The 141,999-nt window shown below is 43.2% G+C and overlaps 8 protein-coding genes across 17 annotated transcripts in view; 4 read left to right on the top strand and 4 right to left on the bottom strand.

Moving 5' to 3' along the window:
- Positions 1–22,409, bottom strand: part of ppargc1a (peroxisome proliferator-activated receptor gamma, coactivator 1 alpha) — a 171,980-nt gene extending 149,571 nt beyond the window's left edge. For all 3 annotated transcript variants that reach the window (XM_086059061.1, XM_086059066.1, XM_086059062.1), the window contains exon 1: positions 22,172–22,409. In XM_086059061.1, coding sequence (XP_085915187.1) covers positions 22,172–22,240 — 69 coding nt within the window. In that variant the 5' untranslated portion in view covers positions 22,241–22,409. The remainder of the gene's footprint in view (positions 1–22,171) is intronic.
- A 2,762-nt stretch (positions 22,410–25,171) lies between these two features.
- dhx15 (DEAH (Asp-Glu-Ala-His) box helicase 15) lies at positions 25,172–40,365 on the bottom strand. The gene is made up of 14 exons (XM_086059948.1): positions 40,236–40,365; positions 39,148–39,421; positions 38,750–38,943; positions 38,436–38,595; positions 37,197–37,415; positions 33,890–34,057; positions 31,193–31,279; positions 30,933–31,082; positions 30,755–30,863; positions 27,717–27,908; positions 27,272–27,394; positions 27,030–27,208; positions 26,684–26,853; positions 25,172–25,789 (listed from the first exon to the last, which is right to left on the bottom strand). Exons 1-14 carry the CDS (start codon positions 40,244–40,246, stop codon positions 25,681–25,683), a joined length of 2,145 nt encoding a protein of 714 aa, XP_085916074.1. The 5' UTR covers positions 40,247–40,365; the 3' UTR covers positions 25,172–25,680.
- A 3,639-nt stretch (positions 40,366–44,004) lies between these two features.
- On the bottom strand, positions 44,005–51,669 carry LOC147159699 (coiled-coil domain-containing protein 149-like). 4 transcript variants are annotated; one of them, XM_086059350.1, is made up of 13 exons: positions 51,526–51,669; positions 50,833–50,994; positions 50,706–50,744; positions 50,211–50,318; positions 50,011–50,127; positions 49,755–49,927; positions 49,620–49,692; positions 49,471–49,555; positions 48,391–48,535; positions 48,152–48,228; positions 48,010–48,042; positions 45,852–45,941; positions 44,005–45,202 (listed from the first exon to the last, which is right to left on the bottom strand). In XM_086059350.1, exons 1-13 carry the CDS (start codon positions 51,571–51,573, stop codon positions 44,889–44,891), a joined length of 1,464 nt encoding a protein of 487 aa, XP_085915476.1. In that variant the 5' UTR covers positions 51,574–51,669; the 3' UTR covers positions 44,005–44,888. The 4 variants fall into 4 exon arrangements, with proteins under 4 accessions (XP_085915476.1, XP_085915477.1, XP_085915479.1 ...); XM_086059351.1 differs by having other exon boundaries at positions 51,535–51,650; XM_086059353.1 differs by having other exon boundaries at positions 51,443–51,582.
- A 449-nt stretch (positions 51,670–52,118) lies between these two features.
- Positions 52,119–67,694, top strand: adgra3 (adhesion G protein-coupled receptor A3). The gene is made up of 19 exons (XM_086060038.1): positions 52,119–52,889; positions 54,366–54,437; positions 56,215–56,286; positions 58,545–58,616; positions 58,697–58,768; positions 58,852–59,012; positions 59,448–59,661; positions 59,743–59,907; positions 60,151–60,352; positions 60,433–60,582; positions 61,193–61,351; positions 61,586–61,753; positions 61,942–62,152; positions 63,328–63,536; positions 63,775–63,899; positions 63,967–64,090; positions 64,162–64,307; positions 64,374–64,469; positions 64,539–67,694. Exons 1-19 carry the CDS (start codon positions 52,681–52,683, stop codon positions 65,839–65,841), a joined length of 3,930 nt encoding a protein of 1,309 aa, XP_085916164.1. The 5' UTR covers positions 52,119–52,680; the 3' UTR covers positions 65,842–67,694.
- Positions 67,695–68,704: 1,010 nt separating this feature from the next.
- On the top strand, positions 68,705–113,789 carry kcnip4a (potassium voltage-gated channel interacting protein 4a). 4 transcript variants are annotated; one of them, XM_086058136.1, is made up of 7 exons: positions 68,705–68,863; positions 107,761–107,885; positions 110,081–110,150; positions 110,245–110,423; positions 110,501–110,605; positions 112,832–112,894; positions 112,986–113,789. In XM_086058136.1, the coding sequence occupies exons 1-7, from the start codon at positions 68,800–68,802 to the stop codon at positions 113,031–113,033; spliced, it is 654 nt and encodes a 217-aa protein (XP_085914262.1). In that variant the 5' UTR covers positions 68,705–68,799; the 3' UTR covers positions 113,034–113,789. The 4 variants fall into 4 exon arrangements, with proteins under 4 accessions (XP_085914262.1, XP_085914260.1, XP_085914261.1 ...); XM_086058134.1 differs by lacking the exon at positions 68,705–68,863 and adding an exon at positions 71,111–71,373; XM_086058135.1 differs by lacking the exon at positions 68,705–68,863 and adding an exon at positions 80,800–81,109.
- A 208-nt stretch (positions 113,790–113,997) lies between these two features.
- On the bottom strand, positions 113,998–125,973 carry sec24d (SEC24 homolog D, COPII coat complex component). The gene is made up of 22 exons (XM_086058132.1): positions 125,884–125,973; positions 124,218–124,408; positions 123,998–124,100; positions 123,776–123,897; positions 123,480–123,710; positions 123,183–123,298; positions 122,994–123,105; positions 122,788–122,915; positions 121,745–121,883; positions 121,554–121,669; positions 121,336–121,460; positions 119,684–119,875; positions 119,498–119,591; positions 119,148–119,435; positions 118,989–119,085; positions 117,642–117,787; positions 117,427–117,565; positions 117,235–117,353; positions 116,166–116,345; positions 115,903–116,094; positions 114,691–114,780; positions 113,998–114,614 (listed from the first exon to the last, which is right to left on the bottom strand). The coding sequence occupies exons 2-22, from the start codon at positions 124,366–124,368 to the stop codon at positions 114,474–114,476; spliced, it is 3,021 nt and encodes a 1,006-aa protein (XP_085914258.1). The 5' UTR covers positions 124,369–124,408; positions 125,884–125,973; the 3' UTR covers positions 113,998–114,473.
- synpo2a (synaptopodin 2a) lies at positions 116,319–134,544 on the top strand. Of its 2 annotated transcripts, XM_086058130.1 has the most exons (10): positions 116,319–116,622; positions 119,053–119,288; positions 119,367–119,598; positions 119,690–119,887; positions 121,411–121,899; positions 123,984–125,863; positions 126,915–127,056; positions 128,786–128,937; positions 129,319–129,809; positions 130,639–134,544. In XM_086058130.1, the coding sequence occupies exons 7-10, from the start codon at positions 126,949–126,951 to the stop codon at positions 133,980–133,982; spliced, it is 4,095 nt and encodes a 1,364-aa protein (XP_085914256.1). In that variant the 5' UTR covers positions 116,319–116,622; positions 119,053–119,288; positions 119,367–119,598; positions 119,690–119,887; positions 121,411–121,899; positions 123,984–125,863; positions 126,915–126,948; the 3' UTR covers positions 133,983–134,544. The 2 variants fall into 2 exon arrangements, with proteins under 2 accessions (XP_085914256.1, XP_085914257.1); XM_086058131.1 differs by lacking the exons at positions 116,319–116,622; positions 119,053–119,288; positions 119,367–119,598; ... (1 more) ...; positions 121,411–121,899; positions 123,984–125,863 and having other exon boundaries at positions 126,851–127,056.
- Positions 134,545–136,624: 2,080 nt separating this feature from the next.
- myoz2a (myozenin 2a) lies at positions 136,625–140,865 on the top strand. The gene is made up of 6 exons (XM_086058133.1): positions 136,625–136,765; positions 137,050–137,139; positions 137,551–137,717; positions 138,614–138,746; positions 140,068–140,251; positions 140,313–140,865. The coding sequence occupies exons 2-6, from the start codon at positions 137,058–137,060 to the stop codon at positions 140,521–140,523; spliced, it is 777 nt and encodes a 258-aa protein (XP_085914259.1). The 5' UTR covers positions 136,625–136,765; positions 137,050–137,057; the 3' UTR covers positions 140,524–140,865.
- The last annotated feature ends 1,134 nt before the right edge of the window (positions 140,866–141,999 follow it).

The following is a 141,999-nucleotide window of genomic DNA, read 5'->3' as shown; positions in this document are numbered from 1 at the left end:
AAGCCCAGCACAATACATCAACGGCTGTCCACGCCGCCGCTCTGTAATAACTCGCTCATCTCTGGAGACGGATATCTTCTGAATTCATGAGATAACATCTTTTTATTCTCTAATCAATTGAGCTATTGAGGGAAAAAATGCCAGCATGGAATAAAGACACAAAAGCAAAACTGCATTAGTATCACTACTGAAAAGTAGAAAAGGAAATGCCATCATGACTGCCAGTGCACAAGGCAGTGCAAAAGACCTCTTTGATGATAAACCTCCCCAAAACTCACTCAGAAAGTTATTTTTTTTTAAATTAGCCTGACCCCATTTTCACTAATCAACACAAACTTGGCTGGACATGTGATAACAGGATGCACAAAAATTTCTCTGAATTGGAACATTTTGACAGAACTCCTAATAAGTAATTTATCCAAACGAGTCGCAATTGAAAGCAATTATAATATACTGATGGGTATTGCCACGTTTTTTTTTTTTTTCAAAAGTTTGAACGATCAGAGAATTCACCATGAAAATGCTATTTGCAGCTTTAACACTAATTGTGTTCATTTTCATCACTTTTAATTATTTAAAAAATTAAAGCTTTAAAGCTGCATCTTACAGAATTACTTTCATTTAGCTTCACAGTTGGCTAGGCTTTATGTGCTTCTGAAAACTACCCTGAGAGCCACAGAATAAGGACGGAAAAGGGTGAAGTGGGGGGAGGGGGTTAAAGATGGATGTGATGAGGGAGCACATCAGTCCACAAGCACAATGGCTATAATTAATCATCAAGTGTGCTATTTCTTATCAGGAGATTATTTAGGAGAGAACCTGTAAAGGGGGGGGGGGGGGCTTAGGTATGTTGCACTGCAGACTTTAGCCGCAGCCCAGAGAGTGCTGCATTGGTTTTCTTCCAGAATGAAAGTGCCCAATTTTTGTCATTTTATCAACAAGCAATCAACACAAAAACGAACCATACCATACGCGTGTGACCAGTTTCCCAGCTAAAGTGGATATTCTGGCACACTTTTGAAATATAAATGCCAAAAAATAAAAATAAATAAACAGTACAATGCTGTTTGGGAGAAATGGGCCATGGACAAAAGTCCACAATATTTACTACAATGTCTTCAGAATACAAGTTCAGATGGTCTTGGGTCAAACCTTCTCTCAAGAAAGGTGGATTTTTCCTCAGTGGAAAAAAAAATCAATTCAAAGCATATCTACGAGGAGCAGAGGTGCTGATGATGAGTGCCTGTCACCTTTAGCTGACCTTAAGCAAGCCTTAATTTGTTTGCGTCTATCACAAGGAGGATTTGCAACAGGATGACATGCATCAAAACAGCTAAGAGGAAGTAATAATCACGGCAGTATAATCCTGTGGCCGATCCAGCGTAAGAATTTCTCTCAAAGTGAAGGTACAGTATAGGGTGAATCTAAGAAAGGCAGACTTCCTTTCATTTCCAATTGCTTAGCGTAAACAGTCATAACATAGGGAACCTCAGAAACTTAAGGCTAGATGGCACTTGACTTTTCCCATCAATATGGGATCAAGCATCCTAGCTTTGAATATTTGGAAGATGCCAAAATGTCAACGTATTTCAGTAAAAAGGCTATTAAAGTACATGAGAACTCTATGGTCTGCATACAGAAGAAATGGTACACAGGTGGCCTTTGTGACTCAACCCCGACAGATTGTCGTTGCGGGACAAAAAAAGGGAGGACATCCAGTACCCAAAGGAGGCCCCTCCCAGTTCTCCCAGAAATAGGAAAACTCAAATGATATAATAGCTTTGCAATAACAACAGGGTGCTGGCACTAGCATGGGGAGCCTTGTATGACCTGTTAAAACAAAAAGGAGCAGGACGCTTCCAGCATGATATGATATATATATATATATATATATATATATATATATATATATATATATATATATATATATATATATATATATATATATATATATATATATATATATATATATATATATATATCTATATCTATATCGAGAGAGAGAGAGAGAGAGAGAGAGAGAGAGAGAGAGAGAGAGAGAGAGAGAGAGAGAGAGAGAGAGAGAGAGAGAGATATGTGTATAAAATCAACCTTTACTAAGGTATTAAATATCACAACTTCAGAGGCAAGCAGACACTAAAGGCTTTCCTCCTTGACAGGCCTCTTTGTTCCTCATCACACTCCATAACCCAACTGACGGCCATTTGTCACTCATCTTCCCGGCACAAAGGCTGTCCTTGCCTCGCTGCCCCCTCAACTGACTTGCTCTAAATCTTTCAGCAACGACGGCACCGGCGTCAGGGTTTTCCTTCTACAGACAGATTTGGAATGAGCTAGATAACCCCTGGAGCCATTTCCGACCCAGCGGGTGCGCCTGCACAAACCTCCACCACCCTTTAGTGGTTTTGTGCAAATGGCAGCACATTAAAAAACATAAATAAATAGAGAGGGAAAAAAAACGCTGCGGCGCAGAGAATGGCGCTGTTTATCTGCTGTGGGATCTGCAGAAGAGCTGACCGACCTAAAGCAAGCAAGGCTCGTGGCAAAATGAGATTCCTAATCCCAAACAACATCCAAGCATATGAGCGTAAGAACACAAGAGCGGACTTCATTTACACAGGCCAGTGGCCACCATCGCAAACATAAGGAGACAGCCGGAACAAATGTCAGCCTTGTTTGGCTTCCTCACAATGCAGATTAATATGGGTAGGCCGAACATGAGCTACCTTTAAAGGAACAGATGTAACCTCAAATAATTATTGGTCATCGGTTGCTAAAATACTCCTAATAATTGAAAGATGGCGAACACCTGCCTCTCCAAAAGCCACAAGATTTTCTTTGGCCACGTCTATAACTAAACACTGTGTCTGAGAAAGCTGTAGAAAAGAGATCATCAGGTTGACTGATGTGTACGCTGGACTGACTTACAACCACTCCAGGGTGAATGGGCAATTCGGGGCAAAAACATACTTTTACTGTCCATCTGGTGCTTAAAGCAACCAATTTCCAAGTTACCATTCAGCTGACTCAACCTAAGTTGCCGGCTTTTTATTTACATGGCAGGACATCAGCTGGCACATTTTCTCCGCTACACGATCTTGGCAGCAGGGCAATCGCACGCTCACTGGAGCTGGCGTCGATCCTGCCCCCCACCACCTCAACTCCATCCCCACACATAAACCTATAGAAACAGCCAGCCATGACGCAAGGCCGCAAGGTATTTTGGGAAGTAGTGTGTGGGTTTCCAGAGTCACACTCAGGGGTAATTTTAGCCGCCTGATTCCACTGTATTCCAGCATTCCAGCAGAGAAGCTATTTATGGGTTTACGAGGCACAGCAGACAGAAATATTGCACGGTCGGTGGAAGCAGAAGCATGACATATTTGACACTGTAAGCGGTAGGTGTTAAAATACAGTATCATGAGTCAACCATGTTTTGGCTAATTTTGAGGGGGTCAGAAGATTCGAGGTTGGTGAAAACAAGCCACAGTAAAAACAGCTGTGCCATTTGAGGCGTTCACCAGGGATAAATGGGCTGTTTACCACTTATACTGCAGAAACCTGCAAACACAAAATTAATGTGGATTTATTCAAACGTGTTTGGCCTCAGGCTTTGTGGAGTTAAGGAAATGCAAGGATTGTAAGGACAAAAAGAGGCCTGTTTATAGGCACATACAAGACAGAAGTGTTGAAGGGTAAAGCATGACAGAACCCTGTAGTTTAATAGTCTGTTTAAAGAGGAATGTTTGGGCGGGAGGTAAAAACGGTTGGTTAACCGAGCTTTTTTGTGTTAAATATGAAAATGGCGCGTGTTTGCAAGATCCGGCACGCTGCAATTCGTTCCCCTAATCGTGCGGAAACTGTGACTACTTACAGAAGCAATGAGGGAGGTAATGAGAAAGTCATTTTTACTCATTCCAGCCAGCGCCGCTTCCTGTCTGTGGCCGTCGTCCGCATCATTACCGGCAGCATCTGCAACGCCAACAAGCAGGGGCGGGGTTGGAACCAAGACCACCATGCTCATACTGCCTCCTGTTGTCAGGATCCAAACTGGTCTTCAAACAAATGCTGCATTTGTGTTTGACAGCAGCAGCCGCTAGTCTGTTAGCAGAGCCATGCTAAACGGCATCCTTTAATCTGCTCCCATCATTCTCCTTGGAGGCAGAAGGGAATAGGGTGACATAGAAGAGAAAACAAACTTGATTTGTGTCCTTTAATCTGTCAATGCTATGACGTTCGCATCATCACATTTGAATGAAATCTTGGTTAATATTGACACAAAAACAGCTTCTGCTGACGTCGACCGCATCAGAACATGTCACGTCCCCCAACAAGCTTATCCCATCATCGCTTTGTTGTCAAATTTAAACAGGCGCCTCCTTGTGTTCGCAGAACGGCCATGTGGTGGAAGAATTGCAAGTCGTGGAGGCCACATGAAAATTTGACGCCTGCGCCCCGGGGCACATGAAAGAACAGGTGCCCGTGAAATTAAAGTCAGGGGAGGTTTGAAGGGGAAAAAATGCAGGGAGGCCACGATGCTGCAGACAGCAGATTACCTCTATAAGGCACCGGGGCCACGGAGGAGCTGGTGAAGCACCCAAAGGGAATACGCACCACAAAATTGGCAATGACATCTGGACATTTTGTTCTGGACTGCTGGGTGATCCCAAGGCTTTGAGATATTTGTTTTTTCTATTCAAAGATGCAATTCGTTGCCATTACTGTGCCCCTGTGCTTATTATAGATTCCATTAAGATGGCAGTTAAATTGGACGTCACGCCATAACGCCCTCTTCCCCATCCCCATCAGAGAAGGAGTATGCTGTTTGTTTTAAGATGCCGGTATGCTGAGTCACATAAGTGTTAATTCTATAAAGTCTTCCAGGAGATAACAGATAAATTAAAATGTCAAAGCCACCAAGAGGCGGCTGTTCTGTCCCAGAGAAATACAAACAACAGAAATCCAAGATAAATCTGTCTTATTGAAAAGGTTCGCTGCTTAGTTTGGGGAATGACTGTGATAACAAGGCAAAGGGGACTGATTTAACACAGGCTGGTCTTGAGTTTGAGATGTTTCGGGAGACAGTCTGACAAAGCTAGTCCAGCTCACGGTACCACGGCAATTTGACAACCAAGTTCTGGTTCTTCATTGTTATTCTTTATTTGCTCTCCCTCTGGCATGATGATTTGAATCAGGTATGTCGGAGAGGGAACCATCTAAAAGAGTGGTTCTCAAACACAGTCCTTGAGTACCCCTATCCGGCCTGTTTTTCATGCCTCCTTCAACTAACAAAGCTGAGGATCGTCATCAGGCTTCACGCAGAGCTTGCTGATTGGCTGATTGTTTGAAACACCTGTGTTGGCTGTTGGAGACATGGAAAACAGGCTGGATAGGGGTACTTGAGGACCGGGGTTGAGAACCACTGATCTAGAACATGCAACAGAACTGTGGCCCTTCGAGTACCAAAGTCCAGATGCCTTGTTACCAATGAAGTTTTGACTACAGCCATGCTGGTTTTGGCAGACAAGCATTGTCCCAGGCTATTGTTGACCCAGTTTAACATATTATGTTTGTCACTTAAGGTCAAGGCTGTAAAAATGCACCCAATTGTGATAGTTATTGGAGTCCAAGGTATGTTACCAAACTGTATCTTTATTTTTATAGCCTTTGTCCTTCATTGTTCCCCTGCTGGTCAAGACATTATTAGCGTAATGCCAGAGGTGGAAAATTCAGGTCCACAAAGTAAAAACGTTGCCACAGTTTGGCTTTAGCCACGAGTGCTTCTACTCAACTTGAAGGTTAACGAGCTCCCCGGGAGCTGGTTGATAGAAGCACCTGTGGCTTAAGCCAAACTGTGGCAGGGTTTTTACTCTCTGGACCTGGATTTGCCACTTCTGTCTGATGCAAATCTCATCTTCAAACATCCAACCTAGAGTCTCGCCTAAGGGTCTGGGATGTTGAGTTAATTCTTTCCCACAATGCCAAACTAGAACTCCAAGCGAACTTAGCCAAGCATTCCATCCTACAGCAAATCCGATCTTCCCATGACAGTAATTTTTCTTTGCATGACTAAAGAAAGAGCCCATTGTAAATGAAAGATGAGGGCGATTGCGTTACATTACTGTGAGGTTCCTCTCTCGGCTTTGGCTGATTTGTGAGCGTGTTCCGCAATGTTTCTGGCGCACGCCTTTCATAATGGATGCACTGGGCCTTGAATTGTTGTGCGGTAGAAGCAGTTCAATTAATAGAGCGGTGCTATAAAATAACGATTGGAGTGACAAATGGGGGAATGAATAAGCATTTGTTGGAGGGAGGGAAATTTATGCTGGCAAATTGTGCGCTTTTAGGGACGCCAAATGGTGTCACACGTGCGGTCTTCTAGCTCACACATCATCAACTGACACATTTGAATATTTACAGCTACATTTCGGCTAGGGCGGATTATCTCTGATCGTTACAGGCCATAGCCCTACCGTGTAGTCGGGTAGGAGAAGCAGGGCCAACTCCAACATGCACAAATGAGAGGGAAGGCCTCGAGGTGCCGGATGCTGTGTGGAGGGATAGAGAACGCCCTCTCACCGTCAATATGCATCTTCAGAAGACACCGACACAAGCTGCGGGGATAAATATGCATGAAGGATGAAGAGGATGGTGAGCAAGAGTAAGAGCTGCTGGTTTTAGAGCCCACAGTGCTCACTGCATGCTGATTAAACACTCGAGTGCATGATGACTAAGTCAGGGAGTTTTTAATTTACACTTAGCCACATCCAGCAGGTCCCAGAGTCTTAGCTGAGGCTTCAGTTTTTAACTTCAATGCAGGTGAGAGTAAGACACACCGTTTGAAGCCTTTGAGTCGACTGTCCCCGAGAAAGTTGGAACCTGGGAATTTCCACAAACAAATACATATATAAAGTCAAGCAGAACCCCAGAGTTCAAACTGCCAAAGACTTGCAAGACAATGAGCTGTGTCCAGAGTGCAGTTCACTCCAGTTTCAATTATAAGCCACAAAATGAATTAAGAGGTTTAAAGACATTGCAGTTCCAGTGGCGGTATTAACCCAGTGCTTCTCATTAGCCACCCCTGGCTGATAAAGAGAGGGAGGGAGGGAAGCAGCGGTGCACAGACTCCTCTCCCCCTCCGACAACGGGTGACAGAGGAGATGACACCGCCTCATGAATAATAATGGCCACCAACACGTCCCGTGTGAGGAGTGACGGATTCCTGTGTCAACAGGGCCCGTGGCTAGGGAAAAGGGACTGTGACAAGTGACTGAGACATTCTGCAGGCTGGAAGAATGGGAAGGCGACAGAGGAAAGGGCGACAGGGGGTGGGGAGGGGAGGGGATGGGAGTGCTAGTGAGGGATCCAGCCCTGACATGAAGGCTGCATCATAAGATTGTTTGTCAGCGCTGCCGTCTTTGCCTCCTAGTGAGTGAATAAATAAACCTTGTTTGTAGGGAAAGAATGTGCGTTTGTTTTGTTGTTTTTAAAACAGTGGCAACTGGCCTCAACTATCAGACGAGAGACGAGCTGATGAGTAATGTCACCCGCAGCCCTTGTGGCTGGGGGCACTGGTACGTAGTACGGCCAAGAAAGTGTACAGTCGGAGGTTCACGATCACACAGAAACTTAATCTTTCTTTTTTGTCTTAAAAGTTTCCATATCTTCAGCTCAAGGGTAAGCAATATAAATGAAAATCGTTCCTCAATTATTATACATTTTCAAAAGAGAAAGAATGAGACAAAATTTGGTAAGGGAAAAGGCCACGTATTAGATAGTGTTTTACAACTGGGGAAGGAAAGAGGAGGTATGGAAAGGTAAGGGAATATTTAATTTTTTTAATGGAATGGAGTAGATGCCACGGACTTCAGACTTCCGGGTTTCACACAGCGTAGTTTACGCGTTCCAATACTTGCACCCCTACCCCTGCAACCCCCAACCGCGCGTCTCAACTCTCTGAAATGCTTCGGACAACTGATACAGACACACTACACACTCGCACCTGTCAACGGGAACGTGCAACCGAGGGGCACAAAGGTGGAAGTGCAAGAACTAGGACGCGGCCCACACGTCGCAAACCGGAAACTGAATCAAAGCTGATGTGTGAAAACCAGGAAGTCGGAAGTTTAGTTTAGTTCGTTTGTGACACGTTTTACTTAAAAGGGAAGTCAACTCCAAAATTTTCTTCACAATATATTGTATGTTTTCCCACAAGTTAAATATATTCTGATTAAAATTGTGGTTGTGGAGTACGAGTTAAGCAGCAAAATCCATCTGAGGAATGCTATCAATTGAAGATGACATCACAGTTGCCCAGGGCCCAGTTAAGGACCAATCACCGCTCAACTGTTTTCTGAAGCTGAGCCGTGATTGGTTGTTACCTGTTTGGGTTGACTCTTACCCTTTGATCATAGGGAGTGTGGAGGAAATTTGGAGGTTCCAAAGGTCTTCGGCCAAACCAACAATCAGGAGGGAACATTGCTGGAAATGTAAGATATTTTAAGACTCTGCTCTAAGTAACGCAAGGGCAGCATTTTCAAATGTATTCACTGTGTTTAGAAAATTGCCATTTTTTGGGTTACTAAAAAACACTGGTTCTGTGTGAAGAAACATAGATATGATATAAATCCTTTCCATGTGGGCAGGGTCTCACACAAATCGTCAAGCTGGTCATTGGCCTTCATGATATGTTGATCTAATACAAAAATGGGATAGTGAATGCAATCCCTTGTCACCTTGTCTTATTAAACAGAGTGGGGGATAGGGACTGAGCCCAAAGGTTTTGGCACCATTTTGTGGCATTTTAGTCTTCCATAAATAATTAGTTGCAGGTTGCAAATTATTGTTATTATTATATTATAATTATTATTATAGCCACATTATTGTCTCATGTTTTTTTTTTTTATGTTTTTCTATGAATTTTGGAAGCCAGGTGAGTTCACGACCTTAAAATAATATTTTAGAAAAAAACAACATGTGAACTGATCTCTCCCATCTGGCTATGCGACTGCCAAGGAGGTCTCAGCCAAAGAGAACGCTTTTGTACAAAGCAAGCGCTCGTGTTGCTAATATTGGATCTCCCTCCCTCAAGATTTGTCTTATCACACGCACAAAATGCGTAGCGAGGCTGACACGTCCCGTCGTCTTTTGTCAGGCGGTCCTCGCAATGTTTGGGGTCCCCCCCACATCCCCATCGAAGCTGGCGCTGATCAAACTGAAATGAACTCGATTTTTTTGCCGCCTGTGTGTTGTCACAAACCTTGCGATAGTCGCGAATTGTGCCAGCTGTCAAAGGTTTGTGTGACTATGACTGTTTTCCCACCTTTAATTAATGGTGAAACACACTGCTGTAGTGTGTTCCAGTAAAAAATTCACTTCAGAGCTGTAAACATTTAGAAATCTTTCCCCATAGAGCTCCATGTGTTTCTATTTCTTGTTGTTTCAGGCAGTAGAGAAAATGGCGACTGAAAGTTGGGCCGCTGCTAACGTTAACGTTTACCATGCGGCTGCGATTCAACCAACATTAATGCAACCTTTTGATGAGAGTCTTGACTGTTTGTCCACAAATTAAATGTGTTTTGTTAGCTTGGCCTCTTAATAAAGAAAAATAGCAGTCAGTGGTTGCCACGGTAACCATGGATCACCAGCCATAACAATTCACAAATGTGGTGAGAGTGTGTTTTGGTGGTGTGAAGAATGGAGGACAATGCCCGAACCATTGATAACAGTGTTCCATTAAATCCAATTTAATCAATCATTCCTGCGATCACTGTTCATCTTGTTGTTTGTCACCCCTGTTTTTTCATAGTGCGGATGCACTGACAGGCAGCAGTGGTATCATTTATTGTCTTGTTTACGGCAAACACGGGAGGTTAATGTTCTTTTTTGGCGGACGGCTTGTGCTTAAGGAATCAATTTGACTGGACAGCCTTACAAATTGCATAAAGAGACAAAGTTGTCCTTGGAGTGCGTCACGATTGATTGATGGCTGAACAGACTCGCGCCGTAAATCCTGCGAGGTGCCAAGGAGACAAATCAGTGCCACTATTTGCTTATACCGCTCTTATCTGCGCCGCTTGCACACTAAACGCCACGCCGGTCCAATCCATTCAAAACAAAAGCAAACCCTCTCGTACACAAATGTGATGATTGGACACTTTATATGTAAATTTGACGGGAGATTTGAATGGCAGTACTTTATAGAATTAAAAAGCTGTGTGGCGCTGTGGTAAACTTTTTTTCCCCTCTTCTCTTTACAGCTCTGCCTCCATTCTCCTTGTCAGGAGGCAGGGCGCTAGTGCTAAGAAAAGGCCAGTCTTCCCTGGGGGAGGCCACATCAGTGTTTGTTCCAGGAGAAGAAAAAGCACTTGCGGTGTATTTATAACAACAGTGGCCCCCGACAAAGCTTCACCATCATTATCACTAGAAGGGAAAGAACAAGACAACTCTGCGCATGTTTACATCCTCCATAAAGTCAAAGTCGAGTAAGGCAAACATTAGCCACATTGTATTCAGTATCTGTACTTATGTTAGTTAGCTGTACTAGAATATTCACAGTCGCAGTTTTTAATGGTCTCAAAATAGTCTACTCTCCACATTGTCTATTATGTTTTATGTTATTGTCTTCTCAATTAAACACATAACTGACATGAAGCTGATGTCATGTTTGACCAACTGTCAGTCCCATAGAGGGCCCTCTTACAGATCATCAACAAAATGTAAGGTACTGAAATTATTAAAAAAATATTACATACAATTTATAAGGACAATAAAAATATCAGGTAACAACCAATCATGGCTCAGCTTGCAAACATCACATGACCAAAGTCGGAAAACGTTTTGGCTTGACAGTAATGTGAAAAATCAACTTTTTGGAGGTTAACTCTTTGACCGCCATAAACGTTATAAAACGTTTAGCATAAACCTAGGGAAGGGCGCCGAGGACGTTAAAAGACGTCCCCTATGTTTTTTTTTTGTTTTTTTGGAAACGGGTGCAGGAAAGCCTTGGGCAGCTGTGCTGAAAGTATCAGGCAGATCTGGTTAGTAAAAGACTCGTTTTGGCCCCTAGAGGGCAGCGATGACTCTCTTTGCACAAGGTTGGATGGGCCGCCCACCGTGGGCGTCAGTAGAAGACGTGAGGCGGAGCTGGAGTGTTGAGGAGACAATGGCTGAATAAGCCACAATGGCTGACCAAGCAACCGGTTGCAAGCAGCTCACGCTTGAGCATTTTTTTCAAAGACGGAAAGCATCAATCAATACTAAAAAGCGCATTGATGTCGACGATGATGATGACTCCGAGTTTGACGCCAAAGTTGGAAGCCTTGACGCGACTGTTATGATCACGTAGTAAGCCTCACCGGCTAAGCGCGGCTAGCGCTGCTAAGGCCGGAAAACGCGCACAATAACCGACCGGGTACTTCTACACAATCAGACATTCGATCGGGCGATGGAGAGTTGGCATCGACCAATGCAGATTGATGATGATGATGATGATGATGATGACTCCAACCTTGACGCCAAAGTTGGAAGCCTTGACGCGACTGTTATGATCACGTAGTAAGCCTCACCGGCTAAGCGCGGCTAGCGCGGCTACCGCTGCTAAGGCCGGAAAACGCGCACAATAACCGACCGGACATTCGATCGGAGGAGCGGGTACAGTCTGATCACGGAGAAGACACTGTTTCTGGACTACGATGCCACCATGAATGGAGTGGATAAAATGGATCAGAACATCTCTTACAACCCGGTGTAGCAACTGAAGGACATGAGGAAGCCAGACGTAACATCACCGTAACGAAACCGTAGCATGATCCTGATATTAGACTTGATGGCAACACACACTGCAGTATATACTTGCTATTCCCCGGAAAAAACGGCCTGCAAGAAAGTGGAGCACGCGAAGAGGCAATCTGTTGTGCAAATGCTGTTGCGTCTCCTTGCACGCAGGAGAGTGTTACAAAAAGAAAAACTGTCGTTGAAACATCCACATATTTGTAAATAGCGCCACAGTTGCACACATTTGTAAATAGTTTGCCAAATTGTTGTCAAATTGTTACACTGTTGAATGTAAATAAACGTATTTTGCTATCAAAAAACATTTTTTCATTCTTGGTGGTAGTGTTTTATAGAAGTAAAGCACTATTTAGGTGTTTGTGGCATCATTCATGGACAAAAAGAAGTGTAAAATTCACTAGAATGCATGAAATAATATTGTTTCACTAAAAGCTTGATTTCTCCGTATTTTGGTCCAAAACAGGCGAAATTTGGTGAAACTAACCATTTTCTATTGTTGATTACTAAAGAACGGAATAAGGTAGAAACAAACTTTTTTTTTCTGATGAAAGATGAAAGTCCAATCTTTCATTTGGTAGTACGTGTAATGTGTTTCCATAGTCCAAACAGAACATTTTCTGTGGACCTTGAAAGATCAGTCAAAATGCTTAAATCGGCTGACACTGACTGCATCCCTTTTCTTTTTTTTTTTTTCTTTTTTTTTTTTGCATCATTTTTTTGACTGCATCCCTTTTCTGAAAACGTCTGGCAGTCAAAGAGTTAAAATCAGGCATGTGATTTGACCAAAGTGAAATTATCTGAAAATTTAGCCGGGGGTCTGAGGGCCGCGGGCACTCAGCTAGGTCCAGAGCTCATGGGTTTTCCGTGTTTTTGAGTACTTTCAATGCACTCAGATGACAAAGAAATAGACAAAACAACAGCATAAATTTTCAATGTATATTGAACTATCCCATATAAAATTGCAGTTTTAGTCAACTCAAAATCAGTCACATTCAAAAACATTGGACTGCCTTTGCTTTTAAAAACTATCACTGAGAACATCATCATATATATTTACCATGCAATAAATCATTTAATCAATCATTCTTAATTTAATACATAATGCATAACAAAAACATAAAATACCTCATGCAGCAAGCTCTGGTAAAAACACAATCATGCATTCGGATTGACTAAGATCATCTCTGTAAGTGCATACATCAAGATAGTCAACATATTGAAACCTGAAAAGTGCAAACATGCAGCATTCATTTGAGTTTGTGTCAATGATTAACCATGTTAAATATTTATGACCATTTTTATTACGTTATAATATTTTCGAAAATTTGATTTCGATTAATTTGAAACGTTTACCACCGACCTCAAAATTCACGACTCTGTCAGCAACTGGTACAGGTTGTTGGGGTGGATCACGTCTCTCTATTACCGCTTCCGATTGTGATGTCAATAAGGGATGGAGGCCGTAAAGTTTTGGAGTTTTCGTTTGGGCACCGAAACTTCCAGCCATGGAATAATTTGTTGTTCTTGACTGGAGTTCTTTCACGTGTTTTTTGCTCTTTGCGTGACTTTCAAGAGCTTTGAAACCTCTCCCGCCATAGTCAATGGTATCACGGCACAAAATGCAAAGCGCTTTCCCGGCACGATCGATCTTCCGAATAAAGTCACTGAACAAATTCGTCACAGTCTTCTTTCCAACATTTGTAGATATATCCTTCTCTAACCAGTCCCATCGAAACTTGTTTTTTACGATCTTGTCAATTTCCTTAACTCGCGGAGCATCTTTGCGTTCGATCACGGACATCTTTCTTTAAACACCCGGCAAAAACGTCTGAGAAATGAACAATGGCATACTCCAATGCCTTTATAACAAGCGCGTTTATTGGTCAACAAACAATGGCATACGCCTATGCCTTTATAACAAGCGCTCTTATTGGTCAACACGGAGACTTCCGCCAATCGCAAGATCGGTTTCATTTCAGTTGCGGAAACACTAAAACGGAATGCTGTAGAGAGACGAAATCGGATTTTTTTTTTGGGGGGGAGATAAAAAAAGCGGAATTCCGCGAATTAGCGGAAAAATCACATGCCTGTTAAAATGTAAATTTCTCACTGAAAACATCACAGAAATGGTGTTTTCTTCCATTCGCTTCTCTATGAGAAATTCTAGGTCATTCTGCACTCCAAGCACCAGCCCCTCCCAACCAGAGAAAACGAGCGGGTACTCACTATATGATGTCATCAGGTGCGGACCCACCCCTGCACCGCCAATGCAGACTAAACACGCTATATACAGGATAGTGATAAAAGTAGCCTTTATCAGTGAACATTCTGTCCAAATGTATTCAAAGCAAAACCTTCACATTTGCAATTACAATTGGCCGCCCTAAATTCCCAGAAAGGTTCCATGGCTGACACCAACTTAATCAATGGTGTATTGGTTAGCGCGCTTAGCCTGTAAGCAGAAGATCCCAGGTTCGTGTCCCACTTGGGGTTTTTGTTTTCTTTTCTTTCTTTCTCTCCTCCTCCACTGCGATTTCATGCGGCAAAGGAGCCGTTTCATTTCAAATGTTAAATGAAGAATTGAACATCCAATTTCCACATTTAAAGAAGACGCGGTTGTACTGCAAGGCCTGGGCGGTCTTGCGTGGCCACTCAGAACGCAGCGCTCCAGAGTTTTGTGAGCGGCGCGCTCAGCAGTCGGCAAGAGGGCAACCACACGGGGGGAGGCGGGGTTTTATTGAACTGGGCGTTTTAGTTCCGTGAGAAAAATAGCCAGCATAGTGCCTAATATTTCATTTAAAAAAAATACATCGCCATGGTGTCAAAGGTAAAACTTAATCATTATATGGCTTAAAATACCATGATACATGTCCTTTAATCTGACTAGAGTCAAGTCTGATGTTTTCACCGAGGCAAATGCTAAGCTAGCTGGCTTTCGCATCCAAATTTTGACAGCAAACAATGAGTTAGCGAGTGTGCCAAAAGAGGAAGCAAATGAAAGTCAGGCCGTCCTGGCTGACGATGCAACACCACCCGCCACTAACAAGGGAGCTCTCCCCCCCCCATAACAATTAAAGAGCGGGGAGAGGGAGGGCGCTTATTGATTTCCAATGACATTCTTTCAAGTGAGTCCTGGGGTAAGGTGACCATGTCTGCGCTCCACGTGATAAAAACCTCGCTAGTCATCAGGTAGGGAGGACGCCGTGACCCAGCTGACTCTGAGAAGGGGGAGGAAAGGACCTTATTGATTAGGATTGGCTCCCATCCAATGCCCATGCCAAAGCAACAGGTGGTCCGTTTTCCATTTTAGCCAATCAGAAGCATGAAGAAATTCCGATTTATTTATTTTTTTGCCCATGTGTCTGTTTTGTTTTTTTTCAATGAGAACAGTACAATTCCAATTTTTTTAAATGTGGATGTGTGTTTCCAACAAATCCTAACAAATGAGGGTGTTTCAGTTTCAGCTTTCACGATACAGAAATGCAATAGCCTCGGATGAAGAGCAAATGCCAAATTGCACGCATGTTAAGCAGCCCCTCGTCCATTTCAGGAAGGGAGGGGCTTTGTGCATCTTTTAATTATTCTCAGGCCAAGAGCGCAGGCCTTTGGCTTGTTTACCACAAACAGCTTATGATTGCTTTGTAATTATTTTGCACAAAATGTAGAATTTCCCAGCAAGCTCCAAGATGGCTTTCTGCTTGGTCCCTTTTCTCTCCTTTCAAAAGGCACTGCCCCATTTATCCCAGAGCCCTCATGTTTAGCTTCTATTTCAGGGAGGTGAACGTAACATGACTAGATGATGGGTTAATGAAGCTCGACCACAAATCGGCCATGTTGTGGCACGGCGATCATCAGTCGAGCTTTTGGGAGTGTAACCTTCACCCAAAGAGCACAACGTTCCCCCTCTGTGAGGCTTAATGAGACATTAGCCACACTAACAAATGGCGGACCAGGACGTGAAAGTGACTTTCCAGGTAAAGGCCCTTAGCCGCGCCGTAATCAGTCCCCGAGTGCAGCTAAAAGACAGAAAACGGCGCAGAGCCTCCGTCTCAGCAGCTTGCCGGCGGCTTTTATGGCGGGCCGCGCCGGGCCCATCCGCCGGCATGTTACATCTTAATATGCCTCAAATAGAACACATAATCTGCTTTTGTTGTCAGCTAGTGGGCCGTGATACACACAATGGAGCCCGTTTTAGCTGTTGCATGGAGTGCAGCGATACTGGCGCTACACCGCATGGGCGTCACGCTTTGAATTTACACGAGGAAAGCTGGAATAATTGGGTTTCAGGGCTCCCCCTGCAGCCATCGTGTAGAATTGACCAGTAAGCCATTATAGCAGTTAACAAAAAATGGCATCACCACTTGAAAGGTATTAAGGAGCTGCCAATGTGGAGTAAACATTATTGACTGGTAAATACGTTTCAAATGTACTTGTAGGCTAAATACTAAAAACTTAGCATAATGCCATATATGCATGCACAAGCAAAACGCCAAACGGAAATAATGCACTGCAGACATAATAAACCATACAAATTATGAATAAACAATGTTTGCATACTTAATTTATGAACAATTTGTTATAATCTTGGTCAAATGCTAAATAAATATTTTTGGGGGGGCATTAAGCGAAAACAAATGCTACGTTTTAGCATTTAGCTTACAAGTACATTTGAACGTATTTGCAAGCACGTACGAATGTATTTGCAAATACGTTCAAACATATTTGTCAGTCAATACAAGTCAGTCAGTGAGTCCTCCTGAGAAACAATTGAAGAGCAAAAAAGACATCCTGATGGTAGTGAATGAATAGAAAGGATGTGACAAATGAGTGAGTGAGTGAGTGAGTGAGTGAGTGAGTCAGTGAGTGAGTCAGTGAGTGAGTCAGTGACTTGAGTGAGTCAGTGACTTGAGTGAGTGAGTGTGATCTTCAGAAGCTCTTGCCGGACCTCCCAGCTCAATTAGCTCTAACTCTTTGCCATTGTTGTTTTGTTTGCTTTTTTGCTGAGAGCGAGAATCATCAACACCACACTGGTCGCACTGTTGGCGAGCCGGCGGATGAGTCAGTGCGCTCATCACATGCTGATTTGCACTTGACGTGGGTGGACCGTCTGTATGAGAGGAGCCCCGCGGCGCTCTTTGCGGCACCTGAACCAATTAAGCGGCCTAAACTTTCACTTCAGTCAGGAAAAAAACTTGACGAGTGAGGAACATTTCAAAATGAACCCCCTTTTTTCATGGTCACTTGTGGAAATGATCATGAAAGTTTGATTTGATGGTTTTAGTGTTGCTTGTGTGTCAAGGATCGCAGCTTCTAACTGGAATGCATTTGAGTGGCATCCATTTCCTGGAAGTCAACTCTTTGAAAGGAAATGGCTGACTTCCTGTACAATTCCTGGCACCGATCCTTGAGTGAAGCTTTTTCATACAACCAATTATGACACACAAGTCCACACAATTTCAGGTCAATCAGTTAAACTGATGCACTACACCGTGAGTTTTTAATTATCTTTTCATTATTCTGTCTTTCTTTGCTGATTGGCTGCGAGAAGTCAGATGGTGGAATTGAAATTCAAATTAAATTGAAACATGTGGTGTCCATTTTGCCCAATATGGTTCCTTGCGCATGAGCTTTATTTTACGCACCGTCTCCTCAGAGTTGAAAGAAAGACTTCTGAGCACTTTAACGGCCTTGATCCAGAATGGATGCACTTTTCAAATCTTCCAAATGCCAGTTTGGAGCATTTGGAAGATTTTCCCACACCCGTGGGAACTTCGAATGAAGCCACCTCAGCTTCAGTCATACATAGAGAGCATTTGAGCCCCAACTGTGGCTGTAGGTGGGCTGCTGGCAAAATGGAGAGCATAAATCATTGACACACACCCCCCTCCCTCTTCCTCCTCCTCCCCCTAGGACATGCTTTCAGGATGTCCTGAAGGAGGAAAAGGGGAATAGATGGGATGCGCACGTGTGTCTCAAAGGCAAATGCACTCAATGAAGGGGGTGTGGGGGGTTGGGAAGCAAAATAAAGTGAAATTGCTTCACCGGCAACAACTCAAGGCCAAAATGTATTTCATCAAGCAATAAGGATAAGATGACAGAAAAAAAAAATGCCGCATCACAACCACCCGCGAACCCGTCCTCTCTCTTGGTGACCTACAGATGCCAAACTAGTATTACTGTGTAGGGAAGACGAAGATTACTCTACTACTAATACTATGCTGCTTCCATTGCAAAATGTTGTCTTCTTAATTTTATCTAATATTTTTGCGAATAGTTTTTTTTTTTTTTGCCAATATTTTGTAAAACTTTCAAAGATGTTTTGTATAATTTTTGTGTTACTTTTTTTTCAAAATAATTTTGCATTATCTTCTACTGTTTTTTCAGCATATAAAAAAAAATCCATGGCAACAATCAGGGAAACTTTCAAATGTTTACCAGAGTCATGTGCGCTACTATTTTCTTTGGAACTTGGGTCTATCCAACACATTAGCAAGATTGGGCTATGAAAACAGAACTCAAAGGAACTACATCGTTACTGTGTGTTCACTACGAAGCAAACACAACACCGCTGATGGGGGCAAAATGAAGCAATGCAGGTCAGTAATAGGGATTTGTTTTGTTTTTTCCATTCTGGCAGGCGTCCATTTTGTGCAGCCAGCAGGCGTCAGATGGGTGGGGGTTCAGAAAAGCAATTAATCTGCTGCAGAGGTAATCAAAAGGAACACCTTGGCAGGGGGTGGGGTGTCGCAGGCTTGGGATGCGATAGTTTCCGTGCCGCCATCAAAAAAGGCCGCCGCTGATAACGCTTCATTGTGCCATTCAAAGTTTTGCCAGAGTACTTTTTACCTCCCGGTGAGAAGGCGAAGATGCTTCACGCCGCCGACGCCTTTCATCTCGAGATTCCGCCGGGGATCAACAGATTGTCGAGTGGCGAGGAAGAAGGTGCTTTTTTTCCCCTCCCCACGCATAATCACAGACAAACGTGAAGCGGATACAAGAAAGCCTCTGCATTATTTTCAGCGAACGGTGTAGCGCTTTGGCTTCAGCGACCTCTTGGGCCAATTGGGCCAACTCCAGCAGCGAATAGAAAACAAATGTAAACTGATTTGACTTCTTCTGATTTTAATAGGGTCACTCCATTGCAATCACAATCTCGTGGTGCCTTGAGATAAGAGTGACACAACTTTACAGACTTACTTACTTACTGACGGATAATAATACAAGACTCACAGGCATATATTGTTTAGCCTCTATGAAAAAAATTACTAACATCACAACAACTTATTGAATTGAAACTTATTCGTATCCGTTTGGGTTTGCACGACTGCATTATACTGCCTCCCAGTGGCCAACATGTGCACACCAGAAGGAGTAGCACATAAGTGTGATTGCAGCATTAAATCATGGTGCAGAAACAAACAGTTATTTCCATTCTATTTATATATTCTTACTCTTGTATTTTTACAAAAATAACACAAATATGTTTGTTTTCTTGGTGGGAGGCTTACCGGACGAATTGCACTTCCATTCATCTCAGTGGGGAAAACGGCTTTGAGTATTTCTCACTCAACAGATTAAACTCATATCTCAAAGCACCACTGTTGTTCTTACTGGTGGTCAATTCTTCAGCCATTATTGTTCCATCGTTTTGTTTTCAGCAAGTAACAGCGTTGACGTCAACGTGTTGCAGCCAGACGGCGAGCAGGTCAGCGGTGACTAAGTGTCGACACTTCCACAAAAGTCTCGATTAGGCAATTATCCATCCGTATCTCTGCAATATGTTGCTCATTAAAGCATGGCCTGGCGTTCACCGGGCGTACACTTGTTGATGAGCAAGGAAAAAAGTAAGAAGGGGAGAGAAAAAAAACATTCTCCTCTGGGACGAGCGTGGACTGAAGCCATGAAGCAAAGTTTGCCGATGGCCCAGTAGATAACGCGGCCTCCCGAATATCGTTCTTCTTATCAGTGCTGCCAGCCATCTTGAAGGCAGTCAACACTCTCACTCACACACACACACACACACACACACACACACACACACACACACACACACACACACACACACACACACACACACACACACACACACACACACACACACACACACACACACACACACACACACACACACACACACACACACACACACACACACACACACACACACACACACAAACGTAAATCAATGGCCGCTCCAACGCGGGCCGACCAAACTTAGTGTGTTGTTTCCAATACTTTCAGATGTCTATTTTTTTCCACTTTTTTTTTTATTATTAAGTAATATTCTCCATGTTATATTTGTGTTTTTTTCTCTAGTTTAGTATATTTTTCAAGGAATATTTCTAAATTTGTGCCTATTATTAGAAGTTTACACGTACGAATTTGTTTTCTTTTTCTGTGTGTATTTGATGTCCAACTTTGGTATCATTTGGAGGATTAATACTCGAGTATTGCAAGCTGGGTTTTTTTAACCTATGCCACTCCCATGAGTAAATATCTATTAACAATATAGAAAAAATAATAATACTGTTAACTGTGACCATTTTTCTGACCCCAATTGCAAATTTTCATGCAGTTTAATCTGTAGTGTAGCCCTATCTTGAGGGAATCTTATAGATACCGCAATATCTGACAGTTTGAGCGTAAATTGTTACATTGTACAACCTTTGAAAAAGTGTAGACTGAAACTTTCAGCACCGTGGACAGCAGCCCTCAAGAAAGATAGAGAGAGGCTGATACTAATTAGGCATCGTGCACTCCCACAATGCCCAGAAAGTGAAGGCATGGGCCCCAAAAACTGCTTACAGGCCCAGACACACGCACGCACACACACAGTCCACAGTCGTTCATGGTTGCGTGTGCGAGTGAATAATTCAGCGCCTTTTTCAACTGCGCTCAAGCATGAGTGGCTAATGTGGCCACAAGGACGGCCTCTGTCAACATTTGCCTTTACTTGCTTCCTATTTATTTATTTACCCACTCAGCTGGATTTGGGGATGGGGAGGGGTGGTGAGAGGCGGAGGTGGGTAAGGGTTAACAACATGGTTGGCCAGGAGGAGATGACCTGCTTTGACAAGAGGGCAACTAGAATAGAGTAACTTTATTGTCATTGTACATCATGTATAGTGTATAGAATGAAATTGCTACGTTTCGTAGGTAGTAAGACACAAATAATACAATAAAACTGGATAAAATAGAAGTCAGATGGCGAATTCTGGAAGGACAAGAACATCAACTATATTGTTTTTGTACTGTATATAGTACAAAAACAGTAATTGCACAAACAGGTAAAGTGGCTTTTTTAATAAAAAATAAATTAAAAAAATTAAACATTTACTGTTTGATTTGTTTGTATATATTGTGTCTTAAGTTAAATAGGATTCTAGAGACACAGTAAACATCATACTAGAAGTTTTTTGCAGACATCAGCAGCATTTTAATTTTAAAGTAAAAACAGAATGGGAGCAACAAGTAGTTCACAATAGTTAGACATTTCCACGCTTGCTTATGCTTGGTAAATAGTCACCACATTATAATTAATTTAAGACATCCACCAAGTGCCACTTTTATCCTTTTTCATGTTGTGATTTTAAAAGGGATACTTGACTCATTGAGCCATTTTCAGCAGTAAGAAGATAATATTTTGTCTATAATTCATTCATTCATAACTTCATTATTTTTTAGGAACAATTAATACCTTTAAAAAAAAAAACATTTTTACCACTTGCTGTCGACTGAAGATGACATCACAGATGCTCAGGAAACAGGTAACGACCAATTATGGTGAGCACGTGAGCCTTGATTGGTCATTACCTATTCCTCAATACACGCAGTCACCTTCAGTTAACAGCAAGTGTAAAAAAGTTATCTTCTTCCGGCTGAAAAGTATCCCTTAAAAAAATTTAAAAAAAAAAGAGTGGCAACTCCTGATTTGTTACACTAACAAAGAATGTTTACACGATATTAAATGTCAAATATTGAAACAGCATGAGTCATTTTAGAACTTGTCAATTGTAAGGGGGTTGAAAGTCAAACCTGGCAACCAACAAGTTGCACTTACATGCGCCAACCTAGCCAACGCTCACGTCGCTTGTCTCTTCTTTTGTGCAACTTAAAAATTGATTCCGATGGTCAAATACGTATAAAGGCTTTATGGTGCTTCTTTTTTTTTAAATAAAAGATTAGTTGTTGGAGAAAGTTGAATTGATTAGGGAAAGAGCAAACCTCGAGCTAATTAAGAAGACGATTAGCTCAGGTGTGCCAAACAATAAAACACAAGTGCTTAAACAACACATGAACTAGCTTTTAGAGCTTCAATCATCACCAAATGTATTCACGTGTCAGTCAGAAAAGGTGGAATCATGCCGGAGTGTCCTACCTGCTCGCAGCGGCTCTCCCACGTGAGGCTGACCAGCTCGTCGTCGCTCCAGCGTCCCGCGGCGTCCATTAGCCTACTAGCCAACCGCTTTAGGGTGCGCGATCCTCCAGCTCGGATTCCGGTCGGCACCGCTGCGACACGACGGATTCTTCCGGCCTGCTTGTCTCGCTTCCAACACAGGCGGCACCGTGAGGATGCAAGCCACGAGCTCCGCTTGCTTCCTCTGTCACATGGTGTGCCCCCCACACCACCACCACCACCTCACTTCCCACTTCCCACTTCCCAAATAAAATAAAATAAAATAAATAACTCAGGATGAATAAAACTGTTTCGAATGTGTGTATGTTTTTATTTATTTATCATAATTGGTTTTACATTTTGCTTAGCATGCTTTAACTGAAAATTATAAATGTAGAACTTAAAGTAATTAACTAAAACTTCTGCATAGTCATAAACATAGTCAACTGTGATATTACTAGATATTCTGTGATTAATTATTAATTTATGCTTCATTGGCCACATTTGCCTTAATTGTGTCTCGGGGTTACAGTGTCACCTGTTGTTCTGGTGTGCACTTTCATACGTAATTCATTTTCATAAAGCAGCTCTCACTTGACATACGAGTGCCCCAACTTGTGAGTTTTTCGAGTGACGAGCCACTTGATGTGACGAGCGAGATTCCAATCCACTCAAGTGAGGAGAAAATGAGCCGTTCACGTTCAGCTGTTTATTTAACGGGACAATCAAATACACAACTGCAAAATGAACACACTGCAGACGCTAACACTGAACACTCGGGAAACGGCTAGTGTGAGCTGGAGTCCTGCTGTAGCTCCTGATGTCATTCAGTTGGCCACGCCTCTTAAAGGAAAACTATACTTACGCTACACACCTAAGTTCGATTGAGAATAAGAGAATGTTAATATTAAATTTTCTGTTGAACGCATTACAGACAAGATAGCTAGTTTACTTACCTGTGTGTCTCACACACAGTGCTATAATCACCTGTTGCCTTTTGTGCTGGTATGTACCTACAGTGTACCCAGTCACCATTAATGATCAAAAACTAGAAATTTGAAATGAGAAGAATAAAAAAAATCGCCATTAATTTCATGCAATTATAAGCTTGCTTACTTAAAACATCCCTGCGATATAGCTTATACTGTTACGGTCCGCCATGATGGTCGTTTTGTGGCAGCAGGAAGCAAAGTAAGCATCACCTTATCCGCCATGGTGAAACGTTATCTTTCGTAGAGATTAATTTAAAGATAGCCGAGTAGTGTCATACGCTTTCGCAGCGCGCCGGGGGAGGGCCAAGGTGGCGAGCGTACGACACGGCTCAGCTCATTTGATACATGCATCTTGTGTTTCCTCTCTCCGAGCTGTCTCGTTTTCTGCCCGGCCACGCGTGAAAGCTTCTCACTGAATCAAATCAACAGCCGCAGACACATTGGTGACAATGCAGTTGCGTTGGCGTCAGTTGAGACTGTGATGCTCGTGTGATGAGGCAAACGGGGTGACAGTTCACGCCGGCCTGCACGGGAATAAATGAGGTCGAATCGACTGGGCCACGAGCCCGGTCGCCAATTCCTGCAGGCCGCCTCGTCGTCTATCATAACCCGGCCTCTGCGCCCACGTCGCTTGGCGGGGTGGAGTTGCGGCTGTCGTAGACGGTGTGATGGAATTGTTCCCTCGCACCCTCAAAGAGGGGCTATTACTTCAAATTAGCATACAAATTCAAACCGGGACAGATGGATTTGTCACATTCCCGTCGCCATCTTCCCCAAAAGATTGGCTGTGCTGTGAACGGCAAGATGGGAAATAAGACACCTGGCCCGGACTATGGTGCAGCAAAAAAAAAAAAAAGCCCAAGGAGGCAGAGGAGGAAAAGTGGGTGGGTGGATGGACTTCCCAGAACGCTGAGGTGTGCTGCAGTAAAAGTTTCCTGCCTGCAGTCATCAAATGATGATGAGGCGCCGGCCGGCCGGCCAGGACGGACTCCGGGGGTGGCGGCAGATTGGGGCAGCTCATTCACACTGTTTGGAAATAACGGCCGCCTGCTGTGGGGTTGGGAAATTTAGCTTGCGACACACACACAATAACAGACCAATCACAGGGGTTCCTCCCCAAAAATTGCTCATCTTGGTGGTTTGAGACAGACTGGGAGCCAACTTTTGTCCTGATCAATAAGTTGGCCTCATTTTGTTGACTATAGAGGTCTGCTAGTTTGGGGCTCGCCGACGCCCAACATGGCCTGTCATCGCAATGCAATGACATTTTAGAGCTGTGTTGTTGATGTAGACCAATACCAGTCCTCTTTTTGTTTGTTTAACCCGACGTCAAGGTGCATTTTGAAATTTTCACTGCAATTCATGCCACGCCACAAGATGGCGCAAATCAGCCGTTGCCTAGGGGTACATACAAAACGGATGCAGGATACATGAAGAGCCTTGATTGTTTGGTGGATGTCAACAGATAGGGACAAGTGTACCTAAAGAAGTGGCCGCTCAAGGAGTTTAAATCACGCATATCAATGCTTTCCATTACAGGGGGAGGAAATCACTTTTGCGTGCGTGTGTGTGTGTGACTCAGTTCAAAACACAAGTTGGCTCCGTAACGATTTTCATTTATAATTATAGCAGCCGGAATCAATGGGAAGTATCGAGCCTGAAAAAGTGTTCTTACCTCAGGATCAATTCCATATAATTTCCAGATCAGTGCCGACTAATGGCCTTTCTATTGGCTTCACTTGGGGAGGGACGACTCTCACCGTTTTTCCCTTTGTTGTTGGCAAACTGCCACCCTCTTTTTGGAACAATACAAAAAAGAACACGTGCTAATCTCCTCAAAGGAATTAGCATGTTAAAAGGCCTGCTAATATTCTTGCACAGTTAGCCACCCATTAACCGCGAACATTGAGTCAGACATTTTGACAGAGTACCATTATGACGAATTTTAAAAAATAGTAGGCGTAATTGTTCATCAAAAAACAGACAAACGTTTGATTTCAAAAAAGTGTATTTAAAATGTTTGTAAGCATTAACATAACATTGCACTTAAATATAGGAAAACATTTACTTAAATATGGATTTCATTAAAATGTTGCACATTCAAGTTAAATTGTACTTTAATTTACATTTTAAAAGTTTTTAAATTCTAAAAAAAAAAGCACACATGGAGCCTAAAAGTTAAATACAACTAAAATGTACTTGGAGAGATTTTGTCTTGTGCCACTCGATAGAGCCTATCTATATAAAGTAGTATAGCTCGTTAAAAGGAAAGGTGAAAAGGCCTGTTTGACCCAATTGCAAACACTTGGGGTTGTTTTATACCAGAATTCATGTTTATAATGTGTAAGAAGAGAAAAATGTGACTACAGCCCGGCTTTCAAAAAAGTCGAAAGGCGGATTCATGGCAGTCCCACCTGACAAGGTGAGAACTGATCTGGACAAAAGCCAATCTCAAAGATGGGTTCTCTTGACTTGCAACAAATAGGTCTGAAGTTGTTTTCACATTTGCTTGGATGAGAACTCGCCGTTGATGCGTTGCAACTGTCTCTTGGCTTCGCACTGCGGGAAGCTGCTCATCTCGTAGTAGCGCGGGGCGATTTCCAGCAGCCTTGAAAAGAACATCTGCATTAGTCCTCAAACTTCTTGATACAGGAGGAAGCTATTCGGTCATGGCCAGGTACCAGAAAAGAGTATTTGTTGAGTCAAACGTAACCCAATTATGGATCAAAAATGCACCATATGGGTCAATTTGACCCAACTTTCTAGGTTGTTTTACACAAAATTACCTTCTTTTTTCTTTTTTCTTTTCAACAACAAATCAGAAATTTCGGTCTTTTTAATGCTGGGTCAAATTGATCCAAGTAAAGGATCTGACTCAACTTTTTGGGTTGTTGTTGTTTTTTTGTTTTTTTTTGCAAAATTACCTAGAAAGTTGGGACAAATTAACCAAACTTTTTGGGTTGTTTTATACAAAATTACCTATTTTTTTCTCTCTCAAAATAACCCAGAAAATTGGGTCAAATTAACCAAAGTAGAGGATCTGATCCAACTTTCTGGGTTATTTTTGAAAAAACAAAAACAAAAAACAAAGGTAATTTTGTATAAAACAACCCAGAAAGTTGGGTCAGATCCTCTACTTTGGTTTAATTTTGGGTTATTTTGAAAAAAACAACAAGAAAGGTAATTTTGTATAAAACAACCCAGAAAGTTGGGTGAAATGAACCAAAGTAGAGGATCTGACCCAACTTTCTGGGTTGTTTTATTCAAAATTTTGGACCCAAGTCGATGATCTGTCCACTTTTCACCTATAATTGGGTTATTTTTGACCCAACTGACAACTGTTATTAGAGTATATATTTAACATACATAGTATATATTGTGATGAAATGACAATATATGCCACTGGCACAGGTAGATGAAAAAAGGCATATTATTTGGAATTAATAAATAATTGCACATTTCCTCAACAGTTGAGAATGACGTTCGAGTGGGCAAGACTCACCACTGCGGGTGGATGCGGGTGCACACGCGGATGTAGTTCTTGGCGGTGAGCACATACTCGCCATAGAGGAGCCACTCGGGCTTGCGGCCCAGCACGCTGGACGGGTGCAGCTGGACCACCTGCTTGTCCTTCACTGTCAAATAGTGGCCGCTGCGCTCCAGGTGAGCAACCTGCCCAAATTGAGACCAGAGACACGTGGAGAAAAGCATTAAGGGGGGTAGTTGGGTGGTCTCATGTGATAATGCTTCAATGTTGTTTGTTTGTTTCATCATTAAAAAATACCAAACAACAATAATCTGTGGATAAACCGCAATCAGAAAAATGTGATTATGCAATTAACAGCAACCTGCATAAAGAAACCAGTGAGCAGCATGCGGCGAACTTGGCTGTCATCCCCCTCGCAGCTCTGCAGGGGCAAGCCCGAGCGCTCCATGATCCGGCTCAGCTGCAGGCGCACGCTGTCCGCCGCCATCAGCGAGCGGTAGCTGACAAAGTTGTCGTGGCACCACTGCGACGACCGGTGGCCTGCGCGGGAAGGTGACGGGGTAAGAATCGAGACGAGGGGAAGCCACACAAACGCTTACTCACTTTGTTGGAAGTCAAGGTAGACGTTGAGAAGAGTCAGATGGTCTCCGTCCGGGTGGGCTAGGTGCATTTTGGCATCGTCGGCCGCCTTTTTGGCCTCAGGGGGTCGCATGAAGCACTGCGGGACTAAACAAGGTTGGTATGTGCCCACAGGGAGAGGTTAACCCAGGGGCGGGCAAAGCACGGCCCACACCAAACATTGACATTATCGAGAGTCCTGGAATATTTGTTGCATTCAGGTTTTTTAAATGCTAAAAATCGGTTCATCAAAAATTTGAATTGAATTGCAATGAATGACAAAATTTAAAAGGAAATGTCCAATCACATCCACATGTGTACCTTTCAGTGACTCATCCAGTCTCTCCATAACTCTGCTGCAGTCTGCTAGTACATTACAACAGCGACACAGAGAGACTGGAAGAGTCACAGAAAGTCAGAATGGACCTACCTGACAGCATGGCGGTGATGGAAAGCGCCTCGTCCGAGCAACCCAACTCGCAGCTGGTGACGACCATCTTGGCCAGCTGCGGATCCAGCGGGAAATCGGCCATAACGCCGCCCAGGCCCGTCAGGTTGCCGTCATCGTCCAGAGCCTCCAGGTGGTTGAGCAGCTCCAGGGCTCGCATCAGGGTCTCGGGGGCTGCCGGGGAGGGCCAAGACAAGTTTTGCATCATCGGACTTTGACGCTATCCTGTGATGACCAAGGCCGGGAATTATCAATGTGTTGTATGAAGGTTCCCTCTAGTGGTAGCATATGCTAAAGCACCCCTGCCTAAGTACAATTCTTCTTTAAATTGGGAAGTCACGCAAAAAAATTCTCTGCAATATGTTCTATGCAGCCCCACCAGTCTAAACACGGTATTCTGATTAATTGTGCTTGTGTAGTATGAATAAAGCAGCAAAATCCACCTGTTTTTATCTATCTAAGGGGGCGGCCATTTTGCCACTTGCTGAAAATGACATCACAGTTTTTCAGGGCTTAGGTAACAACCAATCATGGCTTACCTGTTTTCTGCATTTGGTCATGTGATGTTTGCAAGACGTGATATCATTTTCAGTCGACATGCAAGCGGTAAAATGGCCGCCTCCTGCATTGAGATGGATAAAAACAGGTGATTTTGCTGCTTCATAACCTTGCTCTGCAAGATGAATTCTCACGGTATTCGTGAGTTTACAAACTCCCGAGAATACATCTCGTACCGAGCCTGTTGATTTCCACCGGCCCAAACCACTGGTTGAAATTGAAGTGACTAATTTGGGGATTTCCCTTATTGCCCAAAATGGCTGCTTCAGATGAAAATAGCCTGCTCAATGCCGTATGTGTCATCCTGGTGTCTGTGACTAATCTAAAAATATTTTCTAAATTTTGACTTGAGTGAGTTTTTTTTATGAGCAGCATTAAAATACATTTACTATACTAAGATATACAACTTGCAAAAAACTATTTTAAATGGTGCGTTTTCAGGCAATCTGAAGTCCCCAAGAAGGTAATTTGCATCCTGAATTTAATCCAGATGCAATTATTGACTCCAATGCCCAGTCACACAAAAATTAATCTTCTCTCAGTTCCTTTCAGGAAAAGGCAAAAACGGGAGTAGAGTTCATTTAAATGGTTAAAAAAAAAAAATGTTGATCCGGGGTATCGAAAAGGCTTTTCCTGAATGTTGCACTCACCGCGCAGACATAGTAAGACACTGAAGTATATGAACGCATGAACACGCAGGGATGCACTATCCTCACTGAGGGCCAAAGCAACAATAAACCTGGTTGCGCCTCAAAGGAACTTCTTTTGGAAATGTCACGAGGCAAATGAAACCATCGGCCGATAAGTCATTGGCGTTTGGGGCTGATTAGCCAGACAGCACCAGCCAGCCAAGAAAAAAAACCACACACATACACACAGCGGCAGGAACAGGCAAACAAAACACGCTGTTAAGTCTTTATATCATAGCGCGCCGCCTCTGGAGACACATCCCTGGCTGGCCCATTTACTCGGAGGCGGGCGCATAAAAATCGATCGGAAGCGACGAGATATTATAAAGAGTCTGTCCAGGACTCAAAGCGTGCGGCAGCTTCCAGGAGCTTGTTAGGTTGCGGCGTCAATGCCACCGGTGCATCAAAGGAATAAAAAGTCATCCTTCCTCCCCACTTCAGCCGTTCCCGCTCGGCCAGCAGACGAGGCCGATCCGATATGTTGACGCTTCCATTTTGTGAGGAATGCGGGGGTGATGGTGGAGGTCAGTCACTGGAGGAATATAAAAGAGGAGGCAATAGCCGAGGCGATAGCGCCGCTATTGATGTAACCAATTTCGTTCGCAAAATGGCGCTTGCCACGCGGGACGGGGGGAGAGATGGGTTTAATCTCAGAGGTGAGATGAAAACTATATTATGGTGAGGAGGAAGGGGCGGGCGGTCTCCTCGGGAAGATGTAGTAACGCGCGCTCTCACGGGGAATCTGCTTGGCCTAATTCCAGCGTGATTCACAGCAACCGCTTCCAAGCAAAACTGCTCATCAAAACTGCAAGCGCTCCGAAAATCTCCAAATATGCAGCGTTTGATATCTGTCGGGATCATTTGATCTCGTCGTCTTTCGCCGGCTCCCGAGTGGCACGGCGGACCCCGATTTAATACCGCGCATCAAACGGCCGCGAGGTTTCAGAGCGCATTGTAACTGCGTTTGTATCGATTAAGACGACACTGATCCTAATCAAGACGGCAGAGTTGTCTGATATGAAATCAAATATGAGAGGACAAAGATCCCTCGCGAGATTGCGGTTTATCTTTCGTACCCACGCTATATTGCAGACCATTTTTAAATGGGTTTTTACCATAAGTATACATCCATCCGTTTTCTTAACCGCTTGTCCTCACAAAGGTCGCGGGGGGCGCTGGAGCCTATCCCAGCTGGCTTCGGGCAGTAGGCGGGATACACCCTGAACTGGTGCCAGCCAATCGCAGGGCACACAGAGACGAAGAAGAATTCACACGAACAAGAATTTGGAGTGCTCAATTAACCTGCCATGCATGTCTTTGGAATGTGGGAGGAAACCAGAGTACCCGGGAAAAAAAACACGCAAGCACGGGGAGAACATGCAAACTCCACCTAGGAAGACCGAAGCCCGGACTCAATCCCACGTCCTCTGCACTGGAAGGCGGACGTGCTAACCAGTCATCCGCCGTCCAGTCAAAATTTGGAGTTTCACGTTTTCAATTTGGCTGCAGTGAGATTCACTGGATCGAAAATCAAGGTTGAAAAGTTTGGGGTCTAAACATAAAATGTTGAATTTTCTCTTTTTGTATGTGATGCAGTTTATAATTCTTGTAACATCGATGCTAATTCTTTTAGACTTTCTATGACATTTCACAATCAGTGATGCTGGTGACACATTGCTAAGTAACAGTAATGTGTCACTCCAAAATGTGCATGTTTTCATGTAGCGAATAACTCGTAACTCATATTATATTTAGTTATATTTTCACACACACCTGGTGGATCCATGAAGTCAAAATGCACCAGGTCGTCAATTCCCAACTTCTTCAGCTGCAGCACCGTGGAGCCCAGATTGGACCTGAGGATCTCTGGATAGGCGTTGTCCTGTGCGAGTTGAAGACACAGTAAGCGAAGTCAGCTCGAGCTTTTTTTCTGGTATTTACCGCTTCCTACCTGCATCTCTGTCCTGTAGGTCTTTTCTGTGTAGAGGCGGAAGCACTTCCCGGGACGCGTGCGCCCAGCTCGGCCCGTCCTCTGCTGTGCTGAAGATTTGCTGATGGCCGACACCAGAAGGGATTCCACTCGGATGCGAGGGTTGTATACCTGTACAAGGAGGGAAATTGCCACTAATGCTACATGCACATACCGCCAATGTACTGGCTCTAGCTAAATAAACCATCTAAGAAATATGCTGCACAGCGAGCTCTGCCAACCTTTTGCTTAGCGAATCCAGGATCGATCACAAACACAACGCCGTCTATGGTGAGGGACGTCTCTGCGATGTTTGTTGACACAACAACCTGTGGGGAAAGGAGGACGTATAGTCAAATCTCTTTGAATTAATGTTGATACATCTTGACCAAAAGTTAAAATCTTCGATTTAGTCATCTATTTGGGTCCACTTGGAGTTTTTGAGTGGAGGCAATGGAAAGTAATATTTGCCAATAGAAGAGGAGAAAGAACCTCCAGAATCTGTTTTGATTACAATTATCCCCATAGCAAGGCTGCCTATGAGAATAGACAGTCAAATGAGTCATCGCGCCCGACGGGTCTCTGGCTGTCAGCATATACGCAAACAGCACATGACGCGAACGCAAAGCGCTCGCCGCTGGCGTGAGTTCTCCTTATATAACGGAGGCCCTTTTAGATTCATCGCAGCACTCGCGACTGTGACGGCTGACTAATGGCCCACTCCAACTGGCAACTGCCTCTCTAGTGTCATAACTTAATATGCGGGTGGGCGTCGGGGAAAAGAAAAAGAATGCTTCTTTCCGTGCGCGTCGGCAAGCCGTGTTCTACCAAGGTGAGGCAACCGTGAATCTTGTCATAAGTGGGGAAACCTTCGAGAATTATTCTGCTGTATACAGTATTTATGTACATACTCATCACGTTGCTCAGGGAAACTGTCTTGGCTTGTGGACCTGAATTATTTGAGTTGAGTTTTATGGCGAGTCATCAAACTTCACCGCCATGCTCCAGTTGAAAACAAAATGGTTCACAACTTTACATTATCCATCAGTCGAGTATACTAGACAGTATCAGAAATATCTCCCTGGTAGTTTTTGAAGGGTTAGGGTTAAGGGTTAATGTGGAAATGGCAAAAATTACCATAAAATGGGCACTTCAAACCTTGAGACTTTTTTGTGCATCTACTCGTAAACAAGTCTTCCAAATTTCAGGTTACTAAGTGAAACTGTCTTAGCTCAGTTTAGCTCAATTTAACTCATTCAAACCTAAAAACGTGTAAATATGTTTTTTGTTGTGTCCTTCACTCCCAAAAACATATTTTTACGTGTTTTATAAATTTTCACGCACGAGCATACAGAAGGCTTTGATGCAGCTTCTAACATGAAGTGGCTTAAAGCGTTGGTAGTTATTATAAAAAACGACCAGCAGGTGACTGCAGAGTATAAGAGATCAGCTGTGGCCATGTTGCAACAAGCTCTTTTTGCCAGTATTTTCACCAGGAATGTGAACAATGATGAAACTTAGCTATATTCTAATGCTGATTCCTGCAAAACGGAAACAGATACAAATATAATTTTTGTCCTGATTAAAGAAGAGATTCTATATATATATATATATATATATATATAGTTTATAGCAATAGAACGCAATATACTGTGGGCTTTGCAAAATCAGTCAAATTCAAGTAAAACAGCCGTGAGCAAAGGGGGTTGCTTCAGTAAAAAGGGCAGGGAGAGAATGAGTTAAGAGAGTTTTGAAGAATTAAACTATCTTGAGCCAAGGGGAAAAGATGGCTGAGCGCTTACCAGTGACGAATTAAAACGTGCCAATAGGCGAGGTTGTCTGTGAGTCAGAAGCAGCTGCCGCGCATGACACCCTCTCCCATTTCCCCATCATATAGTCGGCTTCATTGACTGCATTGATTGTGAAGGATTATCTCGGCCGGGGCCATTACGCCCGACGCCTGCTGGCTCCTTCCAGTCTGTTGGCGCACTGGATAATCCGGGCCTTGCTTCATCAGTAATATCATTAAAGCGTCGTTTCTGCGTGTTATTTCTGGGTTATTACCTGCAGAGGGAGCGAGTGCAGCGGCCAAAGCAGGCCATCGCTCACAGTTTAGCGCTCGGGACCCGAGCTTTGTTGACAAATAAAGCCGCGGGTTTGAGTGAAAGGAGCGTCAAATGATGCGTCCGCGTGTTTAAAAGCGTTGAGAGAGCGCGGAAGACATTTGACGGAACACTCCAGATAAACTCATTGTAGCACATTTGTCCAAGTGAGATTACAGTCTTGGAAAAAAAAAAAAAGGCAAGACAATCAGCGGCTCTCCCGGACAAATGGCGAATAAATGACGAGCGAGTGCTTTATGTTAATTGAGGGCTGCCTAATGCAGTCGTTAGCATGCGCAGCGGCGGGCGTGACAAGCCTTAATTCTTTTTCACGACTTCCTCTCGGGAAGGCTCCGATGACATCTCTGCATTTTTCACTCGACGTGAGGCCGCCCAGGAGGAGTACATGTTACCTCCTCCTTCCATTTGTGGCCAGGATTGCTGGCTCATGGAGTCGCTCCTGATTTTATTTCCCATTTCGTGTCAGTGACTTGTTGTGTTGCATTTCTATTGATTTCAAAAGATACAAAGATTTTTCATCTCAAGGCACCAGTGTACTGTATATGCAAACATAAAGCAGCAAAACAATTAACGGACTGAAAGGAGAGCCAGAGTGCACTTTCAGCCGTTTATTCAACTGAACAAACAGTGAAACACACAAATGCATAATGAAAACACACGCAAGGAGCGACATCACTCACTAGGCCACGCCCCTTAAAGGCGCACGTCCAATATGTTCACGAGCCTATATGTAAAAAGAGCTTGGTGTCTGATCTTTAACTGGGTTATTTGTAGTCGTTCTGCTAAATTTTGATATAGACATAGATTTCTGTTTACCTTCCTCCCGATGGCGCCATTGGGTTTATTAGCAGGAGCTGGCTCAAAGATCCTCTGTTGCTGCAATGGGGGTAGCGTGGAGTACAGGGGGATGATTTTCACGTCGCCGGCGTCGGGCCCCAGGTCGCTGACCTCCATCTTGATGCGCTTGCATGCTTCCTCGATTTCCTGTAAAAAACAACAACATGCCGAGCACCATTCAAACAAAGTAGCCTGGAAAAAGAAGCATCCTGCTACTACTAAGTTGGAGCTATCCCTCCATTTTGACTCCTCAGCGAGCTTCCCGCTGCTCGGTTGTCGAATGCAGCAATCAGAGAAAACGTGGCGTGCGAGGCCAGAGCCAGACACAAACACGCTTCACGATTCCACAGCGTAGCGCTGTAAATCGGAATATGCCTCACCGCCGGCAAATCAGTTGAGTCAGGCCTGAGCTTCAGGAGCCAGACTGAAGCGAGGCCTGAGTGGCGGCTGGAGTTAGAGAACATGACATCGCCAGCGCAACGCAACGCGTGCACTTGGAGTTGACAGGCTGGACACTTTTATTTATCACACTCACATCCACATAGAAACATCTCAAAACTGTACATATATTTAGTTCCTTTTCTTTTGTTCTTTTCTTTTTTTTAACTGTCAACATTCAGGACTGTGATTACAAGCTGGGGCTGTAGCACCACCTGTAGGCCAATAAGGGCATTGCATGACAGACAGACAGAGAGAGGGAGAGAGGGAGAGAGGGATGGATAGATAGATAGATAGATAGATAGATAGATAGATAGATAGATAGATAGATAGATAGATAGATAGATAGATAGATAGATAGATAGATAGATAGATAGATAGATAGATAGATAGATAGGATTTATGGTCACTTCAAGCGGTACACCTGCAAATCTATTGAGATCCAGCCATATTTGGCAGAATTCAAAGTGATGCTTTCAAAGCCAAAAATGTCTATTAGATTTTTTTTAGATTTGTTAGACGCGAACAAGCGAGCCCCCCGGTGGCCCCCATGTACATACATCACATGAAGTCAAAGCCCGGCGATGGCCGCGTGCCTCTTAATCAACGCGCTGACAAGTGGGGAAACGGCAAATCGGAATGGATCGGTCGAATTAGCCGGAGTATTAATAGCCAATCAAGCCTCGGGACGCGGCAGCTGCCATGGAGAGAAAAAAACAGCGCTCTTTGCCAAAGAGCTGGAAGCAAGCTGGGCTGGCATTCCCGGAGGAATACGACCCACGTGTTGGGTCGTGTCCACCAGCCAATTCCCCCACGCTTTCCTCCACGAGGCCACCCTCTCTGGATTTACCCCACTCAACACACTGCTGTGGTGTGTTTTGACGCCCGCAGCTGAGGGGGAGGCTTAAATATTAGGACTTATCTTTGCTAGACAGCTGGGGTGGGTTTGGTGTTGAGAGCAGGTGCTCTGTTCAGCTTTTCTCGCGCTCCAAACTCAAAATAAAAAATAAAAAATAAAAAATAAAATACGGACAGGGTTTGCCTCCCCATCATTAGTCCACTTCAAAGTTGCTGCCAGGCCGTAGAGGTGAAGAAGAAGAGCTGGAAGGAAGCTGCAACGGCACCCTTTGAACGTTACACTCCTATAACCCAATTAGGATGTGTGATAACATAAAGAAAAAAAATTGGAGAGCATGACCCACACACGGGGCCTCAATTTGGAATTCAAACATTTGTCTATACCAATTTTGATTTCGGATTTTTTTTTTTTCAAGATACGAGTTTCCATTTGACCATTTTTTTTGTCTTGAGATAGAAGCAAAATTTAAGATGCAAGTGTACCACCATCAATTCATATTGGCTTCCTTGCAGTGAAAGGAGGAAATGAGTTGGTGGCGCGAATGCAAAATTAAGCTAGTTTGCCATCTACCACTATCCCCCCCCCAGAATAAACCCTCTGTTTGTTTATTTCCTGCAATGGCAACAAGTTAAAAAAAAATGTCATTAAGATTTCTAAAGTGCTTGTTTATCGAGCTTCGACTTGCAATCTGGAGACGTTTGGTGAGTTTTTCTGTGCGTGCGTGCATGCGTGCGTGTGTGTATCCAGCTGCAACCAAATTCATCATTCCGAGAGTGAACCCTGCCCTCCATTACACGTGGGCAAGCGTGTGCAGGGGAAAGAAATGACTTAATATCAGGAGATTGTGCAGAGGAGAGCCCGACTCGTTGGTCACTCCTCTCCTCTTTACTTAGGTATGCTATTTGCATTAGTGTTCTTAAGAAACTGCCTCAAAAACGAACTTGCTGGACAAACAACTCAAATGGTGAGCCCGAAAATGGCGGTCAACCATACACCTACTCTGGACACCATTTAACTCTGAAAATATTAAAATGACATTTTGGGAGTTAAAATTAACTCCTACGAATTTAACTTTGCAATTTTTACTCTCCAATTTTTTGCTGTGTGGGTTGTTATGGAGTCGATGTCATATGTGCATGCACCAAGGATAGTAAACTATTTTGAGGTTACAGTTTGTGGCAGTGGCGTAGCAACATTCTCCAGGGGCCCCAAGCAAGAAGATTGGGGGGCCTGGCGGCCATTGGTAGTATACATAGTACGTCATTTAAAAATTGCACATCTTTAATTTCTTTAAACAATCACCATTAATTGTGCTTCATTCATGGGACTTGTTTTGTTTTAGTTTGTTTAACTTTAGCAAAAATTCTAAGTGAGCCCGAAAACAGGAAAATAAAATTACAAATTGCATGGTTGTTTAAAAAAAAAAAAAAAGCCTTATTATACATGGTCATCTTGTGATTAAAAAAAACAACCTTACTATACATGGTAAAAAAATATTTTTTTAAAAAGCCTTACTTACTATACATGATTTTTTTTAAACGCCTTACTATAAACATGGTCATTTTTATTATTATTTAAAAAAAAATTAAAAAAAATACATGGTGATTTTTTTTAAATAGAAAAAAGTTTTGTTTTGTTTTTTAATAAAAGCTTTACTACTATTAATGATCATTTCCAAAAAAAAAATCATAAAAGAATCAACCTTACTATTGTTTTTGTTTTTTTAAAGAAAAAAAAAAACACCTGACTCAGGGAATTTGAGTCGAACAGGATATGTGGTCACCGGTTTGTGTCAAATCCGTGTGCCCTCTGGGGGGCTCTGCTGGCTACGGGGCCCCAGGCAATTAACTGCCTTGTCTGATGCCATGCTGCGCCTCTGGTTTGTGGTATATTTACAGTTCAAACTATTAGCAATTATAACTACTCATCAGTTACTTATAATTTGTTTCTCAGTCTCTATTCCCTTGTGTTGGGTTACTGCAGTCGTACCTCTTGCCCAGTGAGGAACAGCAAAATATCCCCATGGTCCTCCTCGCACATGTGGATCTGGATGACGGTGCGGACGGCCGCCTCCAAGTAGTCACGCTCAGGTTCGGGCGTATAGAAGACCTCCACAGGGTGCGTGCGTCCGGGGATGGACAGCAGCGGGCAGTCGTCAAAGAACGCCTGGAATTTGCCGGCGTCGAGCGTGGCGCTCATGACGACAACCTGGAGCAAGAAAAGACATCCAGGGGGGGGGAGTCGTGAGAAAACAAGATGGCGATTATGGAGCGGGCACTCGAGCGGAGAATGAGTTCACATTTCGTGATGATGATGATGACCCAAGGCGGTAAAAAGCCACACAGGATGAATGAGGTTGTTTATTAGGCTTGTGGATGCCAACGCAAGATGTCGGCGACCTACACGGGACGCCCTAGTCCTCGATCGCCCATATTGGGTACGCGTCGTTCCCTCACGAGCCATCACATGGAGCGCATTAGGATTCTGATGGGAAGCGCTTCGCCCCCATTTTCAATCTCCGCTATTTTCCGAGGCTGGCGTCGCGGCATTTTCGCTTTACGCTCGGCGGGGCATCGTAATTGTTCTTAATCAAGGCAAATTAAACGTCCCGGATTCAGCAGCCGACGGGGATAGAGGAGATGGGGAGGGCGTACAGTTGGGAGGAGGATCGTTCGCAATAACCTCAGATTCCACAATGACAAACAACTAAGGCGTTATCCATCTGCTTTATGAGTGTTGCGGTTAACGGACGATTCAGGTTTAGGGCCTCTTCGTACGGAGCAACAAGGACATCTTTGTTGCATTTAAAGAACCAAATTCCAGACCAGTGTTTCTCCACCTTTAATGAGCAAGGCATATATGATGACTGCTGCAGGTGATCACACTACATTGCTTGGCCTATCTGTGCTGCAAGGAAATTTGATGCGCTCAGTAGTCGACTTGTGGCCGCTGTGATGGTACATTGTGTGATTTCTTTATTATTGTAATCCCTCCATATTATGAAAAAGAAAGTAGTCGGACGAATATGTGCAATATGAATTCACATGCATAACAGAACGTATGGTGTTCCACAGGGTTCAATTCTGGAGCCTCTGCTGTTTTGCTGTTCCATCTTAAGAAACCAGCTGGTTCTATATAGACAAATATGTACAACGAAAAGAAATAAAACTGCTCAGTGTGAAAAGGTGTGTATACATGTCAAGTACCAATCAGGGGAATCGCATTTACCTTGAGTTCCGCTCTTTGGCTGAGCACCCGCTTGAGTATGCCCATGAGGATGTCTGTGGCGAGGGTGCGTTCGTGAGCCTCATCCAGCACAATGACGGCATATTGCTCCAGCTGCGGGTCGCTCATGGCCTCGCGCAACAACATCCCGTCCGTCAAGTACCTGAGGAGATAAAATGTGATTTGAGGATGCTTTCATTCCTGTCAGGATCCTGTGAAGTTGGAATTGACATGAATATGTTCATAGCATCACTGCAATGACTTCTGAGTTAGGCCTTGGTGGAGGTTAAGCACCTCAGGGTGACATGTGTTCTTACTTGAGCACGGTCTTAGTAGAGCTGCAGTCCTCGAAGCGGATCGAGTAGCCTACTTCTTGGCCCAGCGTGACGTCCATCTCCTCAGCCACCCTCCGGGCAACACTCATGGCCGCCACCCGCCTGGGCTGGGTGCAAGCCACCGCTCGCTTGGCTCCCGCCATGGATTGAATCGTTTCCACACACCACTGGGGGATCTGACGGACAAATAAAGCGAAGGCGAAAAACAGAGCTTAGTCAGAATTAACTTCTTGAGATGTTGTCATTTCTGCTGAGTCATGTTGCTCAGTCATGTAAATTACATGTACACATATACTTTATACAAGTCCATGTTTCTGCATTTTAAACATTAATTATTTATAATTCCATGTGAGGGGGCAGAGAACTCTCCTTCCTTCTACCTGTGTGGTCTTTCCAGAGCCAGTCTCTCCTACAATGACAAAACACTGATGATTCCTCAAGAGGTGTGTGAAGTTCTTTCGGTAGTCCCACACAGGCAGCTGCTGACGCATCTTGAGAATCTGGTAATAGCGAGCCGTGTGGGGCAGCTCGGTGAATGGGTTGATGTGCTCCCGCACGGGGGTTTGCCTCAGGTTGGTCTCCATGTCTCCACGCTGGACACTGGAGCCAGCCCTTGACCTCTCATCAACACATCGGCTCTTCTCCCAGTCACGCCTGGAGGAGATAGACAGACATATGAAACAGCGAGCAAGGTTAGTGAATGCATGCACACTTAAGTGAGGAAATTGTATAAATAGAATTTCATTTGAAATAACGTGCTTTTAATCATTTACTGTGAAAATAATATTGTTTTGTGCAACAGAAAACAACAATAATGACATTCTGTGTGTGTGTGGGGGGGGGGGGGCTTACATTGATGCATAAACTTTGTAGGTTGTCTCTTTATTAAGTTTGGTCTATTTTTTTACATGAGTTTTTTGGGCAGTGCTGCCACATCCAATACGGCGCACACACTGGCGTATTACAACAACGATCCAATGCGCTCAATGCGGAATCTACGTATACCTCCATACAGCTAACTAGTATTCTATCATTATATCGGGTAAAAACGCTCCTGGCAATAAATATTAAGAAGTGTAAAGGTCTAACTTATAGAATTTTATAACAAGAAATAAAACCAGAACGAAATTGTTGTTTATTTTAAGCAGAACTTCCAGAGTGCGAGTCACGTGATGCCTGTCAGCCAATTGTATTAATGCTAAGCTTAAGCGTGACGGCAGCTGTCAAACTGCCACACTTCGATGTGTCTTTTAGTTTAATGAATCGTTTTTGGAAAAACGCAACATGGTGTTATAACATCCAATGATGTATCGAGCAATGATGACTCTGTGAAGAAAAAAAATACAGCCACATATCAGTAAAACCGATGGTCTGTACTGGAATATAGCATCACGGGCTGCCTTATGCTAAAATTAAAATAACGCTTTCTTAATCGAAAATGAAAAACAATCGCCGAGTGCGTCCTCACCTCATCATCATGTTTATCCTTTCACACCTTTCATGATGTCGATACTTCGCATGTTTGCAAGGATGCGGGTCGTTCAAGCTTGATGAGGATGACGAGAGAGATGCTGATGCACTCAGCGGCCGCCCCCTTCGGCTCCAAACGCTGCTGCATCTGCAGCACCGACAGGTTCATTAGATTCACTTGAGACAAATGACAACAACAACAAAAAACACTATAACTATTGCTTATCGGTTGAAAATCAATATATAGGATATTTCAAATAATCCATGCACAAAATACAGAAACGTACGAACAACAACAAGAGTTATTCAGGGGGGGAAAAAAACTTTTAGCTGTATTAAAATTTAATCTTATATTTAGATGACAGAACAATTAGTTTATTACTCAACATCTAACTTATCAAATTAATCAACAACTATTTTAGAAATTAATAACACACTTAGAGACCTTGTTTAACTTCAAATTGTCCAAATCTCAACAGTAAATATTGTCCGATTTCTGTAGCCTTCCTTGAGAAAAGACTCATTATTTTCGTGTTGAATCCAAATAAGACATTTGCAAACGTTTGCTTTTTCTTTGAAAAGTCAACATTTTTGTCAATTTTCTGGCAGATGTCATTGATGAAACTAATACGTGAATCATCATCATATTTGTAGTTTTGCAGTTTCTGCATTGCCAATTTGAAATGTTGTCCCATTTTTAAATAAAGGATGGAAACTAAAATGTTCAATTCATTGATTAATTAATATGATTTAACAGTATAAAGATCGTTGGTTGCAGCCCTCATTTAAAACAAATAAAGATTAAAAAACGAATTGCTTTTGATGACCAATTTATATATTACATGCAACAGAAACAAATGAAATAAATGTGTTATGATTTGGTTTATGTTGTCCTTGTAACTGTCAAAACAATTTGTTTACAGCCATATTTTAAGTAGTTATAATTATGCTCTGCAATTGTCTCTCAATATAATGTAACCCTGTTCCTAAAACCCTTTAACCATCTAGAGGAAGAGGGGAAAAAAGCGAGCAACGTGACTCAGCAAACATGACATCATCAAGCTATTGCTCAACCTAATCCTCATTAAATCACAATAAATCTATTTAAAGAAAAAATACCCCTCCCACTGTAGTATTTACACTGTACTTTTATACCATTACATCTATGCTACAGATATAGCAAGCTTTTGTCCACAAAAGATGAGTGACAAGCTCTGCTTGTTTCCCTCGCTGGCGCACTGCTGCCCTATTCTGGCAGGTAATAACAAGGCCCGTCAGCAGCAGAGCTGAAAGTTACACTTGTCAAGTCGTACGTCCCAAAAAGCTGCAGGCGTCCAGGCGTCTCCCGAGACACGAGAACACTCGGGTGAACGAGGGCCATCGCAAAGAAGAAAAAGAGTCAGCCGCTTTCGAGAGTCATTAACCCCGGTTTGGAAAGGTCGGCCTCCGAAAAGTCCATCTTCGCCTTTCAACCTTCGACGAGATGATGAGGATGATGGTCACACTTTATTGGAGCTCACGTGCATCATGGTGACCCTCCCAGGCGCATCATGGTGACCCTCCCAGGCTGCTCTCACTGCAGGTGCCATGAAATTGTGCGGAAAAGCGACAAACCTGCAAGGCTTGCAGTAGAAATAAAAAATATATTTTATTCTTGCGGAAGCATTATTTGTTGCATGCTGATTAACTCATTCACTGCCATTGACGGCTATAGATGTCAAAAATTCATTAGAACTATTTCTATTAATTAAAAAAAAATCTACTTTTGTTAAGTTTTTTTGTTGTCGAGTATGAAAACCTAGTAAAAAAAAATTACATTTAGAACAGATAAAAATTTATTAATTAATTATTAATCGTGAGTTAACTAGTGAAGTCATGCCATTAATTACGAAAAATTTTAATCGCCTGACGCCCCTAATTTTTAATAATCTTTTCTTCTTTTTTTTTTAAAGTAATTTTAATTATTGTATTTTTATTTTTTAATAATCTTTTCTTGTTTTAAGAAAATATTATTTAAAAAAAAATTGGGGCATAAGGCGATTATTTTTTTAAAATCATAATTAATCGCATGACTTCACTAGTTAACTGACAATTAATCACAAATTTTATATCTGTTCTAAGTGTACAATAAAAAAAATTCTAGGTTTTCATACTCTTGTTAACAAAAGTGGGGAAAAATGTTAAACTAATAGAAAAAGTTCAAAGGAATTTTTGACGTCTATAGCATCAATGGCAGTGAATGAGTTAAACCGGTTGGTTATTAAGTTAAAAACTATTTTTAAAATGAGAAGCCACACTTAGTGTTAATGGTAAAGAATATCAACATTTTCTTTACAATAATATGTTGTATGCAGCCCCACTATAATCTAAACACGATGCTCTGATTAATATTGCGTTTGTGGAATATGAATAAAGCAGCAAAATCCATCAGTTATCATCCATCTCAGGGGACGGCCATTTTGGCATTTGCTGCTGACATCAGTTTCTCAGGTCTCTAGTAACGACCAATCACGACATGACCAAACTCAGCAAACAGTTGAGCCGTGGTTGGTCGTCATGAGCAACTGTGATGTAATTTTCACTAGATGGCAAGTGCCAAAATGGCCGCCCTGTGAGATGGATTAAAACAGGTGAATTTTGCTGCTTTATTTATAATCCACAAATGCAATATTAATCAGAATGCTGTTAACTAGTGGAGCCACATACAACACATACAACTTTTGGGTTGACTTTAAAGCTGCTGAATGCAGAAAATTGAATTCTAAATCACTACTGCCACCTGTGGCTGAAAAATGACACTGCACCCCACCCCCCCTTCTTCACAAAAAAATTTGCACATGACATCAAGTCCGCAGACAGAGGGCAAGAAATTCAAACCCGAATCCAGTCCAGAGAGAGAGAGCGAGAGAGAGAGAGAGAGAGAGAGAGAGCGGGAGCGACAGAGACAGAGTGAGAGAGAGCGCGTGCACGCTTGCGCGAGTGGGACCGTTGCTACATGTCGGAGAGGTGGGAACGAACGAACTGACTAGTCGTGTCCTCCACACGCGGGCAGTTTGAAAAAGCTTCACGGACGGGAGGAGGAAAAGACGAGCGAAAGTTTGAGCTGAGAGTCCAGCGGCATGCTACGCGCTGTAGCTTCTTGCTAGCTAGTCCGCTAGCCTGCAACCATAATGTGAGTTACATCTTCCTCTCACCAATTCACTATTTAAACATCATACACAACATATACACGGCTAAACCTGTCTCTGGGATAAAAGTTCATTTTGCAGTTGATGACTATCTATATCTATCTATCTATCTATGAGTTGTGGTTGCTTTCAGTGACAGTTCGAAAACAGCATCAAATCAATCAATAGCCTACATGCTTTTTATTACACTAGGATTTTTGCTATTTGTAGGCTGCCCGGGTTCCTATCACCCGCAAATAGCAGGGGCACATTGTATAGAATATATATATATATATTATTATTTTTTTGTCTTCATGAGCATACTCAATATTGGATTAATCCAAAAGTAATCCAGTTACATTACTTTAATATTATGGTACTTGGATTACGTTACTAACTAAAAAAAAATTGCAGGTAACTTGTACTTGTAATGGATTTCATTTTAAAAGTAACCCTCATAAGCTTGAATATAAATGAATCAGCTACTGTCCAATCCAGGCCATCTTGCAAATGGGAGTTGGCCCAATGTTGATTGTAAAATGACTGCACCCTATATGTCTAAATAGGAACTTCAACAAATGATACCTTTTCGACAAATAGTTGCAGCACATTCTTACATATATTTTATTTCCATTTGATGCACACACATTTCCATGAAATTGACACTCGGAGCTCCGATGTTGTTGGAATTGATGTTGACGGAATGTATGTCACACAAGAGCTCCAAGATCTTCTTGGCAAAATGCTGTTTTCTCCCCCAACAACAACTTTGCAAATCTCCTCGCTGTCTCGAAGGCGTGCAAAGATTCCTGATGAGGAATCCAAAAGCAAGCTGCTATCGTCTTACAACTTCATTAGTTTGCACTCCATCTGCTTGAGAAAGTTGCACTCCTCCTCGCTCAGGGAGGAAAAGCGGCGTGCCAAATCAGCTGGCTGGCGCCGGGTTCACACCGCCGCCCGCCCGCCTGCCCGCCGCTCCAATTTATTTAGTGGCGTGGGGATTAAAAAGAGCAAGTTGCGCCGCGTAAGCGCTTCATGGTTTCTGGCGTTTTGCGTGGAGAGGCCAGCTGTCACCTGCGTATGGGGACTGGTGGGCGCGGGGGGGGGCTTGCAGGGTGTCGGCTCAGAGACGGAACAGGTGGGATTTATGTCTTTTCTTGGCGGGAGTCATTATTACAAGAAAAATTGAGGAGTAACAATGAATCGATTAATCGACAATAATTGATTATCAAAGGTCAATGTTGTTTACCTTCAAACGGACCAAATCCTCAGAATTTCAGCCTCTCAACCTCCAAAATTCTACAGTAGTCATAAAGAAAGCCGGCTGATGATTTTATTTGAAAATCACAATGATCAACAATTTTGCCGATTTTCTGTCGTACGTTATGGATTAAACCAGTAATTGTAAACTAACTTTTATGCACTGTTGAAATAATGTCTTGCAACGTCATCAATTAATCAAAAGGCGGGATCTTCATACACCTTCATGCCACGTGATGCCATATGTCTCGCCGCGCAGGTCGATGTCCGACGTCCTCCGGCGAGGCGTCCAGCGCCACCGCCGCCTCCTCGCCCTCCTCCACTGTCGCCACCACGTCTTCCCCTCGAGCCTCCCGTCCCGCCTCCTCCACAGGACTCCGTCCGACTTTTTCGGTCGGGGTCGCCGGGTCGCCTCCGATGCCGTCAATCCCGTTCGTCTGCGCCGCCGCAGGCTGTGGCACGCCATCTGTGCCAAGGTCGCCGGCAGCCGTGTGGCACTTCCACAATGAGTCATGGGAACTTGCGTCGTGAGAGATCACTGTGAGGGAGAAGACGCAAAATGCATTTTGGAGAAACAGTCATTTTCTAGCTATTATACAGTACATCATAATAGTAAGAAATTAATTGAGAGTAGCGCTAGCAGCGCCATCTGCTGGTTCTGACAGGCCACTAGCCCAACTTGCCCTTAATGCAAAGTGATGATAAACGCAGACGATGTTTTTCCCATTGTGACTGCAGCGCTTCCATAGCAACAGTCTAAATATAGCCGCAGCGAGTGACAAGGGGACGTTTGACAGCCACGGCTTAGTTCTGCCTCTTCGCCAAAATGTGGCCACACTTTGGGGGATTACTGACCCATATTTGTGGACACGCATGAAAAAAAAAAAAAGGTTAAAGACTCTCAAAGGCCCCGCAGACGTATGTAGGAGGAGAACAACATTACTTCAGTCCGGCATCCATATTTATGGCGCCCCTTACGCACACATTTCACACTCTGTCATCTTTCAAGAGAAGTTTGTGAATGTCAGCGGGTGAGAATTTGCCTCCCGTTTCCCAAATGCCACGGCATTTGGGCAACTCGCGCCAATGAGGAGACGAGGCGGCAGAGGCGACGGACACGCGGGCTAATGGCGCTCCTCGTGCCATCTCATCATTGGGGCGGCTTTACGCGCGATTACTCGCCTTACCTGCGGGCGGACGATGATGTCGTGACGCCGCCTGCGTTGGATGAAGCCCCGGCGGGAGGTTCTCGTTGGATGCCGCCTCGTTCTGCGTTCCTGCCAGAACAACAAGTTAAGCACTTTGAGCGCTAACCTACATTCAAAACACAAATTGGTGACATGAAATTGTTTTTATTTATTCCAAACAGTCGGCTGTCTTCGTTTTGTGGCGTTTGTTGTGACTGCTTGCTGTAATGAATCCGATTTCAAATTCATCCTTACAGGGCCAGCGAACTGGCCTTGCGTCCTCTGATTGGTCGGTCAGAGCAAAATACGCTCAGGCCAAATTCGAGTAGCAAAAAAAATATCTGCGGCAATCTGTATATATTAATTAGGGGTGTCAAAATTAATTTAAAGTTGCTTTAATGCTACGGATTTTTTTTAGCGCGCGATTAATGACCGCCTCTTACTTGGAAAGCCTGTCGTGGGAGGAATTCCAGTCACAACGTAGCAGACAAGTCCACGTCGAAATTTAATAATAATGCATATATTTGTGGAGACGGGGGTCAAGTTGCATTTTACAATATTAAAAATGTGCAGAATTTCACAAGTTACTTCATGTTAAAGATTAGATAGTAGGGGTGGGAATCTTTGAAAGTCTCACAAATCGATTCGGTTCCGATTTTTGGGTGTGCGATTTGATTCCGAATCGATTTGCGATTAGGAACGATTTTTGATTCAACATGATTTTTGCTTCAGTTTATAGATGTTCAAGGAATCTTCATGATCTACTCCAGTCTGACTCGCTAACCTTCTACTCTCTAATGTGGCTACAACTTAACAGCGTATCAGACCGCGTGGAACCACACTGCCCCTAAGTGGCCAAATCGGGTACAACATGAACAGCGCTCCCGATAAAGGCACACATAAACAAAGGGAAGACAGTATAAAGTAATTTGAATAAAATCGATTTTGGGACATTTAAAATCGATTCTGAATCGTACTAAATGATAAACGCGATTCTTATGAGAATCGATTTTTTGTCACACCCCTATTAGATAGCTATGAAAAGAAAAATGCACCAAGATGTCACCGTCTTACAAATACAATTATGCCATCTAGTGGCAGAAAAATGACCTCACACAAATCAATATCACATTAATTTTTTTACAGTACAGTACATATTTTTTATTTTAACTCAATTTTATGAATTATTACAAAATTACTGTATCAATGACTAAAAGATGCAGCCATATTTCTATTAGTTTAACTTTTTTTTTTCACTTTTATGATAACAAGATTATGAAAACTTATGTTTTTGTTCATTTTATTGTACATTCAGAACACATATAACATTTGTGATTGAGAGTTAACTATTGAAGTCATGTGATTTATTACGATTAAAATATTTTTTAATTGCCTGACACCGCTAATTAATACATTTAAAAATCAGCAATAAAGCTAAATTGGATCATTCCCTGCAGCAAATGTGATGATCTGGAGTGCAACACGCGCAAGGCGATATTTCCTCCTGTACAGGGGCTCACATTTGAAAAATCTTCTTTAAGATCAGTAAGCATTAGCGTCGCCGTCACGTCCATAAAAGTGTGGCTGCGCCCCGTCAAAAGTGGCCTCAACTTGGCCGTCATCCGTCTTCATTAGTGATGGCTGCACGCCTCTTGGCCTGACACCATATGCTACTTACGGCGTCACAAACACACACAAACGTGCCAAATGCGCTCATCAACCTTTTACGACGAACCATTCAAGTGTGAGGCCACGACACAAAACAACACCCCGAAATGGATGCGCGCAAATGCTTTTGTTTTGGGGTGATTGGGCGCCGAGGGGGATGTCAATCATGCGCTTTTCACTCCAAACAAATAGTTTGCCTGTTTCATTCCGACCTGTTTAATACACATCAAGCCCACACCTCGCCTACAAATCCCCTAATAACGCCACATTCCCCCTAAATGTGTTTGTAATGTGGGCAATCATTTTCCATAATGGACGCTTGTCAGTTTTATGGCAGAGAATGATAGTCTGGTGACAGGCCGGCAGCCCCCCCCCCCCCCCTCCCATCACCGCCACATATGCGGCACAACACCGCACCCTGGTGGGGAGAAAGTGAACTGCACTGTGGATGGCGGATGATGAATGGAGGTGACACGCAAGGAATACATACTCCCAATTCCCACGGATACGCGGTAGGTCAGGCCTGAGACGCAGCCGCCGCAAAGAGGAGACAGAGACACACCAAAAAAAAAGTGTAAGGGGGGGGGGGGGTGAGTGCGTTTGGTGATTTTTGGAGTCCAGAAAAGACGCACCTGGAAGACTCCAAAAGCCAACAACCTCCAATGTCTTCAACTTCCGTTCCAAGTCGGCAACTCTGTTCCCGAGGATCCTACAGGAGGCAATAGATTTCCGTCTAATGCACTTTTAGGTTCATATAAGCTTATTGTATAAACTATTTGAGGAAGAAAAATATCCTCTATTCTGTACATGGTCCGGGACAAAACAGCCAACTAAACTGAGCCAATCAGACCGCCGATAAATCACCGTTCACCTGTTGGTGTGCCGTTGGTGCTGGATGACGAGATTCTTCTCGTGGACGGTCTCCAGCAGGGCCGTGGCCAGGGACTTGAGCTCGCAAATGGACTGAGGCGTGGCCGGGAGGCTGCAGCCGCGCTCCTCCAGAAGCATCTCCTCCACTGCGGAGGGGGGCAAGGGATGTCAGTTTCATGTGATGTCACAATCTCTGTCAGCTAAGCGAGAGAGGAATGATTAGTTTAGTAGGCAGACAAAAGTGACCAAAAGTAGCAATAAATTAATACACGACTAGAAACAACAACAATGTAATTCTATTACACCCTGTCTGTGCAAAATAACATAATAAAGAGGCATAACACAGTCACAAGCGTTGCTTGCAACAGAAACAACTCCTACTGTCATAAAGTTAGCATCAGTTTGCTAGCAGTGCAGTGTTAGTGGTGTGAATAGGCTTCAAAATAAGAGCACAAACAGGAAGTAAGGTGTTACCTGCCTTAATCTTGGTATCTTAAAGTCGAAGACAAGTTAAAAATGTTTATAGTAATATGTTCTATGTGCCTGCACTCATCTAAACACAGTATTCTGATTAATATTGTGTTTGTGGAATATGGATTGAGCGGAAATATCCACCAGTTTTTAATTCATCTCAGGGGCGGCCATTTTGCCACTTGAGTAAAAAATGACATCACAGTTACTGAGGACTCAGGTAATGACCAATCACGGCTCAGATCGCAAACGTCGCATGACCAAACGCAGAAAACACATCAGCTGTGATTGCTTGCCAGCAGTTGTCAAAATGGTCGCCCCCATCAATTCATATTCCAATAATGCAGTATTAATCAGAATGCCGTTTCAGACTATTGATGACTTCCCTGTTGACGTTTGCCCTGAAAGGAACTGCCAATGAAAATTAGCTTAACTTAGCTAACTTGGGCACATTTACCATGTAAAATGTTGATTACTGTGCATTGTCCCTTTCAACTAAACACATTCAAATTCAGTTCAACCTCCAGGGCTGTAAATGAGTTCCACTCTGACCCTGCTAGTTAAAGATGCAAGTTGAGAAATACCATTTGTGCAGTTTCTCATTAGTTACCTCGTTCAGCAGAGAGGACCCCCATGATCGGACTGCTTTGTGACTTCTCATAGCCGCTGGAGTTTTTCCTCTTCGCCAGCGCGGCCTGCCAAAGATTCTGGTGTTATTTTCGAGGTTGTCTCTCCAAAGATCAGCAAACAAGCCTTTACCTTGTACTTCATGATGTTGGATTTCAGCAGATTGACCTCCTCTTGCAGTTGTTTGAAGCGCTCATGCAAATACCTTGGAGGCAGAACATGCCCTCAAAACCCCAACGAAAACAGAAACGGCACGAGGTGCGTTACCGGTTTTCCATGCAGAGCGCGTCCACGTCCACGATGCGCGAGTTCCTGTTACCCAAGACGTGGTTGAGCTCCACATTGAGTCGCTCGGCCTTGTCGCGGTACACGCCGCGCTCCGCCTTCACGTCGTGGAGCTCGTCCGTCAGCGCCTTCACGTCGTGCGCCATCTCTTCCATCTAAGCCATAAAACCAAAATACGGGCCTGCGAATTGGACCCCACAATGGAGACGAGACAGAGGCAGGTGCGGCTTTTCCTGACCTGATGGCTTGCTCCCTCCAGCCGTCGCACCAGATCTTCTCGTTCGTGCGCGGGGAAGTGACGCGTGCCCACCTCGTCGTCCCCCAGCCGCTGTCGCGTGATCGTCATTCGCAGGAGCTGAGCTCACCGAGAAGGGCGACATTGCCCGTTTCAGTAACATCGCGCGGTTTAGAAGGGAAGCACGCGCCATCGCCACTCACCTTGTTATCCCCCTGAGCCTCCAGCAACCGCTGTGTCAGATCCGTGGCCTCCTCGGTCAGCTGCTTCACGCGCTCTTTGGCGTCTCTTAGAAGCTGGGCGAGGTTCACCTATAGGAAGCACAATCAATATTCAGAGATGCCGAAACAGGGCAGGCAACCCTGGTGACCTATGAGAGGGCTAAAATTGGCTCAAACTAAAACACAGTAGTGTAGTATGCCTAACTGTAAAAAATAAATAAAAATAAATAAATGTTTTTTAAAAGTGCATTTAATATTATTACAAACCACTGTAACATTACAATTTGCACAATAACACAGTGCTTAAATATAGGATTTTTAAAAATTCACTTAAATAATGATTCACTTAAACCTACCTTAACCTACTAGCAGGCATGTTGTCAAACACACAACAAAATTATGCTAACTCCTCACTCAGGATATGCAAAAAGGCAAAAAAAAAAGAGAAAAGAAAACAACATTATCACAAAGACTTACCTGATTGCGTTTCTCTGGCGGTAAAGAAGGGTCGCCGTCCTAGACCATGAACAGATGTCAATGTAAAAAATAAAAAAAAACACATACAAAACCTGCTGACTCTCCCTCAGTCTACACACAAACTCACAATAAGCTCCCTGTACTTGTTCTTGAGTCCTTGGTGGCGCTCTCGGAGCTGGCTGGCCATCAGCTTGTACTGGTCTCGCTCCTGCTGACACATGTCCAGCTCCTTGGACAGGATGAGCAAGGCCTCTTTTTTGCTCTCAAGCTTGCGCTTACACACCAGGAACTGGCGCAAACACACACATATCACAAACACAGAAAGTTAATTAAAGACAATTTCTTGAGGTTGGATTTGTCTTATTAATGTATGTTATTTTTCAAATATGTAAATGATGATTGTACTTGTGATATCGGTGGGTAATAGCTCCCAAGTTGAACAATCCTGTTTGATATCTTAGTTCAGCGCCCCCCTCCCGAACATATGTAATATTGCCGACATCTGGTCATGTGACTGTTCAAATGTCAATAGTGGTTACCTGACCAGCAGGTGGAAATGCAAACATTGGGACTCATGAGTGCAACGTGGAGGAGACAAGAAACATTAAATGGCGCTCAACCCCAGTAAATAACAGCTGGAACACATATAAAGTGTTTCACTCATAATATAGTTGTTCGATCGTGGTTCAGAACCACTTATATAGAATTGTGTACAAAAAGTTGAGCATCACTCCCACCTGCTGGCTCCATATGTTAGAGGAGAATCATCACCGAACAGAAAAGAGATGCCCGTGCGTGCATTCGTGGGCGGCGCGCTAACCTCGCTCACCAAGCCTTGCCAGTCGCTCTCCCTTCGAGAAGATTGCATTGTTTTCCCTCCGAATAGCTTAAAGAAAACGACTGAATGAGGAAGGACAGGACTTGGCACCACTCGCCGTCTGTTTACCGGCTACGTCACACAAACGAGCCCCCGCGTGGTCAAGTATAATTATGTGAGGAAGACAACTCTATCCGTTTAAAAAATAAATAAAATAAAAAAAAGGTCTCCAGTTCTTATTTTTCTACGACTCGATTCCCCATGACTTTGTTGTTTTGTTTTTGTTTTTTAAATAAAATTGTATCAGTATAATATAGACGTTCTGGTATTACATGTGGGCTATTTTGGCTGTAAATTGCGAAGGAGACGTATGCTTGCTTAAAGATGGAAGTGGATATCAGCGTACAAACGTCAGCTTTACTTCCGGGTCTGGGGAAACCGAAAACGCATTTGTAAAAACGATGTTTTATTAATTATATACATTATTTGTTATAGTTGGTGCTATATTACATTAGCACAATAACGTATTTACAAACAGCTAAAAATATTTATTTGAGTACAAAAACTACTTCCGTTATGTGTCTTATTTTGAAATACAAACGCGGAAGCTGGTAGCCAACTCAGCTCCAGGCGGGCAAGAGGGAAGACTTATCAATGGACAAAAACTCGCTTGGAATTCTTCACTAGACGCGAAGGGAACTCAAAACACACAACAATACATGTAGATACTTCCCCCTAAATAGTTTCCCCTTATTTTTGACGCTTTGAGCTGTCGTAACTTTTGGGCTGCTGTTGCTCTCGTCGCTCGTGTTTTCCGGGCCGATTTCCTGTTGGGGGAAAAAAGGAGAAAGGGGACTTCTGTTGTTTTTGCGTGTGAGGATAATTTTGGGATGACCGCAGGGGCCTTCGGTGGAAAAGGAAACACTCAAACAAACGCAAGGCGATTCGGAAAAACGGTTTTAAATGAAGGAACAAACAAAGAATCCTTTCGTTGCATTGAGGGCAAAGAAGCTATGGACGATGGAGCAGTACTACAATCGAAGAAGCTACAAGCTAAAGTAAAATGTCTGTGGTTAATGTAAAACCAAAAGCTACTTTTTTCAGATTCATGAGAATTATCTGTTTTTGCTGCGGTTACTTTACGGTCCCGTGGGGAAAATGAGAGCTCATTCGTTCCCGTTTGTGATTTTGCTGCTCTGCATCGGCGGCGCCCGCTCAGCGGCGGCGAACGCGTCCGCTTGCAAATACGAAGAGCACTCGAAGAGCACCGGGAAAAGCCTGGCGTCCGACAGGAAGGTGGTCTGCAGCAACATGGAGCTCCGTCAGATGCTACCTCCCGACTCTTTCCCAAATCGGACTATCACACTGTAAGTATAAGCGATGGGCGTTCCCGTTTACGAAGACACTTGAACACACCATGTCTACCTGCGAGGTCTCAACAGGTTTGCCACTGTTAGTGTGCACCTTTCATTATACAGTATTAAATAATGAAACTATTCATGACTAAATTGACATAGACAATGAGACCTACGTGAGTCCACCTCACTAACACACCTTTGACTTCAGTTTTCTCATACGTATTCAACTTTTTTTGTGCACTTGTCGGAATTCCACAGCGCTGCAGCTGAGCTTTGTTTTCCCCAGTGTATGTTTTTGTGGTGGTGTTGAACGATTGCAGCAACATGAGAACACCAGAGCAGGGAACGGAAATAATAGATGCCGGGGCCTAGAAATAAAAAAAGAGAGGATTTGCTGCTACCCCAGGAGTCGATTTGTGTTCTTGTGGTTTTGTTTTATTTCATGCCGTGATGCAACTGGATGGACAGGTGAGAATGTCAGTGTAGAGGGAGTTTGGGTTACATTTCTGTGGTCTTTCTTGGATTTCAGGTCATGAGATGATGACAACATTGTCAAGCTACTAAGTCATACCATTGTCACGCATGTCCCTGATTATGTTTTGGAATGGCGGAGGAAGCGACTTTTCCAGCTGACATGCTGTCTGGACACAAAAAAAAAACAATTTGAAAGGCATTCAGGCTACACTGGCAATGACCAGGAATTCTCCCGTGTGGATAATTTTTGAAATAACACTCCAGGACTATCTGGCCAACACTCAACTCAATTTTTCCCTTTTCCAGTTTTTATTCTGATGATGTCACTCCCTGGAATTATTTCTCTGAGAGAAAAGGGTCTCCTATGTTTTTAAATCATTTCCAGGGATGGACATCTTCCCAAGACCATTGCTCAGCAGTTCCTCAAGGAGTTCCTCCACAATACAGACCGCGTAATGCCGGCTCTTCCGTGACCCATCACATATTAGTTTACCTGGAAGGCAGTGTGAAAATGGATTTGCAAACAAGAGGTAGGACGTGGGATGCAGTTGGCCTCCCCTTTGTAGTTTGTTCCTGGCTTGAGCTCAAGCTGGACTTATATTATGTGTAGAGATAAGGAAGACGGCGGGAGGTCAGATCCTTCCGTTTGGATTCCCCAGGCAGACATCCAGAGATGGACTGCAAGAGACTGAGGGTGGAGGATTTTGAGCAACTGTGGACTCCGTGCAAATCCACACCAGACTGACATCAATATTAAAATATACATCTATCAAAAATGTTTGTTTTGTTATTTTGGTTTGTTTGTTTGTTTGAGTGGGTGGTGCTTGAACAGATTAATTGTGTTTCTATTCATTTCGATGGAAACAGATGATTTGAGATGCAAGTGTTTTGCCTTACAAGCTGATAAAACATCCCCTCAATGGCCCATAATGACTCCAATCGGGCCCACAGTTGTCCTTTTTGGTCCTTGTATTATGTTGCTGTTCATTAATATGTTTTCCCCCTTCACAGATTTCTTAACAACAATAAAATTCAAGAACTGAAGAACGGCTCGTTTCTGGGATTGTCAGCGTTGGAAAAATTGTGAGTAACCTTTTCACTACGCTGCAAATGATGTCAAAGGTACTTTGTTGCTTGGCTCATATGGGTATCACCACCATCTTTGGTGAGTGTCTTGGGCTGATACGTAAGGACTCTTTTTGGCGTACCATTTCTTCCCCCACCCCCAAGTGAAACGTCACTCATGCCAGACACCACTCTGGTTTTGAAATGTTACCACCCGTGTTTCCGAGCGACGGATTCTTTGGAGAAACATGGCTCCGGGCCTGCACATATGGGCCACGCGTGATTTATCACTGAGGAATGGCTTCCGCGCAGATTGAATAACCAGGCCGTTAATAGTCGTGCTTTTACCCTAGGCTACCATAACACATGACTGCATGAGTATGGAATTAGAGGTATGTTTTCTATAGTGTTGGTAAAAAGGACTCAGAATCTTTTTTTTTTCTTCTTTTTTAAAGACTCTGGATCTTAATGGTGTAACTTTGAGCTCTTGACACATGTACAGACCCTTAATCCTATCTAGGTCTTTGGAAAATGAGCTTTGAAGGGGCCATGTTATGGGAAATTGACTTTTTAATTGCATGTATACTAATAGTTGCATCTTTGGAGTTTTTCCTCATGCATCAAGTGTGAAATTCTACAAGCATGTCAATCTTGTAAGATGCCCATTTCCCAAAATGTGTCTGTGTGTGAGCTGTCCTAATCCCTGGGGTATTTGGAAAGCATGTTATTAAAAGACACCTAATTTGTGGGGGAAAATGCATGCCGTCTTTTTAAGAGGTCCATCCAAATATGGTCTTGATGGATAGGCTCATTTTTACTTACTCCTTGGGGACAATTTTAAAGTGTGTTTGCTTAATTTGCGTCCCGGCAAACTTTGATCTTCGAAGACTTTTATGTGTTTTTTATCTGCCAGCGGCTAGACGGCAGGTCGTAAAAGCTCAAACAGGCTGTTGTCATTCGAATCCAGGGGCAAGGTTAGCTCTAAAAGTAGCTCTCCTTTGTGCCTGGAGGGTCAGTGGAGCTGGACGGCTCGCCTGCTTTGTCATTGTAATGACTCCCCTCCCGGCGTTCATCAAACTCACCCCAGTGAAAATAAAATAAAGACTCCCATCCCTCCAGCAACCCCCACACCCCCTTTCTACGGCCTCCAATGTCTTTCTGTTTTTCCCTATTCCTTTGTCCGCCAAGAAACTGTCTATCCAGCCATGAACACGAAGCGAGGGTAGAGAATCAGTTTCAATTTCTCAAGTAACTGTCGAGAGATTGTGGGCGTCTCCGCAACACACAATCCCCATTATTACGCCACCCGTAGAAACGGGAGCCGAACTAGCCGAGCGTCACATGCTAATTCCTGAGTAAATCTGCTGCTTTTGGAGGAATGCTCATTGTGGAAAGTGGGTCGAAATCATCTTAAGTTCCAAATTTTTTGATGTGGAGTCTCCCATTGGGGATTCTTGCTTTCTGTGATTTATTCTGTTCTAAAAAGTCACGACCAAAACCAAGTTGCATGAAAACTGTAGCAATATTTCCCAAAGGAAGAAAATGACACTAAAAATATTGACCAAAAATACACTTTATAGGAAATAACTGTGTTATATAGAAACAATAATGTGTCATTGAATCAATATGAATATACGGTCAAATGTCTAAACAAACATTCAACATAACTTGTGGCTTGACTTTAACCTTTTATTAAAGACTCTACCCCACAACTGTTTATGGTTCAGTATGCCAGGCTGCATATGTAATTAATAATAGGGAAAAAATCATTTAATGTAACTTTAATGTTTTGCAGAGACCTGCGGAATAACCTGATCAGCCAAATCGAACCAGGTGCCTTCCTCGGATTGACAGCTCTCAAAAGACTGTAAGTAGTGCCTTGAGCACCCTACTTCCAATTTCAGATATTTTCCTTTCACTTTGTCTGCCTTTGTCGACTTTGTACCTCATCCAGAGCACCTGTCGCACGTATCTATGTTAGCACTGCGCTGCATGTTTGTGTTCAGCAGCTCTGCTATGCTTCCATAAGGGAGGACGGTCGGTCAAGAGCTATTTTGTTTCCACTGCCTTGTTTAGTCTGGCTCCGTGCCAGAGACAGCTTGGGCCCTCGGATGATTTCACACGCTCCCACCAGTGCAGGGATGTGCGTATAGCACTTGGAAATGGCGGAGTATTCTGGTATCTGTGTTCAGGAGACTGCAAATCCAGTGTGTCCCCTGAATGCAGGGTGATTTGCAATCAAGAGTGTCCACCTGCTGCAAAGTTAAACTTGAGTTTGGCCAATCCTGCAGAGCAGTAAGAGCCTGACAGGAAGACATTCAGCTTGTGTGTGTGCTGCATATTCATGGCTCCCTCGAACACATGGTGCAGTGCTGCCCCCTGGAAAGTTAGAAAAACTCAGCCCATGACATCAGTTTCAGCAATCGACATCACGTTAGGTGGATTTGTCTGTCCGGACAATAAAAAAAAATAAAAAAACAACATACCAACTGAATACAAAATCAGCCATTTTATTCTCCAATTCCACAGCACATGAGTGTAGAACGAAATAAATGATAATAAGTTTGATTTTGCATAAATTCAGATTTAAAGACATTACATTGTAAAATGTAAGAGTATTCCATTAATTCTGTGCAGGTGTAGCTAATGTTGGGGCTGGAGCATGCACATACAATGAAAATGTCCCTACAAATCTCCATATTTGATTAGAATCATTGACAAAGAAACATAGACAGTAGGGGTGTTAGAAAAAATCGATTCGGCAATATATCACGATATTACAGCGCGCAATTCTCGAATCGATTCGATATGCGGCCGAATCGATTAAAAACAATTTTTTTTTTTATGGGAATATTCAACTAAACGTCTTACTAAGGGTTAGGATTTACACATTAAGCATGGAAGAATGTTATATTAATGGAACATTAAGCCTTAATATTTTATTTCAGTGCTGTTCAAACATGAAACAGACTGCAACCTGTTTGTTAAATGCAGTGGCTCAGTTATAAGCCTGAATTTTCAGATAAATAAATACATTTTCATACAAATCTTGCAGTGTACGTGGACAAGTTTACTGATTAGTATTTTCTAAATTTAAGTAAAAAAAAAAAAGAGGCAATAATCAATTTATAGATTCGTATCGGGATTAATCGGAATCGAATCGTGACCTATGAATCGTGATATGAATCGAATCGCCAGGTACTAGGCAATTCACACCCCTAATAGACAGTACTATTTTTTTACTTTATTTAATTTTTAGTACAGAAATTACAACGCACACACATACATATTATGAATTCCACAGACCTACACTGCAACCCCCCCAAACAGCTGAAAGGTCTCAGGCTAGCACATCAGGCTATTTTTGCCTCCCCTTCCAGCCCCCTCCGTGCGGTGTCCTGCGACTCGGCGCCTCTGTAGATTGCCATGCTCGCGCCGCGCCTTGCGATGATGCAGAAGAAACGAAAAGTGGCCAGTTGTCTAGTCCCGCCTCGATGTATTGAGATCCCTTGATGTGCCGCCTTTCAATCAGAGTCAGATAAACGGCGCCTCGTTTCCTTGACGCGAGTGTGAAGAAAGTTTTCATTTCAACCACCATTTTGCGTATGAACTGTACATGTAGCATTTGGTGTAATTCTTCCGGACTAGAGTGTTTACATGCTTGACTGAGGCACCGGCAGCTCCTGACACTCGGTAATCATGTGTGATGAATCACCTCAGTCTGCCTTTTTGAAGTGCAGATACCCACCTGCAGGCACAAAAACATGCTTGGGGGAAAAAAAAGCACCTTGAAGTAATTCTGTTTCAACACGCCTTTCTTAAGCTTTTGTTTAGTTTTGTTTTGGAGGGGATGAGTATAAAAATAAACCCAGCGGAAGTCTTAAAAAAAAAATCCATATATTTATAGTTCATTTTCATTCGCAGTATAACAAGCAGAAAAGAAGGAAAACAGCAGGGGTTTTATCTTAAAATGGTTTAAAATAACAAATTATTGTATGTATTATATATATTTTTTAGATTTGTACAGGTCGATTTTGACCCTAATTATTAGGACGAAAAGAACAAAAAAAAAGGGCCAGCGGGAAAGTTTTACGGTGAAATTGAAAATGTGCTTTTGTGCTCCAGGGAGTTGTCCAACAACAGTATCGGCTGCCTCAACGTGGACATCTTCAGAGGCCTCACCAGTCTCGTTCGACTGTAAGTGTTTTCATTAGTTTAGTGATGAAATTCAAGTTGAATGATTGAAGACTAATTCACATGTTCAATCATATTTGCAGAAATCTTTCTGGGAATCTGTTTTCATCGTTAGCTCAAGGGACTTTTGACAGCCTCGTGTCTTTGAAATCACTGTGAGTACCAGGGCAAAACATTTTGGGGCACCGTCAACCGGCCAGCGATCGGTCACACGGCTGCTTTGCTCGCTATCCTGCAGGGACTTCCAGACGCCGTACCTGCTGTGCGACTGCAACCTGCAGTGGCTGCTGCACTGGCTCCGCGACAGGAACGTGGCAACCAAGAACACCAAGTGTTCATACCCGCAGTCGCTGCAGGGCCAGCTCGTCACAGCCGTCAAGCCGGAGCTCCTCACGTGCGGTAAAATGAACAAATATGAGAGAATGGGCGGGCGCCTGTGTTTGTTTTTACTCTCTAATGTCTTATCAAATCGGAGCTCATATAAATAGACCTCAGAGCACAAAAAATACAAAAAGGTGGATTTGTAAATAGTGAACCATGAATATGTTGGAGATTGTCGTATTAGGTTATTCATGACTTTTCCTTTTTAGCCCATATGGTTAATTGATTAGCTAGGTCAAGTCAAAAATAAACACATGCAATAAGGCAATAGAAGCTTCATTCAAGTTGAATCTAAATAGCTTGCAACAATACATTATTTAGCAAGAGAAATTACTTGATTTAGCAGTAGATCTCTATTATTATATTATATCTAATGATGCTTTGTGGCATCTGAAAGTTTACCTAAGGGTTCCCACGACTAAGTTTCCTTATTTTGCTCACTTCCTGCCGCAGACGCCCCTCTCGAGCTGCCCTCCTTCCAGCTGACTCCATCCCAGCGCCAGGTGGTCTTTCAGGGGGACAGCCTTCCCTTCCAGTGTCAGGCGTCCTTCGTGGCCGAGGACATGCAGGTGCTGTGGTACCAGAACGGGCGCATGGTGACGCCCGATGCCGCCCAGGGCATTTACATCGAGAAACACATGGTGCAGAACTGCTCCCTGATTGCCAGGTGATGACAATGAACAATTAAAAAAAAAATGGCTTGATGCCACAACTCTTAGAATATAAATCTGAATACGTCTTCTGGTAGCGCCTTGACCATCTCGAACATCCAACCGGGCTTTACCGGGAACTGGGAGTGCCGGGTCAGGACAAGCAGAGGAAACACCACCAGGACGGTCCATATTGTTGTGTTGGAGAGTTCCGCCAAATACTGCGCCCCCGAACGTGTCTCCAACAACAAGGGAGACTTCAGGTTGGTTTCCATAAATTGTATTGAGTCACCTCTTGCTCAACATGCTTATAGTCATCCAAAGGGCTTTAATCTGTGACTCTCTCCTACAAATTTGTAGTAAACAAAATGCAGTAAATTCCTGCTTTATGAACAAGTTCTCATGAAATGTTTGCAACTTTGAAAATTCCCTGAATTTTGCAACCCTTGTTACAAGTGGTGATTATTTGGCACAAGGAAATGAGATCCATTCCGCCAACATTCCAGATGGCCGCGCACCCTGGCCGGAATCCGAGCCTTCCTCCCCTGCAACAGATTACAATCAAGTGCGGGAAGCTACTCGGGTGGCTCTGGCGAGGAGCAGCGTGCTTGGCGAGACTGTAATCGCAACGGGCTGTGGGCGGAGGAGGATTACTCCCGCTGCCAGTTCCAAAAAGACGTCACTCGGTTCCTCTATGTCATCAACCAGGTGAGCATTGCTCTTGCCGCTTGGGATTTCTTCCCATTTTGCACCCTGTCAGGATGTTCTCTTTTGTCTTTTTTTGACAGATGCCTCTGAACGAAAGCAACGTCGTGCCCAGGGCTCGCCGCCTCCTGGTCTATACCATCGACGCCGCCAACTTCTCAGACAAGATGGACATCATCTTTGTGGCGGAGATGATTGAGAAGTTCGCAAAGTTTGTGGACAAATTTAAAGACGTGAGTGGCAAGCTGTAACATTTGTTTCATGGCTTTAATTATGAAAATTCAAACACAATATATATATGAAGAGTGTGTGTATAAACTATTATGATACCAAGTACTATTAATACCAGTAGTGGTTTTGATACAAAACAATTACCCCCCAAAAAAGATGCTTCATTTTAAAAGACACTACAGCATTTTCCCCTAAAATTACGAAAATGAATGGCAATTTTCTATTCTTCTAATTTATAGTTCCTGATCGTGAAACATTGAAATAATGGGGTACTGGCTGGTGTACACAAATAAGATTTTTACGACCCAATTTAACTCACAACATACAGTAAAGTATCTCACAAAAGTGAGTACGCCCCTCACATTTCTGCAGATATTTAATTCTAATTCTAAAGTAATCCTAATTACACCCGAGACCTTGTAACAGTGAGTCACATGACACTGAGGAGGATAAATCACTAACTGTGCTCAATTTGGACAGTTTCACTTAGTGGTATACTCACTTTTGTTGCCAGGGGTATAGCTGTTGATGGTTGTATTTTGAGTTGCATTGTTATACGAGCTGTTCACTGACAACTTTAAAAAATATGTCTGATGTCTTCTTATTTTCCAGCTCGGTGAGGTCATGGTGAGCATGGCCAGCAATCTGATGCTGGCCGACGAGCGCGTGCTGTGGATGGCGCAGCGCGAGGCCACGGCGTGCTCACGCATCATCGCCTGCCTCCAGAAGATCGCCGCCCACCGCTTGGCCTCAGCGCAGGCCTTCTCCCTGGTCGGTACACAAACCAAAATGTCTCCAATGTTTTCAAAATGCATATTTTGTTTATTCTTTTTATTTGATATATTTTTAAAAATGCTTTTGAAGTCATATCAAATATATCGACCTGGCAGTGACTAAGGGGCTACATAAGGACAGAATTTTTGGGTGGCTAAACATTTAGTGGGTCATGAACATTTTTGGTGGACAATCAAATCAATAAGAGTCTAATGGTTGTTTTGTTGTCAGACGTCCCCCAACATTGCTCTGGAGGCCCACTCGGTCAAGCCCAACGAGTGGAACGGAATGACCTGCATGTTGTTCCAGAGGCCCAGCCCGGAACGGACCCCCGGGCAGGACCGCCAGCTCACCTTTAAATGCAACACCACCGGCTCCTTCTCCAGCGTTCTACTCAAGGTTAGGGTTAGGGTTAGGGCACTTATCAATACTGTACTGGATTTTCTATACATTTTACGCTTGCGGTTTAAATTTGTTTGCGTGTGGGACAAGTAAAACATTGGTGGTTCTGGAACACATCAATGGGGTTTCACTGTAGATGAATCGTTTTGGTTCTGTTTTTTCATAATGCTGTCTTGGTCCCTTAGAGCACGACAGTGGAGGCGTCCCTGCAGCTTCCTCAGTCGCTCTTTACGCAAGCGGCACTGCTGCCCGGGCAGGCGGAGGACACGGTTTACAAGCTCCACCTGCTGGGCTTCCGCAACGGCAAGTTCTTCCCCTCTACCGGCAACTCGTCTCAGCTGGCCGACGGCGGGAAGAGGAGGAACGTGGCCACTCCGGTCATCATGGCAAAGATAGGCAAGTGGGATTATATTGGGATTGGTTTACATGGAGCCATGTATTCCGATTAGAATGAATCCGAACAGCCAAACGGAATGAAAATGCTCCATATAAACACCTCAATCGGAAAGAAAAGGCTTAATCCGAATGGAATTTCATTCGGAATCACATGGGTGATATATTCCTTTCGTCAATCCAAACGAGCGTCATGTATACACTTCAATCGGAATGGCGTGCGGCATCGCAACATGCTTTGTCTTGAAGTAAATGCGTCATGAAGTTGCGTTTCTACCCACTAAAATGTCGGCATCTTCCCAGAGCTTTTTTGCGAGGGGCGAACTTGTTCTTAACTCATTTGCTCAAAAAAAACGTATAAATATGTTCTATTTTAAATGTTTTAAGTGTTTCAAAGACATTTTTATACGTTTTTTAATGTTTTTTTCATGCTAGAGCATACATAAGGCTTTTTGATGCAGCCTCTCAACTGCAAAGAGCGGTTGAAGAAATTGTAGTTATTACGCAAATGGCCAGCAGGTGGCAGCAGACCAAAATAGATCAACCAGGGCCATGTTGAAAAGAAGCTAATTTACTCACAATTCTAAATAGATTTGTGATGATGAACTTAGCTATAGTCTCATGCTAATTGCTACAAAGCGGAAACAGATAGAAATGTATTTTTTTTTCCTGATGAAAGAAGAGACTCTAATCTTTCTTTTGGGAGCGAAGGGGATTGCTTCAGTGAAAATGGCTGGGAGGGAATGAGTTAAGTACTTTGAACTCGTTTTTTATCAAGATGTTGCTTCAATAAAAGTGTTAGCACCATCACAAATTCTGTGCTAAATGACAAATGAACTCCATCTTGATAAATCACGTGATGCCCTCGCGGCTGCCGCGGGGCTTATCCGATGAAAGGAGGAAAGCATATAAACGGCAGATCAGAATGAATCACGTCACATGTTAACAAGTGACAAGAGATCTTCATTTGGAATTTCAATCGGAATGACTTAAAAGTCTCTATTGGCTATTGTGTTAATGATAAGATCACGGCGTGATACTGTAGATACAACTTTTCAAAAGCTATTTTTAAACAATACATTTCCTTTATTGTTAAGTTCTCTCCAAGTGTGTGGTAATTCAGGGATAATAGAAAAATGCAGGTTCCTGGGTAACGTTCGCCGTCCTCTCGCATTCAGATGGCATTTCCACGCGTATGCTGCGGACGCCCGTCAACATCACCCTTCGGCGCTTTGCCCGCGGCTCCGACGCTGTGTCGGCCTGCTGGAACTTCAGCCTGGCGGGCGGCCAGGGCGGCTGGCAGAGCGACGGCTGCCGCATCCTGGGCCACCATGACAACTTCACCACCATATCCTGTAACTCGCTCGGCAACTACGGACTGCTCATGGTAGGCTTTTACTCCTCTCTGACCTTTTTTAGAATGTTTGAGGAAGCTTGAGTACACACGAAGAACATTCAAACTGCTCACAGGAAGGCCTGAGCTGAGATTCGAACCCCGAACATCAGAACTGTGAGGCAGATATGCCCAAACACTACCGCACTGTGCTTCCGTGGATCACTGTGAGATTTTCACATAAAATGATGGTGATGGTCAGTTTTTTTGCTTGTGGCCTTTTCCACTGCAGGACCTCAGCACCGTGGACTATTTCACTCCCACCATTGAGCCACTGCATCCCGTCATCTATGCCACAAGCATCGTGCTCCTCTTTTGCCTGCTGACCATCATCGTCAGTTACGTCTACCACCACAAGTAAGAGCCCGGCTTCCGATTTGCACCCGCCGCCCGTTTGGCTAATGCTCTACGTTGTCGCTACCAGGTCGGTGCGTGTCAGCCGCAAGTTTTGGCACATGCTGGTCAACCTATGTTTCCACGTCTCGCTCACGTGCGCCGTGTTTGTGGGCGGCATCAATCAGACGCGCTACGCCAGCGTCTGCCAAGCGGTAAGACCCCACATTGCGTTTTCAAATTTCTCTCGTTCATTTTTGGTGACGGCCGAGTTTTTGCCCCCCAGGTGGGCATTTTACTCCACTACTCCACACTGGCGACCGCCCTCTGGGTGGGTGTGACGGCGCGCAATATTTACAAGCAAGTGACACGAAAAGCCAAGCGCTATGAGGAGCCGGATGAGCCGCCCCCGCCGCCGCGCCCGATGCTGAGGTACGTACGTGCGCCAAGCCATGTCTCCTTCTTGATTTTTGAGCTTTCTCTTTATGCTTTTCAAAGGTTCTACTTAATCGGCGGAGGGATACCTACTATTGTTTGTGGCATCACAGCGGCAGCTAACATCAAGAATTACGGCAGCCAAATCAATGCGCCTTAGTAAGTAGAGCCTGTGAATCAGTCTACTGTCAGAGATGATGTCATTGGTAAGAAATGTTGTCTTTCCAGCTGTTGGATGGCGTGGGAGCCGAGCATCGGCGCTTTTTACGGCCCGGCAGGTTTTATCATTTTCGTGGACTGCATGTACTTCCTCAGCATCCTGCTTCAGCTGCGGCGCCACCCCGAGCGCCGCTACGAGTTCAAGGAACTGGCCGACGAGCGGGAGCACCTGGCCGGTGAGTCCGCGGCGGACGGCTTGCGCCGCCCCCTTGCGCCCAGCCTCGTTCCGCGAGCTGCACCCGTAGCGGCGCTGGAGAATGAGCACACCTTCGGCGCTCAGCTTATGGGGGTGGCTGTGGCCTTGGGGTTGTACGGCAGCCTGTGGGTGTTCGGCGCCACGGCCGTGTCGCAGGACCATCCTTTCGATTTGGCATTCACGTGCCTGTTTGGCGTGGCGGCGCTGGCCCTCGCTGCATTCATGGTGGCGCACCACTGCGTCAACAGGCAGGATATGAGGCGCTTCTGGTCGCAGGCCTGTTGCTCTGCCAGACGTGATTACTCCACACAAGAGGACGCTCTCCTGCCGCAGCCCGGTGGCGCCGCGGCTGGCTCGGCCAAGACGGACGCGGAGTCCAACAAGGGCGCCCGCAGCAGCAGCGCCGACTCTTCCTACACCAATAAGAGCGCGCCCAGCGTACGCAACTCCGCACACGGCAGCAAGCTGACCAATCTGCACGCAGAGGCTGCCCAGTGCAAGCCCAATGCCGCCGCCCCGGTGGTGACCATTTTGGACAACAGCCTGACGGAGCATTCGGTAGACAATGAAATCAAAATGCACGTCGCGCCAGTGGACGTGCAGTTCCGCCCCGTGGACAACAATCCGGCCGTCAACAGGCCCCACAAGAACCGATCCCGCACACACCGGGCCAGCCGCCTGACCGTGCTGCGGGAGTACGCCTACGACGTGCCCACCAGCGTGGACGGCAGCGTCCAGAGCGCCTCCAGCAGGCGGCACCACTATTACGACGTGGCGGCGCGCAATAGCCGCCGCGCCGCTTACATGGCCTACAGGGAACGGCACCGGAGCCAGCAGCAGCACGACAGCAGCGACAGCGCCAGCCTATCGCGACGCTCTCGCAAGTCGTGCGAGGTGGCGGATGCGGGGGCGGAGCCCTCCGGGTCCAAAGACTCCGCCGGCGCCGCAGAGCCGTTCGGCAGCGGCGAATTGGAAACCAAATCGTACGGGCTTAACCTTATCATGCAAAACGGAGGTGCGCTCAAAGAAAATGGCCAAGTGGTTCCACTAGTAAGTGCGGGCGAGAGCGCCCCCTGTGTCAAAACTGGCTTGTGGAAACATGAGACTACCGTGTAGACACGTTTCATCCTGAAGACACTTGTTACTGTGAAAGACCATTTTGTTGTCATTTGTTTTGTATTGTTAACTCTTTGACTGCCAGACGTTTTCAGAAAAGGGATGCCGCCAGTGCCAGCCGATTTAAGCATTTTGACTGATTTTCAAGGTCCACAGAAAATGTTCTGTTTGGACTATGGAAACACACGTACTACCAAATGAAAGATTGGACTTTCATCTTTCATCAGAAAAAAAGAGTTTGTTTCTACCTTATTCCGTTCTTTAGTAATCAACAATAGAAAATGGTTAGTTTGACCCAATTTCGCCTGTGTTGGACCAAAATACGGAGAAATCAAGCTTTTAGTGAAACGATATTATTTCATGCACTCTAGTGAATTTTACACTTCTTTTTGTCCATGAATGATGCCACAAACATCTAAACAGTGCTTTACTTCTATAAAACACTACCACCAAGAATGAAAAAGTGTTTTTTGATAGCAAAATACGTTTATTTACATTCAACAGTGTAACAATTTGACAACAATTTGGCAAACTATTTACAAATGTGTGCAACTGTGGTGCTATTTACAAATATGTGGATGTTTCAACGACAGTTTTTCTTTTTGTAACACTCTCCTGCGTGCAAAGAGACGCAACAGCATTTGCACAACAGATTGCCTCTTCGCGTGCGCCACTTTCTTGCCGGCCGTTTTTTTCCGGGGAATAGCAAGTATATACTGCAGTGTGTCATCAAGTCTAATATCAGGATCATGCTACGGTTACGTTACGGTTTCGTTACGTCTCGCTTCCCCGTGTCCTTCAGTTGCTATACCGGGTGGTAGGAGATGTTCTGATCCATTTTATCCACTCCATTCATGGTGGCATCGTAGTCCAGAAACAGTGTCTTCTCCGTGATCAGACTGTACCCGCTCCTCCGATGAATATGCATTGGACTCGGGGTACTCTTCATTGTCCGATCAAATGTCCGCTTGTGCAGCTCCGCGTTTTCCGGCCTTAGCAGCGCTAGCCGCGCTAAGCCGGTGAGGCTTACTACGTGTTCATAACAGTCACGCCAAAGCTTCCAACTTTGGCGTAGAGCTCGGAGTCCTCCTCATCATCATCATCAATCTGCATTGGTCGATGCCAACTCTCCATCGCCCGATCGAATGTCCGATTGTGTAGAAGTACCCGGCCGGCTATTGTGCGCGTTTTCCGGCCTTAGCAGCGCTAGCCGCGCTAGCCGCGCTTACCGGTGAGGCTTACTACGTGTTCATAACAGTCACGCCACAGCTTCCAACTTTGGCGTAGAGCTCGTTGTCATCATCATCGTTGACATCAATGCGCTTTTTAGTATTGATTGATGCTTTCCGTCTTTGAAAAAAATGCTCAAGCGTGAGCTGCTTGCAACCGGTTGCTTGGGCAGCCATTGTGGGCTTATTCAGCCATGTCTCCTCAACACTCTAGCTCCGCCTCACGTCTTCTACTGACGCCCACGGTGGGCGGCCCATCCAACCTTGTGCAAAGAGAGTCATCGCTGCCCTCTAGGGGCCAAAACGAGTCTTTGACTAATCAGATCTGCCTGATACTTTCAGCACAGCTGCCCAAGGCTTTCCTGCACCCGTTTTTGAAAAAAAAAAAAAAAACCCATAGGGGACGTCTTTTAACGTCCTCGGCGCCCTTCCCTAGGTTTATGCTAAACGTTTTATAACGTTTATGGCAGTCAAAGAGTTAACAATTTATATTGTGTTTGGAAGAAGTGGCCGTGTTAGTACCACTCATCTTTTTATAAATGTTCTATTTTTATAAGAGATGTGATGTTGCCACTGTGTTCATAACGGCAGCAGCAATAATAAAAAGTAATTGAAAGTTAGTGATTCAGGCAAACCTGTCTTTTTCTGCTCTGGGGCTCGTATGCTGGGTTCAAAGGTGAGCGGGAGATAAGAATTTATTTTGCTGACACGACGTGACAAGCTACTAATTGGCTTCTCTCGCTGACCTTCGGAGGCCCCCCCGCTTCCGAACCCCAGGGTGAGCAACGTGTCTTCTAATTGCATCCCTGAGATGCTTTCTATCTGCGTTTTTTTTGTGGCAAGGGTTGTCCAAATGGACAGCTGACTAGACAGGTTGGGGCACATCCGCCACCTTCCAGATGATTTCAAGTTCATCATCATTATTAGCCTGTAATTGTTATCCTTGTAAACAAAACAAAAAAACTTTTGGTAAAAAGTGACATGTAGTCAGTACAAATGTAAAACTAAAATAAAGCTTATATACAAGCTGTTTATTTATTTATTTTTATCCACTCCACCATGTTCTTTTGAAGTAAAGAACATTTTTAAGTACTGGTACAGCTGAGTTTTATTCAACTTTTAAGTACATTTGCATTCAATCTTTAAGGACTGTTTGCTTGAGTATTATGCTGAGGACACTAAATATACAGCTTGAAATCTGAGGGACACGTGCACAAACTTTAAAACAAAACTGACTGGAATGATCACTTTTGTGAAGATGTTTAAAATTAGACAGAAAAGGCACTACTGTTGGAGGTATTTTTAGGAGAGAAGTAAGCTTTGTTGTTAAAAATGTGCTCTCTTCAAAACAGCATGACGCACTGTTTTAAATTATGTGCTCCTCTATATTTGGACTCAAAGTACAAGTTGTGTTAAATAAGATATTAAATGAGAACAAAGCGTGATGCTATTCAGTCTGCAACAACAAACGTGATGATACAATAATGACTCCTGCCATTAATATGACGATTCAAATCCAGAAAACGAGCATAATGGCCTACTGTACTTTGCTGTCTTCTAATTAGTGTTAATTGCTGTTGCGCATGCGCACCTCCTCGCCTCGCCGTTGTTACGCTCGCCCTCGATAAGGTGCCCGCGCACGCGCGCCCTCACACGACTTGAGGAGAGCAACTGGTGCCGCAGTCTGGCTCTTCGTTTGGAGTGTTTGTTTATTTCCCACCCTCGCAACATGGACACAAGACGGAGAGTGTTGACCATTTCTGCCCGCGTGGATGCTGCCGTCTCGTCTGCAGGTAGGACTGTGCTGTACTGTGGTGTCCTGGCAGTTGTGTCGCGTTTTTGTGCCCAAGTGTTGTTGATTTCTTGCGTCGCACCTCGTCAGGTAGCGAAAGAGATCGATTCAATCTCGCCCGACACATTTGTCAGTGATGTCAATGACTAGTAGCAAAATTCCACTTCAATGCACGTTTTCTCACGACCTCCAATGAATTCGGCATGGAGAAAAATACTTGAAAAATACATCAGAAAATGACATTCTTATTTTGCTCTTTTTGATGGTGTGTTTAAAATGTTTTTTTTCACGTGTTTGTCGGGCTGCTGCAACTTTTGCTTCTGTTTTTTTGGGGTCAAACTTTTTGTCGTATTGTGACGATGAGCAACGGTAGAGCTCCAGTGTCTCTTTTAGTTGGACTTTTCTCAGCATTTTAAGACTAACCTTGGCAACCGATTTAGTGGCTTGCAATTATTCTGGCTTGATTGTTTCCCCTTCACTTTTTAAAGGTGTATTTAAGCCTGGAGAAGTACACACTTCTCCATGATCTGGTCACTTCTATTTGTATTCAATTCCGAACATCCGGACATTTCTGATATTTCCGCAATGCAACGCTTCCTTTACACGGTAAACGGCTTATTGACCAGGGAGATTGTTATAATAGTCGAACATTTCATCACTTGAAAATTAAACTCCAAATAATCCCCACACATCAAATTACAACGACCCAAAGTTCAAAAGTCTTCAATGAGCGGAGAGCTTCCTTTCACCGAGTAACACCGCCATTTTGACTTCAAACATAAACTCTGAATTGTAAACTTCCGTTTGAATTCGTATTGCCGATACTTTCTAATCAAGTCATTAGTGAACGGATGGAACTTCCTTCTTTTTTTTGTGTTGTTGTGCTCTCGTTTTGCTTGGAATTTGGGCTCATGGAGGATAAGGCTGATTTATGGACGGACGTGAGCTTTTCGTCTCTTGGGCAGATTTTTATTTGTTTGTTGCCTTCGGGAGGCGTGGCGTGACGTTGCGTGCCCATCTGTCACGGGACTCGGGCCAGGAGATGGTGGCTGCCCGGTCGGGGAGGAAGGAGGAGGTTGTGGGTGCACACAACGAGCGGAAAGATGGCACAAGATGGTTGGAAGATGGGAGGTTGTTGCCATGGCGATGGCAGAACTTAATTCAGCTTAGGAGAGCCAATATAGCTTCATTTAGACTTCATTCCAACTTGGAATTGCTTGGAATGTCCAAGGGATAAAATAGCATTAAGAGTAAGAGTAAGTAACAAGCTACAAATGAATTTTATCAGTGGTTGAAAAAGCGGTACGCGGGCTCCCTCTAGTGGTATGCAAAATAATCACTGCCTAACTTCAGCTTTTGAGTGTATGTTGGTCGTCAGGTCATATTGCAGTGTTAAGTGATTTTTTTTTTTTAGGTGGTACTTGGCATAAAAAGAAGAAGTTTGAGAGCCCCTGTTGTCAATATTGTACATAAACATACATTACATGCATGGCTTTCATGAATGATTATAGTGTCGTAACAACATCGAGTGCACTCCGTCTTGTCTTCTTCAATGCTGCTGCTGCATTGCGACGGCTTTACTCTACAGGGCCACTTCCCCTGGTGCCTTAGCTAATTTTGGCCAGCGAGTCGGCGGACAAGGTCAGCGTGCGTGCGCGCGTTCACGAGATCCTCCACCCATCTTTGCAAGTGACCCGCCAACACCGATTTGAGAGAGGCAAGCATCCCGCACTTGCTGTTGAGCGCGGCCTAATGAGCGAGAGTTCCGCAAACAAGCGCACCTTGGGTCCTTTCGCGCTCTTCCCAGGCTCCCCCAGATTTCCTGTTCATCTCGCCGGGAGCAATTACGCCGTCTCCGTTATCAGCTTGCCGTCTATCACTGCACTCTAATTAACTGAGAAGGCGATGATGCGTTCATGGTCGTAAATTCCGTCGATGTGTGCGTGGTCCTCATTACGCTAAAAGCGAGCGCTTCTTCTTTGAATGGTAATAGGCGCCAAGTTGTATGTCGAGCTAATCCCGACCAACCCCCCCCACACACACACCCACACCCACACCCACACACACACACACACACACACACACACACACACACACACACACACACACACACACACACACACACACAGCGTGACGTTTTACTAAACACTGCTTTCATTTGGATCTCTCTCTCTCTCTCTCTCTCTCTCTCTCCCTCCCTCTCCCAGCATCTCCTTCCACACTCTATTTCTCGGCTCAGTAAAAGGAAAGCGCCCGTACGGATCACTTTTTACGGCAGCAGCATTTTAAGGTTTTTGTTTTACTGACGTATCGACAGGTCAGGGTCACTCGAATGGGAGTGGGCGTTGTCAGCTATCAGTCCTCACGCCGTTGAGCTCCGCGCCATGCGTACGCCGTCCGAAGAATGCCACGAGGTCGCGCCGGCCTTCCGTAAAGGCTTCTCCAGGAAAGTTGTGCTCAACTGCTGCCTGGTTCGCCGCATCCTCACCTGGGCCTCCCCGAAAGTCAAAGGTAGCTCGCTTCTGATGTGGCCTATAATGTGAGGTTCCCGGCATTGTTTTTGACATCACTGTAGCATCTGTGGCGTTGATTGTGTGTGTGTGCCTTTAGAAGTTGGGCTTGGCCTGTAGAGTCGTGCCCGTGGGAGTGAACGAATGAGGATGTACAGTTGCCTCTGTCCCTCTTTCCTAATATGGATTACTATCCATTCTAAATAGCAGTGGGAGGCTATATTGCATTGCTTGTTTACTCTATTGTGGTTGATGTGCATTTTATCTTTGTTTAGGAAGTGTGAAATGATCTCAAACTTTGGACATTCTCTTTAAAGCACTTTTGCATTTCCTGCTACAGTTGCAATCTGTAGAAATCTAATCACTAGGGGTGTGCCCAAAAAATCGATTCTCATAAGAATCGCGATTCTCATTTAGTACGATTCGGAATCGATTTTAAATGTCCCAAAATGGATTTTATTTAAATTATTTTATATTGCCTTGCTTTTGTCTGTGTGTGCCTTTATTTGGAGCGCTTTTCATGTTGTACCCGATTTGGCCACTTAGAGGCAGTGTGGTTCCACGCGGTCTGATGCACTGTTAAGTTGTAGCCACATCAGAGAGTAAAAGGAAAAAGTCACGATCAAGTTATTCCAATAAAAGTTGTTTTTTTTGCAGCGTGGAGCCGTTCTTTTGAGTGATAAGTGCCGCGAGTAGCGCGCTAATTAGCATTAGCGAGTCAGACTGGAGTAGAGCATTACAATTCCTTGCACATCTATAGATTGAAGCAAAAATCATTGTCAATCAAATCATTTTGAATAAAAAAATCGCCTGCAATCGAAAATCGATTCTGAATCGAATCGCAGGCCCAAAAAAATCAAAATCTAATCGTGAGACATTCAAAGATTCCCACCCCCTACGAATCACCATAAAATCCTGTGACATAGCAAATTATCAATGTTATATACTGCAAGTATGATTTAAAAAAATACAATCTTCAAATGTGGATGATTGTATACATTTGTGTTCAGAACAGCAATCAAATGTTTTCACTTTTGTGGATTGGCCCGAAGTGGAGTGGGCAGGGAGAAGTGGGAGCGGGGTTGTGATTTTGTGGTGGTGGGGAATGTCAAGTCCCACTGCTGAAGTATCGATCACACGCCTGAGAAGCCTCTTGGGGGGCGGGGGTGATTAATTATTATTATTTTTTTCACTTCTGACTCTTTCCTTCTATGAAAGATGGTTGCATCGGTGTCCTGATGAAATGAGAGTGTATTCCTGCTTATTTAGCATCACATGAGCCCTCGGCTTCTGCTTTCATCTTAACTCATTCACTGCCATTGACGGCTATAGATGTCAAAAATTATTTTGAACTATTTCCATTATATTTACCCCCCCCCCCCCACACACACACATACTTTTGTTAACAGGAGTAGGAAAACCTAGAAAAAAATGTATTGTACATTTAGAACACATATAAAATTTGTGATTACTAGTGAAGTCATGTGATTAATTACAATAAAAAAGTTTAATCTCCTGATGCCCCTAATTAAAAAAAAAGAAAGAAAAGATTATTAAAAATTAGGGGAGTCAGACAATTAATTTTTTTTAAGTGTTATTAAATTTAATATCTTATAAATGTACAATAAAAAAGAATTCTAGGTTGTCATACTCTTGTTAACAAAAGTGGGGGGAAAAAAATCTTAAACTAATAGAAATAGTATTAATATTGAATTTCGTCAATGGCAGTGAATGAGTTAATAGCTTAACATCTTTTTTGTGTTTTTAGCTGTATTGCACTTGGCTTGTGCTTTTTTGGGATGCCGTGTTAAGTGGCCATGGACAGAGCTCTCGGTTGTACCTGCAGGCTAACGACAACAACAACAACACCTGTTCTTGTCACGCATTATTAAGGAGGCGATATGCAAATTCGCTCCTTGTTTTTGCAAACGTTTAAAAATAGAACTCATGTTGTATTGATTTGTCAAGGGGGGAAGGGGAAACGTTTTGAGGTGTAGCAATGTGACAAGATTAGCCAAAATTGACACTCAAAAGTGCTGAGTCATGTTGGCCACTTCACAAAAAATCCCTTTGTAGTGATTAGGAATTTAATAGTGATAGGATTTTCCATGATTCGTCATTCCTGACCACCCAATCACTAGATGACGTCACTGATAGAGTTCCTTTCTTTTTGCGTGCGTGTGCGTGCTGTTGACCATTGATGTCCTTTAATTATTGTAGCAAGATTGTTCAACTCAAACTAAACAGGAGAGGAGATTGCTAAATAACAATTATGTACTGTATATTAAAAAAACAACAACATTGATTTGCAACGTGAGGATTATGGCTGCACTTTCTGCTTGCAGCCTGCAGAGGGCAGCAAAATACAAGGGGAATTTGCCTCGATGAGGCATCCGTGATGCAATGGACGCAATTACACTAAACGGTGATTGAAATGTTGGCTAATGGTGTTGATAATCATTATTTTATTTATTTTTTCTTACACTTTTGAGTACGAGTCAAACATGCAAATTGCCCCAAAAGCTTCGGCATCAGTAGTCCATTACGTTCCATGTCTTGAAAAAACATCCCTGCCGTGTAAATGTAAATTAATTTGATGGGCCCAGTTGGTGAAGAGTGCTGCTCAGTATAAGTGAGCTGGAAATGAGGCAATGATTGATGAGCGGCCTCCACGGAGAAAGGGTGCGAGGGAGGGAGGATGGGCTACGGCGCTGCGCTGTTGTCATTTACGTGATTCATGTGTTGGGGAAACAGTCGGTGAGGGATGATGGGAAAATGATGATCCCACTCCTCTGCATTAATCTTGTTCCGGAGACAAGAGGAAGAGGAGATGCGGCACTAAAACTTTGGTGATGATGATGATGATGATGATGATGATGATGATGATCATGATCACTAGGGGTGTGCCAAAAAATAGATTCTCATAAGAATACAATTTATTTTATACTGTCTTCCATTTGTGTGTGTGCCTTTATTGGGAGCGCTGTTCACATTGTACCCGATTTGGCCACTTAGGGGCAGTGTGGTTCCACGCGGTCTGATACACTGTTAAGTTGTAAGCCACATTAGAGAGTAGAAGGAAAAAGTCACGATCAAGTTATTCCAATAGAAGTTGTTTGTTTTTTTTGCAGCGTGTAGCCGTTCTTTTGAGTGATAAAAGTGCCGCGAGTAGCGCGCTAATTAGCATTAGCGAGCCAGACTGGAGTAGATCATTACGATTGCTTGAACATCTATAAATTGAAGCAACAATCAGCCAATCAAATCATTTCCAATCAAAAATGGCTCTTAATCGAAAATTGATTCCGAATCGAATCGCACACCCAAAAATCGTAATCCAATCGTGAGACATTTAAAGATTCCCACCCCTAATGATCACAGTGTCATCCTTCTATGTATGCTAGCAAACAGGTTGCATCTATTTGTAGCTAAAGGTTTTTTTTTTTTAATTTCCTTTTGTGTGTCAAATCTGTTCTGAAATTGCAATTTTCTTTTCGTTTTCCCTCCCGCTAATAAATTCAAGAGGAGCACTTTCCATCCAGCCTTTTTCTTTGTTGCTGCTAAACAAGGAATTAGCCGCTAACCGCCGGGGGATTAGTCTCGCTTCGCCGTTTGCAAAGTAGCCCGTTGAAAGACAATAGTGCTCCCTCGCCCGCCGGTTAGCCGAGCCTTTGCCCCGTAACCGAGCCGGCCGGCCGGCGCCGTTTGTGTCCGCGGGCGCGTCCTCCTCACTGCATTATTAAAGATGCGTTTGTCGACACGTGCGTTCCTTGATTGAGACATGCTTTCAACCCATTTGACTCTCCCCAACTATTTGTCAAGTAGATAAGGTCTGATTCCGGCAGGCTGCGTTTCGGATTTCCGATTATCACCGATTCATTTGTTGGGATGGAGACAGATGTCTGTTATGGCGAGCGGCGCCATAAGCATATTTGCGTAATAAAACAACAGATGTCGGCAGCCTGGACCGGAGCAAGAGTGAGCTCGCTTGATGTGCAGCAGGCCTTAAAGCGTTTATAGAAAAAAATAAAACATTTTCCCGCTATTCAGCAGCACTTCTCATAAAAAGGAAGCTCCCTCTGTCACTGTGAAGGTGTTCCCGCTGTCGCACTGCCGGTCCTTGACACGTCTCAGACAACGGGGTCATTATCGCACCTGCACAGTCGCGCGCGTTCTGCTTTGCTAATGGCGCCGCTCGCCCACTTGTCTCCCTCGGGGTTGTCAGCACGCCCTCTTCGACTTGACCCTGCGTCCGCGGAATTGGGTCAACAAGGCACGCCGGAAAGGACGGAAACGAGGTCACGGAGAAGAGCTTTTCAGCTTGGCAGGCACGCCGCGTATATGCGTTGTTATGACAGTGGTCTTAACATTGCCGGCACGTCTGGTCCTGAAGTGACTATTTTAAACAAAGCTCGCTCGCACTTGTAAGGAAACCACTCAGCCGGATCTGGAGGTTCGAGGGAAATGGCACCCACGTGATGCGTTTCCTCACCCTTGGCGGAGTGTTTACTGGCACTCCACTTGTGACGAATCTCTCAGTAATTACAACCCTCATCATCGTTTGCGTCGACGGGAGTTTCGACGGCTTGTCGGGCCTCCGGTTGGCGATGATGTCGAGTTGACGAAACATCACAAATGAAGCCCTTAACGCAAAATCAGCGTGAAAAAGGATTCTTCGCTTGCCGCTTCCGAGCATGTTGATGCTTCGCTAGCACCCGAGAGCCAAGCGCTGGCATCGTTTGGCTCTCTCGCTAAACAAAGCTGCAGAGCGGCGATTATTTTGCCGTGAGCAGCATCAGCGAGTGAAATATTGACGTTTCTGCGGACAGCGTTGTTGGCCCACATGTCAAGATCAATGTCCCAGAAAAAGCTCTTTTTCATCAATTCCCAGCAGGTAGAAATATAAATGAAAGATATCCTTCACAGAAAGACGGTTTAAATGTATTTTCAGGAGCAAATCGTAGTTATGGTAACCCTTTTGTTTTAGTTTTGGTAACAGCAAAAATAAGAGGCAGGGAAAGCTGAGCTCCGCCATGTTTGTTTACGGATTAGACGTGTGGATTGAGCAAGAGGCAATTAAACATCTGGTCCGTGATCTGATTAGTTTTGTATAGTAGGGGTGTTAGAAAAAATCTATTTGGCAATCTATCGTGATGTTACAGCACGCAATTTTCGAATCAAATCGATTTTTAAACATCCATTTTTTTACGGGAATATTCAACAAAAAGTCTTACTTAGGGTTAGGATTCACACATTAAGCATGGAAGAATGTTATATTAATGGCACATTAAGCCTTATTATTTTATTTCAGTGTTGTTCAAACATGAAACAGACTGAAACCTGTTTGTTAAATGCAGTGGCTCAGTTATAAGTCTGAAATAGTAATTTCTAAATGTGTGAAAAAAAAAAAAAAAAAATCGCAATAATCAATTTTTAGATTCGCATCGGGATTAATCGCAATTGAATCGAATCGTGACCTATGAATCGTGATACGAATCGAATCGCCAAGTACTAGGCAATTCACACCCCTACTGATGATGTTTTTCTAAATTTTTGGGGAAAAATCGCAATAATCAATTTTTAGATTTGCATCGGGATTAATCGGTATTGAATCGAATCGTGACCTATGAATCGTGTTATGAATCGAATCGCCAAGTACTAGGCAATTCACACCCCTACTGATGATGTTTTTCTAAATGTGAGTAAAAAATAATAATAATCGCAATAATCAATTTATAGATTCGTATCGGGATTAATCGATATCGAATCGTGACCTATGAATCGTGATACGAATCGAATCGCCAGGTACTAGGCAAGTCACACCCCTAATATCTAGTATTGACTTGCGCATTCCCAAACCCCAAATATTAACTTGGAAATATGTTTAAATGCATTTCCTCCACCTTGGCAGTTCCACGCTTTCCGTATATATCTAAATCTTGTGCCAATACTAAAAGCTATAAAAGGTGTCTTAAATAAGGCTATGAATAATTTGTATCATTGAATTCAATATACGCTGTCTCACACCACGGTCAACTGAGTCAGCACATATACCTTTTGTATTTTTAGACTTTTCAACATCAGCAAATTTGTTAAGAAAAGGATGATATCCCTATTTAGTCGTGACCTTTTCCCAAGCGTGCCCCTTTCTGCTCATTACCTCCCAGTGCGGCAAGAAAAGCGCTTAGCGCACACAAAGCGGGACAATAGATATTCATGTGAGGAGGCTTCTCATACGTTTTTCAGCCGAGCCCCCCAGGGAACGTTTGCGTTAACATCCGTACTCTCCGTGTCATCAGCAATTCATTACGCTCGTCGGGTATGGAGCTGCAGGCTCTTATCTTCAGCGACGCCCCTTCGCGAAAGCACCGAATTGGCCTTTATCACTTTTGCACAGGTCTCTTATCCACCTTCATCCACTTCTTCTCCTGTCACCGCTTCCGTGGTTAATACATGAAAAAGTGCTCCGTCCTCGGGCATCGACCGGCCATTGTTGTTCGGGAGCGATATCACTCGATGCCGCTTTTCTGTCCGCCGTCCCGGGCCCAAAGCTCGCACCTCACCGTGGAATACTTTCTCGCTTTGGATGCCAAGGAAACGTGATCAAAAAGTCATCATTCTGCTCACAGAATGTCCTGTTTGTTGATTTTTTTTTTTTTTAGTGCACGCTCCACCATAGAAGTGCTAATATTTGCAGTGTGCATCACAGCTTTTTAATCAATGCATGATTGACACTCAGAGACTTCAGCCCGAGTGCTGTGAAGACGCCCGATATGAGCACCTCCCTGAATCAGCTCAATTAACACTCCACGCTTGGTTTTGTAATGGCTTATTGCCCCCCCCGGGGTACAAACTCCAAGCAGCCAATCTACTATAAAAAACCTTCTCTAATTCACGAGAGTTAATAAATTTACAGCTGAAGCCGTTCCCAGCCTCAAGTGTTTCCTAAATTTAACCCTTTTGGATTTTGAACAGCTTCTTGGTGTCCGCAAAGCATCCGAGACAATTGGCGAAGAACTTTCCAAGTACAGCATGTTTTGTCCTCATTGCACACATATATGTGCAGCATCTCTGAAAATGTAAATAATTAGTTAGCACTTTTTTAAATGGGTCTATTATTGGCTATATGATCTTTCAAAATGGCCGATGCCAATATTTTGTCAAAATGCTGAATATCGGCGCCGATAATCGGCCCTGCCAATAATCGGTCTATCCTTAGTCAATACCCCGTGGCATTATGGCAAAACATGCTACTTTTGAAGTATTTAGCCTTCTAGTAGGTTCGAAAGTATTTGTAAATATCTTCATCAATCAGTTCCACATTTACGTAAATATATAATGTAGCTGGTATGGACAATTTTTCAAAAGTGGCCATAAAACAATAATCATAAAAAAAAAATACACTGTCAATTTTGTCATATGACACAGCATTACTATAGTATAGGGGTGTGAATTGCCTAGTACCTGGCGATTCGATTCGTATCACGATTCATAGGTCACGATTCGATACCGATTAATCCCGATACGGATCAAAAAATAGATTATTGCGAATTATTTATTTTTTTACTCAAATTTAGAAAATACTAATCAGTAAACTTGTACACTGTAAGATTTGTATGAAAATGTATTTCTGTATCTGAAAATTCTGGTTTATAACTGAGCCACTGCATTTAACAAACAGCTTGCAGTCTGTTTCATGTTTGAACAGCACTGAAATAAAATAATAAGGCTTAATGTGCCATTATTATAACATTCGTCCATGCTTAATGTGTGAATCCTAACCCTAAGTAAGACCTTTTGTTGAATATTCCCATAAAAAAATTGATGCTTAAAAATCGATTCGGCCGCATATCGAATCGATTCGAGAATTGTGTGCTGTAATATCGCGATATATTGCCGAATCGATTTTTTCTAGCACCCCTAATGTGTAGTGTTTTTGCATTGACCCCCATCCCCCCCTCCCTCCACACACACTCACAGTTCCCTCAAGCTTTCATATCACTTTGAGTAAACATATGTCTTTCCCCTGACTCTATAAGGACTTGGAATGTGGTGATTTGCTCCATATGTCACACTGACGTCCAAATGTTGCTTTAGACATTGTGTGTGGAGATGAAACCGTCCGAAAATTCAATATCAGGATTATAGTGACAATTTTTTTTTTTTGTATGACCCCAAAATGAATCACAACAAACCATGTGGCTGATCTCTTCTCTAATTGGCAACAAAAATGTACTGCTTGCTGTGTGATCAAGCGACATAAACACAAAATAACTTGATCAACTCGTAGCCGCCACTTTAAAAGTACGACTCAAACGTGTCAAACTGAAGACGTGTCGTTGAAGCCGTCCATCTAATCTGAGCATGTAACACCCACAATCTTCCTGTTAGCTGCCGATGCTATCGCTAATAACATGCTGCGTCAGATAGTACAAAAACGAGGCAGCAACAGAGCCGATTAGCAGATATGCTTGATGCGGTAATAAAGATAATTACAATTGGGACGAGCCCTGCCATGAATATTAATATTCCATTTCATTTCAAGATCCCGGATACAAGCGGCCGAAATGAGTTTCCTCCGCAGGGCATCCGGGCTCTCACTTCGAGATAGAGTGAGAAGCTCGGTCATCCGGGATTGACTCAGTGTCGAGCCGCTACTCCTCCGCATTGAGAGGAACCAGCTGAGGTGGCTCGGGCATCCGGTTCGGATGCCTCCTGGACGCCTCCCTGGAGAGGTGTTCCAGGCATGTCCCACCGGCGGGAGGCCTCGGGGACGACCCAGGACACCTTGGAGAGACTATGTCTCTCGGCTGGCTCGGGAACGCCTTGGGATCCCGTAGGAGGAGCCGGCTGAAGTGGCTGGGGAGAAGGAAGTCTGGGCTGGTCCTGACCCTGGATAAGCGGTAGATGATGGATGGATGGCATTTCATTTTACATTACCCTTATGAAGTTGAAAGACATGGATTTCAGATTTGTGAATGAAGTGAATTTATGACAAGCTATTGGAAATATGCGGGGGTTACTTCACTAATTGTTTGAAATCGCTGAACCATTTCATCTCGAATCGCTGGGGCTACGTTCCGTAATACAAGGTTATGGGAGTAAACTAAATGAAGCGCACCTACATGGGCAGGTGGAGCAGGTCAATGATTCACCTGCCTGGTTTCTGACAGTCAGCTGCCTCCCTTGTCAAGTTTCACTTTTTTTCTTCTTCCAAATGTCATCAGAAAAAGTGAATCGTCAAAAAAGTGAATATACTCGTAAAGTCGACTTTGACTTCGACTACACAGAGTAATGTGCTTTCCCTACCTCTCTATCAAAGTGTGCCTCGCATCTCCCCCCCCCCCCCCCCTCCTCCCGGCAGGGCCAATCAGGCCCCGCCTCCATAGCAACCGTCAGCAATGGTAAAACATCCACAGATGGTGCCGAGTGGAGTGAGAGACGCGCACACGACCAGATCAAGTGCGGCAGCGTGCGCTTGTGTCCGGGAGAAGACTTTTTTTTATTTTTACCCCCCTCCAGAAAGTCTGTCGCAGAGACGGATAGAGCCTTTACGCTGGAGCCGCTCACGAATGACCACCGCGCCGCGCTGACGCAGCCGGACCAGCAAACGGGACCTTGTTTGAAGGAGAAACGACTCCCGGTGGTGGCCAAGATGAGCTGCAGGAAAAGGTGCAAGCGGGAGGTTTTCAAGTTCGCCCAGTACCTGTTCAGACTCATCACTGGCTCGCTGAACACTGGTAAGACTCTTTGTGGGCCGCCATTGGGTGGTTCCATGAGAAAAGCGGATCTTTTGTCACTTGTGGCTGGCTTGTTCCCCGGATTACGGGAATTTTTTTTCCTCTGGCTTTAATTGAGTGTGGCTGTCAAGACAGTTGCTTGTGCCCTGGCTGCATGAGCGAGATAGCGCTCATCCCCCAGAGACGTGCTGCATGATGCTAATGAACTTGAGGGCGCTTCCAATCCAATACAAGCTGCCACTCTAAATTGCTTTTATATTCTTCAAGACCGCACGTTCCCGGCTAGCGAATAAATCGCCACACGCTTTTCTGTAGTCTTGTTAACTGTGGCAGAGTGAAGACAGCTGAGGCTTTCAAATCCAAACCAATAAAAACAGATTAGCAGGAGATGCCGAGATTGGAGGAATCCATCAATTTGCCCAATGGAGTTAGCCATTAGTCTCCATAGCTACCAGTGGGCCATTAAGTGCTTTTTAAGACGACACTTGTATTGATACCGATAACGCCATATGCTTCGGTGTCTGTTTGGGTGTAAAATATTTGATTAAAGTGACTAATGCCAACAAATAAATTGAGTGAAAATGTGTTTAACTCATTCACTGCCAATGACGACTATAAACGTCAAAATTTCATGCAAACTATTTCTATTAGTTTTTATGAAAACCTTTTTTTTTTTTTTTACATTTATAACAGATATAAAATTATCATGTGATTAATTACGATTAAACGCCCCTTATTTTTATTTATTTTTTTAGGCCTGTCAGGCGATTAATTTTTTTAATTGTAATTAATCACATGACTTTACTTAACTAACTAACGATTAATCACAAATGTTATATCTATTCTAAATTTTAAATATTTTTTTCCTAGCTTTTCATACTCTTGTGAGCAAAAGTGGAAAAAAAATGTGAAACTAATAGAAATAGTTTAAATGAATTTTTGACGTCCACGTAATTAATCACATGACTTCACTAGTTAACTAACGATTAATCACAAATGTTTTATCTGTTCTAAATTATATATTCTTTAAATTCTAGGTTTTCATACTCTTGTTAGCAAAAGTGGGAAATAATGTTAAACTAATGAATGAATTTTTGACGTCCATAGCCGTCAATGGCAGTGAATGAGTTAAAGTTGCTTTAATGCCACTAATTTTTTTTAACGTACGATTAATGACCGCCTTACTTGGAAAGCCTGTGCTAGGGGAATTCCAGCCGCAACACAGCAGACACGTCCACATCAAGATTTTTATAAATATTTTACAATTTAAAAAATGTGCAGAATTTCACAAGTTACTCCATGTTAAAGACTACAAGGCGCACCTGACTATAAGCCGCGCTAGCTAAATTTGGGGAATGCTACACATATAAGCCCGACTGTAAGCCGCAGGTCTTTTTAACTCATTCACTGCCATTGACGGCTATAGACGTCAAAAATTCATTTGAACTATTTATTAGTTTCACATTTTTTGACGTCTATAGTCGTCAATGGCAGTGAATGAGTTACTAGATAACACCCTAACTTTAACACCGTCATTTGAACACCCTAAATTGAACACCCTGACTCTAGCATCCTAACTTTAACACCCTAATAGGGTCCGCTGTTGGTATGCTCTCTAACGCGATGTCCAGGTCAGACTTCCATAGGAAGCGAATCGCAGACGTAAATGCTTCTATCTGATAACTGCAGCGTCAGCAGTTATTCAACATCTTAAGCGCACACGAGTCCTCATTATCTCCTCCATCATTTCCACACAGGCACTTTTACGTGACATTTCAATTCCCGTTCATTAACACGCCGATAAAGGTGATAAAGCCTTTTTCCTCGTCAGCTTCTGGAAATGCTTCTCAGGCGCACGATTCGGCGTCCGGATCCGACGCCTCATTCCGTCATCGCAGTCCGGCGTCTGAGTTCTGCACTGTATTATACAGGAGAGGTCCTGCCTCTGACATAAGGGGGCCCCCCCTTCTTTGTTTGTCTCTCTTTGGTTTCCTGACAGATCAGGTCATGTTCCACTTGCCCCCGTGCCGACTGTACGGTAAACACTGAATATTTGATACCTCCATGCACGCGGGCTGCATAAGGACGTGTCTGTCCTGGCTTTTGGGATTCACCCGATTGCGATGGTGCAAGACGATCCGGTCTCGGGTCGTGCCACGCAAAGGACGAAAGACGGTAGACAGAGACAGGTGTGGAAAGATCCCGTTTCATTAATCATCATGTGTGAGTATGTGTGAATAATTAGCAAATGATGGGCTTGTCAAAGAGATGTCACCCTCACAGTTGAAGTGATTAATGCTCCAAACTATGTCATTCTGATATGATAGTGTGGGGTACTTACTTACTTACTTACTTACTTACTTACTTAAGAGGACCTACCTCTCATTTTCTGTCACTTACTCTAAAATCCCTTTGAGGCCCAATCAGACTGCACCGCAACACGAGACAATGTCCTTTCCGCGCATGGTTAGCCGGCAATTACTGAGCAGGCTTCCTAAGAACAAACAGGGAATCAATACACCCTTCAGGTGTCAGAATCCTCTCGGGAGCTCTGATACCTTTCAAGAAATCCCAGATGTTGCAGGTTCCTGAACTGAGCCTTCAGAATCTGTCATTTTCTGCTGACGGGTGAGGAGTGACAGCTCGCAAATGGTTTTCATGTCCCGTTTATTGGCCGCTCATGGGGTGAATTCTTGACAGATCAATCTTGGAGCGCTTTTATCACAAAATGGCAAACTGCTCAAAAAGTCCTTTTGACACACGTGGGGCTGAGGGAAGTGGAAGACCGACCACCTTTTCGTCTCATCTTGCGGATCTGTAGAAATGTGAATGAATGCAAATTTCAAGGAAAACTATCCATTTTTAGTGTCACAAAAGCACCTCTGCATGACCTTTACTTTTACAGTAACATACTCCAGAGGTCAATTGTAGAAAATAGACTCCCTCTGGTTTGTTGTGTGATGAAATGTAACCGCTGCCCAAGGACACGGCGGCCCCGGCGGGCCCCGGCGGCCCCGGCCCCGGCCACACCCACTCCTCTCCTCTCCTCTCGTCCATGAACTGGCCCACACCTCAGTTATAAACTGGCGCAATCGCTCATTCTCCCCCGGGCTCGTTTGTCATGGGCGACCGTGCAGAAAATCACTCGCATCACGTTACACGTTGGCTAAATCTGTGCAACCGGCAGGCCGCTACAAATGACAGCAGGAAAGTGACTCAACACTCACTTAAGTTGGAAATCACGTTGTACCTTGGAAATGCCAATACTGTAATTGGGCTGTGTCCAAGCAAGTAACTTGTTCATTTTGTGAGAATGAGATGATGTTTCTGATGCCACGCAGTACCACAATAGCGGTTAAAATTCCCCCAACTAGTAACGCTGGTTAGGTAATCACAGTTTTTACAATGTCAGAGATTTTCAAGCTGGAGGTTGCCCCAAATTAGGTGGAGGTGGCGTCCAGCAATTCCACATGCAGATTACCATTCGATGAGGAGTTGATATATGATTTCAAATCTTTCCCTCTGTTTCCCAGCATTGTCTGCGCGCCGCTGAGCGCACTGAGAATTCAATTTAAATGCAAAGCAACATGGGTCGGGCTGGTTATTTGCCTCGCTTGCGGCCGCGCTTGTACCCCAACTTGGACGCTAAGGTGGGGGCGTCGTCACACGGGACGCACTGTTGCCTCCGATACGTTAGGGTTGCACGGTTGCACCTAATGAGGATGGATTGCCATTTTCTGGGTGGCCTCTTTTTGGGTTCTTTTTTTCTGCCCCTTTGCAGAGCACATTACAAGAAGTAGATGTTTTTACCACTGATGCCAGCTCAACCTTTTGTTGTTAAAGAAATTACAATTTATCCCATGAGTTGTTCTGTTTTTCTTTTCTTTTTTTAAGTACCTACTTTTCTTCCATTGTTTTGTGATTGATATGTTCTTTTATTTTTAATTTTTTTTCACCATCAAGTGACATCTCAACGTACTTTTTAATATTGCTTGGTGAAGCAAAGGTGGCAAATCAAGGTCCAGAAAGTAAAATACCCTGCCACAGTTTGGCTTTAGCCCCAGGTGCTAGCTAGCTAGCAACCCGGGTGTGCTCGTTTACCTGCTAGGGAGTGATAAAGTACACAGTATTTTTGTACTCTTTTACATGTTCCAATAGTTGAGATTCTGGTGAAGAGGTTCCTTGCAAGGTTTATTCAGAAATTTCTGATAACACAATTGAAGTCATCCAAGCAGTGATCCGTCCCAAATGTGTGTCCCAAACTCGAGCACACGGCACATTTATTGAAAAACAGTGTTCACAGGAAATTGCCTCTCCCCTCCCTCATCAAGTTCCCGTAGGTGCAAAATCAGATTAGACTTCGACAGCAGTATCCCAGCTCGTCCTTGGACTTTCATTGACCGAACAGAACGTTCTCAAAACTCTACTTCCTTAGATAATAAAAAATACATTTATTAATTTTCTCTTTTCCAGTAAAGAGGGAAAGATAAGAAAACAATCAAAAACATTATTCATCGAGTTATATTAAGTTAACATAATTACACCTACATCTACACAGTTATAACTAAATTCAAAACAGTTAAAATATAAAGTAAAACAGTAAAAATGTTAACAATGTTAACAGGAGCTAGCTAGCTAGCTAGTTAGTACAAAGGGCTAAAGCCAAACTGTGGCAGGGTTTTTTCTGAACCTGGATTTACCACCTCTGTTTTTAAGGACGTCCTCACTGATCATGAGGAAGTGACCTGTGCGGACAGGAAGTGGCCGGTGGTTTTCAGGCTGCCGCGGTTTGTCTGCATCTCCAACAGCCGCAGGATTCTCGCCCCCTAATGCAATTTCATATGGCCTAAAGGACGCCAAAAGAAAGCAAATAACTGTAATTGCAGATTTGCTGGAGTAAATAGAGCAGAGCGGGCCGAGAAGCCGCAGCAGTCAATAGACACAGTCAAAACAATGTTTGCTTTGCACATTATGGTTCTCAGTGGGATGTGTTTGAGTGCCCACAAAACTATTCCCAGGGCTTGTCCTCGTGCTGGACAAGCCAATGATTTGTCCGCGCCAAAACGAAGCTCTAAAAATAATTCAAAACAACATCCGGAAAGCCACTTCCCTCAGCAACATTGAATCTTTTTTTTCCCCCTGTATTAAAGCCGTTAATTAAGTTTCTGCAAAGCAATTTTTTTCCGCGGAGGATTAATGCATTGAAAAGCATGGTTGGTGCTCAGCAGGCAATTGTTGGCGCATGAACGGAGATGAAGTGTGCTGTGAATTAGCGTCACGTGACTGGTGGCGTGAAGCAACGAGATGCTTCAGATCTGCCCCCTCCCCAAGCCCCGAGGTACGCGCCTAATGGCCGACCCCGTGATGTCACTGCCTGGAGCCACCGAGGCGGCCGGGCTCAGACTCGGGGCTGCTCGTTCCTCAGCGAAATATGACTTCATGTCGAGGCTGTCGTAAAAAAATAAAATAAAGGTAATTATTTGGAAACAGTTCTTTATCTGCTGTAAATGTACTTCCAGATGACCCAATGTGAATCATTTATGATGAAGTTACCACACAGGAGTCTTGTGAAAAGGTGGCAACCACTTGACAGAATTCAGATGTGAGCAATGTAACCAGTCAGGCCCGCAAATTCGGCCTATTTTTGTCGCAGGGCTAAATGAAATTCATTGATTTTGCTCTGTGACGCCGCAGTTTGACCGTGAAATGGGTTTTTACCGTGAGGCAGACGTTAACCCTTTCTGGAGTAAACACAGACGCCGGGTGGCTATTGCAAACCAAGTGTTTTTGCCGGAAGATGGAAAAGACTTACGTGCCATTTGTTGTTTGCTGTTCAAATTGCTCGTAATAGTTTTATCCATCCATGCAGATTTTTCACTATCGCGTGATTTTTGTGGTGATAATTTCCCCCCACAATGCAGACTCGAGTAACAATAAGTACGGGGCCTTAAATGTCCAAACTCAAAAAAATAATCTCAGATGTATAAAAATTAGAGCTATGATTTAAGGTTATTGATGTTCGATGCCACTTTTCTTTTAAGACCAATGTAAAGAAGTGACTTTTACACAACTGCACATCTACGCTAGCATAAGCGTCGCTAGCTAATTTAACATAACACTGCTAGTAATTGTAATCAATGTAATCCCTCAATTCAAAAACACTTGGCACCGTTGAGTATGTCAAAGAAATGAGGTGGAGGGCTAATTTGCAATGAAGCGTGAAAATGCAACAAACGTCTTAATACCACCCTGAAAGCAATATGAATCATTGTCATGTTGTTGTTGTGGTGCTATTGGTAGCCTTGCGTTCATTCTGATTTATCGATGAGCTGGAGTCCTCCTAATTGGCTTTTAATCCCCTTTACGAACAGTTTTACATTTTTATGGCCCCCAGGTTTCAAGCTGTGCGGCAGCATGATTAATGTCTTCTATTAAAACCTTCCGGCGTTTAATTCATGCCGCAGACGATGACGTCGGCACGCTGGCGAATGGAAACCATTTTATGTTGTTTTTAGCAAACGTGTCACCTTTGGCCCTTGAATAACGCCGCCGCTTAACTTTGTTCACTTGTTTCTGTATTCAGTGGCTTTTTTGTTAAGCAAAATGACACATGTATTCCCGCTCAATCTTTTGGGATTAATGAGCACAAGCGCTTGGCTGCGCTTCAGCTTGTAAATTAGATGCTATAAATACGAGCCGTGGCTTCATGATTTGGATCACGTTGGATTAGCTGTTTTGCTCGCTTGGGGAGTCACAGGATGATTGAAATGATGGGCAGCAGGAGTTTGCATCACAATGTACCTTTCAGATGTGATGACGGTGAACCCATTATTGAATCGGGGTGAGGGGATACCGGACCCACATGCAGTAGGTGAAAATCGATGTACTTTTGCCGATTAATTGGATTTACAATATTTCCTATAGGAAATGTTGCTTTGGTTTTAGTGTGAATTTTAGGATAAAATTATTCATAAAATGCAATGGTTCTTTTGTGTTTATATTTGTTGTAAAAAATATTTTTTTAAATATCCATAGAACAACAAACTCTATAAATATTTAACTAGACAAAGTGCAATTTCTCCAGAAATTGCATAGGAATGCTGAAAAACTGAATGTGATTAGCTGAATGGTAAGATTTGAATGCATGTGCTTAAATAATTTCAGTGAAATTATAATCCATTTCAGTGAAATTATAATCCATTTCCTGATATAATAGTCAATTGATATCGAACCATCGAATATACTAAAATTCGGTCCAAAATCATGGCTAATGACATATTTATGGTCACTTAGCATAATGGCCATGGATATATTTGCAATGTACAGTTGGAGATGGAATTCGAACCCGCCACCTCCTGGACAATGCACTTTAGACTTTACCAACTGCGCCACCGAGCGGTACAAAACAATGATGATAAGGTGTATGTATGGACGCGGGTGTGAAAAGTGGGACTATATCAGTGGGACTACGTTCTATGGCTGTCCCATTGAAAATGAATGGGGAAAATTTGATATTTAAAGCTACTGAAGGTAGAATATTCCATTTTGAATCGCTACTGCCACCTGCTGACAAAAAATGAAACTGCACATACCGTTCTTCACATACACACCACGCACACTACGTCACATCCGCAGACAGAGCATGGGGAATTCTAACCCGAATCCAGTCTGAAAGCTATTGGCCAGAGGCTTGCAGGAGTACCCATTGTGAACAGCGACGGTGTTAATCTACTAATTAGAAGGCATTTCAGTCATAAATGGTCAAATAAAAAGCTTATTGTAAAGTTATTTGGGGAGGAAAAGTTCCATATTGCAGCTTTACCGTTAAATTGTGCGAATACTGGAAGTAATGTGGAATCAGACGATATATTCCCCGGAAGGCGTGAATTTTTTAAACAATTTGAAATTCGAACGGTGTAAATGGGAAGTATTAGGTGGGAGTTGTTACACGGCAAAAAAAAAGAAGTGTGGAGAATAAAAAGTGCCTTAAATAATGGTTAGAAACAGCATACAAAATGACAAAAACTTTGTTTAAAATTAACCCTAACTGAGCTTTAAAGCAGTCAACTTGTGATTTTTCAATGTCACATATTTAAAAAAAAAAAAAAACAGCCATCCAAAGCATTGTTCTGGATAAATTCTCTTTTCTTTGAAACTTGACATGGTGCTCCAGCTGTGCATATTTAATAGTACTCGCTGCAATATCCCGGGGTGAGGACTCCGCAGCCAACTTAAGTGGGACAAAATGGAGAATGCTAATGCGCCGCCATCAATATTGCCCTAATGAAGTGTGAGTGAGGAGTTACGGTTAACGCTGTATATTGCTGTGGCACTTTGATTCCAAGAATTTTTTTTACAGAGCGTTGGAATTGCTAGTTCTGTACATAATATTCACTCATGCATGATGAGGGTTGAAAAAGTGTTTTCCTTTTTTTTTCTTTTTAGAAAAATTGTTTGGGAAAGAATCTCTGATACCTGACACGGCACTTTTTGCTGCTGTTACGTCATGGAGAAAAAAAAAGATTGCACACTGCACTCTTTTATTTACAATGGGCCCCATCGTCTCATCTTATTTCGAGCTCCTCTTCCAGAAACGGAATGCTCTTTATCGTGACAGTGTTTGGAGTGTGGGAGCAAAACTCCCAAGAAGAGGAGAAAGTTTGTCAGGTGTTTGAAAATGGAGCAATTGCACCCTCTAGCGTCCAAATCCTCACAGTAAACCTTGACAAGTCAGTGCCGATAAGTCCTAAATGTGTGTGCTTTAGCATACTTGGCAAATAAAGATGATCGTATGAATTTAGAAAATGTATAATAAAAAAATCAGTTATATAAATAATAATAGTTTTTTAAAAGCCAGTAGATTTTCTTTCCCTATTTTAAATAATAATAAGACAGGTCAGTGTGATAATCAAGAGCCAGTTTTTACTTAATTACTTTGTGGCCATCTAGTGGCCATTTTGAAGTGAAACTTGCATATTTCTGTTAGTCATTTCATTGTTTTGTGTATGATGCACACTGCTGGCATGATAGCATAACATTTTCCACAAAAATCTTCTCTGACTTTCCCATCCACAGGATTGATCATGTGTGACCTTTGCCTTAATCCACGCAATCTTCCCCCCGAGGATCAGTGTTGCGGCGGCAATACCTGTCCATATAATTGCATCGCAAAAAAAGAAACACATTGCATTGAGCTCATACTTTCGTCTCTGCTCTTCTGGAGTGCGACCATTCATCTTGGTGGCTTTCTTTGGCACGGTCAAGATGCTCCCCATCTCAGATAAATAAAGTGTGGGGGGGGGGGGGTGGCTTGGGGGGGGGGGTACCGGGGTCTTGCGTCAAAACTCCAAACTCAAGCGCTCGCCGTGCAGCCGAAGCAGGGTGACTGGAAAGGAAGTTTTTTTTTTATCCCCCCCCCCCTGTCTGTCTCTCTCTTTCTCTCACTCACGCCAATGTGAGGCTTCACTCTCAAGCGTGGGAGGCAAAAGTGTGTGTGTGTGTGTGTGTGTGTGTGTTTGTGGAATTCAAGCAGGACTTTCAGATCACTCGCGGCGAGGGAGCCGAGCAGGGCATCATGGGAGCTTTAATGGTCATCTTCTCGCTTCAGCCTAAACCACAAAGACGCAAGCCCACAGGTAGGCTTTTTAAAAAAAAAGAAATATATATATATATATATATATATATATATATATATATATATATATATATATATATATATATATATATATATATATATATATATATATATATATATATATATATATATATATATATATATATTTTGTGTGTCATCGTGATGGCACACGCCGTGCCTGTACGACCCCTTGGGGGTAACTTGACGATTCCAAGCTCGTTTCAACCTTCCACGAGCAAATTTCAGCTGTTGCTTGCTGCAAATTTGGACGTCAGCTCTTCCATTTCATTCTGCAATCTATTTTCTTGCCGGACCAGCAGATCAGGAAATTGGTTTGAAATCATTTATTTATTTATTAATTTTTTTCATAGGGAGTGTGTTGGGTGTGTAAAGTGTTGTTTGCTTTGCCTGCGATGTTGCTGACGCTGTTGGTAAACCGTCCTGGTGGTTTAATTGGCTCGGCACAAAAGGGAAAAGCAACGATAATAATGAAAGTCGTATATTTTTGGAGGGGGGGGGGGGGGGCCTTGGTGAGCAGGCCTGGTTTCGCTCCATGTGCATTGTAAGCATATCTTAGAGATGGGAGGGAAACCCAGATACGACATGTCATCTATTTCACTCTCTTGCTTTCACATGAAACTATGAAAAACTTGCACAGGTGATCCCTTCCAACTACTGCTGTCGTTTTGTGTACTTCCAAACGAAAATGCTGCGCTTGCTCACTCTCCATGAAGCAAACAATAGAAAAGAGGCTCTTAACAAGCCACTCTGCAGCCTGCCATTTATCTCCGCAGTTTGCATGACAAGAGCTCGCCATCCCACGAGCCCCCTCAGGTGCTCGCACAGTGCGTGCGTGGTCGGCATCTGAATGTTTGTGTTTTTGCCGCGTGGGAGTAAGCTGCTTACTCAGGCGACCAACTGGTCAAATGAGTCGTTTGCGACAAGGGGACTAGTGAAAGGCACGTGGAGGAGCTCCGTCGTCCTCTATTGAGTGCTACGTTGTGGGCCGCGTTCCTGACGTCGGTCCCGGGTGTCTTTGTCAGGCCTTCTGTTGTTTGGAAAAAGCGAACGCAAAGCCCACCGAGGCAAAAGCAGATGTCATTTTTCCCGTATCCATGGTTACCTGACAACCTCACGTTACATGGAAGCGAACCTGGGCCACAGGTAGAGAGCTTCCTCATCGTCAGAACAGAAATACTTGAGATTTGTGACTGATAAATTGGTGGGCCGATTATTCTTTGAATTTGAAGGAAAACGCATTGTGTACTTTTTTTTTTCAGAAAATGTTGAGTATAATTTTGAAAATGATTTTTCTATATATATATTTTTTTTGTGGAAATAAGGCCAATATATATATATGTATTTTTTTAAAGTCATAAATTTGAGAAGTTGTCACCAGAGGTGCCCCCCCAGGCCTGTTCCCAAAATAGCTAACTATTGATAGCACATTGCGATTTCCTAGGAATGTTGAAATGATCATGTGAGGGATCTGTCCACCCTCCCTCACTGAAAAGGTGTGATTGGAGCACCGTGTGGTTGAACTCATTGGACTGTCCCAAGTGGCAGACAGGGAAGGGGAAATACTCTTTCTTTTGTGAGGCAATGCTTATTTGACAATTGTTATGTGACTTTGACTTGTAAGACCAAAACATAGACTGCATTTCTATATGTATATATTTTTCCAGTTGTGTGTGGCATTAGGGATGTAACAATAACGGCAATATCGTGATATAGCAATATTAAAACTGCCACAATATATCGGGGTCGTCATGTCACGATATTAAAAAAAAAGCACATCTGTTAAAAAAGTCCAGTTGATTTCCATTTGTCAGAGCCGTTGATAAAGAGAGTTCGGCCAACTCGGTTTCGGCAGGGTAACAAGATGGCGTCCTTATGTCATTTAACCAGTTGGCAAAACTCTATCAACGGTTCTGCCATTTGTGCAGTTCTAGCACCCTCTGGTGGCTATTTTTTTTAGTGCAGTTTAATTTTTAGAGACTATGTCTCCCGGCTGGCCTGGGAACGCCTTAGGATCCCGTCGGGGAGCTGGTCGAAGTGGCTGAGGAGAGGGAAGTCTGGGCTTCCCTCCTAAGGCTGCTGCCCCCGCAACCCGACCCTGGATAAGCGGTAGTAAATGGATGGATGGAATACTGAAACTAACTAAAACTAACAGAACTACCCTTAAAACGAACTAAATTTAAAAACACAAAACTCAAAACGAAATAAAAACAAACTAAAATGAAAATTCCAAAACTATAATAACCCCAAGTCATCTTTTGAAACTGTGAACATAGCAATAGCTAACCAGTGATAGGACATTGCGATTTCCTAGGAATGTTGAAATGATCAATTGAAAATGTGAACACAGAAATTGGTAAACAAATGATCGGACATTGTGATTTCCTAGGAATGGTGATGTGATCATTTGAAACTGTAAAGACATACATTAATGAAAAATATAGTGTTGCATATGGATTTTTGATTAAGTAGATTAATTTAATTATTTATTAATAATATATAATTCCACCTAATTTAATCAAATTTCAGAAGTGCGTATCAAACTGGCAGTCCTTCGCTTTGCCTCAAAAATGTTGTTGACGTTTGCTGTTCAAACCTCGGCTTATGCAGATCAATTCGCGAGTGCATCCTGCTGCCTTAATATTCTAACTGACCGTTGTTGTCACACGCATCCATCTTGTTCGGTGGTACCAGATGGGACGTGACAACGACAGCCCGGCCGCCGTCGAATATATCGGGTCCGATTGATGGCGAGAGCTGCAAATGTTTCCGATTTGTTCCCCAGATGGTCAATGTTGCTTTGTGTTGTCGGTTATTTGGAGCCAGCAGGGGAACGTTGGCGGCCACATTCGCCATTTGTCACCCGGCTAATGCTGATGTTTGGAAACAAGATACTTGCTTGCTAGCGCGCATTTTATGCAACGCTCATTTTCACCCGTTTTCAAAGTTTGAGGGAACAATGGGGCGTAATGCACAAAATATTGATTGAATGTAATGATGGAGTTAATGACTTTATTTTGGGGCTAATTAAAGATTCCCAGGAGCATTATTGTTATTCTTGAGAAATTAACGTACCAGAATGGTTTAAATGTCCCAATGAAGGTTTTTGTTGTTGTCAGCAATTCTTTCCATCTATGGTTTGCAGTTTCTAACTTTGTCCACTTGGTGGCAGCAATGTAACAGGATGCAGTATAATACGTTTGACCTATTAATTAATTGTCATGACTTGAAATAAAATGAAATACACTCAGTAAAATGATCTGTTAAAAATGCATTTTTAAGATGATAAATAAATCATTCATCTATTGCTTATTTTTTTTTAACAAAAATGGTGACAATACCAATAAAATCAGCATTTTTAAAGGCAAAACCGTGTGTAGTATGTACGGATGATATGAGATTATTTGCTACATAGCTGTACTAAAACGTCTTATTTGCATGTTATGTGTTGTGGCAATATATGAAAATGGCATTGTGTTCAAACTCTTCATGTTAAAACTTGTCAGCGTGCAGGTGTCAACACATACGCACACGCCACTAATTAGCCTCACCACCAATCACACTGATTGATACGACACACTGTGTGCTGATTATTTGTGACTCGCATTTGCCAGGCCTTGATTGCAACCTTGCAAACACCTGAGGTGACGAGGAAGCAAAATGGTGGCGCTGTCATACTCCTTTACCATTTTTTTTATTGTACATTATAAATGTAAACACGCTTTATATGGTAACTTAGTTTGGAGGAGGGGGACACATTTTGGTTTTATATTTTGGAAGATTCAAGAAAATACGATAAAGTCTTACATTTTTAATTAAAAAAAAATGTTTTTACTTTTCAGGAATGATTGTATTTTTATTTTGGAAAAACTACTTATTTATTCCTCCCAAAACTTCTTTCATTTTGTTTATTTAAAAAATATATTATATGCACTTAATAAAAACATACAATAATTAAACAGAATAAAATATTCAATCAACTTGTGCTTCATGATAATTCAGTGGACATTATGCTGCTCTTTTTGGTGTGCATGCTTTGGCCACCAGGGGGCAGCATAATGCATACTGACATACAGCATCTTGTATCTACACTTAGATTTGATGATGAAACACAGAAGATGGTCGCAACTAAGCCGCAGAAATGCTTGTGGATTTTTTGCAGAGGATAAAGAATACACACCTGTGTGTGTTCTTTATTGTATGGATGTTATATTGTACTGGAATGATACTTTGGTACATAAATGTGCCGCTCCGTCACGTCCCCCCTCCTCCTGGTCGTTAGCGTCACCCAAACGTGCCTCCCCACCATCTCCTGGTGCCAAAGAGCACCACACTCACACGAGCGTTTTGATGGCCCGTCGACATGAACTTGGAGGGTCTGGAAATGATGGCCGTATTGGCTGTCGTAGTCCTTGTTGTGAAGGTTCTGGAGCAGTTTGGCTTGCTGGAGGTCGGCTACATCGGTAAGATGAGCAGGAAAGGGTAGTTAGCTTAAGCTTTTGGTGTACACTTGTCGTTTCTGAACAATCTCTTTCAACTTTTATGATTAACCTTCCTGTTATGGAGCATTAAAAAGTAGTTTCTCAGTTGGGAATGTCGTCTGTTTGGCGTAAAGACTAATTGGCACATCCAATGAAAATGGTTAATTTCACAATTTTGCTAAAAAAAAGTTACAAATTTGCTTTTTTTTATTTCCCAATTCCAACAATAAATACGGTAATACCCTCAACGGTCTGAAACTGACTCAGGAATATTTTTACAACATTCTAAACGATCGATTTTCCCGGCGGTGCCGATGAGCTCTGCCGGTCGTATTTCACACGCCGGCCGGCCGGACCGGACAGCGGCTCCGACCTTCCTGGGTCGTGGCTGCCTTTTTATGTCTCCTCCTCGTCCCCGACGCCGTTCCTCGTCCCTCGCCGGCTGCTGACCGTTTCGCCCGCCCGTCAAACCGATCGGCGGCCTGCTGACAAATGGTGCGCCGTAAATCAAACGACGGCACTTCAATGTTATCTGTTCCCGCATGCAGGCCGTCTTGTCTTTTGTAACAATGTCACCCGTTTGTTTTATGCTTCTTTGAGTCATCCCACATTAAGAGGGTTCATTGATTGACAGATAGGTGGCGCTGTTGGCATGTGTCAGGAACATTGTTGAGGACAAGATTTAAAAAAAAATACATACATAAATAGTTACACTACAACAGTCATACTTAAAAAAAAGAAAAAAATTAATTGGAATATTTTTTTAATTTTTTTTTGTGGGGGACAGTTAAGAGTTTTTCAAGAATTTTGTGCAGTCTCCCATGCAATTAGCGGGCATCCACTGTAATAAAGGTTATAATATTTAAAGTTGTAAATAAAGTTGTGTATTTTCGGGGGAAAAAAATGAAAATCATATATTTTGTAGAAAAATGATGCAGATTTTCAGTAAAATTAGCTGCATAACTGGAGAAAGGAAGAAAAAAAAACATATTTTAGAGGGAAATAATGCACTTTATTTTAGCTTTAAAAAGTTGCCCTATCAAGAAAAATATATATTTTAAGCCAAAAATCACATTATGCATCTTTTTGCCTTTTTTTGTAACACATATACAACTTCAATTCCACGGCGATTTTCAGCGCAAAAGAACAGTTAGCCACAAAATAAAATACTTTTTGTACCCGCGCTGGCAGAGCTCCTGTTTGCTCATTGTAATTCCATGTCTTCGCCTTTCCACACCGCAGGTGTTCTCTAATTGCATCCCCTAATTTTGTCCCCCTCCTTGTCCTCCGAAGATGACGTGCCAAGCAGCTTTGATTGATGAGCGAACGAGCTGCTCCGTTCACGGTTCACTTCAAGCGAGTTAATGAAAATTCCGAGATGAATCGTGGACGATTCAGTCGCGTTTTACACTCTTTCAGCACTCTTGGTTGGCATGGCTGTTGCAGCTCACTTTGTTGACATATTGTTGCCAGCGAGACAATTTGTGTGGTTTGAGGAGCTTCATGTATCATTTTTTTTGTCTTTTGTCGCCATCTTGTGGCATCTATAGGCGATTAAAAAATCTTTTTAGGGGGTTGTCCATTATTTGCAGATTTTTGGCATTCAGGACTCGGTTCCTCTCCTCTGCATAATGTTGGACGTTCACATTATTTTATTATTTCTAGAACACTTAAGATTTTTTTTCAAGAAAACTTTATTTGTAAAGACAGTTTAAAAAAAAAGTTAAGTTAAATAAATATACGGTAATACGATGATTAATCAAATATACAACTTTTTATATTCATATTTTTTAAGTTTGTAACTTTTTTCAAGGAAAAAGTGAAACTTTTCTAAGTGTATAACACAAAGAAAAGCAACTACAAGAACAGGAGTAGCAAACAATGAGAACAGACAGGCGTTGTGCCCCCTAGAGGACACTCAAAGTTAGGACAAGCCTTAAACTTGAATCACCCTCAAAATAATTAATTTACCCGATTTACACTACATCTAGAAATTTTAATTTTTTTAAACTTCTTTTTCTTCATAATAATCACAATCAACTTTATTGGCCAGGTATGTAAAACACAATGAATTTGTCTTCAGTCACAACGCATCCAAGAAACATAAAAATAACAATGACCACCAGAGGGAGACAAAGGGAAAGCCTGTTGGGTCGTTATCAGCTCCTCAAGTTTCTTAGATGAGGAAGCAGGGGTGTACAGCATGAACCTGGAAAAAATGTATACCTTCTTTCTCATTTCTTAAACTTACAAAAAAAAAATCTAGAAAAGATACCCTTTTTCATTTCAATAAATTTTTTGTTGCTATCTTGAAACTACAAATATACAACTTTTCGAGATTTTTTTTTTTAAAGCCCTGAAATTCTCAACTTTCAAAACAATTTTTATTCTTTCCTTTCTGTGTACCCGAAAATATATTTTTGAAAGTAGCAACCATTTTTGAAAAGGCCAGCAGATGGTGGTATGCTCTATTATTTGTTGTTGACTACCCCCCCCCCCCCCCCACAACCCCCAGCATATATTCATGAAGTTGTATACTGCAAACATGTTGTAAAGAGAAGGTCTCACATAATAGGTGAACGTTAGTGTTTCAGAGGCGTGTATCGCGTTCTCTTGCCGTCACTCCTCCCAGTTCTCCCTCCCTTCCTCACACATCCTCCCCTCATCCTCCTCCCTCCCTCGCTCGGCGCGTCTCAAGTGCAAGAGCGGAGTTTGCTCGCGCCGCTTTCCCACCATCTTCGTCTGGGTTCGAGTTTGCGTCCTCGCCGACGCCATGCGCTCGCTTTGGTGACCCGACAGCCTCGAAGCATCAGCGTCGACCTGGATTTAGAGAGCGGGCAGGCAAGAGCCACGGGTGCCAAGGGGCTCCCGGCTTGTGCGCCTGGCCCGGCTTAGCACTGGAGTGGGCACGGGGGAACTGGAGCGTGGGACCGGGTGAGGAGAGGGGTGACTCCGGCTCGGGTCAGGGAGGCGACGAGTGGTCCGAGAGCGGCGCGGTGCTCAGCACCATCTGGGAGACAGAGGGGCTGCAGACGGTGGGCATCGTGGTGCTGTTGTTCGCCTCCATCAAGCTGCTGCACGTCTTGGGGATCATCAACTTCTCCGAGGGTAAGACCACTCCTCGCTCATTTTGATTGGGGTCTTTATTGACAAAAAACTTAAGCTTAATGAGTTAAATTAAAGAAAATAACATTGAATTGAAGCTAATTTATTGGCATTTCAAATTAGTTTTCACCATTTTCTCCAATCACATGATAACGTTAATCGATTCCACCAAAAAAAAAAAAAGAAGTCCCTTTTGGAAAGAACTGTCTAGAACCCATCCCTAAAAAATATTAGCCCAGTTCCTGTCACATAGAACACTCCCATTTGAAATAACTGTCTAGTACTCTTTAAAAAAAAAAAAAAAAAAAAATCCTGTTATAAAAAACTGTCTAGTATCATTTTATGGTACTCTGTCAACGAGAGAAAAAAATGTCTCGTACCTGTCTTAAAGAAACTTTTCGTGTCTTGTTGTCTAGTACCCTTTTGTAAAACTGTCTAGCAATGTTGAGAACAAATTGTCAAGTAGCTGTTGTTTACAACTGCCTGTACCCACTGTGGAACTGTCTAGTATCACCATAGGTTTGTCTATAGTACCCTTTTGTAGAACTGTCTAGCACTTAGAGAAAAGTCCTATTTTGGATGTGTGTCATTTTCGACACATTGCAAAGCATTTCACTTCCAAATGTGAGAAATGATCTTCCGAGTTTTTTTGTTGAACTCACTCTCACTGGTTTTGTGATGTAAGCCTCATCTTTGAAACCGCATTGAAATAAAAATCCATTGGTGTGGGATCTTGGGAAATGTTTGTGGATTGAACTCCACCAAATTTGCCGGTGCAAATTATGTGACATTTTTGTGCGTCCATTTGCACGGTGACAGATGTTCTTTCTTAGAAAGGTTAAATTTGCAGTTTTTGCTCCTCAAACAATAACAAAGAGTGAGTTTTGCTTTTTTTCGGGGGACATCCTTTAGAGGAAAATTTTAATTATTAAAAAAAATATTTATACAAATTTGCTGAGGGAACGATTCTGCAGTAGGGAAACTTGAAGGCCTTCTCATATGCATCTCAAGGAAAAGCCGTCTAATTAGCGAGTCCACTGTAAAACTCACTCAGTGCGTCAGGCCAAGCGAAGGCTTTAATCCCGACCGCGGTCGTCTCATTAAATCAACCTGGACCGATGACACATCGAGCACACTACCAATTAGCATGGCCATTCACAAATGTCTGTATTTGCTTCATCCTAATTGGGATGCGAGCATATTTGTCATAGATTGAATGCAAGTTTTGCCTCCCGAATGGAAATCGATGAGGCCAGACGACCTGCGTGTGTCGTTCTCAGTACGCAAAGGTGTCTGGAGGGATAATCGCTGCGGGAAAATCAAGCGTCTGATGAGCTTGTCAGTCTCGAGCGGAAAGTTCAGAGATGCGGGGGAAAAAAAAAATCATTTTACAATTATGGAACTGCCGCCATGGTCAATAATGGTAGACAAATGCTTATTTTGGCTGTCAAATCACCTCAGATAGGACTAATCTTCACCTGTGTCTGACAAGGTGTATGGTTCTCCTGCAATAGATCTAGTATGTGACTGCGGCTTGATCACAATTTTATTCATACTTGAACTGTGTTGTACTGGTAGGACTGTCTGCTACCCCTTCGGAGAATTGTCCACTTGTCCGTCAACTGTCAACTACTCTATCGCACAACTGCCTTTTCTACAATTGTTTAGTACACTTTTGTAAAACTGTCTACTACCCCATCAGAAAGACTGTTTAGTACCTGATGTAAATACTGGAACTGTCTAGTACCTTTTGAGTGGGAAAATTGGTTCTGTTGAACTGCCTGTACTGCAGTATGTATATGTCAAAGTACTACAGTATCTAGTATTGGTTGTAGTATCCATCATAGAACTGTCTAGTACTCATTGTGGAACAGTCTAGTACATGCTGTTTGTGTTAATGTTTTCATCCGACAATATTCAATTATGCTTTGTATTTTCTGATATCTGAAGTTTGGATTTGATTGTTCAATTTCTAAACATGTTTGTTTTCCTCATTTTGTGGCGGTCAACCAGGAATTTATTTATTTTTGGCCAAGTTTTGTAATTGCTAATTATTGGGCTCCGAGATAACCACTATACCTAAATAATACTTGACATTTTTTCTTGATTCTGTTCATTCTCCTGGGGTTGATTTAGGAGGCGTCGAGTAGTTCCCTGAAATCGCACACTTGGTTGAACATATGTCCGTGCCCACAGCTGCCCCTTCCTAAAAAAAAAACAAAAAAAACCTGAGCAGCCCCATCTGGACGCCGCTCGACATCAATGTTTATGAATCCACCGTAAGCAAAATATCACACGCTTGGCGTTTTTTTGTGTGTGAGTGCAAAAGTGCTCTGCTTTGTGCTGACTCAGCCACTTTAGCTCCATCCATCATTTTGGTTGTTTCGCTTAATTGGCGTTGGGTCTTTGTTGGACTTTTTTTTCCCTTTTTTTTTTATTTATTTTTTTTAACAATCACGTATCTGCTCCAGAAATCAATTCAAAGGACAAAAAGCGTGCGGCGCAATTAGCCTTTGGGGCTATTTTCCTCAACGCCTTTTTAGCATGTTGAAATGATTGACGTGGCCTTTTGCCGGCGTCCCTTGGGGGTGTTTACACTCAAGTAAGTCTGCGGCGGATTGAAAGTAAGAGGCAATCACTTTGGATAAAAACATCACAGGTAATAGATTGCGATTGAAATGTTAGAGCTGCTGATGTGGAACAAAAGAAGACAGATAGGAAGAGGGGATGATTGGCACTGTTCTATGTAACGCTGTGTAGCCAAAAGTATTTGGACACAAAGTAGGCCAAGTGTTTTTGCTGATGGGTTATAAAATCTCAATATTGGACTTCGGTGTATTAAAATTAGCTTTGTGCATGTTGGCATTCCTCGGCGGTCTTGTAATGTAACCAAACACTGCGTGTTTGCCTTTTCATATTCTTGCAGGAGTTTGTGTGAAAATTGTAGAAATCAGGAGGGGACAGTTTGTAGAAGAGCTCAAAATAAAAGTATCATTTTTCATGTTCTGATTTGTAATTAACTTTAAGTATTGATTTTAATTTAACCCAGCAACTTTAAGTAAAAAAAACGACAACACAGAAGTCTTGCTGAGGAAATGCTTGTTGAGCTCTGCTATGTTATTCATAGTGTCAAGCTGGCAAGTCTATGTAAAGCCATATACAGTATTAACTGCCACGTCTTTGCAAAATGTTGCGTACATTTTACCGTCAGTCGTAAAACGCTGCCGGCACTTATTAAATAACGACAATGACATATGGCTCATGCCGACTCGTACGTGTTGGGACTTGTTTGTGCATCTACCTCTGGAATTTTCTGTGTGCGTTATCTGATTTGGGGCAGGCGGAGGCTTTTTCATTACACAGCGGGGACTTTGTTTGGATTTATTTTGCTTTATTGACTGTGTGGATGCTAATCAGCATGTGTCCTCCTCACGCTGCAGCAGCACTCGGTCATTTACTGCACATCCAGATATTCACATTTGATATATACTAGAGCTGTCAAACGATTACATTTTTAATCAGATTACTCACGATTAATCGCTCAACATTTTCCCCCGCCCAATTTGAAGAGCACCGGTTATGTGTTAATCCTTATGACTTTTAACTCTTTGACCGCCAAAAACGTTTAATAATGTTTAGTAAAATCCAAATGAGCGCCGCCAAAGACGTTAAAAGACGTTCACTATGTTTTGTTTTTTGTTTTTGTGGAGGAAAGCCTTGGCAAGCTGTGCTGAAAGTATCAAGCAGGTCGAGTTAGTATAATGACTATTTTTGGGCACTAGATGGCAGCGATGACTCTCTTTGGACAAGATCGGGTAGGCGTCAGTAGAAGACGTGAGGCGGAGCTAGAGTGTTGAGGGGAGAATGGCTGAGGAAGCGAAAATGGCGACCGGTTGCAAGCAGCTCACGCTTGAGCATTTTTTTCACAGACGAAAAGAATCGACCAATGCTAAAGAGCACATTGATGACGACGATGATGTTGATGGTGACTCCGAGGTTGACGCCGAAGTTGGAAGCGTTGACGCGGCGGCTTCGATCGCGTCGTAAAGCCTCACCGGCTAGCGATGCTAACGGCGGAAAACGAGCACTTCTGCACAGGCGGACGTTCAATCGGACGATGAAGAGTACCCCGAGTCCAATGCATATTCATCGGAGGAGTGGGTACAGTCTGATCACGGAGAAGACACTGGTTCTGGACTACGATGCCACCATGAATGGAGTGGATAAGATGGATCAGAACATCTCTTACCACCCGGTATAGGAACTGAAGGACATGAGGAATCCAGACGTAACACCAGGTCACCGTATCATGATCCTGAGAGTAGACTTGATGACAACATGGCCAAACACACACTGCAGTATATACCTGCTACTCCCCGGAAAAAAAGGCCGGCATGAAAGTGCACGCGAAGGGGCAATCGCAGTGAAACTAATCTGTGGTGCAAATCCTGCTGCGTCCCCTTGCACGCAGGGGAGTTTTACACAATATACCTCACAAAAAGAAAAACTGTGTAGTTGAAACATCCACACAATTGTAAATAGTACCGCAGTTGCACACATTTGTAAATAGTTTGCCAAATTGTTTTGTCCAATTGTTACACTGTTGAATGTAAATAAACGTATTTTGCTATCAAAAAACACGTTTTCATTGTTGGTGGTAGTGTTTTACAGAAGTAAAGCACTGTTTAGATGTTTGTGGCATCATTCATGGGAAAAAAAAGTGTCAAATTCACTAGAGTGCATGAAATAATATCGTTTCACAAAAAGCTTGATATCTCCGTATTTTGGTCCAAAACAGAGCATTTGGATGAAACTAACCTATTTTCTATTGTTGATTACTGAAGAACGGAATAAGGTAGAAACAAACTATTTTTTCTGATGAAAGATGAGAGTTCAATCTTTCATTTGGTAGTATCTGTGTTAGTCCAAACACAACATTTTCTGTGGACCTTGAAAGATCAGTCAAAATGCTTAAATCAGCTGGCACCCACACATCCTCTTTTCTGAAAATGCTTGGCAGTCAAAGAGTTAATGCTATGAGGACGTCTTGACCATTTTTGGGTCTACTGCACACGCTCATCCTCCTCTTTTTCCTAATCAGGTAATTACATGCATAATCTAAAATGGGAAGAAAATGACCCCAATATCTTGACATGAACAAATATTCTAAATGTAATATGCAAACATTTATTAAATGCTTTACTTCAATGCATGTAATGATGTTTATTGCTCAAACACAACCTGTGCTACCTTAAACGTAGCCCTCCGCTGTCACGCTAAAGGATAATCTATGGTCAAAATTAATAGTGCGATTAATCTGCGTTAATTCATGATTAATGCAATAATTTTTTGTGATTAATTAATCAGTTAACGCTTTAACATTAACTTGTCTTGTACCTGTCGTAGAACTTTCTAATATCTCTTTGTACCTGCCAAAGAACTGTCTTGCACCTCTAATAGAACTGTCTAGTACCGTGTACTAGAATTGTCTAGTGCCCTGTCGTAAAACTTTCTAACTTTCTGTCATTAAAATTGTCTTACACCTGGCGAAGTACTGTCTAGCACATTTTTGTTGAATAGTTTGGTTCCCATTGCTATCACTGTCTTGTACCCTGTCATTCACACTATCTAGTTCCCAACAGAGATGTGTGTAGTAGCAGGTCAGACTAACTGGTTAGTATCTTGGCTGTCTGTTTGTCTCAGGCTGACTGTCTCATACCTGCCAAAGAGTTTTGTCACACCTGTCATAGAATTGTCTAGTACCAAGTCCTCATATTGTCTAGTGTCCTGCTGTAAAACTGTACCTTGTCATCAAAACAGTTACATATGTGTAGTAAATGTTTCGATTACTCTCATAGAGCTGTCTCAGGACTGTCGTAGAACTGTCGACTAGTACCCTGTTGTAGAACTGTCTGGTGCCCTGTAGTAAAACTTTCTAGTACCCCTTTGTAGACCTCTTTCATTAAAATTGTCTTGCACATGGTGTAGTACTGTCTAGCACATTTTTGTTGAATAGTTTGGTTCCCATTGCTATCACTGTCTAGTATACCTGTCATAGAATTGTCTAGTACCAAGTCCTCATATTGTCTAGTGTCCTGCTGTAAAACTGAACCTAGTCAGCACATATGTGGAATAGATCTTCCGAGAACTCTCATAGAGCTGTCTCAGGACTGTCGTAGAACTGTCAACATGTACCCTGTTGTAGAAGTGTCTAGTGCCCTGTCTTAAAACTGTCTAGTACCCCGTTGTAGAACTGTTGAGTGTCTTGACATTCAAACTGTCAAGTAAACATAGAATTGTTAATTACCCATCATAGTCATGTCTACTACCGGATGTAGCATCATCTGGTCTACTCTTTTGTATCATCTGTCCTGCAACATTTCCAGCAATGACATCTCAGCAACGTTTCTCATTGCACTTTTGTTGACGGCCGGTGGCGACGTAATGAGCTACGTGGTCCTTCCATGGAGATGAGCTTGCTGATACGTTGGCTCCTGTATTAGGATTGAAAGCGTGGCTGCGCGGCTGGTGTTGGGATAAGATCTGGTGTCGGGTTGCGTTCAGGTGCTGACGGGTTGTTGCTGGATTTCTTGCTGCGCTTCAACTGTGATTTGAGGGACGTGGGATTTACTGTAAATCACATTCTCTCAACTCTGCTCCACAGTGATCACTAGCCAGATTGCCACTTCTCACTGGAATTCAGATTTTCTTCCAGGTTGTACGTAATTATTAAATAACTCGAGTTTGGAGTAAGCTGTTGCGTGTGGCTACGAGTAGCTTTAAGATACTGTCCTAGTTTTGTGAGCTAAAAAGGCTAGAAGGATAGAATGTGCTTGTTTTCACTGGCTAAAGTGTCCTAACTAATCTGAGTTCTAGCATGTTTACAGTACAGATGCCATGAATGAATGAATCCTCCCTAAAGGTACACGGATCAGTACGTGCTGGTCATCTTGTGTGTTTCTAGGTCACGCAGTCTCATCAAATATGTATCAGCAGCTCCTTTTCAGGTTCAGGGAGCTTGTTTGTTTAGGGTCAGTAAGGTTTGATCTTTACTTCCAGATAAATGACAAGCCTGGAGGCTGATGGCCTGCCATTTGATCCTTTCCAGGTTCCTCTTCCCCCTATTTACTCGTTTTGTAGCTGATAAAGCAGGTGCAAAACTAAAAAGCAAAACACACACACACACAAAACAGTACGCTGTCGTCTGCAAAGTTAGCCGTGCTGCGTCCTATGGTAATTCAATTTTGCTGAGCTTTTTGTATTGTGCTTATAAACCCTGGTACGGTGTTCAATCTTAATAATCCCTTTCTGTGTTCCTGCAAGGCGGGGGGGGGGGGGTTCTTTGGAGGGAAAAGAAGGCAAAAGTGTTTGCTAGAAGGAACGGGCATTTGACTACTAATTCCACCGTCAATTTTTAATGGGAATCTCTCTCTGAATGTGAAAAGCGAGAGTTCACTTGTTAATTTGTCTGGCACCCCCCAAATAATTTTTCTTCCGGGCCAGCGCTTTGTCCTTGAGCTCCTCGCCGGGGTGCGAGTCAACGTGTGTCGTGTCGGCCAGGTAACATCGATTAATCAAAGTGGCCAAAAGACATCAAGCAAACGTCTCCCTCAACGCTGAAAAATGCGTCGGGTGCGATAATTGTTGCCATCTGTACTCTGCAACGATGCTTCATGGCGCAAATAACAATCGTTTTTTTTCTTCCTTACCCATTAAGCACGCGCCGTCAACTTGAAGTAAATGCATTTGGCAGTACAGTTTTAGGAGCTCGCTGTTGAGTCTGTCCAAGGAATAACAATAAAGAGTTGATTGGGAAGTGTTTTTTTACTACCCGATTGATGTTTTTGTCCTTTAATGGAGGCCATTTTGTTTCTGTTTTTATTTGTTCATTTATCCTTTCGGACAATCAAAGAGACAATTTACAACATTCACTTTTCACATGCAATTATACCCGAAAAGAAAAAGGGCTGACAGGATGAAGCCGAAGCTTAAAGCTTAGTTTTAGCTGCCTGTTTAAAGATGCACTTGCAACCACCACACTTTTTTTTTTTTTAATTGCCCAGCTTAAACAACCCTCTCATACCTTTAACTGTTAGGTACAGTGCATATAAAAAGTCTACACACCCCTATTCAAATGCCAGGTTTTAGTGATATTAAAAATGAGACCAAGATAAATCATTTCAAAACTTTTACCAGCATTAACGTGCTCTGTACAGCTCAGTTGATTATTATTTTTTTTAATAAAAAAAATCTAAAATAATGTGATTGCACAAGTATGCACACTGTCTTATAACTGGCGATGTCACTATGTATCTCACATTTAAACCCAAGTTAAATAGGAGTCAGGTAATTCACTGCCGTTGACTGCTATAGACATTTTTTTTCCACTTTTGCTAACAAGAGTATAAAAACCTAGACTTTTTTATTATACATTCAGAACAGTAATATAATTTGTGATTAACTAGTAAGTCATGTGATTAGTTACAATAAAAAAAAATGTATCGCCTGACGCCCCTAATTTAAAAAAAAGGGGCGTCAGACAATTAAAATTTGTAATCGTAATTAATCGCATGACTTCAATAGTTGACTCACGATTAATCACACATTTTATATGTTATAAATTTACCATAATTTTTTTCTAGGTTTTCATAAAAAAAATTAAATGGAAAAAAAAGTTAAACTAATAGAAATAGTTCTCATGAATTTTTGACGTCTATAGTCGTCAATGGCAGTGAATGAGTTAACATCCCCCTTAAGGTTTTTGTGTTCATATCAGAAAATCGTTGCACCGTTTAGTGACCCGTCAGACATCCCGTTTTGTCTCCCTCTGCTGTCTTTTTTTTGTGTGTGTGTGTGTGTCTTTGAAGGGTTGTAACTCTTATTTGGAAGCTTTCCATGGGAATTAACTTGAACTCCAATCAATGAATGGATGGGAAACACACTTGTGTTGTCACCACGGCGACAGAAAGAAAGTCGTCCATTAGAGCGTGACCTAATGAGATATCGCTGTCGTGTCTCGGCACGAGAGGAGGTCAGCAGTTTCGAGTTCTGCTGACCCACTGGGAGAGTTTTGAATAAGTCATGCAGACCGCTGATGTCACGCTCATGGCACCCCTCAACTTAATTACAGGTATCGCTTTACACCTGGACGCTTGCCTTCATTCCAAATCAGTGACCTCCCTTCCTCTGCAGGGGTGTTGTTGCCCAGTTTTTTTAGAGTTAGCCTTTCAGTTTGAATGTTTAGGGGGATGGCGTTTATTCATTCAAGTGGGATGTCACCTGGAAAATGTATGAAGCACAGCGCCAAAATGCAGACTTTGCGAATACCGTGATGACTCGTCTGAAAAGGGTGAAGTTAGCTCAGGAATGTAACCTCCCAATTTTGATGCATGACCTCCATCTTCCTCTTCCAGACAGCGTTGAAGACGAGTTGGAACTGTCAGCCGTGCGTCACCGGCCCGAAGGTTTGGGACAGCTGGAGGCGCAGACACGCTTCTCCCGCAAGGAGCTGCAGATCCTCTACCGCGGCTTTAAGAACGTGAGTGAGTGACACTTTGCAGCAGTTTATAGGGTGATGACGAAAGTTATTTCAGTTAACGTAACTTAACAAACGAAATAACTCAAATTAAATTGAAACTAAATTTTTAAAAATTTATAAAATAAAATTTCTTTAAAAAAAAAATAAAAATAACTGAAACTACTTCTTACGTTTACAAAACTAACTAAAACTGACTACTTACCGATACCAGGTATACCAGGATACATCATTTTAGGAAAAAAAAAACTAATATTAAAAATGAAATAAAGCATTACTTTATTACCTACATTTGATTTGTAAATGGTTGTTTTTAGATAATAATTTTTTGTTGAATTTTTGCTTTTTTTTTTTTAATTATCTTGCACATAAGCAAAAAACAACAATACAAAAACTAACAAAAATGAAACTAAAATGAAGCATTTTTTGATCTACATTTGAATTGGGGATGGTTGTTTTAAAAAAGATTTTTGTTGAGTTTTTGCTACATAATACCATAATGTGTTTTTTTTTTTTTATCGTGCACACAGAGAAACACAAAAAACAATATGAGGGGAAAAAACTAACAAAAAAATTAACTAAATGAAGCATAGTTGTTTTTGTTTTTTTTTACCTACATTTGATTTGTGGATGGTTGTTTTCAATATATTTTGGTTGAGTTTTTTCTATTTAAATCTTGCAAACAAGAAAAAGAAAAATAATAAAAAAAAATATTAAAAATAACAAAAATTATACTAAAATCAAGCATTTTTTTCAATTGTTCTTAGAAATATTTAGCTTTTTCCATATCATTTTGCGTGGATGTCTGCTTATGACAAGATGCGGTTTTGATGTAAACATTTCTCAAAATTCTGATCTGAACTTTCCCATAGAAATTAGGCAGAAATTTCCCACCCTTTTACAACTCTGTTCATTGCTCATCCGTAGCTGCCTGAAGACACCGTCAGAATAACGTCAGGCTTTTAAGGCCCGGCGCTCTAACACAATCTGGCATCATGAAGAGAAATTGATCCTTTCGTCCTTGGGCCAAGACAAATAAAGTGCCTCCATCTCAAGTGGCAGGATGAGGTCATTTGTCCCGACTGGTCGCTCAGGTGGTCGCGCAGGCTCCGGAAAAACCCCCTGACATAAAAAGTGACAAAGGATAAGCCCGCGGCGTTGTACGGCATCGCTGAATCACACGCAGTCTTTTGCGGCTGAGCCGGGGCACGGCCTCGGGCGAGAGGTTGAAGTCCAATTGTGGCGAGGGCCTTTGATTTGCGTTCACACTTCCTTATTGCTTGATAGGGCCGCGGGAAGAAATTTCACACCTCACTGGCTTTGCACCCTACTCGTGGTTTTATGTTCATGGGTGAGCAAATGTTACGAGCGTATCTAATCAAAGAAATATTTGTTCTGCCGTCTCACTCCAGTGCATTTGAGTTACAATTCAGCTTCAGCATATGTGCCTTCCTCGCTCGTTCAATATATCACATCTTTTTGAAAGTTGTCGTTTTTTAATGGGTTTTTATGGTATATGCAATAAGGCCAGCCAAGAGTGTTAAATATGACTTCTTTCCATGAAAGATGGAGAAGCTGCAGAAAATGAAGAAACTGTGGCAAAAAACGGACACAAAGAAGAAGTGAGGATTAAATTCAGAGAAAGTAAACTGGAAAAAGTGTAAGAATTGAGGAAACACAGTATTGTTAACATTCTATTTTGTGCTATGTTTGTATTTTTTTTACTCATTATAATACTATAATAAACTTTTTTTTCATATTAAAAACAACTTGGGTGGGCTGGAACGGATTAATGGCATTTCTATTAATTTAATCATTTATTTAGGTTATGAGCATTATTAACTCATTCACTGCCATTGACGGCTATAGACGTCAACATTTATTTAGATTAGTTTAACATTTTTTTCCACTTTTGCTTACAAGAGTATGAAAACCTAGAGAAAAAAATATTGTAAATTTAGAACAGATTCATCGTTAGTTAACTAGTGAAGTCATGTGATTAATTGCAATTAAAAAATGTAATCGCCTGAACAAATTCCACTGTAATGCCCTTGCATGTGGGAAAGGCGAGCCACAGCTATGATGCACTTTTCAGCAGTTCAATAAATCAGGGAGCTGTGCGATTAACACCTAAAAGATGTTACGTTTCAATGGGTTTAAAAAAACAAAAAGGTTTCTTATATGGTCTCTTCTTGCAGGAATGCCCGAGTGGCGTCGTCAACGAGGAAACCTTCAAAGACATTTACGCCCAATTCTTCCCACAAGGAGGTTTGTGCTTTCATTTTGTCGGCGTCGATATCCTTTTTCGAGCGAGAAAAGACGAGTCGGACGCGGGCCACTGTTGATTCTCTCTCTGTCGCAGACGCGTCGACGTACGCGCACTTCCTGTTCAACGCCTTTGACACGGATCACAACGGCTCTGTGAGCTTTGAGGATTTTGTCATGGGACTTTCCATCCTCCTGCGGGGCACCATACAAGAGAAACTCAACTGGGCTTTCAACCTCTATGACATCAATAAAGATGGTTACATCACCAAAGAGGTGCAGCAGGCCTGCGTGAAACCAAATGTTGACTTTTGGAGGAAATATTGTTGCGTAGTGATGATGTCGTCCCGCAGGAGATGCTCGACATCATGAAGGCCATCTACGACATGATGGGCAAGTGCACGTACCCCGTGCTCAAAGAGGAGACTCCGCGCCAGCATGTGGAAGTATTCTTTCAGGCAAGTTTGAGATCTTTCACCTGGCATCGGGCTGATAACTTATAGATAATGGATGGATATCGAACATACCTGCAGTCATTCCTGGACTACAAGCCGCTACTTTTTTCACTTGCATTCAACACGGCGGCTAATACAAAGGTGCGACTTATCCATCAGATCACAAGGGGGCGCACTATAAAGAAAGCGCAAGAGCGTCAGGCAGAGCAAAACAAACCAAGTGAGCCCAAATACAGTAGGAGAGACAGAAGACAATTTGCACCCTCGTTATGGAAAATAAAGTGGCGGGAACCCGGTGCAGTAATATTAACTCATTCACTGCCATTGATGGCTAAAGACGTCAAAAATTAATTTGAACTATTTCACTTTTTTTCCCACTTTTGTTAATAAGAGTATGAAAACCTAGAATTTTTTGTATTGTACATTTAGAACAGATATAGAATTTGTGATTAATCGTGAGTTAACTAGTGAAGTCATGTGATCAATTACAATTAAAAATGTTAATCGTCTGACGCTCCTAATTTTTAATGATCTTTTCTTCTTTTTATTAGGGGCATCAGGCGATTAACATTTTTTATTGTAATTGATCACATGACTTCACTAGTTAACTCACAATTAATCACACATTTTATATCTGTTCTAAATGTACAGTAAAAAAAATTCTAGGTTTTCATACACTTAACAAAAGTGGAAAAAAATGTGAAACGAATAAATAGTTAAAATGAATTTTTGACGTCTATAGCCGTCAATGGCAGTGAATGAGTTAAAAAGACCTGCGGCTTACAGTCTGGCTTATATGTGTAGTATTCCCTAAATTTAGCTAGCGCGGCTTATAGTCAGGTGCGCCTTGTAGTCCAGAAATTGCTGTACTCTTGAGGGAAGATTGTCATTAAGGATTAAAAAAAAAAGTTTGCCCTGCCTTATATGTGGGAATTAGGGGTGTCCAGTGATGAAGATTTTTAATCGTTATTAATCGCATGACTTCAATAGTTAACTCACGATTAATCCCAATTTTTTAAATCTGTTCTGAATGTACAATAAAATATATGTTTTCTAAGTTTATACTCTTGCTAACATAAAAGTGGGGGGAAATGGTAAATAGAAATATGGCTGCATCTTTTAGTCATTGATACAGTAATTTCATAATAATTCATAAGATTGAGTTAAAATTAAAAACATGTACTGTAAAAACGAGTGTGATATTGATTAGTGTTGAAGTCATTTTTCTACCACTAGATGGCATAATTGAATTTGTAAGACACTGGTGACAACACAGTATTTTTTTATTTTCATATTAAGAGCTATCTAATCCACTGGTTCTCAACCCCAGTCCTCGATTACCCCTATCCAGGCTGTTTTCCATGTCTCCCTAAGCGAACACAGCTGAGGATCGTTATCAGGCTTCTTGCAGAGCTTGCTGATTAGCTGATCGTTTGAAACACCTGTGTTGGCTGTGGGAGACATGGAAAACAGGCTGGATAGGGGTACTCGAGGACCGCGATTAAGAGCCACTGATCTCATCTTTAACATGGAGTAATTTGTGAAATTCTGCACATTTTTTAAATTGTAAAATATTTATAAAAATCTTGATGTGGACGTGTCTGCTGTGTTGTGGCTGGAATTCCCCTAGCACAGGCTTTCCAAGTAAGAGGCGGTCATTTATCGTGCGTAAAAAAAAATTGTGCCATTAAAGCAACTTTAACTCATTCACTGCCTATAGACGTCAAAAATTCATTTAAACTATTTCTATTAGTTTAACATTTTTTTTCCACTTTTGCTAACAAGAGTATGAAAACCTATAATTTTAAAAATATATATAATTTAGAACAGATATAAAATTTGTGATTAATCGTTAGTTAACTAGTGAAGTCACGTGATTAATTACAATTTAAAAAATGTAATCGCCTGACGGGCCTAATAAAAAAATAAAAAATAAATAAGGGCCGTTTAATTGTAATTAATCGCATGATAATTTTATATCTGTTATAAATGCACAATTAAAAAAATCTTGGTTTTCATAAAAAATTCAATTAAATTATTTTTTTTTAAACTAATAGAAATAGTTCACATGAATTTTTGACGTCTATAGTCGTCAATGGCAGTGAATGAGTTAATTGAACGCACTCATTTTGACACCCCCATTGGAAATACTTTTTCATATAAAGCAATCCAGCCATAGTTCTTGTGGTCTTATGAATCGAGATTTTCCCCTTCTCCCCGCCGAAACAGAAGATGGATAAGAACAAAGACGGCGTGGTGACCATAGACGAGTTCATCGACTGCTGCCAAAATGTAAGCGGCCGTCGTGACGCGGCGACATTTTGTCACGCTTGCGATATCTTTAAACGCCGTGTTTTTCTTCTTCTCTTTGTTTTGTCGCCAGGATGAAAACATCATGCGCTCCATGCACCTCTTTGAAAACGTCCTTTAACTTTACGCCCCCGGGGAGAGAGTTTGTCCTCCGCTCATCGCGTTTTGTTCCTGGCTGGGAACACTTTGGAAATGCTTCCTTTTACTGTTCGTCCGTTGTTTGGCTGCCAGATGATCGCACTGTGACCTTTTAGGTTCCCGTTCATCCACATTCCGCCCTGTTACTGTATTTCCAGAGTGTTCCATTACACCTGGTATATTGTTTTCAATTGTATATAGCAGTGGTTCTTAAGACGTTTCACGCCACCAAGTACCACTTGAAAAACGACTTGGCTCTCAATGTACCACCGTCATGAACGACATTCCAATATAGTAGCGCAACTTCAATTTAGGAAATATTTAAAATATTTGCCGGAAGCAGGCCAGGATGGGACTGAACGTTTTAGTCCACACAAGCACACCGATAGTTTATATTAAATGTATGGATAGTATATTAGACAATAATAACAACACAGAAATTAGTTTTTGTTTTCATTTTCAAGCATTTTTTTTGTGTTATTTATACAGTGCATTACGCTAATTTTAACAGCACACAAATGTGAATTTTTGTTTTAAAAAATATGTTCATGTTTCATTTGACGTCCTTAAAATGACTCTTAATATTGTATAGCATTAGCTAATCTAACAGGTGTGTGTGTTGGATATTTTCCCTCCATGTTAGGTAAGTAAAATGTTTCCTGACATGAAAAGTCATCATGATACATTTCTACATTTCTGTAAATATACCACAAGGTGAAAATAAACTGATACATCTCTATTTCTCCAATTTGTTTTCATACACAAACTACTGAAAATTAAATCAGCCAAGAAATTGGGCAAATTCATTTTGCTGTGCTTTGCTGCCCTCTAGTGGCGACAAAGTGAAGACACAGGAGCTTTCTCTTACCCGCAAGTATGTATAAGGTTTTGTTTTTTAAATCCCAACTTTGTGTTGTTTTCTATTATTCAAAAGACAAATACTAAAATGACCTGATCTTATGTTTTAATAAAAACCAAATAGGCTGTCAATTTTCAACTAAAAGGCAGACGGCATTTGCATTTATCTTGTACAAAAAAGACATTTAAAGGCAGCAAAAAGGACAATATTGAGGAATGTTGACGCGTACTGTTTTACAGACAAGGAAATGAATGAAAAGGTATTCTTAAAATTTTCTTTTTAAATACAAACAATTTGTTGGTCCTTGTTTCAGCATTCTGGATTGGTGAAAATACCGAAATGTTTGCTTAATATAAGTCCATTAACACGAGTGTTTCATGTGAAAATTCTGCAGAATGGCGTCCTGTTTGTCTGGAGTTAACAGGCAGGAATGTGGCGGGGGGGAAATGGAAGGCAACTTTGGCACTTGCAGGGTTAAAGGTCACTCTCTCCGCTCCTCCGTGTTTGGTCCCGAAATGTGAAAAGTCCATTTGAGTTTCCGGCGAGGGGAACTTTTTTTCTTTTTTAGGTGAGAAGTTGTCTAATCTCCCGGTGGACGTGGCAAAGGAAGTCCATGTAGGAGGTGCCGCCGTACAGGCCTTTGTCCTCCACCAGGAATTGGCGGAACATCATTTCGGGCTTGTCTTTCTGCCTCACAATGTGAAGCTGGGAGGGAACATAAATGAAAATAATAAATACATAAAAGCTGTGCTGTGAAATCGTGTAAAGATGAGTCTCTTACCTTCATAGATCTGGGCCTCTTTTCCAGATGGTCATTAATGATGGATCGGACCTTCTTGGATAGCGGGTTGTCTAGCTCCGGCAGCACACACTGATAAGAGAAAGGGGGGTCAACTGGTAAGTCTGTGTTCTGCGTTTCGAATTGAACTGATAGAAAATCGAAACAAACAAAAACATTTAAATTACATCTTGGGTTTAGTTTTCCAAATCAGTTTTTAAAAATTAAATATGGATTTATGTTTATTTTTTTATATCTCCTGTAATGGTGATGTGGATTGCATTAACATGTTCGAAAAATATTTCTTTTTTTAAAGTGTTCAACTTATTTTGCTTCATTTTCCTTTCATTAAAAAATAATCCAATTTGTTGGAAAATCCCCCCAAAAATAAGTTTTTTTTCTCTTTTAACAAAAAAAATTGTCTAAGTATAGTATTCGTGTTTCTTATATATTTCTTAGTATAGTAAATCTGTTTTTTTTCCTTTAATAAAAAAAATCCAAGTATAATCATTATGTTTCTGTGTTAAAAAAAATAAAAACATTTTTTTTAATGTTTTTTCCCTTTTTAATAAAAAATAATAATCCAAGTATAGTCATTGTGTTTGTGTTGGAAAATCTAAAAAAAACACGTCGTTTTGTTCTCCTTCAATAAAAAAATATTCTAAGTATAGTCATCTTGTTTGTGAGTAAAAAAAAAAAAATCTAAATAAAAAAATTTAGTATTTTTTTCCATCCATCCATCTTCTTAACCACTTGTCCTCACAAGGGTCGCAGGGAGTATTTTTTCCTGTTTAGTCATTGTTTGTGCTTTAAAAAAAAGATATTTTTTTCCCTTTAATAAAAAAAAATCCAAGTATAGCCATTGTGTTTGTCAACAACAACAAAAATGTGTGTATATATATATATATATATATATATATATATATATATATATATATGAAAAGTTTTGTTTTTCTAATAATGTTGGATAATAGCAGGTCAAACTGACTGAAATCAAGAAAAACATAAATCAGATTTAGCTTCTTTTGCTAGCCTTGATTTAGTCCCTTTTCCCTTTTAAAGATAAAATAATTGAACTTGTATCGTAAAAATTTTCGCAGATGCAGTGTAGATCAGGTCACAGTGACGCATAACCAACAAGCTGTCTAAACCTACATTAGGTCAAAGTGACCCGAGAACATGCTTTCTGTTGATGAGCGGAACGTTTCAACCAACCATATGAGCCTGCAGGTGGGCGAGCGAAGGCACGTTGAAGAGGCCCTGGATCACGTCCGGGGGGCTGGCCTGACCCAGCCACAGAAACAAGGCGTGCCCGTTCTCCAGCAGAAACACGCCGTCGTCCGCCAGCCGCTCCTCGGAGCAGCGAACCGGCGTGGGCGGGACCTCGCTGCCGATGTCCATGTTGTGCTAGAAAGAAAGGAGAACTTGATTTGTCTGTTTTTGACCGCTTGTTGCCGGTGATGTGGGAAGGTCCGTACCAGCGGGATGAGGCGCGGGTAGAGCAGCAGCTGGGTGTCCTCCACCGCCATGGCCATGACGGCGAGCCTCTGATGGGCGCGATCGTCCGTCGGCAGCTCCGTGCTGCCGGTCAGGGGGGCCGTTTTCATCAGGCTGTTCATGTAGACCGGAAACACCTTCATGGCGTCCGGCAGGATCAGCTACACGCAGCGTAGAGAAAATTCAGAATCGATTTTAAATTTCCCAAAATCGATTTTATTTAAATACTTTTATACTGTCTTGCCCTTGTTTGTGTGTGTGCTTTTATTGGGAGCATTGTTCATGTTGTACACGATTTGGCCACTTAGGGGCAGTGTGGTTCCGCGCGTTCTGATACACTGTTCAGTTGTAGCCACATTAGAGAGTAGAAGGGAAAAGTCACAATCAAGTTATGCCAATAAAATTTCTTTTTTTGCAGCGTAGGAAGAGCATATGCCGGTGAGTAATGTTAAGATTTTTCTCTGTATGCCTTCCTGAAGCGTGTTGTATGAATAGCCGTTCTTTGGAGTGATAAAAGTGCTGAGAGTAGCGGCTAATTAGCATTAGCGAGTCAATGGCACGTTCCATTGTGCGTTAGCCTTGAGCTACTTTCAGGACAAGCTAAACAAGTCACTGCTTTAATTGTCCACTCTGGAGTTGCCACCCGTCCAGTTTTTCCCAGAATTGTACTCTTTTTTTTTTTTTTTTGACCAGCTGTCCTGGGAAAATAAAAAGCTCTCCCAGGACACAATTTGTCCCGTTTTTGTTTGTTTGTTTTTTAAAGGAAGAATGCAAAAAGCTAATTAGATTTATTTCATTTTGTAGCAGTTGTGGTCCACGCACTGTTTTTGTGGAAAAAAGCACTTTTCTTATAATTAAAATCTTCTGAATCATGACGATTTTTTGCACACCTATAAATTGAAGCGGAAATCATTGTCAATCAAATCATTCTGAATCGAATCGCAGACCCAAAAATCGGAATCGAATCGTGAGACAAGATTCCCACCCCTAGTGCGTTCCAGATAACTTTTCAGCTCTCCGACATAAGCGAGCGCTTTGGAGGAAGCTCACCTGGCTGGCGACCGAGGCGCTGGCGCAGTTCTTCCTGTAGCAGGCCAGCATGTGTGCCGTCTGGTTGACCAGGATGTCCCGCACGTTCTTCAGCGGCTGGTTGAGGACGGCGCGATAGGCTGCGTGGACGCCATAAAAGCTCATTGTTTCACCATCGTGCAAGGCTGGAGTTCCGCGTGCCGTCCAACTCACCGGATTTGGCGAAGAAGTTAACCAGCGCGTCCGTCTCGCAGCTCTTGTAGAGCTCGGACAAGTGCGAGCTGCAGTTGAGGCCGAGGTTGAGGATGCGCAGACGCCGCTCCCCGCCCACCGTGGTGTACAGCAAGGCGCACTGCGGAGAACCGTTTGGTTTTGTCGTGCGTCAGCGAATGGCGGCGGGCCACGTGATGCGCTTGGGCGCAACGCACCTGGAGGAACGCGCCCGTCTCCTCGCTGAGCGCGTCGTCGTGCTTGAACTCCACCGTCACGGCCTTGTCGCAGTCCACCGCCGCCATCTCCACGTCGGTGGTGGTGTTCATGTGGATGGCGCCGAAGAAGTCGGTGGCTCGGAAGCCTGAAGACGGTTTTACGGATGTTTGATACCACTTTTTTTTTCAGACCAATACTAGTAGGAGTACTCAACCGATACCACTAGTACTTATGATACATACAATTTTTAAGAAGGCAGATAAAAAATAAAAATAAAAAAGCAGACCTATATATCCCAACATAGCATTGCATGATGTTAATGGCAATTTTCTATTCTTCTCATTTCTAATTCCTGATCGTACAACAGTTTTGGCTGCCATTTCGAGTTCCAATACCCGATACCTGGTATAGGTACTCTAATAAGAAGCATAATAAAAATGAATGCAATGAAGTAAACTGTTTTCATAAAGTGGAATTACTGTAGAATTCGTGTGCGACTGGAAAATTGCTCTGTACTGTTCTAGGGCTGTCACTATCGAATATTTTTTAGAATCGATTATTCTATCGATTAATCGGATTTGCATTCAAGTGTATTGCAAAATATTATTTTTTGTAGTTTTTTTTTAAGTTTGTTTTCCAAAGTAAAATGGAATGATTACTGTTGAGAGGATGAAGTCAGATGATTTGGACAATTTCAAGTTAAACTAGACTAGGTGCAATTTCTGCTGAAATTGTGTGGCAATGCTAATAGCTGAATGCTAAGCTCAATACTAATAGCCGAATGCTAAGATGAATGCTTATAAAGGAAATTGAAAGATAAATTATGTGAAAATGACAAAGTATTCATTTTAGTTGAAAGATCATATAATGAAAAGAACACTTGAACCCGGGAGGTGTGAATTTTTCAAGCAAGTTGAAATTCATGTGGAAAAGTGCTATCTGAAAATACCCTCCATTCATTTAGATGGAAAAGTGGAAGTGCTTCCAGCATTCCCACAATAATAATAAAGGGCAGAAACAACATACGTGGGCGCATTCCCACAACAATGGCTCTAAACAATTACTCAATTCTGAAAATAGTTGATTACTTTGATAATCGATTACTTGAAGAGTTGAGAAATGTGGAAGGAGGAGGTCAATATGTAAGAAGTCTTCATTGATTTGGGAATCTTTTGGAAAAGTGTAACTTGTTGCCGATTAATCGATTAATTTTGTCCTCCACGTCCACCCTGTTATTCTGTCTTACTTCTCCTCTCCTGTCCAGTACGTGCCTCTACTCTACCTATTTAAATGTTTTCACCACCTCCTATCTTGATGTGAACTCAATCCAAAGTCGTATATCTCACCTGTACTGGTCCGAACACGCATGACGGCATCAAACCCGATGCTCTTCTGCACTTCCTTCCTCAGGTCTCGCAGGAAGTGCTCGCCGTCCGTGTCCACCTGCGACACCGCGTGTTAGAAAACCAAGCGCCTGGCAGGGGGACGTGAATCGGCGGCCTCACCTGGAAGTTGTTGTACTTAAAGACCGAGCCGCCGGTGTGCGACGGCACGTCCGCCATGGTGGCCACGTCCACGTACTGGTTGGGGAAGAGGAAGAGGTCCACGCAGCAACCCTGAGCCACGCAGTCCTTGGACAGCTGCTCGTACGTCCCCTTCACCGGCTGGAACAGCGTCTTCTCTTTTTCGGTGTTGACCAGCTTTTTGTCGTCCCTGTTCTTCAGCTTTCCGGGAGCTTCCGCGGTGGGCATGGACGAGTGGAAGATGAAGAGCTTGCCGCTGCAGTCCGCTTCCTGTCGCGAAACGCCCCCGCTTAGAAAGATACTCTGGGATTTTCCTATCCTTAGAAACTGACCTTGAACGCCTCCACCCCAGCTTGGATGATGGGAGCAAAGACCGTTTCGCTCTCGTTGGTTTCCGTGAACATGTCGGGGATCTGGTTCAGGAGGCTGCGAGGTGCACAAAGAAAATCTGTAGTTCAAATGAAAGTTTTTGCAGCTTAAAAAAAAAAAATAATAATACGAGGGGGAGTCTTCCTCACTTGCAGACGAGCGCCCGGGACTCTTGGAAGTCGACCAGGAAGCCGTCGGGAAGCGGCACGTACATCTCGGCCATGTCGGACACCACCAACATCTGCGGCTGCATCAGCGAGCTCTTGACGTTGTAGAAGTGGAGCGTCTTGCCGTAGGTGGCGAAGCCCACCTTGATGGCCGAGCTTTCGGTGCCCTCCTCCCTAGTGAGTCAAGTAAGTTAATACTAGAGGTGTGACCCCCCAAAAACTTTGATTCGCATGACATAATCAAGATTCTCATTTACTACTTCAGCATCGTTATAAAATATCCCAAAATCGATTGTATTTATTTTATACTGTCTTCCCCTTGTTTGTGTGTGCCTTTATTGGGAGCGCTGTTCATGTTGTACACGATTTGGCCACTTGGTTTCGCGTGTTCACACTCTTGTAGCCATATTAACTCACTGGCATTCACTGGCATAAATAAAAAAAAAAAAAAAAAGATGATTAAAAAATGTATTGCATGACTTTACTAATTAACTCATCATCATTGAATCACAAATTGTATGTCTATTCTAAATGTGCACTAAAAAAATTCTAGGTTTTAATACTCTTGTTAACAAAAGTAGGAAAAAAATGTTGAACTAATAGAAATAGTTGAAATTAATTTTTGACATTTATAGCCGTCAATGGCAGTGAATGAGTTAAAGAGTTACAATCAAGTTATATCAATACAAATGAATGGAGTACTTTCCACAGTCAAGTGTATTTAGTGCCGCTTCCATGAGTGAAAAAGTAGTACTGGTGTCTTAATTCATTAATTAATTCAATTCCTAGTACTTAATTCATTCACTCGCAGCCATTTTCACCGAAGCAACCCTCTTCGCTCCCGGCTGTGTGACTAGATTTTGGCTGATTTTGCAAGGCCCACAGAATATTGTGTTCTATCGCTACAAAAACATGAAACATTAGAGTCTCTTCATTCATGAGAAAAAAAAAGTATATTTTTAATATCTGTTTCTGTTTTGCAGCAATTAGCGTTAGAATATAGCTAAGTTTCATCATGATTCACAAATCTGTTGTGGGGGAAGCAGCTTGTTGCAACATGGCCCTAGTTGATCTCTGCTGCCACCTGCTGGCCGTTTTTTGTAATAACTACCATTGCTTTAAGCGACCTCTTCAGTCCAGAGGCTGCATCAAAGCCTTCTGTATGCTCTAGCATTAAAAAAAACATTAAAAACATATAAATACGTTTTTTTGGGAGCGTGGTAATATTTAAAATAGAACGTATTTATATGTTGTTGTTGTGAGCAAATGACTATTTTCAGAAGGAAAAAATATTTTGTCCTGAATGAACACTTTAACCATTAAAAACAACTGATGACATCACCTGTGCTAAGGAAGTAGGTAATGACCAATCAAGGCTCAGTTTGCTGACCAAACCCAGAAAACAGGTGAGCCATGATTGGTCGTTACCTACTTCCTCATCACAGGTGATGTCATCTTCAGTCCACAGCAAGTGGAATTCTTTTTTTTTTAAAGTTATTAATTGTACATGAAAAATAATGACGTATTCCTTTAAATTGCTCGTCATAAGCGCTAGAATGAAACAGTGCCGCCTAGTGGACAGTTTGGGAAATGACATTTTAGTGGCATTGCTTAAAGTGATATCCAGTTTTTACTTGGGCAGCTTGTCCAGCAGCGTCTTGAGCTCGTCGCAGATGAGCCTGACCAGTCCGCTCTTGATGTTGTTGTAGGACACGTCGATCATGAAGATGTAGGCGGGCGGCTTGGGAGGCTTGTTGTTCTGCGGGGGACCGAGACAGACGAAATTGAGTCCAATTGCCCGACTTGAAATTTTGAGTTCACCAAGCAGCGCACGCGTGACCGGAATGTTTGCCTTGCAGTAGTCCAGCGTGGCGACCATCTCGTAGGATCCCAGCGACAGCTCCGCTCGCTCGTAAAAGTCCACCCGCCGGCCCATGTGATCCAGATGTTGGAAGTAGAAGACGGGCACTGCACAGAGTCAAAAGTTCCAATGCATCCAAATAACAGCTAACTTTGATTTGTTTTGTTTTTTTGAGTGCGGACCTTCATTGACGCAGCTGCAGAAAGCGCACTGGAAGCGGCGGCCGCCGTCGAGGAACTGCATGTAGGGGCACATGTAGGCCTTGCATCGGTTGCAGCGGATGGGACCGCTTTCGCCGTGGTTCACCAGGTACAACGGCGTCTGGCCACAAAAGCAGGTGACTCATTCGCATGTGAGCGTCCTCTCTGCCAGTAGTTGCGCACTAACATTGCCTAAAAAGGTTTATGGGACAAGGCCAGCTCGACTGTGTGTGTGTGTGTGGGGGAGGGGGGTGCAGTCTGTTTCAGAACACTTTGACCGCACAGGATCCAAAAGGAGGTACACGCGTCGAATAAGAACCAGCACAAGAGCTTTATCCTAACCATGCTGCAAATAAGTCCGAATAAATGTCAACATCCTTGCCAGCAAAACTGTACTGCTTTGCCGTTTCAACAGAGCATCTTACGCCATTTCAAAAAGGACAAAAACAACAACATGAAACACAAAGAGGTGAATTTGGGAGTGGCCAATCACAAATATGAAGGTGAAGTTTACAATACAACAAGTTTGCAAATCGATTATGGAAAAGTGTACAAATATGTTTAAACATACTTGTAAATATGTTCTACTGTACTTTGAAAGTACGTGTTTGTATGCTGAATGCTAAAAACGTAGCATAATCAGTTTTTTAAAAATGCTTATTTTGCTAGCATTCAGCCTACGTTATGTCAATATGTTGGAAAATTAAACATTATTTATTCATATTTTTTATGATTTATTATATCTGCAGTGCATGATTTCTGTTCAGCATTATGGGAAAAAAATCATGTACGAATAAACAAAGGATTAAATCTACAAATGTATGGGTATAACATAGTCAAATGCTAAGAAAAATATAATTTAATAACAATTTTAACTTATGTCAACAACCTGTGGCATTATGGGAAAAATGCTAAGCATTAAGCAAGTATCTTTGAATGTATTTCCACATTGACATTCTATTCTTTCATAATATTGTGACTAGGGTCTTAAATGTAACATTTAAATGAGTGTGCGTGAAACCTACCTCATTCTTTGGCAAACGAGCAAACGGTTTAACAACGCACGCCAGGGGCACCTGGCACTGTTTGGCCAGCTCGGCGGTACACGGTAAAGAGTATGTGGTGCAGCGGATGAACCTGGGACTGGCGTGGCCTAAAGTGGATCAAATCTCGAGTGAAAATGGGAACAGGGCCATGTTTCCTCCAGGAGGGAGGGAAAGGGGAGCTATACCTTGGTCTTGCACGGTGAAGTTGGTGGTGACCAGAGGTGGGACTTGTCCTCGGATGTTGGTGCTGAAGATTTGTCCTCCGTGTCTGGCTTGGTCGTTCTCAATCACTTGTGTCTGAAATCAAACAAGGAATCCATTGATTGACTCACAGCAGGCCCGAGCTGCCGATGCTGCATGAACAATCCACTCACAGTGCTTGGGATGGAGTCCAAATCCAGTTTCTTCTGGGGCGGACCAGCTTGTGGGCCCAATCCAGCAGGGAAGCCTCCTGGCTGCGGTCCTGCCATGTGGCCACCCATAAACGGACCTATTCACAAATTAGAGCAGGTTCTTCATACTGTACTTTTTTTTTTTTTTTTTTTTTAACGCATTCAATATTTCAAATTTTCTGTCCTGCATCAACTTTTGAATAAAAACACCCGAATTGCACTTTGGCACTGCTTCACAGGCCCACAAATGTAAAGGGGGGGTGGGGGGCATCCATGTACCTGCTTGTTGCGGGTATCCAGGTGGACCAGCAAGCCCGGGTCCAGGCTGATGGAACCCTCCGGGAGCTGCAGGAGGAGGCGGTCCGGGGTAGGGTCGGCCCATGGACATGCTTGTCGGCGGGGCCATGTGGGGCTGCATGGGGGGCTGCTGCGCGGCAACTGGAGTGGGGGGTCCCTGGAAAGGCTGCTGGACCATGGGGCTCGTCGCGGATGGGGAGCTCTGAACGGGCCCTGGGGGAAGAAAGCGCCACCTCGTTGGTTCGAGGCCAACCGATGACATGTTGATGATCGCTTACCGTAGTTGCCCAAGTTCATGCCGCCCATCTGATTTGTGAGCTGCATCGGTGGAGGCGGGGCTGAAGAGGCCATGCTGTTGTACGACGACTGTGGAGGTTGCCCGTAAGTGGCTGGGGGGTACCTGACCAGGGTGATATAAAAAATATATATAAATAAATAAGATAAACAAGAACGTAAAGGGAGTCACAATTTCCAATTTATTCGCAGGCAAACGTGCAGACCTTTGCAGATGAGCTCCATTCTGCTGGCTGTTTGGACTGTAAGGACCCGACCCGGGAGGTGGAAGCAGGCCAGGACCCGAGGACGCCGGCGATTTCAGCACAGCTAAGCACACACAGAGAGTCCAAATTGCAGTACTTCTATTTTTTTTCCAAGTATCTACTTTTCAGAGCGCATGTATGTTTTTATTTTTTAAATCTGCTGCACATGATGTTTGCTCACCTGTAGGAGGCGGCGCAAACGCCTGTGGTGCTCCTCCGTAGTGTCCATAGTGAGGCTGTGGAGGAGCGGGTCCAAATCCACCTTGGTAGCCCCCCAACCCCGGCTGGGCCTGAGAGTACGGGGGAGTGGCAACATAACCCTGTTGACTCATTTGGACGCTCTTCTCATGCCAATAATTGGTCTCTTACAATCTGAAAAGATGCAAAAGTACAATTTAAAACTTTACCAAACCAATTAAAAAAAAAAGTATTTCTCATTAACTTTGGAATGCTATAATAATAATAAAAAACTGTAATCTTTATGTGCTCCACTAGAAGGTAGTTAAAGGCTTGAAGTCTACTTCCAGTAGGTTCAAATCAATTTTTTGTCAGCAATAACATCTGCTACTTTACACGTGCGTCCATGTGCAACATTGACCTTTGAGATTTCTCGATGGGAGATAAAGCAGACGGGCGTATCAGCGTGAAACTTTTGTTGTCTATGAAAGGAGCTAAATAACAGAAACACGCCTGCGTTGTTGAAATGCACAATAGCAAGAAACACACTGGCCCATTCATATGATATATTCTCGGCTAGAGGCATAAGCCAACCAAATAAGCACCCTCTCTCCCTCCAGCCAATAGGGGGCAACAAGCAAAACAGTGCCTGCTAAGGTAATAGTAATATAGTAGTAACAGAAATGCTCGAATTAGTTTTTTTGGTTTTGCCCATCCATTTGTTCATTCCAGTATTTCACTTAGTGCTTTGAGAATTCCGAGCTTCCGTCACAAGTCAAAATGGCGATCAACTTGGTGAAAGGAAGCTCTCCGCTCATTGAAAAGCATTGGACTTTGGATCCTTGATTTGTAAAGATTATTTTTGATTTCAAAATGTGATTAAATGACGTTTGACTACTATACCAATCTGGCTGGTTTATATACTATTCACAGGCAAAAGCGATGCAATACGCCGTTTGTTTACACTGTGTAGAAGAAGCTTGCGGAAATAATCAGAAATGCCCGGATGTTCGGAATTGTAACTCAACAGGAATGATGTGAAAACCAACCCCAGTTCGCTCCTTTTAAAATTTAACAATGGACGATTAACAACCAATATTGTGGGCCCCAAGATCAGAGTCGTCTCTGCTTGTAATGAATATTTACCAAAAGTGACAGTGGGTCGCAGCCTGTAGGTGTGTTTAATGAAATGGCCAAGGGAGTGCAGCGCAGATCGACAACGCACCCGCTGATTGCCATCCCCGGTCCCCCCGAAACCAAAAGCAAAACGCATGACAGTTGCATGAAAATGCAGACGAGTGCAACATTTGTCGTTAAACGCCCCTTCTGTTCATCCAGACACGGACACTTGCCACGTCAAACACTCTTAGGACCGCTCCAAATTACTCCTGACGAGCAAAACTGAGGCAAAATCCGCTTTCCAGCCCAATGACATGATAAGATTTATTATTATTATTATTATTATTATTACAGATCAACGACATTTTTTGTTTTGTTTTTTTCATTGAGCGCATCCTGCTAGCTGGGTTCATGCGTGCCTTTGAGCGTAAAGTTTGCCATTAAAAAGCAACGCACGCGCGTTCGGAAGACGGACAACTCGCTCACTCGCGCGTGCGATGGCATGCGGACGTGGTATCCATGCGTGTAAAGGTGACGTTGTTTTTATTTACCTGTACGATGGGCTTCAGCTGGCCTGGTCTGCTGGCTTTGCGGAATGCTGAGTGCCACGTCAAACTCCGAAAGCGCCGGGCGGTCTGTGTGACGTCGGCGTCGACGAGCCCTTGGAGAGGGGCGGGGGGGAGAACAACCCATTTCCGGTTTCAAAATAATAGAGAATCGGCGTTGAATAGAGGGTTAATAGCAAGGGAAATAATACAAGAAGCAGTTGGTGAATAAATACATAAATAATACCCCAAAACAGCAGCATTATTACTTCACGAATCTTTATGTAAATACAATTTACTGGCAACGCAAATTATTTTAATGGGTTTATGTGAACGTCACATGGAAGCTTGCCTTGGTCGTTTACTGTTAACTTGACTATACCAATGAGTGCGCTTGCGCACAAAGCAGATATCTCGTACACGTGACGTCAACACCATAAACACGACAACATGAGCCTGCTGAGCACAAATAAAACATCTAAAAAGCTATCATATTTTATATATTATTGTATTGTGTTTGTCTTTACGGTATTTAGATTTAAAAAAATAAATAAATCTTATTTTACATTTTATTTTGCATGCGCACAACAGAACCATGCAGTACACGTCAGCACCGTATATGTAATTTATGTATACATTGATATCGCTGTTATTTATTTTTCAAAAATCTGTGGCATTGATCATTCCACACGTGTGGGTGTTATCTTTACAAAGTACTCTCTTTACCAATCTAAAGTGTTGAAAATGGCCTTGCACTCTATGAGGATGCAATGATAATGGTTAACCAAACATGCCATTTTGGGGTCTCTTTTTAAAAGTGACTATTTTGGAGGTATAAAGTATTGCCCCCCCCCCCAACCAAACCCCCCACCCCCACCCCCCGCCCACTCTCTACCTCCTGTGAGCCATGATGATGTCATCTAGCGGGCCGGACTCGGCTCAGATGCTGGAGTACAGGATGGTGGGAGTGGGGCTTGTGGGTGTGTTATTCTAAAATCCTGCTTCCTTGCCCGATTATTCTGTGATCTGCTCTGCAGTGGTCCGGATGAGGAAGCTGTACACGCACACAGCATGAGAACGGGGGAATTCATCTGCATCACTTTGCAAGGTGGCGGGCCCTGGGGGTTCACCCTGGAGGAGGGCCAGGGGGACACCGATACACCTTTGCTGGTTTCTCAGGTAACTCTCTTTTTCACGTACATTTCCAGAGCGTCATCATATTCTGCAAAGTGGAATGCAATGTATCTGAAGAGTGGCTTTTTGGCCAAGTTTTGGGTGAGATTCCTCAGCACCCCCTTATATGGTCAAGGCAGAGGACGGGTGAGTGTGGGATGATCTGTTATCGCTCCCAAAGACTTCAAACAAAAGCGGTCAGCCACAGGGTGAAAGGTATGCCGGTTATGAAGGGATGCCTGTGCAACAAAAAGTGACTTTCAAGTGTGCATCCTTAATTTTTAACTCATGCATCAGGAATAAACAATTTTGTGGAATTGTATTGAAACATAACAAAAAAGTCAGCAACACACGTTTCTCATCAACTTCCACTCTACATTCCTGACTTTGCAATACTTTCAATTCAAATTCTGCCTTTGTAATACATACGCAAATACACAGCATTACAGCTTAGGTGCTTGATGGATCCACTGTGAAATGTTCTGTCCATATAAGGGAACTTGTGTTTTCCCCTCTTCTGACCTGTGTACAAAATTGATGAGGTCACTTTATTTTTAAAGCAACAGAGTCAGAGTCTTAAAAACCGCAAAGGAAAGGAGGCAGGCGATTGTTGTTTATCACACAAATAAGAGGACTCTTGTCTAATAGTGCACCATGGAAACCTTATTAAGGATCAGCGCAATCAGCAAGTGGCATTCATGACCACTACTAAATACTTAGTAAAATAAGGGTAGGCAGAGTGGTGGGCTTAGGCTTTGAACACCAATGCTGTGCTGGGAAACGTTTTGCCACAATGCAAAAGTTTAATTGTTTAAAGCTGCTCTGGCCAGGAACCGCGGAGAGCTAGAAATTCATTTAAAGTGGATTTCTGGGTATACTTTGGGCTCTACTGTTTGGAGAGAGGGGCAACAATAAACGGTTCCCCTCCTTTTTTGGAGGCAAGCCCCAAAGGAAGGCGCATGGGATGCCTTATAGGGCCTAGATGCACACAGGGGGTTTTATCAGCTCCATAAAGTTGCCCATAAAATTAAATTTCTCGCATACAAGGATTGGTTGTCTCGTTTTACAAGTTGCTCTTGTGGGATCTATTTTGGTTGATGCAAACAGTTGGTACTGCACTAATTAACAGTACTGAATTTATTTGAACTGTTGAGCTCAAGGCCTCCTCTTAATGTCACTGTGGTGGAAGGACGTCATCTTGTGGCAAAAACGTTTCACTACATCAGCAGCTCTCCACATGGCATTTAAAGTGTGCAGCAGAAAAATAAAGATTTAATAAATTATGTAATATTTTAATAAATAAATAAAATATAACAATGCTGTTAAAAATGAGCAAACTCATTTCAATCGATACAATGAATATTTGCATTTTATTCTATTTTAATTTATGGTTTATACATTAAATTAATATCTCTGACAGCAACCAGAATAGATGGTGGATATAACCAACCAACATACTTTTTAATTCACTGCACTTCTTTGTCCGAGTCATTTTTTACAGCCGCCTCCAGCCTAATAAGATTTATGTTACGCTTATTTAGGTTGTCTTATTAATGAACCGTTTTATGGGCTGTGGGAAGCAATTCCAAGGGAGCAAAAACATCCTTCACTGCGATAACTGCCCTTTCAAACGCAACACATTCGGACATTCATTATTTTTTTAGTAGCTGAACGACTTCTTTGATAGAAACAGTACGAGGAGAATAATGTAACTTGAACATGTCATCGTTGGCAGGTGGAGGAAGAAGGCCGTGCTTCCCAGGCCGGCGTACGGGAAGGTGACGAGGTGGTGTCTCTGAATGGGGAGCCGTGTGTCGGTGTGACACTTTGGCAGGCCCGCGCCATTGTCAACGCGTCGGGAAGCTGCCTGCGGCTGCTCATCAAAAGGTCAGGACCATGACAACTAAGTTTTTATCAGACTGACTGGCAGCCACACTCAAACACCCTCCAAATATTTTTTTATTGCTACTATACTAGACTTGTCTTTACAATAATATATGTTTCTTATTAATATTGTGTTTGTGGAACATGAATAATGCAGCAAAATCCATTCGGGACGGCCATTTTGCCACTTACTGTTGCCTGAAATTGACATCACAGTTGTTGGCCCTATGGGAAAATATCCTATGTTTGTAGCATTTAGCCTACAAGTGCGTTCAAACGTATTCGCGAGGATGTTGAAGCTGCACTATCGAAAATGGATGTTGGCTATGGAATGAGATTTGTTCAGCGCCATTTAATTGCAGCATCTCATCTCCCCCCTTTTAGATCGAGAGGCGAGAAGGAGTCTTTCAAGCTGAGGGAGCTCTACATATCTGAGACCCAGGACGAAATTTCTGGTGGGGAGCTGCACAGGGAACCCGGTGATACGCCCTCGCTGAGCCTTTCCCAACAGACTTTGGACAACATGAGCTATACGTCACTAGGAAGCGCACACGGTATTGAGGGAGAGCATACCACCACCGGCGCCACACAGGAGGCGCCTCCATCCCCCGGCCGAAAGCCGCTCAGCCAGCACGGAGTGGTGCAAGTGCAGGAGCCGGCAGCATCAGCATCACCAGGGAGGGGCATTCTGAGCGGCGAGGTGGGAGGCCCTGGGGTGAGCGCTGGATCCCGAGGCGTGGGAGGAGGGCCTTGTGAGCTTCCCGGCTCTTTTAGCGTCGCTTTCCAAATCCTCTCAGACGAGGGAACGCCCGCCGAGGAGGAGGATTCCGATTCCGATCACGGGAAACCCAACAAGCACCGAGCGAAGCACGCCAGTGAGTACACCTACTGGAATTTGTTGATTCTCAAAAGGAGTGTGTGTGCGTGTGTTAAAGGTTACTTGACAACTTCATATGTGCATTCCAAAGCATGATGTCCAGTGTTCCCGAAAATAGCATGTCACCCATTGCAGCTCGCAGCTGCCGCCTGTTCCTTTGAATCAACGTCCAAATCTGAATCCAGTACGAAGTGTAGTCAACAAATAAAATAGATCAGAGCCTTGAAAAGTCTTGATGATAGTTACCTAGGCGTGTTTTTTTTTAACTGTTGCGGAGGCCATAAATACACCCGCAACGCGTTGATGATGCGTGCAGAAGTGTGGCCCTTTGACGGACACCAGCATGTGCGCCCCGAAGCTGTCACCTGATCCCCCCTTCCGACAGGGTTCTTTAACTGAGCTAAAAGAGTGAACTGGACGCTCACTTGTGCTGTCCTCGCCACCTTCAGGTTAGTCTTGTAGGAAATTCAAATAGCCCTCTTTTTGTTGAACAGTTAAAAGATCATAGTCGATGCTAAGTACATTCGTTGCAGACTTGGAATACTTGAATATGAGTGAATTTGCAACCACTTTATGGGAATGCTGATTTAATGAAACGGGTTCTCCGCGGCTTAAACACGGGTCAAAGATTTATAATTGCTTTGCGGCTTTATGACTTACAAATGAGGGAGAGTACTTTGCTAGGGATGGTGAGATGGTGTTTGTGGACAAAGCAGATCAATAGTTTATTCCTATCTGTTGTATTAGTATATAGTATGTTGAAGATCCATTGTCTAACACAACTTGACTTGAACAGAAAAGCTGTCAATCAATGTGTCTCTCCACAGGGCTCAGGCGCAGCGAGAGTCTGTCCGAGAAGCAGGTGAAGGAGGCCAAGTCCAAATGTAAGCGGATCGCCCTTCTCCTTAGCACCGCGCAGCCCAACCCCAACAACAAGGGCCTGTTGATGTTCAAGAAACACCGACAGAGAGCCAAACAGTACACCTTGGTCAGCTACGGCACTGGAGAGGACGAGCGCGACGACAGCACAGAAGAAGACGAAGAGAACACCCGGGCGGGAGTCCATGTTGTTGAGTTCACGCTCGCTGGTCAAGATCATTCGGATTTAGAGACGCATATCCTCGCGAATGCCCGCAGTGGCAAAAGCGTGCTGACGATCTGCCTGGATAAAAGTCTCCTTGACATTGAGCGGAAGCGAACTCAGATGGAGTGTTTGCCCGAAACCAAGGGCAAAGGCGCCCTTATGTTCGCCAAGAGGCGCCAGAGAATGGAAGAGATTGCGGCTGAGCACGAAGACCTGCGGCGCCAAGGGATGCCCGTTGAAGGGCCGCAGAAAGTGGAACCGGCTTACACGCAGCCCGCCGTGGAGGACCACACATACATGGATGTGAACCTGCAGCAGCAGCAGCAATACCAGCAATACCAGGAGCAGCAGTACTATGAGCAGCAACAGCAGCAGTACCAACAACAGCAGCAGTACCAACAGTATCAGCAACAGCAAATGTATCACCAAGACCAGCACGGCTCAGTGCAACAGCAAAGCCATGAAGCGCAGAGCTCTTCTGGCAATCGCACCGCAAAGCCCTTTTTGGTACAGAACATGGCAGCGACACCTTACTCCCCCGCATTAACTGGGACTACTCAATATTCCACAGGCCAAGGAGAGCAGATCGCCTCCCGTGATGAGCGCATTTACACACCTGCAATCAGGTCGGGCATTCTGGATTCAAAGAGAAAAAACGTTGCCAAGCCCATGTTCACATTTAAAGAGACACCAAAGATGTCACCGAATCCCGAGCTGCTGAACCTCCTCAACATGAGCTATAAGAAGATGGGTTTCGAGTCAGGACCCGAGGAAGACTACCTCAGCCTCGGTGCAGAGGCTTGTAATTTCCTCCAGTCCTCACGGTCGAAACACAAGACTGCTCCGCCGGTGGCCCCAAAGCCTATGATGGATCCTAGCTCTGCCCCCTGGTCTCCACAGATGGAAGTAACCAACCAGGGCATGCCTCAGCATGCTGAAAATAGTGTATCCGCACCTGCTCTAGCCCCCACTGCAGAGACCACCCCTTCAAGTGACCAAGAGCCAACCTCCACTCTGCCTGCCCCTGGGCCATCTCCCCCTCAAGCCCAACTGGAAGCGCCTGCCAACGCACCCACAGAGCTACAACAAACATGGCCTCCTTCAGTGCCAGAAACCCAACAACAGCAAGTCGCCGTTCAAGAGGGAAATGGTTATGTCAGCTCCTCTCCACAGCCTGATGGCAGTGCTGGAAGAATTTGGGATTCTGCACAAGCAACCCAGCAGCAATCACAAATTTCCTGTTATACGGCACAAGTGCAGCCCCAGGAGCCACCCCAAAGTCAGTCCTCTCTCCCGCCACAGTGGACGACCCCTCAACCCACTCACAGTCAAGTGCAGTCCCAACCCCCTGCCAATACCTGGACGCCTCAAATTCAGGCCTCCTGGAATCAAACGGAGCAAGCACAGCCACACACTCAACCCCAAGATCCACCACAGTCTCAAACACAGCCGACCTGGACTCACACGCCGGAGCTGCAAGTGCAGCAAATGCAGCCGACCTGGGGTCAACCTCAAGAACCGATGCTGCAGCAGCAACAGTCACAGGCTTCCTGGGCCCAGTCTCCACACGTAGACTCTCAACCAACATGGGCACTGTCCAAGTCCCAAACGCAAGCTCCTTGGATTCAGCCAGAATCCCAGCCACAACCGGCATGGGGTCAACCGGCACAGCAAAAAGCCTGGCCACAGACCCAAGCATCAGATCAATGGGCTCCAGCACAACCTCCAATTAACACCTGGCCGTTGACACAACCTACCTGGACACAAACAGCCCAAGCTCAACCACAGGCACAACCTCCAGCCGGTTCGAATGCATGGGCGCCTGTTCCCTCCCAACCCCAGCCACAGCCAACATGGGCCCATCAGCCTCCAGAACAGGTCCAGCGTTCCGCTAATTCCTGGGGGGCCGAGCAAGGTCCTGCCCAACATCAGCAGTCCTTGGACCAGTCTGTGTGTCCGCAGCCACAGCCGACCTGGCAGCAACCACCTTTGAAGACAGCGCCGCAGCCGCAGCCGCAGATAAGTTCGTGGTCGCCGGCTCAACCTCAAACCCCTGCCTGGGCACCACAGTCCCAGCAACCACCTGTGGCCAACGCTCCACCTTTGCCTAAGCCTTGGAATACCCAACAAAGCCGGGGCCCGCAGCGAATTAGCACCTTCACCTCTGCTCAGAAAGTTTCATCCCCTGTCATTAACCCCTTGGCCACCGTCTTGAACCCATCGTCTGCCAGTTCAGCTTGCGAGATGCCAGCCGTCCGAGGGAAAGGAGCTGACATGTTTGCCAAGAGGCAGTCTCGCATGGAGAAGTACGTGGTGGATTCGGAGACCGTGCAGGCCAACATGGCGAGTCGATCCACGTCGCCAACTGCCTCCTTACCAAACGAGTGGAAGTACACCCCAAACGTACGTGCTCCGCCCTCACGGGGTTTCAATCCCATTCAGTCTCCCTCTTATCCGCCGGGCGCGTCAAAGCAGCCCCCTTCTACGGGCCCTGTGTCCAAAGCCAAGAAAAAAGGAAAACAAGGACCTGCCCCAAAACTCGATGTAGTCGACGTCATGAAGCATCAACCTTACCAACTTAGTGCCTCGCTCTTTACATACGGGCCTGCAGCAGAAGCTGCAAAAGAGCCTGCTCCTAAACCTAGCTGTTCACCCCAAAACCAGCAACCGCATGAGCAAATGGCCCCAGTTCAGCCAGCTGGGACATTTAATGCACCATACCCGCAGCAGGCCTATGATGGCAACTACCAGCCAACCGCTAACGCTTATCCCCCCTCTGATCCTTACCAGCAACCTTCAGGTGGTCCTTACTGGCAACCACATAACCAACAAACCCCTCAATTGCCCAGTCCCCAGTACCCGCCCCTACAGGTCCCTGACCAAGCTGCTGGTAGTCCCCCTTACCTTTCACCCACAACAGTAGCCTTCCAGCAGCCGCTTTCTGCTAACATAGCGCCGAGTTACCTTTTAGCTTCACCGCCTGGCTCTACAACCAGCGGCAACACTGGTGCAGCACCAAAACCAAAATTTACGGCCAAAAAAAGCTCCGCTCAGGTGTGGAAGCCCACGGTCGCTGAAAAAGAGTGATTCTGCGTGTACATTTTATGTTTATCGGAAAAATTTGAAAAGTTAAAACTCCAAAGTGGTGGTCACTTAAGAGTGTCGGTAAGTTGAATGGATTTTGAATGGGGGGTGATGTAATGAATCTCAGGTTGCAAATCCAGATAAGTGTCACACCGCCAAAACTGGTAAAAAAGGTGAAAAATGAATCGACTTTTGAGTCTTGAATCTACTTTCCCTGCAGCACCTCGGTCAAGTCAATTTATTTTAAGCTTCTTTTTTTGTTGTCAGCTGTTGCATCATGCTGGCTGTTATATTTAAACTGAGTTGCGCAGATTGAATTTCAATTTGAGCCACTATGACCCAGGTTAATATACAATATACAGTAGCCTATATTCAAATAATGCTGTTACATGAATAGATAAAATGATGTTCTTACATTAATTTTATTTTATGTTTGCTTCTGAGCTGCTATATGTTTTACATGATTTATTTTCTTCTCCCTATTTTCCTTTGTGTGTTTCCTTCTTGACACAGTGCACTTTCTGTATCATTCACTGCAGTGCCATTAAAACAAACTCTTATCCTCCTTTTGTCTTTCTTTGCTTTTTTTCCGTTCTGCATGCATTCTGAGTTTCTTCTTTGTTTAAAAAAACAATTTAAAAAAAATCCTCTATTGAATCTGAGGTTAAGCCACATGAACTAGCCCCAAACTGATTTTCTACACAATTAAATGGGATATGCCTTCCTTGCCATCTCACTGGACACATAATCCAAAATCAAAAATTCAGCCTAAATTACACTATACTATAACATTATTGGGACTCCTAAAACCCCCCCCCCCAACCCAACCCCCCACCCTCCTGCTTTTCCTTTGTATCCTGTGCACCTCAATCTTCCACCACATGGGCGCAGCATTGCACCTTCTGCATTCTGTGTAACCAAATAGTGCAATAAACATGTCTGGGTCTTCCCTCCCCTTAGGTAACAGTCAGGAGCTACTCCCTGTCGCCTCCAGCTAGAGCGCCCTCCACAGGCCATCAATCGACCTCTTCCTCCGCTCGAGCATCCAGGAAGACTGCCTGGCTGGAGAAAAGCCCCAAAACTTTAACGCCTTGGGAGGCGGCATCCCGCCATCCCCTGGGGCTGGTGGATGAAGCCTTTGCCTCCCAGCACCTGCAGCAGAACTTGGCCTCCAGCGTTCGCTTGGCGGCGCAGCGGAAGCTCGTCCCCGAGCCGCCTGCCCAGTGGACGGCCAGGGGGTCCCCGCAGAAGGAGGGCGGCCAATGGGGTTGGGGTCCCGGTCGGTGGGGTGTCTCCAGCACTGGTGAGCGTGTTGGTTACGGGTCCCTGCCCAGACAGTGGCAGCCTCATAGGCCTGCGAGCCACTTGGGGCCCCCATCTGAGGGGAAAAGGCCCTCAGTGGGACTGCATAAGTCTTCATATAGAATGAACTACAATTGGCAGCACTAAGATGCAAATTAAGACTCAAGAAACTTTGCATGCTGTAATTGTATCAACATCACTGAGACTTTGAAGTAATTGATTTAGTGAATGTGGCACACATTTTTTTCTACTTTTTCTATTTGTGTGTGTGTCCCGTTTTTCTCACTTTTGCGTTCATTTCACATCATTTCTGCAGTGGAAGTTCCAAGTATTTAGCATGCTGACCAGCCTCGTTCCAAATTTTTATATAAAGACAACCATAGCACCCATGTATTTTTGTTTACGTGTACTTTAAAGCAGACTTTCCCAACCACTATGCCACGATGCATTTTTTTCACCTAATTGGATAGAAAATTAAAATGAGGTAGGCTACTTCATGCTGAAAAATTAAACGCTCTTCCACTAGATGGCAGAATTAAGGTTGCTGTGTTCTCCAAAGAGGCATTGGCTGGTATCACATTTCTGACGATATGATAAGCTTGAGCAAAAAGTATCACGGTTGAACCTTTTTGCAATATTGCAGTTACAGCTCTAACATGTATTGTTTAATTTTTAGGTACAACAAGCACATCTTTAACCAATTTAACATAACTGATTTTATTTTTAAGGAACATTGTGAATATTTACTGTATACCATGCTAAGTTAAAAATAAATACAATATTCGAATTGTTATCAAATGAATAAAAATAAATAAATATAGCTTTTTAAGTAAGCAAAATTCTGAAGTTCAACAGTAACATTAATACAGTACTACACAAACTCAAATTATGTTTAAATATATGGTCGGTAGCAAGCATTTAGGGTTCATTTCACCATTGCTAGCTTGTAGCTGATTGAAAATGTTCTTTTCAATGCAGCAGTCTAATAATAATAATAACACTCGAGCAACTAACAGTTTGTTTAAAAAAAAAGAATCCAACTTTAAAATTGCCAATGGATCCATCTGCAGGCCACATTTCACATCAAGTCAATCTGTGAGTAACTTGATCATCATTATTTCATTAAATATACTTTTGAGACCTTTATTTTTAGCGGGTACCGTGAGCTCTTTCTAAAGTAAAACGGTTTTGGTTGGGAACCTCTACTTTAAGGGGACCGAAATGCAGCTTTTCATCCGACTGATTTTGAACGAGCTGTGTGTAGCCCGCCCTGCTGACCAAGAGACTCTAAATTTAGGCCCCCTTCACTTGTGAGCGACATAGCAATGACAACACTTCTGACACCCACCGACACACCCACCCGCTCATTCAGACCCCCAACCCCTCCCCTGGCCCCCCGCGGAGTGTCCACTCGGTTGACACCGTCCACCTTTTTTCCTGCACTTCCAGAGAATCCCCCGCGCCACCAGGGTCCTTCAGGGCAGGTGAGTTACACCCCCACTCCGCTCAGGTAATGCTTCATCAAGCACTTTTTTCTGACATGTTTATGGACAAAACTATTGGGACACATGCCCCAATTGAAGATTTCTTTGCTATCGATCGCCGGGTCCTGACACGGCTGCTTCGCGCTGCCTGAAGAGCATGTGCTTGCAGTTTAACGGCCCGAGGTTATTTAAAGAGATGTGCTAACTTTGCCCTTTTCTCAGTCAGCTTGCTGTCGTGCATCGGGTTGTTCAGGTCATACTAATATGTTGTCTCCAATTCGCAGGGGCAGCCATGTCGCTTTTCTCCACCATGACGCCCGGCGAGAGGAAATTTCAGGCCGCAGCAATCTGCAGGGAGATTCAAGGCCTGGAAGGTAATTGGCCATTGTAAACTGAAAGGTACAATTTGTGTACTTCTTTTGGTCTCAGAATCACTCTAATCTCAGGAAGTAAGTGTCAAAAATACAAATACGGTAACTATTTTTGCTCTTTTGGTGTCAGTCGTGGATTAAAAATCAATGTCCCTCCCTTAATTAAGCTGTCATTTCCAATAACGTAACTGGACTCCAATGTAACTCGTTTCCATATTCCTTCAGTTTGCCGACCCAAGCCTGTCTATAAATAAGTAAATGAATCCCAATCTCTTTGTCGCTGCGGTCTCGAACACGTTATTTGAGGCGAGGACAACTGCCGTCTGGCACGAAGAGGCTCTGAATGCCACAGACAGCTGAGAGACGCTAGGGCACGCTCGCGTCGCTCCAACCTGCTCTGGCTTTTGTGCGCAGACGTGGAGGTGGACCTCGGCAAGAAGGTGAGCGTGCCCCAGGACATCATGCTGGAGGAGCTGTCCCTGGTGTCCAATCGGGCCTCGCGGCTCTTCAAGATGCGGCAGCAACGCGCGGACAAGTACACCTTCGAAAACGTCCCCGGTGACGTCAAGTCGCATCTCAACGTAGGCATGGATTGCATTTTTGGGCCCGTAAATCATTTTTTTAAAGTTGCCACTTCACCCAACTTTTACACTGTTGGGTTTTTTTCCCCCAAAAAAGAGGCTTCAGGCTGTTTATTGCCACTCCACAAAAATTACACATCAATCAAGCAATATTTGAAATACACCACTTGGCCCCTGTTAGCTTAACACTAACACATAATGTCAGGCTAGCAAATAACATTTGTGTTACAGACTAGTCTCAACAGGATATTTAAACACAAACAGTGAATAAACACATTCCGACAAATAACATAACTAAGCTCACAAACAGATCTTTCTCATTTAACCTTTACATAGGAACGTACATGAGGTCCATATGTGCCTGTATTATACTGCCCCCAGGTGGTCAAGGTGTGTACTCTAGGAGTAGCACAATATCCATCAAATTGAAGTACAAATTTTGGCAACAATTAATGTATTTCTAGTTTTCTACACATTCTGCTTAATGATGTCATTTTAGTATATATAATATTTGAGAGCCATGTTATTCTTGGTACTGATTTTAGCAAGGATCATGGAAGTTGACGTAGCGGGCCGCATCTGGACCCCAGGCCTTCAATTTGACACCTGTTGTATAATACTTGCATTTTTGTGAGTGTTCCACATTAGTTTTTCTATTTGTGTCAATTTTGGCTCGGATTTCAGTGGCAGGAAGTCCCCCCCCCCACCTCTCCTCCACTGCACTCCCTCTTATCTTTGAAGTGAGAAGGATTCGCATATTTCCGCTTTGTTTATTGCCCGGGGGCGAATGGAGGGATTTAGATTCAAGTTGTCAACATTTCCTCAGGAAGTTATGGAGTAAATCATCATAAATATCCTTGACGGGGATGACTGGATTTGTTTTCATGTCCTTCTAGAACACAACGGACTCGCGAGCTGATAATGTGAATTCCACGGAGGAGCGCGACTCTGCTGAGAAAGACTCGGGCGTGGACCGGCCCTGTGCAACACAAACCGTAACGGTGCCAGATCCGCACAGCATCGCTCCTGGTAGGCCTCGCCAGTCATCAAATGTCTCGCAGTCTCAGTCTTAACTGAAAATGCCGTCACAGTTGCTCAGGGCTCAGGTAACGACCAATCACGGCTCACTTGTTTTGCGGCTTTGGTCATGTGACATTTGCACGTTGAGCCAGGATTGGTTGCTACCCTGAGCAATGTGATGTCATTTTCAGTTGACAGTAAGTGACAAAATGGCCTCTGATGGACAAAAAACAGGTGGATGTTGTTGCTTTATTCATATTCCACAAACACAATATTAATCACAATACCATGTTTAGACTTGTTTGGATGTAAAGAACATATTGTACAGAATTTTTTTGGAATGACTTCCCCTTTTAACTCATTCGCGCCCAGCTGTTTTACTGGATTTTGACAGATTTTGCAAGGCCCACAGAATATTGGGTTCTATTGCTATAAAAACATGGAACATACCAAAAGAAAGATTAGAGTCTCTTCTTTCATCAGGTTAAAAAAAAGTATATTTCTATCTGTTTCCATTTTGCAACAATTAGCATTAGAATAAAGCTTTCATCATTATTCACAAATCTGTTTAAAACAGTGTGGAAATGATGTTTTTGCAACATGGCCCTGGTTGATCTCTTATACTGTGCTGCCACTTGCTGGCCGTTTTTCATAATAACTACCATTGCTTCAAGCGTTCTCTTCAGTTCAGCTGCATCAAAGCCATACGCTCTAGCATTTAAAAAACGTGCGTTTTTGGGACACTGGTGATATTTAAAATAGAACATATTTAGACGTTTTTGGGAGCAAATGAGTTAAGTACCAGGGTGTCCTCTCTTTTATACTTCATGCTTTGTAATCATGTTGGACTTGTTCTGAGTGTGCGTGATGCCCATGCTGAGCATTTCCTGTTTGATAACATAACCCCCCCCCCCCCCCCCCTCCGCCACCACATGAAGCGTGTTCCATGAACTCAGATCTTCTCCTTCCCGAAATGCTGTAGACTTCCCCACAGGTCTGTTTGGTCTGTGCTGCTTCCCCCTGAGGGCAAAACATAAACTCAGGAAGGAGGATTGTTCATTGTGAGCGCTTTGGACGAGACACGAAGTCCCCCCCCCCCCCCTTGTTATGTAAGCCCCCTCGTGCAACGACCCCCCCCCCCTCTCTCTCCCTGAATGAGCACTCGCTTTGAAGGATAGTACTTGGGATAGGCCCTCCTTTTTTTCCCATCACATGCTACTGAATGAATTAGCTTGGCTGAAAATGTCATTTTTATTTTTTGTCTGTAATTTGTTTATTATATAAAAAATATATATATATATTTTTTCCTTTTTAATATGGCAATAATAAGGATACGGGGGTCCCTTGAAAGACGTCCCTCCGGAGAAGTTCAACAGCACAGCTATCCCTAAGTCCTACCACTCGCCGTGGGACCGAGCTCACGTCAGGGAACCGACCCCTGTCGACGCGCTCGTCGCCTGCCTGCCTGAACCGGAACCACCGGCCGACCTGCCAGGCTACAAAAGCTTCAATAGGTGAGATGGGGGCGAAGGGTCGGACAGCAAGTCCCCTTCGCTAACACGCTGTCGCTTTCAGAGTGGCCATCCCGTTTGGCGGCTTCTTCGCCGAGGCGCCCGCGGCCGTCCGGAGCATGAAGGCGGAGCTCGCCGTGCCCGACTTCCCCGAGCTCAGAGGTCGGCCCTGCTTCAACAGGGCTGCTCAAGGGTGGAATTCGATGGGCGCGCTGATCCCCGTCCACGCCGTGACCCCGGAGGCCACGCTCGTGCCTGAGTCAGATGACCTTTGAACCTGTTCAGAACACCGAACGATAAGTTTCAATTCATCTTTACAGTGATAACTCTCTCATCATATGAATCAACTTTTCAAAAATCCCCTATTGCTACTCTAATAGACAATAATGCAGCAACAATATTATTTACAGAATGACACATTTCAAGTATTACAAGTTTTATGATATTTGAAGCAAACAGAATTCCAAGTCAAGCAAAACATGATGCTCCAGTCAGAGTGCGTTTTATCGCATTTATTTATAACCTTTTAGCTCGTCACAAGTACGCTTACTTAGATGTTAAATGTATAATAATGTGCTGAGATAGTATTTTTGCTCAATAAAATTGTGTCCAATTCATGAGTTGACTTTTATCTTCTCAGGTGTTTGTTGTTTGGGAGAATTATTACGCAACAATCCATTGGATTTGGGGCCAAGTCTGTACTGAATATACACGATTTATTTTCATCTTTTGACGCTTTGGTTTCTAACCCTAACCCATTGTTGAATGTATTTACAATTTCAATTATTACACTCCACAAGCACAAAATCAGCATAATCGTCAAAAAAAAGAAGAAAAGATTATTAATTAATTAGTTGTTTAAATTTATACATTGGCACCTTTTTATTTTATTTTAAAATAACTAATTTATACATTTGGTTTCGTCCAAAGGGAACTTGCATAATTATAGTGTTTCAAAGAATTGTATCATTCTTAATATATTTAAAAATGCTCATTGTTTTGTACCAAAAAAGAAATGATCATCCTAATCGGGATTTCAATTATTACAAAAATAATCGCGATTAATATTTTCTTCAGAATCGAGCAGCCCTATACAACCGCCTAGCAGGGTCTTCTTTTGGCCCCTGAAGTCAATTTAGACAACAATCCCTGTAGTCCAAACACCAAAATGGTCCTCCAAAAAGTAGTAAGATTTGCGCTCGATGAATGTGCCGATCCAAATTAGGATCTTTTGACATGAAATGTATTTTTATTGTGCCAGAAATGTGCTTCTCACATTCCAAATGTCAGTCAGAGATGACTTGGAATGTAGCCACTCCCTTTCCCCACCCACTCCTCGTCCCATATTGAATTTTCTCTCTTTCAGGAAGACAGCCATGCAGCAAGTCTAGCCTCCAAAATATATTTTATGCCCTTCTGCATTCAAACAGACGTATCAATTCAATTTCAACTGTGATTTTAGCGTTTATCACAAGGCCCAAACGGGAAATAATATTGGCACAGGCTGCGTGGGGCGTAATTCCACCGGTTAAGGAGGGTGAGGGGAGCCAGACAATTCGATTATTCGTGTCTGGCTGCTTTCCCCTCAGGCGTGTTTCACTTGGCACGAGTCAGCGGAATCGCCATCGGACCCTGGATTTTCAGCTGTGTTCTCTGAGTTGAGTTGTGTTGATTTGTTTGAGCCAGAAAAAAAAGAAAGGTGGATTAATTTATGAACTCAACTTGTTTGGATGCAAGTCCATACAAATGGA

Source organism: Leptonotus elevatus, chromosome 17 (assembly GCF_054856555.1).
Source record: "Leptonotus elevatus isolate MCC_2025b chromosome 17, RoL_Lele_1.0, whole genome shotgun sequence".
NCBI lineage: Eukaryota > Metazoa > Chordata > Actinopteri > Syngnathiformes > Syngnathidae > Leptonotus > Leptonotus elevatus.
This window is presented reverse-complemented; position numbering and strand designations above follow the sequence as displayed.

Excerpts from the sequence above, each read along its gene's own strand:
- dhx15 (XM_086059948.1), bottom strand. Across the intron at positions 38,944-39,147 it reads GCTCTGGAAAGACCACACAG|ATCCCCCAGTGGTGTGTGGA; the intron begins GTAGAAGGAAGG and ends TTTGTCCGTCAG. Across the intron at positions 25,790-26,683 it reads ACCCGCATCCACCCGCAGTG|GCTGCTGGAAATCGCCCCGC; the intron begins GTGAGTCTTGCC and ends GTTCTTTTCAAG.
- LOC147159699 (XM_086059350.1), bottom strand. The coding sequence starts at position 51,573 with ATGCAATCTTCTCGAAGGGAGAGCGACTGGCAAGGCTTGGTGAGCGAG. Across the intron at positions 50,745-50,832 it reads ACAAGTACAGGGAGCTTATT|GACGGCGACCCTTCTTTACC; the intron begins GTGAGTTTGTGT and ends TTCATGGTCTAG. Across the intron at positions 49,693-49,754 it reads GCGCTCTGCATGGAAAACCG|GTATTTGCATGAGCGCTTCA; the intron begins GTAACGCACCTC and ends TCTGCCTCCAAG.
- adgra3 (XM_086060038.1), top strand. The coding sequence starts at position 52,681 with ATGAGAGCTCATTCGTTCCCGTTTGTGATTTTGCTGCTCTGCATCGGC. Across the intron at positions 59,013-59,447 it reads GCCGGAGCTCCTCACGTGCG|ACGCCCCTCTCGAGCTGCCC; the intron begins GTAAAATGAACA and ends TTCCTGCCGCAG. Across the intron at positions 64,308-64,373 it reads CCGCCGCGCCCGATGCTGAG|GTTCTACTTAATCGGCGGAG; the intron begins GTACGTACGTGC and ends TGCTTTTCAAAG.
- kcnip4a (XM_086058134.1), top strand. The coding sequence starts at position 71,247 with ATGCGTACGCCGTCCGAAGAATGCCACGAGGTCGCGCCGGCCTTCCGT. Across the intron at positions 110,424-110,500 it reads ATGGTTACATCACCAAAGAG|GAGATGCTCGACATCATGAA; the intron begins GTGCAGCAGGCC and ends GTCGTCCCGCAG. Across the intron at positions 110,606-112,831 it reads ATGTGGAAGTATTCTTTCAG|AAGATGGATAAGAACAAAGA; the intron begins GCAAGTTTGAGA and ends CCGCCGAAACAG.
- sec24d (XM_086058132.1), bottom strand. The coding sequence starts at position 124,368 with ATGAGTCAACAGGGTTATGTTGCCACTCCCCCGTACTCTCAGGCCCAG. Across the intron at positions 119,592-119,683 it reads TCCCGGGCGCTCGTCTGCAA|CCTCCTGAACCAGATCCCCG; the intron begins GTGAGGAAGACT and ends TGCACCTCGCAG. Across the intron at positions 114,615-114,690 it reads AGAGGCCCAGATCTATGAAG|CTTCACATTGTGAGGCAGAA; the intron begins GTAAGAGACTCA and ends GTTCCCTCCCAG.
- synpo2a (XM_086058130.1), top strand. The coding sequence starts at position 126,949 with ATGAGAACGGGGGAATTCATCTGCATCACTTTGCAAGGTGGCGGGCCC. Across the intron at positions 128,938-129,318 it reads CTGCGGCTGCTCATCAAAAG|ATCGAGAGGCGAGAAGGAGT; the intron begins GTCAGGACCATG and ends CCCCCCTTTTAG. Across the intron at positions 129,810-130,638 it reads GCACCGAGCGAAGCACGCCA|GGCTCAGGCGCAGCGAGAGT; the intron begins GTGAGTACACCT and ends GTCTCTCCACAG.
- myoz2a (XM_086058133.1), top strand. The coding sequence starts at position 137,058 with ATGTCGCTTTTCTCCACCATGACGCCCGGCGAGAGGAAATTTCAGGCC. Across the intron at positions 138,747-140,067 it reads TCCGCACAGCATCGCTCCTG|GATACGGGGGTCCCTTGAAA; the intron begins GTAGGCCTCGCC and ends GGCAATAATAAG. Across the intron at positions 140,252-140,312 it reads GGCTACAAAAGCTTCAATAG|AGTGGCCATCCCGTTTGGCG; the intron begins GTGAGATGGGGG and ends TGTCGCTTTCAG.